At 40.2% G+C, this 120,409-nt stretch overlaps 2 protein-coding genes across 2 annotated transcripts; both read left to right on the top strand.

The window, feature by feature from the left end:
- Positions 1–11,016: 11,016 nt before the first annotated feature.
- Positions 11,017–100,013, top strand: AFAP1L1 (actin filament associated protein 1 like 1). The gene is made up of 19 exons (XM_081937477.1): positions 11,017–11,339; positions 59,637–59,765; positions 63,379–63,462; positions 64,208–64,305; positions 65,982–66,093; positions 67,441–67,539; positions 77,110–77,321; positions 80,776–80,955; positions 84,266–84,361; positions 85,624–85,717; positions 87,556–87,708; positions 88,443–88,654; positions 89,088–89,233; positions 90,995–91,073; positions 91,322–91,433; positions 92,219–92,383; positions 94,840–95,018; positions 96,876–97,004; positions 98,428–100,013. Exons 1-19 carry the CDS (start codon positions 11,312–11,314, stop codon positions 98,449–98,451), a joined length of 2,331 nt encoding a protein of 776 aa, XP_081793603.1. The 5' UTR covers positions 11,017–11,311; the 3' UTR covers positions 98,452–100,013.
- Positions 100,014–104,044: 4,031 nt separating this feature from the next.
- Positions 104,045–118,650, top strand: GRPEL2 (GrpE like 2, mitochondrial). The gene is made up of 4 exons (XM_081937478.1): positions 104,045–104,280; positions 110,724–110,880; positions 113,234–113,315; positions 115,213–118,650. The coding sequence occupies exons 1-4, from the start codon at positions 104,195–104,197 to the stop codon at positions 115,575–115,577; spliced, it is 690 nt and encodes a 229-aa protein (XP_081793604.1). The 5' UTR covers positions 104,045–104,194; the 3' UTR covers positions 115,578–118,650.
- The last annotated feature ends 1,759 nt before the right edge of the window (positions 118,651–120,409 follow it).

Genomic DNA, 120,409 nt, shown 5'->3' with positions numbered 1-120,409 from the left:
GAACATTTTTCAAATTCAAAACAATTTCCAGACGTTAGTTTATTCCAAAGGAAGGTCAGTTAAATTTACAGCTGGGCAAGTAGAATTGAAATTCTAGATAAAAGGTGAAGTTTTTGGATAATCATATCTTTTTCAGCTCTAATGACTTAGTTTACAAACTACCCTATGACAACAAAAGCAACTAAGCCTTCCTGTTTGACAAATAAATGTTACGTATGGAAGGTGAATCTGATGCTGTTTGCCTATAACCATGAAATATGCAGAAGCAAACCCTTTAAAAACTGCATCTACAGAAAATATTTATCAAACCAATGACTGTACTGTAATATTCTGCTTTACTAATGCAGCTGCTCAAGGACAACCCAAATACTATGTTTTTTGTTTCAAGGAGCTTATCAAGTAGAAACTGGGTGTGTTTGGTGTGGGCATCATCTTCTTCAGTAGCAATATGATGGATTGAGGCCAATAGTTCTTCAAATGAATGTACTCTTTTGATAAGGACATTAATAATCATTCTTCTTTAAGCATGCTTAATTCTTCATTTAAATGTCTTCAGATGAGCTCCTACCTTAAGGGAGTCTTCCAAAACCTTGACAGTGTTTCAAGAAATGATTGAATCTGTAGCTCATCACTAGAGGATGCAGGACAGAGGGAACCACAGGGCAGGTAGAGCTTTGCTCAAGGCCTCCTTGTGTTACAGGGCACAAGAGAAGAGCAGGAAAGGAGGGCAGGAGTAGGGCACAACCATAGGACAATGTCTCTCAGGAAACCATGATGCAAAGAAGGCTGAACATTGTTACTACCAAAACCCACAATAACAAGGATGTCCTCTGGGAAGGATAAATTCTGCCAGCTATACTCTGCCCCTTGTGGCCAAGATGAAGAAACTGCTGGATTCTCTACATATCTCTCTCAACATATCTCACTTATAAACCAGAAGGCACGCCCAGCCTGACCTATTCTGTTCCTGTCGCTAAGTTATTCTGGTGTCCAAATAATCCAATCATAGGATCTGCCGCAAGCCGACTGCTTTCCATTTGTGATGGTCCTAGGAGAGGGGTCCCCAAACCCCAGTCCAGGGACCAGCACCGGTCCTCAGCACGTCAGTAACTGGGCCATGCAACAAGCAAAGCCTTGTCTGCAGGATGCAGGCAGCACGTAAAACCACAACCCCTCCACTCCATGAAAAAAACTTTCTCCACTGATCCCTGGTGCCCAAAAGGTTGGGGCCCATTGCCCTAGGCCTAGGAGATATGACAGACTTAAGCTTAAATCTTAAACTTGATGTAAATCCTCAAACATCCATGTTTCTCCCTTAATTATATCTGCAGAAAAATGGCAAGTTGTTTTTCCCCCCTCTGTGTGACCAAAAATATAACTAGTCAGCTTTTAGTCCACATTCCATTAAAGGTAATTTGAAATGGATCTAAATTGCAGTAACCTTAGCATCATATGAGAAGATACTATATAGTGAGTTAAACTTTGAAACGTTTATTTTCCTTTTAAACAGAAGTGTTAATATCACTTTTTTTAAAATGGCACAATTGGAAATAATTTTTAAGCATAGTTGACCTTTCAGGGAAGATAAATTTTACCAAGCTTCAGATGATTAGATTCAAAAATTTTATTACTTTTTTTATTCAATACAAAGCAAATGATATATTGTTGTTCTGGGTAATGAAATTTGTGGCCAAGTCTTAGATAAATGGGGGGGAGAGTTTTCTTTTAGAAAATGTTTTGAATGTACGTTTCATGGCATTGCTTATTATTCTTAATTTTTATTTAATAGAGATGTTTGCATTGATGGAGAATTTTTATACATATTAACATGCAAATTTTCTCTCCCCCCCTCTTTAGGTTTATAAACTAGTTTTTATGTCAATGCATTATAGGGTATGGATCACTTTCTCAGCTAAAGAAAAGTAGAAAGTAATACTGGAAGCAAAATTCTACTTTTCAGAAAAGAGAGAGAGAGAGAGAGAGAGGGAGGGAGGGAGGGAGGGAGGGGGAGAGAGAGAGAGAGAGAGGGAGGGAGAGGGAGAGGGAGAGAGAGAGAGAGAGAGAGAGAGAGAGAGAGAGAGAGAGAGCGCGAGAGAGCGCGAGAGAGCCCTTCTGTGGAACCAGGAATGAATTGGAAATGCTATCCCCAGAAGGAGGATGAGCTATTTGTGCCTAATCTCAGCCATGAAAATCAGGTTGGGTGGTCTCTATACAGCTCTAGAGCTTTGGGAGTTGTTGTTTTTTTCATAATTCCTACTGCTGCTTTTGCTTCACTTCCAATGGATTAGTTGAATGGATCTCTGACTCACAGCATATAATGTATGTCTGGCACATATGGATGCACTCACAAAATAATCTCCTTCACAAAATCTATTAATCCATTTAATCTAAACCTAATGTATTTCAGAAAGGTTCACAAACTGAACCATGAAATCATACATATATATATGAAAATAGAGTGATCGCTTATCAGACAATTTTTAGGTTAGGTATTCCAGTTTAGTATAGTCTTTGTTATAATATAGGTTTTTGCAATATACTGCCATACAAAATACAGTATACTAGCTGATTGTTAGCCCTTTAAAAGATCTGATGTTTTGTAAAATGAATTTAGGTTGCCTAGAATTGTGCTATATCAACAGGTTTAATTAAGACCTCTCTTAATTTTAAAATGTGAACCAAATACATTTGTCATTCAGAAACTCTTAAACTACCAACATTATTGGAAAAATAATTTGAGAGTTCCAAATTTACAATCAATACTACTATTAAGATGATAGATAGAAAACTTTCAAGTAATGTGAAATAAAGAATTAGAATCTCTTGTTTTGGCAAATCAATAGCCTAGAGTTTTAATAAAATAAAAACTCTATAAATAGAGTTTTTAAATGGATGTCTTATAATCTATTTTTTAAAAAGCCAGTTTGGAATTGTTGGAAGAAATGTCCATCTGGGTTCAGTTCCAAGTGGGAAGAAAGACACTGGAAACATGGAAACTATTTGGAAAGATGGTTTAATGGTGGACAGGAACACATGGTTTGAAGTCTTCGGCAAAAAAGAGCACATGGGTGAGAGAGAGAGATTTATACCAGAGGTGGATTGCCAATTTTGTTGCTACAGGTTCAGGCGCACTCCTGTGCTCCCGCACCACTTCTGCACATGCGCAGAAGCGTCTGGGCAGGTGGGCGGAGCCTCCCACCACCGCTACTATCAGTTCAGCCAATCCAGGCCAAACTGGCAAAAACCCACTTCTGATTTATACCCTTCCTTGGGTATAAAGAAAGGAGTGGGTAATACCTCCTACAGTATAGTAGTGAAAGTGTTGGCCTAGAAGCCAGGAGACAGTGAATTTTAGAACCCCTGCCCCTTAGGGGTTGTAAAACTCCTCAGCTTTGGGCCAGTCACTTTCTCTCAGTCCAATCCATCTCACAGGGTTGAGAGGAAAATAGGAGGCAGGTCTTTAAATGTTTTCACTGTTAAAAAGATGGATAACAACAACAACAACAACAACAACAACAACAACAACAACAACAACCACAGGTTTTGCAACAACAAAGTCGGAACTTTCACATTTAATATGTGAATGCAGCAAAATTGCACAAACTGATTACAAAGTTAGACACGACTGAGTTGCTAAATTAATCCACTGGTCATTATGAAAAAAATACAAATTACTTATATCCAAAACATCATGCAAACATAAAGTAGAAAAGGTTATCAAAAATGAGAAGGTGAAGATTTTGTGGGATTTTTGAATGCAGACAGATCATCATTTGGAACACAACATGCCAGATATCACAGTTGTCAAAAACCGAAATGTACGATTTATTGATATCACAGTACCAGGAGATGCCCACTTGAAGAAAAAAACGTAGAAAAATCACAAAATACGGCAACCTGGCCATCGAAACTAAGCAATTATGGATGAAGCATGCAACGGTGATACCCATTGTCATTGGGGCACTTGGTACCATATCCAAGAATTTTACAAAATACATCAAGAAATTGCAGTTTCCTGCAATAACACCAGCGTAACTGCAAAAAGCTGTGCTATTCGGAACATCGTACATTATAAGAAGGTACTTGGTTGCTACCTAGGACGCTGGCAGCAACCCGTATCAACCATTAGCACCAGTCACTGGTATTTGTAATGCATTTTTGAATGTTCAGTTGGCTGGGTTTCATGTTTAATGAATAAAAGAAATAATATCTTAAAATGTGATTAGTATAGCAAAATATTACTTTGTGTTTAGTGGCTAACTCAGAGGATGGGTACTGTAGTAAGGCTTGGGTTTTTATTTCAATGTAATGGAATTAATATTTTGAATTGGACACTAATATTTTTAGCTTATTTACAGTGGCACTGTTAATTCATAAAACTGTGAAATCAGTTGGGAAAAGAAACAATGGTTAAATATATGAATGGGTTAAAAAATCTTATCCTATAGATTTGCCTATTCAGTTCTGTTTCTCCTTTCCTTTACAGTTCTTTCCCCCCACCCCAAATTTTCATTTAACTGTTAACTGCATAAGGTCAATGTGTGCATATTAAAAGCATGTAAAAATGTAAACAATAGATGCCCCAAAATGTAGCATAGACAAAATGAAGACAAACGTAATACACAATCAGTGTGGTAGTAAATCCAGGCTGCCAAATTCAAGCTAAATTTGAAGTCACCCTGACAATAGTCTTGCAAAGAAACGTATGGATGGCTGAAATCTAGCATATTTACCTGGGATTAATATTTCATATAAAGCAGATTTGAGTTTTGCCTCTCAGACTGTGAATCACTGCCAACAGGATGACTGCACCGCTGTTTCCCTGTGGGATGGATTGCATGACCACAAAATGAGGCGGGGGAAGGGGGAGCTTCCTGCACCAAATTGGCTACTTTAGGACAAACCCTCAAGCGAATGATGAGGTATGTCTTCAAGCTGAGTGGTCTGTGAATCATACCAAGAACCTCATTTTGTATGGCTTCTCAGTAAGGTGCGGAGAAATGCTGAAAGGTAGGGTTTTCTTTCTTTTCCTTTTCTCTCCTTTCTTATCTTTCCCTCTCCTCTTCTCTCCTTTCTCTTTTCTTTTAACAAGCCTGACCAGGTAGTCCCTGACATTTGGTGCTAATTCAAAGTTACAACAGCACTGAAAAAAGTGAGTTATGACCATTTTTCACATTAACAACGGTTGCAGCATCCCCCAGGCGCACGTGATCAAAACTCAGATACTTGGCAACTGACTCATATTTATGACCGTTGCAGTGTCCTTGGGGGGACGTGTGGTCCCCTTTTGTGACCTTCTGATAAGCAAAGTCAATGGGGAAGCCAGATTCACTTAACTACCGGGTTATTAATTTTCCAACTGCAGTGATTCACTTAATAACTGTAGAAAGAAAGGTTGTAAAATGGGGCAAAACGCCCTTAACAAATGTCTCTCTCAGCAACAGAAATGTTGGGCTCAATTGTGGTCGTAAGTAAAAGACTATCTGTATTAATCACTCTTCACTACTATTGAAAATATTATAGGCATGAATAATCTGTGCTGCCAAACTCCCCAACTTTCATTATTATTGTACTTCTGAATCAGGCATGGATTCCTCCTTTGTCTTTGAATGCTAAAGAACCTCCAGCCATTCCCTGATATTAAATTTACCATCAGCTCTTCTAGATCGCCTGTTTGGCAGACATTCAGATATGAAGTAGTACAGTACAGACACCCATCAGGGGCTATCCTTCCCATCAGAATAATTGCCCCAGTTAGCAGTTGCTGGATGGCAGAAAGCCATTGAGATTGAGTACCTGTCCTCTGCCTGGTTTGCTTGGCTTCTACATCTGGAGCTGCATTTACAAGACAGTGTGGGTTTTTATGTGCTATGTCATTCTTAGGCAACAAAACACTCAGGCCAAGCAGTCCTTAACTCAGTGCTTCTCAATTATTTTCTGTCATGCCCCCCCTAGGAAGAAGAAAACATTTCGCCCCCCCCCCCCCCGGCACGACTGTAAATAGTATCATTTGTCTATAACAGTTATTGTTCCAAATCCAATTACAACTGCAATGATATGGTATAATCCAGGGGTGTCCAAACTTTTTTCAAAGAGGGCCAGATTGGATGAAGTGAACATGCTGGAGGGCCGAACATTTTTCCGAACATTCTTTGAACAATTACAATTAAATGCAAATGAATTGTTTTATGCCAAGTTAATTGCAAATGGCATACTTTTCATTTCATAACATTAAGATCAACTGACAGCTGAGTTTTCACAATGTATGCATCTTTTCCCTGAAGACTCATGTTTAGTACATTCAGATGCTTTCTTTCCTCTTTCCCTCTTTCTTGTCTATCCTTCCTTCCTCCCTCCCTTCTAGTTCCCTCCTTCCTCTTTCCTCCTGCCTGCCTGCCTTCTTTCCCTCCCCACACAAGACAGTGTGGGTTTTTATGTGCTATGTCATTCTTAGGCAACAAAACACTCAGGCCAAGCAGTCCTTAACAGTTAAGGCTTAACTGAATCCCATTAGAATTCAGCAACCTATCTGGGTAGAGAATATACGATAGGTTTGCAATATATCCCTTCTCCACCACCACCCCTTTTTCTTTCTTTCTTTCCTTACCTTCATGTCAGTGTTGCTGTCCTACTGACTGCTTGGATTTTCAGAAGTCACTTGCCCTTGCCTTCTTAGCACCGAGGAAAAGTGACTAGCCCAAAGACACCTAGCTGGATTGGAGCCTAAAGCAGGGCAATTAATAGTTTCTAGCCTGTTTCCTTAATCACTATACGAAACTGGCTCTTCTACCCCCATTTGTACATGTATAATAAGCCCTGGTGCTGCCACTTCTAAGAACCTTTCTTGCCTGCAGGTAACCATGCTGTAAATGTGTCCTAGCAATATTCTGGCATACCCTCACAAACTTGCTTTCATCTCATCCTTAGTCTAGAAGTGAAACAGCTGTGCTTTGGTTTAAAAGGAGGTTTCAAAGTGTGGACAAGTGTTAGGTTTTGTTTTGGAAAGAATTCAGGTAGCAGGCAGTGACAGTACAGTACAGACAGAATTGGTGATGTGCAGAGCAATTTTCAAGCCAGGATAGTTTTTCTGCTGAACCAAAGAAGGGCTGACTGAGCTTCAATTCAGCATTGGAGCACAACCCTAACTTTGCTTAGGAGGGGACTGCCTATACTGGGACACAGCGGAAAAGAGACCTGAAAACAACATGCATCCTGTCTGCTTCAACAATGCATTGCATTTTTCTTACTTCGAAGACAAGTAGCATCCTACACTCTCCAATGGCAAAGCATATTGGCAAAGTATATTCCAAGTGTATTAATCACACACTTCCCAGTCTTTATTACCTCAATGCCTAGAAGTATATGAAGTATGGATGCTGTTAGAAAATTAACATGTGATAAGGAAAAACAGGTTCTTGGAGCCACTGGGAAAATTTACTTTGCTGGAATAAAATATTAATGGCATAGGCTTTATAACCTGCCGAATGATATGTGTCAAATACATGAGGGGGAAAGAGGAGAGGAAAATGTATACAAAGAGGTATCCTATAGATCAGTTCTGTGTTTAGGTAAAGGTTGCCCTCGCACATATGTGCTACTCATTCCCGACCAGTGGCGTAGCGTGGGGGGTGCAGGGGGGGCCGGCCGCACCGGGCGCAACATCTGAGAGGGGCGCGCTCGCACTCGCCTGCCTACACCTGCGGCTCGTAGCTCTCACGGTACTGCCCGCTCCTCCTCCGCCGGTTCGGCAGGAGGAAGGCGGGGTGTCCAGCAGTCTGAAAACGGGGCGGGGACAGCGCCTTAAAGACACCGCCAGCGCCTCCCTACGCCAGACATTTGCCCCTTGTCGGTCCTTCGTGGCCGCTCTTGGCCTTCCCCCCTCTTCCCCCCCCCCCCCCCGACGGACCTCCTGCGCCTTTAAGGCGATTGCAGAGCTGCTACTTTTGGGGCCAACTTAGATCTGCTGGGGGGGGCTGAAATCCGCTCGGTAGAGCTTTGCCCTCCCATTCACGCAGCTCTTCGAAGAATAGAAGTCGTGCCAGGGTGAAACATGTCTGTCCCGGCTGACCTTTTTCTCTGATACTAACATAATTTGGGTTCCGCTAAATGTTTGTGTGGGACATCAAAAGTCTCTTGCATCCCTCAAGTAATCTGGAAGAAACCAAAGCGGGCGAACATATTTATGCAGCTGTGTAAAACAGGTGGTGGTTTGCTTACTTGTGGCTTGTAAATCAAGATGTGCATTTAAGTCACACGTTATGTGTGAGCGGAGACAGGTCGGGCTTAGCGAAATAATTAGGAGTAAGCAAACTATGGATTTACCTGGGGGGGGGGGGTTGAAATCTGTTTCCATGAAAAGCCATAGTTGGCTTAGCTGTGGTTTGTTGACTAAATTGCATTCATACAAATTCATGCCTAATTAAAGAATAAGATGTGTGCAATCTGTGGATTCAGGAGTAAAGCAGTATGATTCTAATAAAAGAGAAATATTTGTACCTCAGGGTTGATATGAGGGGTCCTTGGTGCTCCCTGAAGTTGCTTGCGTTTCATTACCCAAGCTAGGTAACATCAGTGCTAGTGACGCCACACTCCTTACTAGCACTGATGATGTTACCTAGTTTGGGTAATGAAACCTCTGCAAGAAAACAAGCAAGCTCAAAGAGCACCAAAGACCCCCCATAATATGATTCTTCTGCAAGCAGGCATGTTTGACCAATCTTGGCAATCCAGTTTCTGTTCTTGGGAATTTAAATCAATAGTAAGCAAAATAAAGTGTTTGGACATTAGGATGGTCTTGTGAAAGTCTCTGTGTTTGGGAGTACATAAAACACAGCTGCCATTGAGTAATATAATCCTAAAGTTGCAGACACAATAACTGGAGCATATTAAATTCCCTTGCATTTATTTCTGCTGTTATTTTCTGAATCTGTCTAAATCCTTCTTAGTGTGATGCTCTAAATTGTACACAATAATTCAGCATGCGATTTGGCCAACACAGAATGAAAGGGAACACTTCCTTCTTGTGATTTGAAAAGTATACAAATTGTGCTTGCCTTTTTTGCAGCCACATTGCAACATTCACTCATATATTGTATGCAATTATTTTATCTTTTCAAAATACTTGCATAAGTTCTATTACCAAGACATCACCATGTCCTCCATCCTATACCTGTAGATTTGATTTATGATTTCTAAGGGAAGAAATGTGCATTTGATTCTGTTAAATATCATTACGTTATTTTCAGGAAGAAAGTATTCAAGCAAGGAATATAATTATGTAATTATACAAAATACTAGATAATTGCAATAGAAAATACCTAACTTTGATGACTAAAAAGCAGAGGCTGACATCTTAATTAGATGCAATACTCTTAAATAATAAATTCTTCCTAGCCAAGTGCAAGGTAGAATGTAGGAAATGACTAAAGAGATTCAAATTAAGCACTCTCTGTTAATTATGACTGTATACAGAACTCCCTCAAAGGTCATTATGAAAATATTAACAAATATCTATACCTAGTGAGACAGACTGAAGTCCTTGACTTACAACAGTTCATTTAGTGACTGTTTGACGTTACAACATCACTTTAAAAAGTGACTTATGACCATTTTTCACACTTATGACTGTTGCAATATCCTCAGGGTCACATGATCAAAATTCAGATGCTTGGCAACTGACTCGTGTTTATGACTTGCAGTATTGTGGGATCATGTGATCCCCTTTTACGACCTTCTGACAAGCAAAGTCAATGTGGAATCCAGATTCACTTAACAACCGTGCTGCTACAGTGATTCACTTAACAATTGTGGCAAGAAACTGGCCGCAATTTCTTAACATAGGACAAAACTCACTTAACAAATGTCTCACTTAGCAACATAAATTTTGGGCTCAATTGTGGTTGTAAGTCAAGGACTATCTGTAATACTTATAAAAGGTAAAGGTTATGTCTGGTTCTAGGGGCCAGTGCTCATCTCCCTTTCTTAGCCGAGCGAGCCATCATTGTCCAAAGATGCTTCTGTGGCAGTGGCGTAGCGTGGGGGGTGCAGGGAGGGCGGCCGCATTGAAAGGAGGCACGCTGGTCATTCTGCATTGAAAGGGGGCACGCCGGTCTCTCTGCATTGAAAGGGGGCACGCTGGTCTCTCTCTGCATTGAAAGGGGGCACGCTGGTCATTCCGCATTGAAAGGGGGCACGCTGGACACTTAGCAGGGCATAGGCAGGATCACTAAACTCAATAAAGTGTTTGAAAATAAACTTGTATTTAGATGCATTTTACTTTAATTACATCAGTATTTTCATAACAAACAATACATGTGCTTAGGGGTAAGGGTTTCTTTAACTAATCTAGTGGAAGAGACTCGAGTGCTAAAATCCACGGGTTAGGGGGCGCAAATTACTTGCCTTGCCCCGGGTGCTGATAACCCACGCTACGCCACTGTTCCCGACTCTAGGGGCGGTGGTCACATCCGTTTCAAAGCCGAAAAGCCAGCCTTGTCCCAGAAGTCTCCGTGGTCATGTGTCCAGCATGACTAAACGCACGGAACGTTATCTGCCCACCAAAGGTGGTCCCTGTTTTTCTACTTGCATTTTTACATGCTTTCGAACTGCTAGGTTGGCCGAAGCTTGGACAACTAACGGGAGCTCACTCTGTAACCCGGCGCTAGGGATTCGAACCGCCACAAGCTCAGCGTCTTAGCCACCGGTTCTGTCTTTAGAACTACTATTATATAAATCTTAAGGTTATATTTATTGGAACAGTATTTTGCATTTTCCCCCGGTAAAAAACAACGGGAAATGCGAATTAAGTAACCAATATCAGCATGGACAAACAGCTCGAGATGGGCAGACACGCACCCACGGAGTAAGGAGGGGAAAGCGCGCGCCACGGAGCGCGGGCAAGCAGGCCACGAGACTCGGCGCCCCCGCACACACGCGCTCCGGGGAGCAGAGACTATTGTTATTGTGTACTGCACAGACGGTCGCACCTGGTCCGGAAGGGCGGGGCAAGCGAGCGGAGTCGACCCAGCACTGGGGAGGAAGGGCGCTTCTTGACAGAACGGCGCTAAGACCCGGAGTCTTCCCAAGGCGGAGGAAGCGGCAGCTAGGGAGGGACTGCTGCTCGGCGATTGTTTGAGGGAGCCGGTGGAGAGGTTGACATTTGTGTGTGCCGTTGAGCGGCGCGCATCCCTCGGCTTTACTCGGGGCCGGACAGAGCCGAGCCGCACTGAGAGCTCCCCGCGCTCAGTGGCCGGCTGTGGGCAAGCGATATCGGCAGAGTCGCACGTGCCGCCCGACCTGCCTCCCGCCGTTCATGCTCCGGACCATGGACAGACTCAGCGGTAAGCCAGCCAAGGGTTGCTCCGGCTCAGCTTCGAGGTGTCTTTTTTTAAAAATCTGTTTAACGGGACCGGCGGGCTGAGGGAAACGTCAGTTCGTGCTCCCGGGAAACGGCGCCGCTGCTGTTCTTTTGCTGCCGAAGATTGAAACGCCGTCTCTCCTGGCTCCGAGGGACTCCTGCGCCTCTTTGGGAGTAAGACAGGCTAATCGGGGCTGAGGCGACGAGGGGGGCTTTAAACACCAGCGTAGCCTTGCAGCGCATCCCGGAGACGCCGAGCGCTTTCTCTCCCCACCCATCGGTTTGCACCCAGTTTGCCAATAGGAAGCTTTTTTATTTCTGGGCACAAGTGCGGCAAGTTTGTCCCCTGAAATGAGAGCCATCGGTCTGGTCCGGGAAGGGGGGGGGGGCGGCGGCAACCACGCCCACTCGAGCTCCCATTCACGACACGTTCCGCGTGGGGGGCAATTCCATTGTGGGGCCCAAACGCGAAGGGGGGGGAGAGCGAGAGAAAGAAGAGGGCGGGTGGAAAATATATATGTATAGGTGGGCACAGGAGAAGCGTAAGATTCGGATTGGGGGGGGGGGATGGAGAACGTCGGAAGCCTAAATGGCAGATTTGCCAAATCGACTCGCGCGTGTATACACAGAAGCGTTTGCGTCCGTGTGCGTCATGTTTACGAAGGGGCGGCCGCGACCACCTCGCGACAGGAGAAGCAGAAGTGTGGGAAGTCCCCCGGTGGGGAGAGACCTAAAGGATACCAAGACGAGCTGTGCGCGCCCAAAAGCTTCCACCGCGGCATTGTCTTCTTAATAGGGCTTTGTGTGTGACCCGTGCGCCGGAGGCGAGCGGTTGCCAAATGGCGCTCCTCGAACTTCCTTGGCAGGCCTCAGCGTTGTTTCTTTGCCTTTACTAGAGGCGTCGGGGGCTCCGCTTGAGATTCGGTGCAAAGGCCGTCGAGGGGGGTCTGCTCGGACTCCCGCGACGTTGAACTGCCTTAAAGGTGCTTTTTTTTTTCAAGAGGCAACTGGACTTTCTGGTTTTTCTTTGAAGACGTTTTGCTTCTCATGCAAGAAGCTTCTTCAGCTCTGAGTGCATCGGTAAATGTCTATGGAGATTCTCATTCATCCCGGGTCAGGGTTGTCACAAGAGGCAACTTTCTTTGAAGACGTTTCTCTTCTCATCCAAGAAGCTTCTTCAGCTCCATTTGCCTCTTGAAAAAACACCTTTGGAACAACCAGGACCTGGATGACTGTGAATGTCCACAGACATTTAGTGATGCATTCAGAGCTGAAGAAGCTTCTTGGATGTGAAGTGAAATGTCTTCAAAGAAAAACAACAGAAAGCCCAGTTGTCTCTTGGGACAACCATGATCCGAATGGCTGAGAATCTCCATAGACAATGTTGAAGTGTTTCTGTCTTAGGTGGAGAAGGCAAAATGATAGAGCTGCATGTGTTGTTAGGCAAACTGTGTTCCAAAAGACAGCACATTCTTAAGACCATGGCTACATCTGTGAACATTGTGCATGAGAGAGAGAGAGAAATCCTCAGAAAAGGGGTCAAGAATTTGTTTCAGCCTTTGAAGGGATGTGTGTGTGTGTGTGTGTGTTCGTATACAAGGAGATCTAGCCATATTGACTCCATATTTATTCACTATTGTAAATATAAAATTACAAAAAGGGGTCAACCTGGTTCCTATTTCTGAGTTCATTTGGCTACATTTCTTTGGGGTAGCTGTTGAAAATGTTGGTTTTGGTGCTAGGTAGAGGTTCATAGGAAAATCAGTCTGGAATGAACTCTGTTCCCATTGACTTCTGGGCAGCCCGTCTCCAACTTGGTGTCTCCCAGATGTGTTAAGGACTCCCTCTGCCAGAATTTCCAGACAATGTTGGCTCTGCTACCAAGAATTTTGAGAAGCTGTAATGCAAACACACCTGGAGGCAAGACCCCTGCTGGGGAAGTTTACACCAGAGATCTGCTCTTAATTTTGATTGGTTTTTTTTAAAGAGCTGTGTGTGCTGGGTTCATGTATCACTATGCAAAGTATCCATTAGCTATCTTGGTGTTATAAGAATCTGCATCTTGTGACCATCTTTCGTATTACAGAGAACCTCTTTGGTCTAGTGATTAAGGCTAGAAAGCCAGAAAGTTTTATTCCTTCCTTAGGCCTGAAAGCCAATTGGGTGATCTTGGAACAGTCACTCTCAGCCAACTCATTTAAATAGGTTTATTGTTGTAGGGAAAATAGGAGGAGGAGGAAGAGGAGGAGGAGGAGGAGGAGGGTGTTGAATATGCTTGCCACTTTGAGTTATGGTGGGATGCAAATAAATAAATAATATGTCTCAGGTATCCACATGATTTCACTTCAGACATAGGTAGAAGAATAAAGCAAAAAAAAAAGTGGGGGGAGAGAAGATCAATTCAAGTATTGTTCAAGTATTGATCAAGTAATTGTGCAACGAGAAGATCCTTAAATTGGTTTGCCTATTTTAAGACTACTAACAGAAGAGAATATTTGTAGCTCAGGATTGAACTGTTAGTGCTCTCTGAGTTTGTTTGTTTTCTGGCAAATGTTTCATAATCCAACTAAGAAACTTCTTCAGGGCTTTGGGGAGAGTGGTTTGCTGTCTATTTCAATACAGTGGCTTACTTTGTGACAAACCCGACTCTCTGCTAGCATTGAAGATGTTGCCTAGTTGGGTAATGAAACAACTAAACCCAGAGGATCCCACTGTATTTTAAGATTGCATTTCCCCAAAATGGAATGATCCTGATGTTTTGAGCTTCAATCCCAAAAATTCTCAGACAGCATGGTCTAGAACAGTGATGGCGAACCTATTTTGGCTTGCGTGCCACATGGGGGGGGAGCGCAGGGGGGGTCGTGTGTGGGCGTGCCGCACCCATAATGCAATGCGCGACCCCCACAGTGCGCATGCGCGCACAACGCGCGACCCCCCTTTTTTACATGCTTTTTTCGCCCTCCCCAGGCTCCAGATGCTTTATAGGAGCCTGGGGAGGGCGAAAAGAGCCTCCCCCCCCCCCAGAGGCCTCCCGCAGGCTTCAGGGACCGTCCGTAGGCTTCCCTGAAGCCTTCGGAACGCTTAAAACGACCCTCCGAGCAAACTGGAAGTGACTTCCGGTTTGCTCGGAGGGTCGTTTTAAGCGCTCCGAAGGCATCAGGGAAGCCTCCGGACGGTCCCTGAAGCCTCCAGAGGGCCAGGGGGGGGCTCTTTTCGCCATCCCCAGGCGCCTATAAAGCCTCTGGAGCCTGGGGAGGGCGAAAAATGGCTTTTAAAAAGGTGAACTCAGTTGGCCAGCGCACGCATACGTGCTGGCCAGCTGACAGGGCAGCGCCTCGCGTGCCCTGACAAATGGCTCCGCGTGCCACCTGTGGCACGCGTGCCATAGGTTCGCCATCACTGGTCTAGAAGTTAGATCTAACAACTGAAAGGTCCTAGGTTGGGAAGTAGTAGTTGAGATAATGTGTCCATATTTTGAGGAGGTGGACTTTTGCAATTCAATTACTGGACTAAAATAAAAAGATATTATACCTTTATTTTTAAGATTATTTTGGGGTGCTTACACTTTTTATTGCAATATTTGAGTGACGGCAAGAAACACTTTCCATGCTTTGTGACTCCTGACAACTTTCCTTTTATTTCTCATTTGGATGCTATAGAAATTTTGCCCTTTTTTCATCTCATTGGTGAGGCAGTAATAGACAGATCTCTTCACAGAACCAGATCTTGGAACTGCTTAGACTAGGAAATTAATTCTGGCATAGGATTTTGCAGGCTACATCCCTCTCATAAGCTTCACAAATTCTGAAATCCACTCCTCTACTTGCAACAGAATACCTTATGCCACCAGGCTTGAAATTTTGGGCTTGGACAACCTAGAACTACGCCAATTAAGGTCTGACCTAAGCGAAGTACACAAAATTGTCTGCTACAGCATCCTACCTGTCAATGACTACTTCAGCTTCAACCGCAATAATACACAGGCAAACAATAAATACAAACTCAAGGTAAACCACTCCAAACTTGATTGCAGAAAATATGACTTCAGCAACAGAGTGGTTAATGCCTGGAATGCTCTACTTGACTATGTTGTTACTTCCTCAAATCCCCATAACTTTAACCTCAAACTGTCTAGTGTGGACCTCGCCCCTTTCCTAAGAGGTTTGTAAGCGGGCATTCATAAGCGCACCTGCGTGCCTACCGTCCCTGTCCCATTGTCCCCATTTTTTCATACCCATTTCCTGTTTCCATGTCCTTGTTTATACTTATACCTGTTATCTTGTACATGTTTGACTGAATGAATGAATGAAAAATAAATAAATAAATGGATGGATGGATGTGTATGTGTATGTGTGTGTGTATACACACACACACACACACACACACACACACACGCACACACTTCACAGGAGGGAACTTTAGGGAAATTTTTCATGGGAAGGATACAGAAGCAGTAACAATTACTTTATTACGAGTGACAATCCATAGAACAGTTGTTGGGTGTGATGTAGACATTCTTGCCTTGGTGAACTGATTAACAGATGTCAGCAGATTTTTTTAAAAAAAGTCTTTGTAGCAGATTACTCCCTCACACACACTCACTCTCTCTCTCTCTCTCTCTCTCTCTCTGGAAACTGCCATTCAATGGAATCTTAACTGTTCATGTCTGGAAATGCTATGTATATCTCCTCTATATACAGGGTACACATTCCAACAATAGTCTGAGCAGCTGTGAGGGCAGCCTTGATGGGTTCCTTGCTATGATATGTGACTATAAATAAACCCTCTTCTGCACTTGACCACCACTGGCTTCTGGTAAAACATGCAAACTTTTTGACTGGAGATGAGTTTCAGTAGAAAAATAACATAATACGGTGCTGTAGCAGCTGTATTGGGTGTTCAGGACACTAGCACCAAGAAATAGGAAAATATATTTCCTCTATGCCGCTTACATGGGTGGTACTAATATGATCTATCTTACCGTGTGTGGTACTAATATGATCTTTGGTTTGGTGGGGTTGAAATCAGAGTGGAATAATAATGCAATCCTGGAAAAGCCACCCTTGCTCCCTTTCCTTACAAAGAAAAAAAGGTCTACAATGGCACACTTCCTTTGTGGAACATGGAAATGGTGATGTCTCTGGCCCTATTTCCTACCTGGGAGCTGCCCATCTGATTCTATTCTGGCCTTATCCCGTTACACTGTTTATTGTTAAGGCAAGAGTGAAGATCCAGTGTCCTTCAGAGGTTGTGATTATTATTTCCATCATCTCTGTTCATAGCCCTTGCTGGTTGGGGATGATGGCTTAAAGTCCATCACTCTCTGAAGTGACTTTCTTCTCCCTGGACTCAAGGTTTGCCATTCAGAAGCTCAGAATAACAAGTCTTGGAAATTAGTTTCTCGGCTCCATTTTTGCAACCCTTCTGAAATAGAAAAAAATTATGTTGCCTAGTAACAAGAACAGATACTAGAACACTTACAAATATTTTACCAGCTTGATCCCGGTAGAGAAACTTCTTAAATACTGAAAACGTTCTGAAATATAATGAAATAGATTGTCAAGTGACCAAGTGTATATACCTTGGTTACTGGCACAAACTCTATATACGTAGACTGGCTTACACATTATTTTTATTATCATTAAATTACATTGTATTATAATTATTCTTTTCAATTAAGGCTCTAGCAATTTATGTGACATGTCTTCCTTCTTTTTAACCCTGTAAATTAGAGTGGGAAATAGTGACTTGGAAATCAGCCCACTTCACCTGATTTCGTCTCATGAAAGTTTATGCCTTTTAATAAAAAAACATTGTTGGTCAGACTCCTAATTTTTAGCAGCTTTTGTGCTTGAGGGCAGATTGAACCTGCATTATTCAATTTCCATGCAAAACCTTAGAACACCCAGTGATGGCTAACCTTTTTGTTGTTGGGCACCAAAAATGCACGCTCCCCCACATGCGTATGCACGCACAACCCAACCCCCATGCACCCCACACATATACGCCATACTGTCTCCTCCAAGCTGAGCTTGGTATTTCCTCCAGAGGGCCTATTAGGCTCATTTTTAGCCCTCCCCAGGTTCTGGAGTCTATCCTGAATCATGGGTAGGGCAAAAACTGCCTTCTACAGCCCCCTGAGGCCCTCTGGAAGCCAGAAACGGATCATTTCTGAACTTCCAGTAGGCCCGTTGGGCCTGTTTTTCACCCTCCCCAGCCTACAGAGGATTTCCTGAAACCTGGGGAGGGTGAAAATGGCCTTCCCGGCCCTCCAGAAGGCCGAAAATCAGCTGGCCAGTGCGCACCTACACGCTGGAGCTGACGTGCTGGCAGATATGGCTCCGTGTGCCACCTGTGGCACTTGTGCCATAGATCCTCCATCACAGCACTACACTGGGTCAAATAAATTATAATACAGATAGATCTTGACTTCGGATCAGTCCCTTATCCAGTGTTCAAAGTTACAACAGACCTCCCTAGAGCTATTAATTTCTTTTCAAGACAGGACAAAGCAGGGTCTTCTTTTTAATCCATTTTTATACACTTATGATCCCAAACTCATTCTCCGGTCCTCTGAACAGGTTGCAAAATGGAAGAAGGTAGTCAAAGCTTAGTGATTGTTTATCTAAAATATCACTGAGTGTGTTATTTAGAGGTAGAGATATCTTATTAGGACCAGGTTATCTGAGGGTCCATCTCTTGCCGGTCACATCTACCCAACCGATTAGGATGGAGAGGCAGGGAATGCAGTGGATCCCATCCCCAAGGGAGATACACCGGGTGGAACCCAGAAGAAGGGCCTTCTCCGTGGTGGCTCCCTCTCTCTGGAACATCATTCCCCCAGAGAATAGAACGGTCCCCACCCTAATACTCTATTGGAAAGCACTGAAGACCTGTTTCTGCCAGCGGGCCTGAGGAACCCAGAGCGGAATGGAGCCCATTAAATGATTTGTGTGATGTGCTGTCACGTGTGTGTGTGTGTGTGTGTGTGTGTGTGTGTGTGTGATTGTATTATATTAATTTATTTGTTTTTTTAATTAGTTTTATTGCTTTAGATGTGGTTTTATATTCTGTAAGCCGCCTTGAGTCGCCATGGGTGAATAGGTGGCAATATAAATTTAATAAATAAAATAATAATAAATTTTCTTCTTCTTTGGAGACACCTGTTTTTTTGCAACTTGCAGCATCTAAAGTAGCATTATTGTGAATTTTTCCACCGGCTGACAGTTCCAACAGCTTTTTAATACAGTCACGCCTTCAAAAAAAAAAAGGTTAGAACCAATTTGTGTGTGTTCCTCTTGCCTTCTCTTTCCTCCTTTCCCTTGAAGAAATAGTGTATGAACATTCAAGCCCAAATCTCTAAAACAAGTATTACAGAGAAGTAAGAAACAGAAATCCTGGGTGAGCTACTGAAAAGCCATAACAAGAATAGGGCATCTCAACCTAAGATGGTAGCCTGTAATCTTCTCTGCAAGACTTTTATTACTATGGCAACCTCCTGTTGAAGAGCCACTGTTTATAGACCTAGCTTTGTTTAAACGCTACAGAAATGCCTGTATTTTAGACTTCTTTGGCTTTTGCTTTTATTCTGTGGTAAGTTCAATGCACACACACTTAAAAGGAACAGGATTTATAATAAATTGCTATTGGCATCTGGACTGCTCCAAATAGGGGGATAATGTAACATTTTGATATCCTTCCAAGACTTAGCTACCTATCTTCCTTTGATGGAAGCCATGTGAGAGGAACAGAGGGTAATAAGTAAGTAGGGTAAGTTGAATTCTTTCCAAAGTGTGTAGAAGAATAGACTTCATGGATCCCTACAGATTCATGATACCCCTGGCCATATAATTAAATGCCCAATTAATGGTTGTTGCGGGTATAAAAATATAGGTTAAATGGAACATTAGCCCAAATCTGGTCATTATATTGTCTATGATCTAGTTTTCGTGAGATATTTTCAGTTAGATGCTGCTGCCAAGATATATTATAGCTATCCTGTCTTAATAATTTACAATTCTACAAGAAAATACAAGAAATGGGAAAAACACACAATGGTTACAAATGAAAGGCGGTGTTGGAGTGATTGCATGATAAAAGCCGTGTCTGAAAGTATTAGAGTCATAAAGTCCAGACATGTTGTCTGTGGAGAGATTGAAACCACTCAGCAATCATTGTATTGATTCTTATATTGAACTGCTATCTCACCTGATCTGACTTTATTTCCAAGATAAAAGGATTTTCCCCTATGTCTGAATGCAGGTAAGGTATTTGACTACTAGCCTATATAGACTGTGGTAGGGAAAAAAAATATTTGCATAACTATTAGACTGGAGCAAAGGTCATGGTTGGTTATAACTACCGGTATGTAAGTGGATTTTTGTCATGATCTTCCTCAGTTTCAAATGCTCCCTCCCAGCAGAAACTGGGAATCTGGTTGTAAATTGCATATATAAGGTAAAGGTAAAAAGCGTATGTGCTAGTCATTCCTTATTCTAAGGGGCAGTGCTCATCTCCATTTCAAAGCCAAAGAGCCAGCGCTATCCAAAGACTTCTCCTGGTCATGTGGCCAGCATGACTAAATGACAAAGGCACACCGAACGCTGTTCCCTTCCACCCAAAGGTGGTTCCTAATTTTTTACTTGCATTTTTACATGATTTTGAACTGCTAGGTTGGCAGAAACTGGGACAAGTAATGAGAGTTCACTCTATTAAACATTGCTAGGGATTCAAACCACCAAACTGCCGACCTTTCTGATCGACAAGCTCAGCATCTTAGCCACTGAGCCACCGCATCCCTAAAATTGCATATAAATGTGCTTAATTACTGGGAGTTATCCCTTCTTCATGGAAGCATGTCAGTGTCACTAAATGAGCTGGCCTAAACCTGAACTGATTCAGGTTTACAATCAGTACAACTGATTCTAGCAACTTAATTGTCTTTTAACTAAACTCTGTGAAAACAAGTTACAGTGTCTGTGTAAAATGGGGTGTCCTTTGCCTGAATGTCCTGTTGTTCCTAAATTTATTTTATTTGCTCTTGGGAAAATTCCATAATCTTCATTATAAAAAGGTTTCAGATCAAATAATGAGTTATGTTTGAAAAAAAAGGGGCCCATAGTTATACTGGCTGGCTGACAGGTTGATAACTTACTGTATTTCTATTCCCCACTGAACTTGTCCCGCTCTTGAATCCTTTGGCATTTGCAAATAGTGGGGAAGAGGAGGACTGCACCTTTGCTTCACTATGCAAAGAGAGAGTTGGAATGCTTCCAGACAAAACAAGAAAAAGAGTTGGTGTTTAGGTCCCTGCTTTTGTCTAAGCTGCAGATACGGATAGTCCTTGTCCTAAAACAATTTATTTAGTGACTGTTCAAAATTAAAGCGGCATTGAAAAAAGTGACTTGTGGCTGTTCTTCACACTGATCGTTGCAACATCCTCATGGTCATGTGATCAAAATTTGGCCACTTGGAAAAAAAATATTGGAAAATGATTCAATCATAGTTAATACAAATGGTGGGAGAACAAATTATGTTTAAACCAGAAACTTTTCTCCTAGGCATAATACCAGAGGGGTTTAAGAAAGATACACTTTATTTAATTATACATATACTAACTGCAGCGCGCATAACCTATGCACAGTATTGGAAAAAAGAAAATACACCATCAGAGCTTGATACAATCAGAAAAGTGTTGGCCTGTGCAGAAGCAGACAGGCTCACTCTTGAACTTAAAAATAAAGGGGAATCAGAATATTTTGAAGTATGGAACAGATTTTATGATTGGTATAAGGCAGTGCTTCTTAATTATTTTCTGTCATGCCCCCCCCCCAGGAAGAAGAAAACATTTCGCGCGCCCCCCCCCCGCGCGACTGTAAATAGTATCATTTGTCTATAAAATTGTTATAAGTACACCTCTGCATAACACAAAATTGATTGGCTTTGCTTCCAATTTGGGCCTTCCAATGAAGCTGCAAAGCAACACGGGCTGCCCCGGTGGCATCCAATCTTTCTTTCATGTTTGGTTTCCGAAGTCCCGCACAGCGCCTGGGGCCAGGCCGGCCTTTCTGCCGTCCTTTCCTTCGCCGGACGGCGGGCTGCAGGGTAGCCCGAGCAAGAGGCTGGTCAGCGTGAAGGGACGTCCGCGCCCACCAGGCGGCCTCAGCTCCCGCTTCCCCTCGCCCGCCGCGGCCAGTTGCAGGGCGCGGATCCCGCTCGGAGAAGGCGGAGCGGCAGCTCCTCCCTCAGCCAGGAGCCAGCGGGGGCTGGTCGGACAGGCAACCTCGTCGGGAAACTCCAGTCCACCGCCGTTGCCGCCGCCGTTGCCGCCTTCGCCGCCAGTTAGCCCAGAGGAGACGCGAGCGAGGCCACAAAGACCTCTTTGTGCACCGGCGGCCGCGGCCCCCTTGTCCCTCGTTCTTGGCCGGCGCCAGCATGGGCGCAGCCAGCTCCGCCTTCTTAGTCCTGCTGGCACGGACTGAGCCCACTTGAAAGCAAACTGTTGAACGTGGTGGTGGGACCCCGCCTGTTGCTCCTGGCTCCTCGTTTGCACCCAGATGGAAAGGGAGCCTTCGTGCCCCCCTTTATGGTGCCTCGCGCCCCCCCTGGGGAGCGCGCCCCACTATTTGAGAAGCACTGGTATAAGACAAGATGACAAGACTGGAACAAATTGTATATATTGTGATTGAACAGAAGGACAGACAATGTATTAAGTAGATTAATTGTTAATGGTTGAAACTAGCTGTACATAATGTGAATGTATAACCACTCCCACTCCGCGGTATTGCATTGTTTTAAATGTAAAAATAATAAATATATATATTAAAAAAAATTGGCCACTTGGCAACTGGCGTTTATTCATGATGGCTGCAGTGTCCTGGTTTTGCGACCTTCTGACAAGCAAAGACAAGCAAAGTCAAGGAGGAAGCCAGATTCACTTAACCATATTAACCGAATCTGTTAACAAGTACAGTGATTCACTTAACAACTGTGGTAAAAGAAGTTAAATGAGACAAAACTCACTTTTAACAACTGTGTTTCTTAACAAAGGAAATGTTGGGCTTGATTGTAATTGTAAGTTGAGAACTATTTTTATTCTATCTATTTAGCCATTTTCTTGATTTAATCCTTTCTCAAACTGTGATTAACTTTGCAGTATATTTTAAGAGCATACCTCCTGACTTTACACATATGCAGGAGAAAACTGCTATGGTCAAGAATTAAGCAACTGATTCTGAAGGAAGATATATTCCTGTCCATTGTGCTGTCATTCTCATAAAATCTTGATGTTTTAATTGAAGGACAGTATATGCATTTAATTTATCACATATTAATTTCCCCCAGTTGCATATTCATTTTTGTTTTATCAGGAGCTGAGTGATGTCATGTAAACAACCTTATAATTACTTGCTTCGGTTAAACATTTTGGACTATTAAGCACATATGGAGCTGCCCAGCCCCAGAAGAAGGGTGACACTCTATTGGGTGGGAGGAATCCTGAATCATTCTTGATTAGTTGCCTAAAATCCACTATGGGAATTCCACCCTCTTGTAAAATGCAGCCAAATGCAAGGGTGTGTGTTATGAAATGAGAAGGGAAGGGATAAGATCACCCCTCAGCTGTTACTGAGAACAGCAAAAAGCTCTCCCCCACATTGTTGCTTTAACTATTCTGTCATGTAGATTTCATGACACCACAGAGCTCTTCCTTTTTTTCTAAAGGTGATATGACAAATCTCCAAGAAATTTGAAATATTGTTATTTAACTTGTGCTCCTAATGCTATTTATATACTCAAGGGTATAGGTATATGATGTATACCTACATTTCTGCCATACAAATTCCATAAATCTCACCTTTTCCATTTCCATTATTCTTTTCCCCATGTTTTGCATTTTTCTAGGGATAATTATCTGTAGTGCTGCTCAAGTTATATTTATGTGTAATATAACTTAAAGTAATTGTGGGATATATAGGTAGTCCTTGACTTATCATCATAATTGAGCCCAAAATTTCCACCGCTAAGCAAGACAGTTAAGTGAATTTTGCTCCATTATATGACATATATATCACAGTTGTTAAATGAATTACTTCAATTGTTAAGTCAGTAACACAGTTGTTAAGTGAATCTGGCTTTCACATTTGCTTGTAAAAGGTGATCACATGACTTTGGAACACTGCAACTCTCATAAGCACATGCCAGTTACCAGGCGTGTGAATTCTGATCATGTGACCACAGGGATGTGGCAATTGTAAGTATGAAAAAGAGTCATAAGTCACTTTTTTCAGTGCTGTTCGAATCTCCAATGGTCACTAAATGAATGATTGTAAGTCAAGGACTACCTGTACTAAATATATGAGTAAGAAAATGTTTCCTTTATTATTAGCTGTGCCATATAAGAACAAAATTGTGGAAATAAATCTAAATACTACTGAAGATCCAAAGTTTCACATGTGGGAGAGCTTTTAGCCAAGAATAGCATAGCTTTTTGATTACTCTGTAGCACTTATTTCATTATCAAGTAGGCAAGCCCTGCTTATGCTTTCAATCCTCGTCTCTTTAGCTATAGATGCTGCTGATGTCAGCAAAGTCAATCAAAGAAAAAAACCAAAGTATCTTTTGGATCCTTCTGTCTATTTGCTGATAACCACAGGATTTGGTAACACAATAGACTTATCAGAACTTGTGTAACCTCGAATGAACAATTTTCAAAAGGAAAATGTAGTCTAATTGCACAGCTAGAATAGATGACAGGCAGAATTTCTTGTTTAGTTGTTGCTGATACAGCACTGATGAACATTGTAATCATGCTTGCATATAGTTATACCATTTTAAATTAGGACTTGAATGACTTCAAGAAATAAGTACTGTTACCATGGATGTCTGCAGGGGAAATACAAGCAGCAGATGATGAAATGTGCACAGCTATCAGGATGTAAATACAATGAAAGCCATCCCTTTGTCAGATATCAGACTGCAAATCGAGAAGGCCATAATTTGTATGATGACATCCATGCATTGTCGTTTTGATATCATCATGGTTTTCTGTGGTCCTTGAAGATGGTGATAATTGTTATTTGACTGTTGCATTATTTCAAATACGATTTGGAGAACTGCTTCAGACCTTGTACATGCCTGATAGCACCCCTATTCTGTCTATTACATGATCCCATCATTTTTAAACTTCTTCATTAGCCTGAAGAAAGTTGTGACTGCTTTTAGGGCTTTCTTCTTAAAGCAACCTCCTCATTTATAAGGCTTGTATGGGAGCCAGAACAAAGAAAGGCTGCTTTAATAAGTGGCAGAGAGGTGCTGTTTTGCATGATATCTGAAATATTTCTTCCATATCATGTTTGAAGGTGTATAGACCTGGATCTCAAAAGTGTTTTGTCTTTTGGGGGGAGGAGCCAATGTCATGACCATACGGACGTGCAGTGTCGATGCGCCGAGACCACAGCTGATACTTTTGCTGCTGGGTGGTCCAATCGGACCTAAACCGTCCCGCAGAGACGGTGAACAGGAAGAATATGTCTTGCTGATCTCAGGGACATCACAAAGTCCCTGATCGATCCAAGAGAAGTTCTTCAAGCTGCCGACAAAAAATCCAGCCATTAGGCTGATGAAGTCGGGGCGGCTCCAAAATGGAAAGATACAGAAAGAGAAAGTGTTTCCAGCTGGTGAGGAATTTTTACCGTTTTAAAAGAGACCGCCTATAAAAAACTTAACATTAATTTAAATTGGAGAACAGAAGAAATGAGTGGCAGATTTAAGTTTGGAATGATTTTGGACAGTGGGTTATCTTAATTTTTAAATCCTATTTTCATGGATGGAATTTATGCAAGCCTTTTAAAACGAATGGATTAAGTTTTCTTCTATTTTTTTTTCTTTTATTATTCTTTGTAACCTATGGACTAAAATTCTCCTCTTTCATTACTGTGGGTGTTCTCCTAACTCATTCAAGAATCGGACTTTTTATTAACTTAAAATACAAAAAAGATACAAAAAGAAACAAAGAAAATTGCAACAATAACACTGCTACTCGGAGGCTGGAGGTTTGTGTATTGGAAATGAAACACTCTCACTGATTATCCTAGCTTGGCACTCCAAGGTCTCACTGCTTATTTATAGAGAGTGATAAGAAGAAAAGCATACAGATATCCTTTTGAAGTATATCTTTAACCAGAGAAAAGTGAAAATAAAACTTTATTGTGAATCTATGCTTAATCTTGTTAAAACCTTCCAAGCCAGTTTGTTAGCTGGAGATAATGGCACAATTTCAACAGCAGAAAGAAACTTTAAGTCTGCAAAAGAAATTCTCAGAAATACAGAAATTATCAAACACATATGAGAGGATAGAGAAGAAGTTGGAAGACTTAGAGCATTTAACAGTAAAATATGATGAAGAAGTTGGAGATGTTTATCAAGTGGAAAAAGTGGTGGTTAAAATCCTAAAAATCGAAGAGGAAAATGAATATAAAGAAATTAAATTGGCTGATATTTATGGTGATTGGTTTGTCTCTGAAAATGGAAAGAGTGGAATACCGAAAGAGGAATTAAATGGGGGGGGGGAATCTACCCCAGATGGCAAGATACAGAAGAAGAAGAAAAAGAATTTATGGATTTAAAGAGAGAAATGTTATTAGCAATATCATTGATAACACTACCGACAATCAAAGATAAGATGATTAAGGAAACAGAAGAAGGGCATCAAAATTACATGAGAGATTTTATAAGCAAGGAGTTGCTAAGAGGAGTCCATACAAAGTTGATTAAGGAGATGATTGGAGGAAAGATATAGGTTGATAGATGGAAGAGTATAATTTAAAACTAGTTAAACTTAGTGAAATTTAGTGACAATAGATATAGTTAAATAAATAACTGATAATGATAATAATGTATACAATGTGTTGTGTTATGATAAGTAATAATTGGATATGAATATTGAGTGGTACCCATGAAAGGAAGATTAGAAATCCTTTTGGATTATATATAAAGGTTAATAAAAAAGAACTAAATTAGATACAGTTAAGTCTTGATTATTAGGGGGGAAATGTTATGATACAGGATATAGTTAAATAAAGGAGGGATAATGGTAACAACGTATATATAGGTATGGGTACAACATAAGGAAACGATGTAAATTATAAACAGTGATTTGGAAAGAAGGATTAGAAAACTTTGTTATTAAATATTATGGATGTTTAGCTAGAATAGGACATAAGGATTTAGTGTCATTGGAGGATTTTAGAAATAGTAAATGAAATGCCAGTATGTGGTTATGTATTAAATCTTGGTATATTTTATGATGAAGGACGTTTAAACAATTATAGTCAAATGAAAATGGAGGTATGATGATGGTAACATGTATAAATATCTGAGTTAAAATACTTGAGTTAATATGAAGTATGTTTAATACAATAATACAATAGTAGAGTTGGAAGGGACCTTGGAAGTCTTCTAGTCCAATCCCCTGCCTAGGCAGGAAACCCTATACCGTTTCAGACAAATGGCTATCCAACATCTTCTTAAAGACTTCCAGTGTTGGGGCATTCACAACTTCTGGAGGCAAGCTGTTCCACTGATTAATTGTTCTAACTGTCAGGAAATTTCCCCTCAGTTCTAAGTTGCTTCTCTCCTTGATTAGTTTCCACCCATTGCTTCTTGTTGACTGTGGAAGAGATGCACGAAAGCCTTTTTGTAACCAACTGATACACTTTCTACAGTATGTAAAGAAGGATGTGTTGTATTTGTTTTTTTTAAAAAAATATTTAAAAGGTGTTTTGTCTTTTACCTTATAACTGGGTAATGATGAACATTTTTTGTCCAAACGGGTGGATGAGAAGAATGTTATTGTAGCAAATTGAGCTGACACTGATTTCTACCTAATACCAGTGTCACTTTGCCAACTTGATTGAGCTCATGAAACTGTTAGATATAGAAATAAATTGCCCACTTATCCCTGAAGCTGAGTGATTTTGAGCCAGGTATAATATTTTTGCCTAACTTATCTCACAAGTTGCTCTTGGAATAATTTTGGGGAGAGTGGGAGACAAACATGTGTCTCATGCTGATTTCCTTGAAAGGAAATGCACAATGTAAATATATGAATATGTTTTTTGTGGTGGGGGAAGTCATATCATTAGATGCATCATGAATGATTCAGATAACACTGATGGTTCAACTTTGCCCTTGCCAATTTTATGCTCACACTATAGAAAAATAAAGTGAGATAATAGGAGGCAATATATGGTGGTCTGTGTCATAAAAATAACTCAACATGATCAAAGCTTCTAGATTTTTATCTGCAAAACATTCTTCTAACTTTATTCAGAAATCCAATGCCATTTATCAGAGCTGCTGCCGAAAGGCGATAACCTTCCTCACAATTAATAGGAAGTATCTTAACAAGTAGTGGTGTTCATGTTTTACCTGACTGATCAGCAGTGCTCGGCAAGGGGCGGATATGACAGGCCCAACCAGGAAACAGACTATATATCCTAAAGCTGCCAAAGTGGAGGAACAATGGATCGTTTTATGAAAGACAATGACACAGCATTGCCAAGGAAAACCATAGCACAAGCCACATCCATATTCCAAACTGCTCTGACAAAAAGGCTGTGGGGGATTTGTCATTCCCACGTGACTGCTCTGCATGGAGACATAGGACTGCTGCTTTATATAACTATGCAGCCAATGGAAGCGTATGAGGGCATTTTACAAAGAAAACACAAATTTTATTTAAAGATAACAGCTTCAAAATTATTCTGTAGGGTTACCAGTAGATAGACTTCAGAAAAAAACTATTTATGTAAAATTTAGAGCACCAGCATCAGGGTTTCAGGAAAACTTTAGTTACCAAGGCAGAATATTAAATGGAGTCTTGTACCTTTTTTGAAAAAAATCTACTTAGGGATCTTTAGTTGTGAAATAGTTGTTGTCCTTGCCTCCATTGCATTTGGCTATAGTAACTGGGATGTCATCATCCCCATTACAACTGAAGGAACCAGGGTGAGGAAAGCATTACATTCATACAGGATGTTTATGTCATCTTTGCTCCATGATCTAGCTTGGCCCGCACAATGCCAAGGGATGTCCTGGAGAAGCCCTGTTTGCATGAATCTAGTTTCTGATGCTTGGTATAGGAAATGTCCTGCCCTGCCTAAAAAGGCCTTTATTTCCTGTTTGAAGGCAGATGGAGAAATCTGTCACTTTACATATGGTGGCTTAACTGTTTTACCCTATATAGTCAGACCCACAGAAAAACAGTCCTATTCTGCTTAAAATCTGGCAGTGGGTTTCCGATTGTTGATGGCCCCATTTATTTGTTGTTTTTCATTTTCATTTTATGAAGCAAGAAGTGCTTATAAAAACCCACTTCATTTTTTAAAAAATGGTTGGGTTAGATATTGCTTGGGGAGCATAGTTTAGCTGGAATGCAGGATAATTTATTTAACAACAACAAAAAATCCTCCTTTGTAGATTAGGGGCAGAACAGTGGTTTACTCTGTCCAACAGAAGTTATATTTTGAGTTATTTTCCTTACCAACAAATAACTTACTGTTACTCACAGGACTAAAAACGTACCCTTTTTGTATTGTTTAATTGAATGTTCAAGATTGGATGATAGAAGATCATGGCTTTGGGGGAGAGTAATATCCAAGACATAGATTCTATAAACTACTGCAACAGCAAGATGTTTTTGTTCTATTAACCTCTTTCTTTCTGCTATCTTGCATTTGTTGGCCTTGTTTTAATAGCAGCCACTGTTGCCACTAGAAGGATCTGGTTTTTGTAACATAATATACAAATGCAAGACAGACTTTCCACATTCCTGGGGCTTTAACTCCTTTTTAAACTCTTATCAACTTTTCACCAATGTTTTCACTGCTTTTGATAATAAACTCTTTCTTATAGGGGTTGGAATTCTAGGAAAAGTTCTGCCTACACTCCAACTTATCATTGCTTCAAGGCTGGAAATAACCAAGCTTCAACGTGCCTGTGGTTTACCATTCTGAATCAAAGCAGTTAAAAATATTAAAATGTGGAGAAGATAGTCCTGATCCTGCAACATTAGCCATGTCTCCTGAGAAGTAAGGATACAGTTAGAAATTAGGGTTCAATGAGTCTTGCTTCCAGGTAATTGAATAGAGGATTAGAGGTTTACTGTACAATGCAAAAAAGCCACAGGATTTGACCGCCAGCATTTGGGAAGTCACTGCAAATTAGCTAAACCAAGAATAGTGTACTTGAAGCTTCTACTCCACGGGGACTGAGTGACGTTTAAGCCATCAACTTGGCAATAGCATCCTTAAGATAAATAAAACCCTAAAATGAACTAAATCCTAGAGTTGGGTGGAGCTGTTCATTTAGATGCCCTGAGGAAGCATCAGCTAGAGCAGGATTTCCTGGTATTACATCCAAGTTCTTTCAGTTCCTGTATCACTGTAGTGGAAAGAGCTTTTGTGTCTTGGGAGCTACTGGGTTTTACAGCTCTCAGCAACCCAAACTGAGTCTCCATTGCAGACATAGTTCTTGAAATCCTAAAGACCAGTATCCTCCTATCTAAAAAAACAAAAAAACAAAACACAGAGCTTCAAGCTACACAGCTAATTTAAAGTTAATTAAATCTAGAATGCTAGTATATCCCTTCCTCCAAACAAACAAAATTAATTATTGAACTGCCCCAGAGCTTGGGCATGAATAGAGTTGTAGGTTTAACAATAATCTGTACAGCTCAGGGGAAATATTTGAGAGCAGAGGCACTAATAGAAATGTAGATCACTCTTTTTAGTATGAGGTAGATTACAACTTTGTGACAGTACCCAATCTGAATAACCACCTCATAGCATGACAAGTGTTTTATCACTTTCTGACAAAGGTGTAGAGAACCCTCTTTATTTTAAACAAATAAAAGATAATATAATCTGTCTATCTTCCATTTGCAGAGTTCAGAGAAATGATTGGCAAGCAGAATTAGGAATAAGATTTTGAAACTCTCACTAAATTTGTTGTATGTGCTGGTGTTCTGGAGGACAACTGTAGATTGAGGGAATTACCTGAGATTGTGGCCCTTTACGCCACAAAAGTACCATATGTAGTTTCTAAGTAAACACATGTGTTACATTACATTAAAAGTTAGAATCCTCATGATCAAGGCACAAGCTCTTTGCAGGGTGGATGGACGTAGACACAGGGGCAATGGATACAATGTTGCAAGGCTATGTTAGGGTCACATCATCAGGGAGACTACCTATTGGTTGCTGAGAGTAAAAAAAAATGACTTTGTGCCACATAATCCCATGCTCCTTATTAGTATACAAGGTTTCTTTGCACCTGGATTTTAGCTTTTGAACACCTCTGCCATTCCTCAACTCTTGTGAAAAACATAGAGGGCATTCCATGACAGATCAACTGATACTAGGTTTCTGAAATACAAAATAATACTGACCGGCAAGTTATTTAAATTCTTCTTTTCATGATGCAGAATCATAGTGCCGCCTTCAATCTCCTCCCCAACTCGGAAAAAATATATATTGAATTGGCTTGCCCTCCTCTTGAAAGTGAACACTTCTCTTGGTTGAGCTCTTCCTTGGTTGCTTCTCATTATGTCTGTTGACCAGGGCTTTTTACAGATTCTTTTTCTGCAAAAATCCCTAAAAGTAAATAACTTTTATTCTTAAACTATTTACACTGTACCACTCCCCCAAAGCAAGGCTGCTACAGGGAAGAGCGAGTGCCCCAGGACAGGAAATGTCATTCCCCTGAGCATCTTGGGGGAGCTTTAATTAGGGGGGGGGATTGAAAACAAAACCAAAGAGGGGATGGCATTTCCCTCCCATCAGGGGTCTGTCCTTTGGCACTGACTCATCTTTCAGTTCTGTGCCAAGAATCTGTTCTGGACTTCAGTCTCTAATCTCCCTTGTGTGCTCTTATCTTTGAGTCCATCTCCTGTCAACTGGAAGGGCATGGCTCCAACGCCTTGCAAGCCTGCTGCTTTTCTCCATTCCATGGTGATTGTTTTTAAGAGGCCCACACCAGAGTTGGCTTTAAAAAAAAGCTGGTTTATTCTAAGTTGTGTGTAATATTAACATTCTCTCCTTTGGTCTTAACGTTTGTTTTTATACATTAGTCAGAACTGACTGTTTCTTTAAAAGGATGTATTGGTTGGCCCTCTCTTCCTCCAAGCCCCTTGATCCTTCTTTTGTTATGCAAAATGTCAAGGAACAGACTAGAAGAGTTTGCAATAATGTATACATAACTTTCTATTTAAATCACACTAGTTGATGCTTCTCTAGTATCAAGTTTAGGGTGTTGGTACAGCCAGCTAACATTTGATCTCAAACCAGCTGTAGCCCTCCCATAGCTTTGTTCCCCAGCATGGAACAAAAAATGTGTTAGCCCAGATTGCCAACTTCAGTTTTAAAAGATTTGGGAAACTGGGTGTGTTTCAGAGGACTAGCCTGGATGAACCAAAGAGTACTGTTACTGGGATATCTACTTGTTTAGCAGTTGAGGCTTTCAGAGTGGACCCAGTCTTGGGGTTTAGCTGCTTAGGGAGATGGATGAAAGAAGATCTCTTTACAGCTGTTGTTATGAGTCTTCTGGTCTATGCTATACCTTGTCTCTTTTAGTTCCTTAAGGTATATGGAAAATGCCTATTGAAGAGCTAATTTGTATGCACCAGTGTGTGAAATGAAGCTCCCCACCACAGCTCAATACAATCTTGCATCAGGAGTGGCACAGTTCCAATATAAACTGAATAGATATACTACTGCAGATACCTTCTAAAACTCTAACTTTCTCAATGGGAATTGAAATGGGATGGGATAGTAATTTTCTGCTTCCTTCCCAGTTGGACATCAGCTTTGGCGCAGATCTGGTGGGAGATGCCTATGTCATAGTTTTGCAATGCTATCTGGGAACAGGTGAGCATGAGAAGGGACAGGGTCCTTATGACCACAAGTTTGACCAATTACCCATTAAACCTATGCCTCTCATGGTTATGTAATACTGCCTGGTGGATGATATGTGGTTCTAGTGGTGGTGAATTCATCTTTGGGAGAGGAGGTTGTTCCTCCACATCTTAAAAGAGCCTTTGGTTTACCCCCTTCTTAAGAGACCATTGTTGGATCCCACCTTACTGGACAACTTCTGTCTAGTGTCCCCTTTTTAGGGGAGATTGTGGAGAAGCTGATTGCACAGCAGTTTTAGTAGATTGTGGACTCTTTCCAGTCAGGTATCAAGTCAAACCTGAGATGGAAACTTTATTGGTTGTGCTTTTGGATAATCTCTGGTGGCAGTTGTGTGACTTGACTTAACCTCTCGGTGCATTTCAGTACCATGTTACCAACTATGATATTCTTGTGGCATGGGTCCAAGGATTAGGAGTGGACACCAGAGTGTTGTGCTGCTTTTCTTCTTTCTTATGGGCCTGATGCCAATTGATATTAATTGGGAGTGAGAAGTCTTGCCGTCTCCCTCTACTTTGTGGGGTGCCACAGGGGTCAATGCTCTTTCCACTCTTGTCTAAATCTACATTCTTGGGATAAACACATTGTCTATCATCTGACAAAAATCAAACAAATAACTAATAAAATAATAATAATAATTAAAAATAATAAATTAATTAAAACAAAAACAAACAAACTCAAATGGAAAATTTGATTAATCACCAGATCTTTTTCTACTGCCAGTTTTCTGTGTTTCTACATGAAACTGCTAGAGGAGATCAACTGTCATCATGGAGTGAGGTATCATTACTACAATGATAAAACTCAAATTATATCTGTTTGTCCATGGCAAGTTAAGTGGTGATATTGATGTCTTATCTTGGTGCCTGGGCCTAGATGGGGAACTAGGCTTCAACTGAGCTTTGGCAAGACTGAGTGGCTTTGGGTTTTAGGGACTTCTGTATCTGGGACCATCTTTAGTACTAGATGGGGTGTCATTGCCTCAAACAGACTTGATGGGCATTATTGGAGTCCTACCGGACTAACAAATCTTGGTCAGGGTTGGTCAGGTTGTTCAACTTTGTGTCATGTGTGAGCTTGCCACAATGATTCCTGGATTGTGAGGCTCCGTTCATGGTCACTCATGCTCTGCTCATAGTCACCTCCTGAATAGATTATTGTAATGAACTGTACGTGGGTCTGCCCTTTGAAGAGCATCGAAGTTTCAAGTGGTACAAAATACAGTAGCACAGGCAGGTTATATTTGCCCCTGGAAGGATTCAAGTTACACCTCTGCTCCGTGAACTGCCTTGGTTACCAATTTCCGTTGGGGTCCAATTCAAGGTGCTGGTTTTGACCTTTAAATCCCTACATAGCATGGGGCCAAGTTATCTGAGCAACCACCTCTCCCCAATTACATCTATCTTTTGGAACATCATTTTCCCTGAGGTGAGATCAGCCTGACCCTCTGACCTTCCACAAATCCCTTAAAACATGACTTTTCCAGCAAGTCTGGAGATCTACCAACAGGGAGCGTACGTGTTGGCTGCATCATGTTTAATATTTTGCTGTGTTCCCTTTCGTCACCTTGCTTTTTACTTAGATATGTTTTAATTGGCTCGTGTATACTGTTTTAACCCTAGGTTTTATTGTATGCTGTCCAGAGTTACCTTGCATGAGCTTAAACATTTGATACAAAATTAGTTTTGAATAAATTCAAACTGTACCAATAATGGTGTGGGGGAAAGTAAAAAAAAAATGGGAATAGTTAGCTTTAAAAAATTGAAAGGTAACAGGGGGTGTGGTTTAGATGGTTGATGCCTGAAGGTATGCTGATATTCTGGGAGGAGACAAGAATCAGAATCAACACACCCATAGAGGCACAGGCCTTTATGGAAAAAAATAAAGCGAACCTAGAAAAAACAGAAGACACTACAACGGTCATACAGGACACGGGAGGGGCCGGAGCTCTGCCAGCGGGGGGTGAAGGGGCAACACCAAGAAAGCTCAGATCACAAAAATAAATAAGAAAACCACAATGTTATAAACAGACCGAAAGTAATAATGAATTTATAACTAGACTATATATTATAACTATATAAACTGATTGAAAATTATTTTTTCTAGAATTAATATGCTGATTTTTTATGATTATGTATTAAGGTTTGATATTTTGATGTAACCTAGGAGTCTGGAGGGAGGGGGCGTCTGCCACACTTGCAACTGCCAAAATTTGTAACCATTCCACTTACCCTTTTCCGCATAAATGTTTTTAAAAAACCAATAAAACTTTTTGAAAAAAAAAAAAAATTGAAAGGTGACGTTTAAGAAAATTGGGATGCAACAAGATTATGTTTAGGTGGAAGAGAGAAAAATAAGAAAAGAATGGGACCTTAATCAGTAGGTGCCTTTTGATTAAATGGGGCAACACATTTGTTTAGGCATCTCGGAGGCTCTATGTACACAGGACAAGAACCTATTGTTAATTGAACAATAGTTTAGACTTGGTATCTGACATCAAAAGACACATTATACAATTATTAGGGCTGTCAGAGAACTAGATTCAAAGGGCAAAGTGATTTGGAGCTCCATGGGCATGCACACAAAACACCCGTTGGAACCCCCTTAAACCAATAGGTTCCCAGAAGGCTCTCCATTCATATCCATAGTGCTGCTCCCGATCATTTGAATCATTGCCACACTAGCTGAGTTTGCCGAATACCCTAAGTCATAGTCTATCCAAACCCATTTCACCTTAGCATGCCAGTATGCAGTATGCTTGAATTTGCATTTTTTTAAAAAACCTAAATGGTAAGTATTTTTAAGAGCTAGAAGCCTTTTAATACCATTGATTACTTCTTGCTGGCTAACTAACTACAAAAATGTTTTAAATATTTCTTTTTTAAGAAGTCACATAACTAACTTTCTCTTTCTTTCTTTCTTTTTTCTTTTTCTTCACACTCTTTTCATCGTATACAGTGCTTAAGCAACAATTAAGCCATTAAATAGTCAGTAATATGGTTCATGCTGATATCCTTCCACATAACTTGGTGGAATGAATCTAAATGATTTTATTTGCAGACTTAACTATTGAAGAAAGTGCATTTAGATATATTGGCTACCTGGGGTCCTGATTGTTGTGAATGTTCTTTCATGTTGTATCCATTGCACATTAGAATAATTTCATGTGACAGGTTACAGATTCCCAGTGGTGAGGAAAAAGAACATAAAGCCTAGTTTCCAGGAATATTAAATGGTGCTGTTTCCTTTTAAACTGCTTTCGCAAAGCTTACTGGAACTTTATTATACAGATAATTTGTTGTAAACACAATTACCCTTGATTTTTGCCTGCTTCAATCACTAGTCTTTGCATCTCTCAATTGCTGAAAGACTGTAAATGTCCCAGGCCAGAAATGGTTTCTCCATTCCACAAAGTTACATTCCTTAATCTGATGACCTTCGGGTGCTGGCTAGGTACCATAACTCTATGATCTCTCTAGTCAGCAAGTAGAAATATGTATTGGTTACAGTCCATCTGATAGGCAAGGAATGTAAGAGAGGCTGAAAGTAATGCTTTATTGACATTGTCAGATTGCCATACAAATGGTGTCTGAAATGGAAGCAAGGGACCACCTCTTTTCCCACTCATATCCTGTCAACTAGACAGAACTAGTCAACTAGTCAACTAGATTAGCAGCTAAATGTTGGCTCAGTATTGGTCACAGAATAGTGTCCACTATCACACTGAAGGCCATAGGCTAACTCAATGAGAACAGACCAATTGCTTGATGAACTCACCTTTGGCCTTCATGTGGTTGCTCTCCTTTTTTTTCTTTTTCCAGGTTCTGGTTTCTGAAGCCTCATTTTCTAAGGTACACCAGCCTTGATGCATTTTCTGCTCTGAGTTTCTCAGAAGGAGTAGAATAAATTTCACTCTTTAGAATTCCAAATCAAATGCAAACCCCCAACTGAAAGTATCCTATTTTTGCCTTTTAACACAGCCCAACTTATGATCTTGATGTAGTCTTTTTTCCCCTGTGTATTAATCTTTCCCCTCTATTCACTTACAGAATATCATTTATAGTTGACCATGGTTAGAGGGAACAAAAGAAATAAAATAAATAGTTTAAATCTAAATCCAATCTTTTGGATGAAATTGGTGAATGGTTTCATTGGTAGCACAAGGAGCATTCTATTTTGAAGTACCCCGATATTCATTATTCCAAAAGTGATGCAGAAAACCCTCTTGGAAAATCATTAACTCCTCCATTAATGTTGCACATTGAACATTTCACAATATCTACCAATTAGCTGTGCCAGAAACAAACTATATCTTAGTTAGATATGTAAAGCTATTGTTGTTCTCCCACATTAGATAGAAAATAGCTTGCTGCTTCCTTGCTGGGACAGGAGAGGCCCATATAATACCCATCAAAGGTACTAAAGATCACCATTCTAGGTCTTCTATAAACATAGATGTGGGTATGTAAGAATCCAATGGCTAGGAGTTATGGGTCTAAAGTCCCATAGCTGGAGGGCATCAGGTTTGAAAAGGTTGATTTAATAAACTGAGTAAGAGACACTCTGAAATTACACAGCGTAATATATGTCTCAAGAAAGCTGTTGTGATCATTTTATTTTCTCTGCCTCTTTGTCTTTCTCTGGATTCAGAAGAAAATTGCCATTGCAAAATAAATGAATGCCAATGAATATGTAATACTGAAAATTGGTGATGACAAAAATCAGAAGTCTGATATGAATAAGACAACCATAAATTGGCCTAAACCCATAATACAATGTGCTTGGTTTTTGTTTTGCAATGCTGGGAAACCAACATTGGCTTGGTAAATCATGGCTTATGGCTTAACATGTTGAGTGAACTTCAGACAATGGAGGTTTGGTCAATAAAACATGCCAAACTTAGAAAAATGTCTGAACCCATTCAACAGCTCGAATAATTATTTTAATTATAACAGGGATATATGCAAATATCTTAGAATAAACAGAGAATCCAAAGCAATCTGACCAGTTAAGAATCAAAATAGATGTAGTTATTTCCATAATTTTTCAACTTTCAACTTCTAGCCCCAAGATAACTGATAACCTATCACTCATAGTATCCCATTTTATATGCTTGCATTAAAGAGGCATAATGTATATGGAGGGGAGCAAAGCTGATCCTTCCATTAGTTTACCTCCACATGCTCGGCTTTTAAAAAAATTTGCCCTCTTCCAGATCATTTCTGTATCCAGTGCAGACTGGAGGAAAATAATTTAAAAGCAGCAACACACAGGGAGGTATTGTGGGTAAGGATCTAACGGGTACATATTAAATTGAAGTTCCATTGGAAAATAGGATTTCAGCCTATCATAAATGTATTTGTTTAGTGTAGTGGTCTGGTATAGTACAGGGCCAGTCAGGTGTAATAATTAAGGCATCAGGATAGAAACGTATGAGAGAAAATGTGAGTTGTCCACCCACCTCAGGCATAAAGTCAGATAATGACCATGGGCTGGATACTTTCTCAGCCCCAGAAAGAAGGCAATGGTAAGTCTTCTGAAAATGTTGCCTAAGTCAACATTGATTCGAAGACACCCAAATAAATAAAATATAGTTTTAAAGATGATTAGGAGTATAGTTTTTTGTGCCTGTTGAGAAGCTCTTCCAGTGTTATTCTAGACATAGGGGTACCTCTTTTCACAAGCAATTTCTAAATAGCCATGAAGACACAAGCATGGTCCAAAATCAAATTCTGAGCACCAATTTAGCACTCCTGAAAGCCCCTAATGTGAGTGATTAACTACCATATTTCTGCCCCACCCTAGGATGAGATTGGAGCTGAATTAGAAATTAGGGCTGGACCAGAAGACCTCCAAGGTCTTTTCCAACCCATGATACTAACATTTAGGCTTTGTTTTCATTCTGAGCAGTTGATCCAAGTATGAAGGTAGCATTTGTTTCTTTATTCTGTTTGTCTATCTAATATTGTTGACAGCTGAATACTTCTATTCAGTAGTGGCAGTTCATGCATATCCCATTGTAACACCACTGGTTTTTTTCTAATTTAACCAAGATTTGCAAAATTAGAACCCACATGCAAAGTCAGCGTTCCTTACATTTTTGCCAGTACAATGTGTACGGGATGGAATTTACCAATGAAACGCAATAACAAAGGCTTAAATAGGCTCTAGACTTACTGCAGGGCATTGGGGAATATGATATCTGAGAATGCAAATATAAGCACATCTACTTAGCTTTTTTGGCTATGTTTTTTATCATCATTGTGGTTGAAGTTGGGGTGGGGGAGAGGATAGCAGAGATGAACTTGTTTTTTTTTTCTTGTGGGTTTAAAAAATGGGCAGGTATGTTCTTACATTTACTCTCCCATTGGGAAACAAGGTTATAAAAATAGAACACTTTGTGTTCTTTGGGTCTCTGTGGTATGTTTCAGTAGATGAGTACTAGCACTTAAAACAACATCTGGCAAAATTGTCTCCTATGTTTCCCATTGCACTTGATATGTAGAAATAATGCTTTCAACAAATATGAAGACACTCTAAAGATACAAAAACAGTTTATATGACAAATCTTGGATTCCAGTTGTATGATTCTTACAGTATAATACATAGATCCAAAATTGAATTAGCCCTATGTGATCCCTCTTCTTTAAAAAAAAGGGAGGAGAACACTATATATTTCTTGGTTATTTCTTTTTTGAACTTTTAAGACTTGTTATGGACAACTCTCTTTCTCTTCCCATAATCCATCACCTCATTATTTAAAATAATTGCATTCAAGTCAGTTTGAAATCTACAAATAAACATTAAAAGGAAAAATAGGACTATGTATGCTTTGGAAATAATTTGCAGGAGTGTTTAGGAATAGATGGCAGTACAAAAGAGCAGATCTTTAAAGCAGCTGCATGTTTTTTCAGGTTTTCATTCAAGCCTATAAAAGTTGCAGTTGCTTTAATGAAGCCAACTCATATTGAAACACCTTTTCTGAATTAATTTAAAAGCACACAATAACCTAGAAAAATATGGTTAACAAAATGTGATATAGATGGTTGTTGATTTATGGCTTATTGGAGAAACTTTCTAGTGACAATTTTTAAAAACAAAAATAAATAAAAGTAACAAGGGACCTTTGAAAAGACTGATTCTGTTCATAAGTATCCATTTTCAGAGCAGTTTTCAAAACTACATCTTTGCTTTTTAAACAAGATAATATCCATTCTTCCGAAGTCTCAACATATGCTATCTTGAGAGTTTTTCTGGATCTTTTTTTTTAAATAGTCCTCTTTGAATTTAAACAATACATTCAGAAGCTTAGTATACAGTGGTGGTAACCACTAGTGTCATTTTCCACTCCCTACTCTGCTTTTTAAATAACCTGTTATTGTCTCTGCAAAATATGCACTACCTTGCACAGAATGCAAAGCACCAAATTAAATGCATCTACAAAGTGACTAGGGAGCAAACAAACAAAGCTCCAAAATAGCAATGTCTGTAAAAAAAACCCTCCCTGTCTCTGTTTATATCAATTTCACTGTCATTCTACAGAAGGAGGAAGTTAGGAATACTTCTCAAAGCCACTGGCTGTAAGATGAAAAATGACTCTCCACGTCAGTTGTTTGTATCTTTGCAAAGACAACATTTCATCTGTGCCCCTTAGGCTATTTTAGATGTGAAATATAGGCAGATGCATCTACTGTTACGCAGAAACACTCTTTATACGTCCCATTGAGCATATATTTCAAATAGGCTTAAGGGCAAACGCAATATAGAATATACTGTATACAGGTCAAACTATTTGTCTTTCTAGTTAGAATTTTCTACAGTGACTGATGGTTGCTGGTCTTGATTTTCTAGCAAAATCTGTGAATACCTCGGGTTGAACTTGAAATTTTAACATTCATATTATGTTTTCTGCCACTGAACTATTTCCCTGGTCATCAAACATGTATGGTATTTATCACATCTCTGTTAATTTCACTAGTTTTGGTTGTTTGGGGAAACCCAGCCAAAAAAAAGGTCCAATGAAAGTATGAATATGTCTTTAGTCTTAATGTTGCCTATCCAGATTCCTTTATCAGTCCATCTATGTTCTTCCAAACTCTGGATTCTTTCCACTAAGATTCCAAATGCCTATTTACAGGAATTTCAAATTCCCAAAATCCACTCACATATCTATCCCCCCCCCCCCAATCACTATCCTTTGCAATGCTTAGTAAATTCAATTGAGATTTGATTTTTCTTTTTGGGGGGGTGCACTTTTTCCAAAATCCCTCCTGATATATTCAGGTTGGGAGCACATATATATGTTTGCAAATTTGAATTTATACCAGATATCTCAAACAATCAATGCCATCCTTGCTCCTTCATATCCGTCCAGTTGCTGAGCATCTTTTGCATCTTTCTGTAGGCTCATTGAGCCTATGGATAAATGACTATCCATTATTGCCCCTTGGAGGAGAGAAAAAAACACAATTTATTAGCATTTCCGAAATTCATATATACTGTACTCCTTGTAATTGGACATATCCATGTGTGCAGATTGTCCAGCAGTTTGCAAAAAAACATCCTGCCAGATGACTGTTACACACTGTTCCCTCAGTTTCCTCCATCCAACACACCTGGTTTAGGAAGATACTTAATCTGAAGTCAAGCCTCATTTTGCTACACAATTCAGGCTGGCTTTGGAATGCAATGCATGTCTGGTGTCATGGTGACCAAGCAGTCTTTCTAGGCTTTTCAATATTTTTTTTTTTTTGCTGTATCTACACAAACACTATAACATTGGAAGCTCAACAGATGCTTGGAGAAGATTTTCTCCTTCTTTTGTTCTGGATAATGGTGATTGTGGTGGGATTTTGATTGCTACTGTATAATGTAAACTGGAAGACAGTGGGACGAACAGGGATTTCCTGTAAGAAGAAGACAAGGCACTCTCAGTGACAGCACATCATGGCTGAAATTTCCTGTATATTGATGATTGCAGTGTTTTGTGGATTTTAAACATATAATCACCCTTTCCTCTTTGGTAGAATTAATGAGAGAGGAAAGCATGGAAAATGGGACACCTATTGCATCATGAAAACTTCACTCTTTACACTCATGCTCTTGCCATAGTCTTTAGGAGTGGAAACAATGGGTTTTTTTTTAAATAAATGTTGATCCTTGGTTGTGGAAGATTGTCTGCTTCAGCTGTCTCCTCATATTTGTGGTCTCTCTGTGTGAACAATCATGAATCATCTTTTTGTCATTAAAATAACCAAAATGAATGTGTTGTAAAAATTTGCTTACATGGTGAGCTGGCAAAGGACAAATCTAGTTTGATTTTTTTTTCTTATTTTATTGGAGCAGAGTGTTTTCAGATTACACTCTCTCCCTCTTTATTTCTCCTTTGCTCCAACATTCTGTTGCTGGTATCTAATATTCATGTTGAAACATGGTAATTGGAAAGAATTCTAAATTTAAGATTGTCATACCAGAATAGATCAAGTAAACATAAAATACAGGGGAGGCTTTATTGCCTGAACTGCACAAAGGGTGTGTCACTGTGTCAAATGAAAATACAGAGAGCACACTAAATAAACTTGGGGTTTTATACTTAACACTTTTCTGCTTAAGATCTGACCAGAAACAAAGTCAGAATAATAAGATAAGATCTAACAGTTTTTGTGCACTCTGTTTTCCAAAGGAATGTTTTACTTTCTTTGAGATATCCAGGCTGCTTACAAGCGATCCCTACTTCATTCCTGAGTCTTTTGCATGACTGAACTCATTTTAGATACTTATTTTTACAGTACAGAGAGACCAGTCAGTAGTCTGAGTTATCCTTTATGGGCACTATATTCTTATCTCTTACTTTTCTTCCAGCAGCAAAACAACCCTTTCTTGCACATATATTAAGATAAAGGTAAAGGTTCTCCTTGCAATATGTGCTAGTCATTCCTGACTCTAGGGGGCAGTGCTCATATCCGTTTCAAAGCTGAAGAGCCAGCGCTGTCCGAAGACGTCTCTGTGGTCATGTGGCCGGCATAACTAAATGCCAAAGGCGCATAGAACACTGTTACCTTCCCACGTGGTCCCTATTTTTCTACTTGCATTTTTACGTGCTTTTGAACTGCTAGGTTGGCAGAAGCTGGGACAACAAAATATCTACTGTATATTAGCTTATATTTGAGTATTCATAATAAAGAAGGAGGGGTCTAGACTTACTAGACCAGTAATGTTATCCAGTAAATCAAGCTGGCTAGTTAGACATGACCACAGATATGTAAGAATCTCCACTCCCAGCCTGTATTGTTTTTTAATTCCCTTTTTTTAAAATTACTGTTTTCATACTCATCTATCAAGGCTACTTTTTCAGGCTTATCAGAAAATAGAACATTAATCATCCTGATCCTATAGAGATAAAAAAAACCTCAAGAGGCAAAGATGTTTTCTTGTTTTACAGTGAATTCATCATAATGGAATTTTTCATCTCTTTGTCTTTGAATCTGGGCTAAAAAATGATTCTTTGATCTTTGAGATTGATACATGCATAGCACAGGTTCATTCTTCCTTGTGACAATACTGAAAGGTCAGCAGGTCTGGTTAATTTATTACATACTCTTATTTGTACAGTACCCATTTTAGGGACTTAATATTCTTGGCATTACAGTCAGAATACTCAATTACTAAATTTCACCCTCTTCCAACTTTAAGAGTTAAAAAAAAAGATGGGAAAAGTTTACAATCAAATAGTTTTGGGAAGAATCTCATATGCAAGTTCATGTTTGAGAAATAACAATGTGCAATCTCAAGTATGTTTGAAACTACACTTTGGACTGTCCACACATGTCCAATGATGTACTGTTTTCTTCCTGTCTTCAGGATGTGAGAACAGCCTGTTGTTTGGAAAAATGATGCAAACAATGTTCTTCCTACTATTCCTCAAAATTAAGGCTTGTGTCCCGTGCAAAAACAAAGAGGAAAAAACGGATTAGCTTATTCTCTTTACCTGTTCCTTCTCTGATTCTTTGGAGGTTGTCACTGATTATGAAGGAGTTGCTAGGAAAGCTAGAAGGCTAAATCCAGGATATTCCCATCCCCAGGTATTCCCACATCAAGGAGATACCCCCCTTTTTTGTGTGTGTGTGAGAATAGATGAAAACGTTGAATTTAGACTCGAGATGAAGACTTTGGGCCTCATGAGGAGCCAGGGGTCTCCTCAATGAGAACTTGTCTAGTAGCAGCAGCAACCAAATTGAAAATGCTCCCTAAGAAGTGAGAACATATATAAGGCACAAACCAGTTTCCTCTCTTCTCCTACCATCTGCTCATTGCTTCACAGTAGCTTCTCTATCCCACTTCCTCCTTACCCCTGTTCCTGATGTAGCTGCACTGATGTGCTATAGACCTTGGTTCTCACCTATCACTTTCCACACCCTCTGCCTTATCACCTGTCCTAGACGTTCATGTGCATGGATGGGTGGCAGCAGCAGTGGTTATCTATAGAGATAGAGACCTCATGGAATATAGTCCATGTGGATGTTATTCCTGCCAGGGCCAGAATGAGAAAAGGAAAACTTTGGTTCCTCAGCAGGGCTCTGAGCAAAGTCACCGGAGTGCTGTAGGTGGATAGGAAACCATATATGAAATCAACATTTCATTATGGTCATTGATCAAAGATTCCATATAAGAAAGCATAAAACATAACAAAATATTCAACAGTTTCACATGTAAGCAAGGAAAATAGTCATTCTGTGCCATGGAGATGGACCTCTCGTGATGTATCCATGTCACTAAGTAGCAAAGTCCTGCAGCAGACCTACTGATTTTATTACTGCCCTTGTTGATGGTCTTCCTTCATATAAATCAGAATATTGCATTAGAAATGTTTGTCTGGATTTTTATTGGAAAATGCTACTTTCCTGCCAGATCTCTTTGATGTAGCCTCAATAGCATGCTGGCCTCAAGAGAGAGGCTCCTTTGTGAAGACCTCTATAAATGGTACACAGGCCATCTCAGAGGGATAGTGTGTGCATAAGCTGCTTGTTGCTGTTGTTAAAGTTGCTTTACTATTTTAAAAAGAGACTAGATCAAGGACAGTAGAATAGATTTAACTATCGATTTGCTGAAGATGTTTACTGAGTGACTCTTTCTCAACTTGATAACAGTGTTCTGTTATCTGAGGGATTGTCACAAGAAGAAGGAATCAAGATATTCTCCAAAGTATCTGAGGGCAGGACAAGAAGCAATAGGTGGAAACTAATCAAGGAAAGAAGCAACCTAGAAATAAGAAGAAATTTCCTGGCCATGGCAGTTAGAACAATTAATCAGTGGAACAACTTGCCTCCGGCAGTTGTGAATTCTCCATCACTGGAAGTTTTTAAGAAGAGATTGGACAATCATTTGTCTGAAATGATATAGGGTTTCCTGCCTAAGCAGGCGGTTAGACTAGAAGACCCTTCCCACTCTGTTATTCTATTCTATTCTATTCTATTCTACTAATTAACTGTTCCTATCTCACAAGTTTGTTGTTGTGGGAATAAAATGAAGGGCGAACCCAGGTAAGATGTCCTAAGTTGTGTAAGAAAAGGTGAAGTAGAACACCAGCAAAGTCAAGTATGAGAATGGGGGAGGAGAGGGTGAGAAATAAGATCAGAAGTAAAAATAAGTTATCAAGTAGCATATACGTACAATCCTAATGATTTTTACATGAGAACAGTAAATGGAACCAATTAGTAACAGTAAACATCAGAAAAATCCAATTCCAAACGAAACAGACATTTGTGTTCCTCTGTGCATCTCATAGTAAGTAAGTGTCATTTGAAGATGAAATTTCTGGATGCCACTAGGCAAGAAATTGCCAGTTGTGGTCATACTGTGTGTAGTTTTATCTACAAATCAGTTACACATGCAATACAATAATTTTAACTAATTGGTCATCTGCCACTATTTGATTTAAATGGAATTACTCTATCATCAGTATAATTCCATTACTTCATATTGGTACTTTAAAAAAACTCCACAATTTATTCAACAAAAGTTGCTACTTGACATTAAAAGAAGCATTATTTTAAAATTTCCTGTTAAGTAAGTAAGACATTAGATTCAAGAAAAAAAATATTTGAGCACCTAACTCAGCTTTGCAAATAAAAATTAAAACTACTTTTTGAATTAACATGTATTTCTAAATGACTCAGTCTCTTTTGAGGCTTGTAATTCTTAAACAGGTATCATAGGCACCACTGTGGACAAGTAGACTAAGCTATGAGGTTTCATACAAACATAGTAATACAATACAATACAATAGTAGAGTTGGAAGGGACCTTGGAGGTCTTCTAGTCCAACCCCCTGCCTAGGCAGGAAACCCTATACCGTTTCAGACAAATAGCTATCCAACATCTTCTTAAAGACTTCCAGTGTTGGGGCATTCACAACTTCTGGAGGCAAGCTGTTCCACTGATTAATTGTTCTGTCAGGAAATTTCTCCTCAGTTCTAAGTTGCTTCTCTCCTTGATTAGTTTCCACCCATTGCTTCTTGTTCTGTCCTCAGGTGCCTTGGAGAATAGCTTGACTCCCTCTTCTTTGTGGCAACCCCTGAGGTATAGTGATATTCATTATAGTGATATTCATTCTAAAAACACAATTCTTAAACTCTGGCTTTTCCTTTGTTGTAATGACAGCTTTGGAAAACCTTTGGGCCATAGTTGGCTTTATGTTGTCTGTAAATAATTGGATAGCCAACATACATCACGGAATAGAAGGAAAATAATGGGCAAAAAGCAGAAAATATGGTCATAGAACTAGTCTTTATATTTTAAGAAGTTCTTAAATTGAGAAACAAATTTTCAGAAAAAAAAGAACTTTGGATCAGAGCTCTCTCTTTTTATTTGCTTTGAAAGCAGACAAAGTGATCCGAAATATATCAGAATTGTCCATTTCAAAAATTAACTATATTTTGCCTTTGGGTGAATTAATCTGCACATCTTAATGACTGGTTTCTTGCTTTTTTTCTCACCATTCCCACTTAAGCCTTATTTTGTGGGTGTGTGGTCATCAATACACAGTCTACTCAACTAAACACAGGAGAGAAGAACAATTGTGTAATTTCTATAGTTTTTTTCAATGTATGTTATCAGACAATGGGCAATAAAATTGTTTTATTCAGCAAACTGGAATTTCAGCCAACCTAGGAAAACCACAGGCACAAAGGAACAATTCTGGGAGAGTTATATTTCCCCTCCGTGGAGGATTTCCTAGAGTTTCTGGATTTAATTCACATTCTTCCTTTCTCATTGAAAACATTTTGTGAATGGAAAAGACCCAGAGGTCTGTTGGAAAGAGAGATAAACTGCCTGAAGTTCTTCAATGTTAGTTTATAAGGGTGACCACAGGATTCAGTGTCCAAAGGCAGGCACTGAGACTAAAGTCCTAAAGGGCTAGAGCAGGGGTGTCAAACTTGCGTCGTCACAGCAGCATCACGTGACATATCTTGACTTTGGCCCCCCCTTCGTTAAACCGTGTGTGGGTGTGGCCAGCATGTGACGCATTAGGCCCACGAGCCATGAGTTTGACAGCTCTGGGTTAGAGAAATAGCTGAGAACACTTTGAAGGATTAATTTAAATCTAGGTATTGAAAGACGTGGTGTGGTCAGTTTCATGAATCTCTGTAAGAATACTCTTCAATGTTCTTAGAAATTATATCTCACCCACTGTATTTTCTCAGAAATAAGAAATGTATCTTAACTGAAGCTACTGACGTCATGAAATTGATAATGTTTGCTTAATTTTCAATTTTATACATAACACACACACACACACACACACACACACACACACCACTGCTTAGGTTTAGAAAAGCAAGACAGGCAAGGTTTCTTTTGTTTATGTCCATGCTAGGCCTCGGTTTCTAGGGTGGCTAATTATTTTGAGGTTTGAGCAACAGGAAGTCCTTTGTACTAAATTAGAAACTATGATTATTCCCTGACCCACCCTTTCAGCCTTCACCTGCAACTGGAAGGAAATGCTTGCAACGAGGAAGGAAACAACAGGAACTGGGAGCTTCCAAAGTTGAAAGAAAAAGTGGAAAGATTCTAAATCAAGAAATCTGCAAACAGAATCAGAGAACACTATGGACACATGTGTGGGGATGATTACATAATAGCTCTTTCCAAATCCAATCTTTTGTGCACCCTTCCTCAGAATTTAGCCTCTTTATGGATCCAATCAATTTACTGATGCTCAAAGTCTCCCACCCTTAAATCATAGAGCACAGTACTTTCAATTTATGTTGCTCTTGTTTGCAGCTTAATTTTTAAATTGGCTTAAAGGGAAAACATGTATGGCTAGGATAAAGCAGATTTCAAGGTTATTCACTCTACACCACAGATTACCCACCTCTGCACAATTCCTCTGCTGCTGGGTTCTCTCACTAACTTCCGAACCTATATTAGTGATAGAATAACACTGGGAGTAGAACTGCCTAATGCGTATATGAGTGTTTGCTGACTTGAAACCTACTATTGTCTCTTTTTTTAGCTAACTAATTAAGAGTTTTTATAGGGGGAAAAAGTAGGTGCAGGTGACACCATTTTGTTGTTTCGTCAGTCACTTGAGGTAAATGGGTTTCAGATATCAAACCAACAGGAGCATTCAAAGCAGTACAAGAGGAAAATACTACTTTAAAACCACATCCAGAGGTCAAATTTGTGGTGGAACGCTTGAGGAGCAAAGGCTTATGCCATCTGTTTCTGTCCTGAATTTTTTTTTTGTTCTATCTATCATGGCAACTAGACAATGTGGACTATCCCACAGTTAACCGCTTCATTATGAAGACTAAACTTTAAATATTGTTCTAGGATTAAAAATTGAGCAGCGTTCTGGGTTTTCCTTTTTTCCTTGTTTTAATTGTTGGGTTGTGGATTAGCTAAAATCTGGTTTGATAGAAATAGGATGTAAATCTAAGCTTGATTCTGAAATGCTTCTTGCCTCAGCAAAATACAGGATAAATTTACAAAGGGGGGGGGCAATTTTGAGCAGCTGGAATCCTAACACCTGGAAAGGGAGGGAGACATTCCTATTATTACTAAGGTAATTGGGTATAAGCATATAAAAATGAAGTCCATTTAGGCATTGAAATGTTCATTAATGCTATTGTGCACGGGTGTCAAACTTGCAGTGTCACGTCATCACGAGATGTTTCACTGTGTTTTTTCGGGGGGGGGGTTAGTGTGCATGTGGCCCGTGGGCCGCCAGTTTGATACCATTGCATGATAGGGAGCCAGAGAAGATAACTTTTAACAGAGTTGGAATGTACCTTGTAGGTCATCTAGTCCAAACCTCCCACCCACCCAAGCAGGAGACCCTACACCATTTCTGACAGATGGCAGTCCAGTTTCTTCTTGAAAGCTTCTATTGATAAAGCTGCCACAACTTCTGAAGGCAAGCTGCTCCATTGGTTGATTACTCTCTGTAGATTAAGATGCAGGGAGTCTCCTGCCTTGACAATTGCTCACCTGCTTAGATCTCCTTCTTTCTATCTCACCCACTCTGCAGTTGAGTTCATCTAAAGGATGCAGAAATACCTTTTGATGTTTTCATTTGTTTGTTTGTTTTTAACTTCTGAGCTCATGTCGTTTATTGACATAGTTGCTTCCTGCATCCTTGAGGGAGAATTCCAAGCTGGCTAGAGCCTTACTACTTTGACCTTCTTCTTTTTTTGGATTTTTGGTAGCCTTGTTAGTACTAGATAAGCAGCATTTAAGCCTCTGGCTGAAAATTTCTTAAAACCACCCCATAAAAATACTTTTCAAAGAAAACTATTAAACATATCTCATTAAGAAGTATCATCCATAAGCTATTCAAACAAGATAATTATATGGAAAAATGAGAGTATTAATATAAGAAAGCTACATGTCCCTAATATGATTTGGATCCAAAGTGCCCTTCCAATTATTGAAGAACTGTTTGATACTAGATATCAGATCAAGTAAATTCAATTTCAGGAGTTGTATGGATGGTGTCAATCCTACCATCCTTGAGTAGCTCTAGTGTACCAAGAACCTCATGGAGTGCAATGTTGATATCTATCAAATGTCTCTAACCAGTTATTTTAAGCAGCAGCATTTTTCACAGGCATGGTTTCGTTGACATCAAATGAAAAAGCAGGCACAAGCTCTTTTTTTCTCTTTACAAAACAATTGGGTAGAATAGTGTTTGAGTGTTTTTCTTCCTATAATTAATTTTGCAATGTTCAGAGACCTGCTCTTTTTGTAGTTATTCAGTAACTAGAACCTATGATTAAGATCCACTTTTGAGGCGATGAACTGACTTTTACAGCTATTTTAGCCATAGGTAATCCACATATGGGCAGAAAACAACATTTCCTCATACTATTTTCTACATGGAAAACAAACAAACATTCAGAAATACACTTGGTATATGTTCACCCTTTTCTTTACTTCTACAATAGGTCTAGCATATATCAAGAATGCATTAAATATAAGTTGACTATGCAACACATATCCATCAATTTTAAGATATTCAGATTTGCTTCTGTTGTCCTGTTCTACTGGCTATCATACAAGAAGACAGGTCATAATTCTGATAGATTCGCCAATATTTAATGAATTAAATAATTATATGACTAAGGCACAACTTAGAACGTACTAGCTGAAGTGAGAAAAAAGTTTCAGTAATTTTCTAAACACTGCAGTAGGAACAACTTTCAGTTTCTTGATCAGTACAGTACTTTATTTTTCTTTTCTATGTCAAAAATGTTTTCATTAAGAAGATTCGTTATATGTAAAAGGGCTCAATCTTTGAGACCCTAATTTTCCAGAGTAATTGCAAAGATCAAAGGAGGGATTTTCCCAGTTAACATGAAAAACAGCATATATTTTCATTGGGACATTTTGATAATATCTAAAAAAAATGAATGTAGAGGCAACATTTGGCTTTTATAGAAAACTAAGCAGAGTTGGGCTTAGTTAGTATTTGACAGAGGGCTACTTGGGAATTCCAGCGCTGTAGCCTAGACTGTGAGAAGAAATCAGAGGCAAATCACTTCTGTATCCTGTGAGGAAAACTGATACGTTCCTGCTAGTCACCCTGCGCCAATTTGACTTAAAGGTGAAAAAAACTGCATCCAAATACTGTATGGTATATAGATTGTTCATACATAGTACATTTTACGTGGCATATTAAACTGAGATTTTAATGAGCTCTAAAATAGCATAGTGAAGTTACACTGAAATATCTAGTCATGACACCCATTTTTAAAGTTAGATTGGTATCAGTTCAGAAAAACTCTCAAAGATTTATATGTAATTATAGCAATATGTCCTTTCCAGTGAGATAAAGTTCTTAATACTATATGGGCTGCTTGAATTTCCAATCCTGTGATGGAAATAATGTTTTGATTTACAAGAATTAAACTTGAGTATACTGGACACAGTGTTATATGTTATGTATGTGTGCAATCTGTATGGCAACCTATGCCATAAAAAAGTGAGATGCATAATTAAAAAACAATAAACATATAAAAGCATTGATCTCACTGATCCCCTAGCCTAAAGACATATCCATGCCTTGAGGGACTTGGGGTTAACAGGAATGGATCTGATCTCACATAAGATGGATGCAATGGCAGGGAAGATCCACTTCCTGGGACATGCCAACCTGAGAATTGTTGTATGCATTCTCTTGGGGACAGATGAGGTTGTCCCTTAGGTAATCTGGCCCTCATGAGGTGTTTTAAAAGTCTTTAAAAGTTAAAAATAGCACCTTGGATTGGACCCTGAAATTTGCAACCAAATTTGCAATCACAGCAGAGGTGTAAAATATTTTATTCTAGGGGCACATATAATTGCCTTGCATTTTGCATCAGCTGAAGCTTCTGGATACTCTTCAAATGCAGTCACAGGTCGACCATATTACAATAGTCCAATTGGGAGGTAACTAGACATGAGTAACAGGGACCTTGACCCCCTGATACAGGAATGGGTAGTAAGAGCCATACAACACAAAACTGTGCAAAGGTGCTCCAAGTCACGACTTCCATCTGCTCTTCCAGCAGAAGTCATGAGTCTAGGACAAGGATGTCAAACTCAGTTTCATTGAGGACTGCATCAAGGTTGTGTTTGAGGGCTGGAGTGGCCATGGCTAGGGAGGGAGTGACCAGCTCAATATCACTTGTGTTGGAGGCACCTTTGGTGGCCCAAGCACTTTGCCAGTGAAAGTGTGTTCCCGAGCTCCATTTTCGGCTGCAACTACCTCCTGCAACTCTCTGCCAGCAAAAACGGAGCTTGGGAGTGCCACCTGCAGCCCTCACGAGCTCCGCTTTTCGCTGTGATGGCCTCCTGTAACACTTTGCCTCTGAAGACGGAGCTCCGGAGAACTGTGCACAGCCCCCCAGAGTCCATTTTTGCTGGCAGAGGCACTGTGGGACAGTCCTTCACTTTTTCCAGGGTGACCCCGGGGGCCAGATTTAAACTCCCTGCAGGCCGGATCCATCCTTGGTCTAGATGTATCCCCAGTTGCAACTTGGATTTATCTGGCAAAGTGCCATCCATTCCATCACCAAAGATGGCATAGTCTTAGAACTATAAGGCCCCAAACCAAAATGCCACTCAATCTTGCTAGAGTAAGCTGAAACCTGTTATTCCCCATGTAGACCCTCACAACCTCTGGGCACCTGGATAAAATGTTCACAGCATTGTTTAATTTGCAAGGGGTAGAGATATATAATTGGTATCAACAGCATACTGCTTATACGTTATGCCACAACAACAGATGAACTCACAGAAGAGTGCCATATAGAAATTAACTAGGAAAGGGGAAAACACTGCACTCTGTAACACCCTACATAATAGTGATCAAGTGTGAAACTTCTCCTTCACAACCACTACTGATTGGAATCGGCTTTGGAGAAAGGAGGGAAACCAGTACAGTTGGTGCAGCCTACCCCCAGACTTCTGATCCAATCAAGAAGGATACCATGGTTGATAGTATCAAAAGCCACAGAGAGGTTGAATAAGGCAAGGATGATGCATAATCTCCATCCCACCTTCATCAGAGACCATCCCAAAGCATGACTGATACTATTTCTGTCTCAGATCCCAATCATAACTGAAAGGGATCCAGATAATTCGCCTCTTCCAACATCCTCTGAAGTTGCTACCCAACAATCTTTTAAATCAGATACAAGTCAAAAATTGTCCAATATAGTGGTGCCCAGTGATGGCTTCTTGAGACGTGTGATGAACCAAGACCTTCTTAAGATGTGAAGTGTCAATCCCCTAACTCAAGGAAGAATTAACCGCCATTAAAACTCCTTAGGCTGCTTTAACCAGCCAGGAACAGGGTCTCAGCTCATATTCCTAATGCCCCTGTCCATATGTTTATGTGGTTTCCTTTTAAAACATAGCTCAGACCCCATTTGCAATCAGTAGATATGCTCCAACTTTTCTTGGCTGTTGTCTTGACAATAAGTAATGTTTGTCTTTTCCTTTTGCATCTCATTAATCGTTGCCCATCCATCTTAACTATTGGTGTTCTAAAGAAATATCCCCATTGGATGATCAAGAAGCCAGTTTATTGGTTTATTTTAACCTGATGGTTACAGATCTGTTTGATTTGGGGTGGGCGGTATCGCAATCTGAACACATTTGAAGGCAACATGTGGGGGAAGATTGCACTATATCCTTCCTGAATCTTTCTGATCCCATGGTCTTTTGGATGTTGTTGGGTTCTCCTAGCTACCCTAGATAATCATGGCCAGAGAGTCAAAGATGATTGATAGGAGGTCCAATGTTACCTGGGGACTATCCATTCCCACATTTCTTGTTGCTTAAAAGGGTTAGCTCAAATAATCCAAGAAATAACTAAATTCTCTTAGCATATGCTGTCCCAAATAATGTTTCACAAACATGTCTTTCAATGCATACATTTGTCAGTCTTATCAGTGGATTGAGATTGCCCACCTCTGAATGTTTTTCTCATTAAAGCGACAGGATTCTAGTTCTCTAAAATATGCAGTACAAAAACAATTTACTAAAAGCCAGTCAGTAATTGTTTATAGACATGTATATGGTTAATACTTCATTGACAACAATCTTATATTAAAATGTTCCATGCTACATTTTAATCTTGATTTTTCTTTCTTTCTCTATCTTCTCTACTATTTCATATGAGAGGGAAAAAATGCACACATCCAGGACCCTTTTTCATACTGTTTTATATTCTAATGCTACCCTCTTGTGGAACACTCAATGACTGCAAAATATGCAGTGTTATATTGTTATACTGTGACTCTATAGTTCATTTAAGTACTATTTGATTGCGGTTATCAGTATATTGAATCTTCACTTAATTACTTGATTTGTGTCTGTCTAGAGACTCATTCAAGTATAAACAGAAGCTCTCTTCTGGCTAGTTCTAGGCTAGTGGTGATGAACGGGAAAAGGAAAATAAGTGTCCTGTGTCATGCATCTTAAATCATGCCATTTCAACATCATTTACTATGCAACCTAACCAGACACACAAGGCACAGATTTAAGAACTATATACTTCTATTCTTATCCGTCCCAAAAATGTTTATTGACCGCAACTGAATCTAAGGAGAAAGAGGTGCCTGCCAAATTGCAGGAGATGGCAGCCAGCAGAAGTAGCCTGCAGTACTGCACTCTAACCACTGCGCCACTGAGGCTCTTGATGAGGTCAGGTATGAAGTATTTCCCCCTCTCCTTCCTCTCTTTGATTGCACATCTAACATAAAGACATGTTGGTATCGTCCTTTGTCCATCCTTTTCTTAACCTGTGGTATACCTGCTGTTTAAGATATTTATTAAAATATTGTTTTTATAATTAAATGGAAATACTTAATTAAATGCTAATCAATTAATGCCAATTAACATCTTACAGCAATGCCAGGAGAGGAAAGGGGAAGAGAAATTTTAGATTTAGGGATCCCCTCTTTTTCTTGCTGAGGCAGCTAACTCAACATTCCTGAAATCACTAATAGGTCTTTCCTAGGTATCACCCCTTATTTGGAGCTGCCCATATCCCTTTTCTGGAATGTGCTTTCTTTGTAGCCTCCTAACCTAAAACTCTCGTATTTTGCTTGGCTGTATTGAAGAAGGAGGAAACAGAAGGCTAGGGAGATAAAGCACCTCAGCGGAGGCTACAGGAAAACATTTATGATAGAGGCATCCTGAGCCTGCTGTGAACTTGGGTTCCGAATCTGTTCCCAGCAACAGGAGACCAAGGATCTTTGCATCCCAATGGTAGGGAGAGGGATAAGGCTGAATGAAAAGAAGATTTGGATATATATTTAGGGTCACTTTCATCTCATGTTGCCATTTTTGTAGTGCATGCAAGGGGATTTTATATCAAGGATGCAACAGGGAGAATGTTGACACTTTCAACCTCTGCTTGGAGGTTTTCCAGATAGGTCAGTCACTGTTTGACCTAAGATGCTGAGTTAGGTAGTCCTTGTGTAAATGACATGGCAAATAAAACTCTTCAATTCTAGCCTTAACCAAATATATGGAGGTTCAGATGGAAAGCATCATGCTGTATGTGTACATGTGTGTCTTTTGTGTGTTATTTTTTTTCCTGTTCAAATTTTCCTCATAAATACTGTACTGCCATTCCCCAATGTCAGGAGCCACACAACATACTTCAGTAGGCCAATCATGGGGCAGGCTATTGTGTGAACCTGCTGCTAATACAGTTCAATACTTGGCAGAGAGGAGCAGTTTTAACTCAAAACTTTACCAGGTATTTGCAAGGCAAAGCCCCCTAGTCAGCCATACTACAGACCCAGCCAAATTTGATCAATTTAGGGCAGGGTCCAAGCCCCATCCCATCAGTCCTCCAAGAAAAAGAGGGAGTTGTTCATCAGATGAAACAAAAGGCCTGGGCACCACAGAAGGTGCATTCCGACATTGATTGTCCATAGGAGCCAAACTGTAGCTCATTTGCCAAAGTGGCCATTGGGGAGGAATCATTGTAATAATGAAATTTTTCCAGTACCATCTTGGTGGGTGTGGTCATGAGGTTACAAAGCCTTAACCCAGTTAACATAATTAAATGCTTCCAGAGCCAACTGTGAAGCATTGTGATTTTACTTTTGGAATGCTATGTGGAGAAACCCTGTATATTTTCTAAGACCTAGAGCAGATCAACAAACAGTCTGTCCCCAGATTTGGGAGATATTGTATTCTTAGGTTCTGTAGTGAAGATCTACGTGAAATGAACAGGACGGAAGGTCACATACCTCTCACATAACACATTATCGTGTCTCTATAGGAATGTGCAGTGTGTGTCTGAACAACCCTGCTTACCATTTCCCATAAAATGCTTAGTGAGCATTCTGGAATTCCCAGCATGGGCAGCACTACTTAAATCTTACCTAAATGTGCCAAAATTTGTTCTTACAAAAACTTGATATTTGTGGTTGTGACATAAGCTAAAATTATCTGATTCACATGGAATTGTGGTTTGTTCATATTCATGAGTTGAAGAGATTAGAAACCAATTCTTATACCTGACTCACTTGTTGGAGTATATTGAAAGAAACTATACAATGTCCAGTTGCAAAGTTCTTATAGTTGCAGCTTCTCATGCAGAACATGGGACAATTCCTTGATATTCATGTATTTGGTCTAAAGCCTAAATGGAACCTGTGTGCAACAGATGATAGGATCTGGGTCTATTACTGCAGACTTCTGCCTAACTATCTGGAGAAAAGTCTTATACTTTCAGATCCAGATTAAGACAGGACAATGTAATCCGATCCTTCCATTGGAAATAACAGATAAGCTAGGAATTATGTTGCATGCATACAACCATTCATTCAATGATTGTTTCTTCAAATACCTAACTCAACTGTTATAACAGTGCTGAAAAAAGTGATTTACAATCGATACTCACACTTAAAACCATTTGATGTCTCTGTGGTCATGTAATCAAATTTCAGGTGTTTGGCATCCAGCATATTTACAATGATTACAATGGTTACAGTGTCCCAAAGTCAGATGATTGCTATATGTAACTTTCCCAAGTAAATGGAGAAATACAGATTTGCTTAACAATCATGGCAAAAATAAGTAATAAAATCGCCTACTACTCACTAAATGACTACAATACCTGTACTTCCCCCAAAATGTTGGTTTAACATCATGAACTCTGGATGTGAAAAGAGGATTTCTTTCTCAAGGCAATTGTGGTATATTCCAGGACGTTCCGTGCAAACTGTTTCTCTATTGCTCATATCCATAGTTTTGAGAGTTTGGAGCTTTTCATTTCATATTATTAGAACTTTTTTTTCTGTGAACCAAAGATTTATATTGCCTTAAGTCACAAAATTATCTATTGCACTTAACAATGTGAGACATCTTTATCACAAGCATGTTAATTTTGAATGCTAACATGCTAAATTACAAGGCTATTTGCTTGGATTAGAAATACCCTCAGATCTGTCATATAGAGGAAGTGTAACAGTAGTGGGCCAAATTTGTATCCTTAGGGAGACATAATTGTCTCGTGCTTTGGGTGCCTCTCAAGACTGGCATACATATTTAGAAGAAATAAAATGAATGATCTTGACACATACATACGTACAGTTTCCATCTCTGCTTCTTCCTTCACTTCTATTCTGGTTATGCTCTGTTGATTCACAGTGTGCTTTTCTTTATTGAGTTTGTAAATATCTTTGCATAAAATTGGATATAATAGGTATCTGGCCCATGCTGCTATTCAGATAATGTTAAAGAAACAGTGATAACTGAACCAAATAGTTAGAAGTGGATGGTCTATAATGTAGCAATAGATTTTCAAACAAAAAGGCAGCTGTTTATTAAATTGTCCTGGAGTGGATATTGTATACTTGAAAAATACTAGAATATATTCTAAACAGTTATGGAGATATAATTGAGCTCTGTTATTAAATTAGATGATAATGGAAATAAATATTAAATAGGGGATTACAGTATAAAGCAAGACTTCCAAGATAGCTTTATTGAAATGTTAGTTATTCCAGATAAAGGGTGTAGTGGGTTCTGGATCCCATTGCAACCTGTACGGTTGCAACGGGGACCAGCATTCTCCACATGAATGCACGTGGCACATGCGCGCAGTGCATGCATGTGTCTTATCGCCCAGCGACGCTTCCACAAGCCTCCGCAATGCTCCACCTGCTCTGTGGAGTGTTACGCAGGCACTGTATGTGCCGTGTGCATGCGCGGAAGTGCCTAAAAAGTTTAAGGACAGGTAAGGAGCGTGGGTGGTGGGTAGGCCCTCCAGAGCACCATACCGGAACGGTATCTGGTGCTCCGTGCAGGCTCCGGTACGCCCGTACCAAGGAGTACCACCTGCAACCCACCACTGATATGTGTGTATTTTTATATGTGTGGTATCTCAGTGTGTAAATGAGGTATAATAAACAGTAATCAACCAACAGACAAATACCTTAGCTAGCTCTGATGATAGTCTAGAAAAGATAATATGCCAACGATGACTTCATGATTCAGCACTGAAAATGGACTTCTTGATTTGATGGTTACGTTAGAGCAGGGCTGTCAAACTTCCGGCCCGCAGGCCAAATGCATCACGTGCTGGCCATGCCCACGCCCAGTTTAGCAAAGAGAGAAAAAGTTCCAATACATCACATGATGCTGCCATGATGATGTGAGTTTGACACCCCTGCTTTAGAGGGTATTTCCATTCTTCTACCACATCAGGATAGAGCATAAATAGCCACAGCTGCAGTTGTGCTCCAAAAACCCTTCATTAGAACCCCTGAGCAAAAGCAGCATATTAAGAAGAATTAGATAAATTCATGAAGGAGAAGTCTCTCAATGGTTACTTGTTCTTATACTACGTATTAGGGCTGTGCCATGTTCAGATTAAAAAAGAAAAAAATGCTTCAGAGCATGCATGGATAAATGGAAACACTTGTTGGTAACTCCTTAAAGCAAGTTTGTCTGGGATTGTGCTACAGTTGTGGAAGGCACGGCTGCTTTAAAGAGCTGCCAAACAAGTGTTTTATGAATACTTCATTTGTTCCAAAGCAGTCCCCTGATGCTTTGAATTTGAAGCATTCCATAGCTCTATTAAACATTATTTCTACTGTCACAGGTAGTATAAGGTAAAAGTTCCCCCGCACATGTGTGCTAGTTATTTCTGGCTCTAGGGGGTGGTGTTCATCTCCATTTCTAGGCCGAAGAGCCAGCACTGTCCGAAGAGACTCTGTGGTCATGTGGCCGGCATGACTAAACACCAGTGCATGGAGCGCTGTTACCTTCCCACCAAAGTGATCTCTATTTTTCTACTTGCATTTTTTATGTGCTTTCGAACTGCTAGGTTGGCAGAAGCTGGGACAAGTAACGGGAGCTCACTCCATTATGTGGCACTAGGGATTCGAACTGCTGAACTGCCGATCTTCTGATCGACAATGCATATCAAATGTCATAACTTTTCTAAGGCATGTAGGATGAACTCTGTCTTTCTCAGTTAATCATTCAAGGACTTTCCTTCATATTAAGCCATGGAAAAAGTCTTTAGGAGAGCCTTTTTAAAAGGGACAGGATAATGGAAGGATGCAGATTGACAGAGGAGTGAAGTAGGTGGGAAAAGAAACTGTGTTAATACTGTTACAGAATTACTGTTTCAATGTCCCTTCCTGTACCTTCATTTCAAGTTCTGATAACAGGTAATGGCTCTGAGCCTCTAAATGTGAACTGGAGGAGAGCACATTTCTATAAAGATACCAGAAGGATTTCTCCACTCTTGGACTTTATGAACCTAAGACAGAAGAAGATTAATACGGACATGAGCTACAGCAACATTATAAATGAGCAAATGCAAAAGTGACAAGAACTTGAAAGGCCAAGTAGGTGGAGCCATTGAATGAAAGGAATCTTTCATTCCTTCAGGTCCCACCTACTCATAAGCTTATGAGACCTTTTCTAGAACCCAGTGCCGATGCTTTAAATGAAGGAAGCTTCAACACCTATCCTGATCCCTCATTAATAAAATTGCCCTATTCTTCAAACTTTTGTTCATCTGCCAAGTAGGAAAATGCAATAGTGGTAGTTCAAGAGATTGTTACTGAAATGCAATGTAAGATCCAGTGCTGGCATATAGTTTCTTCTTGAACTATAAAGTATTGACCAGCATATCATGTGGGGAAGGTCCCAGACTCACATGAAACTTATCAGCCCTTCCATCCCCATTCCTCCGTTCTTTTTTACTTTAAGTAACTTTTGTGTCTGTTACAGTGTTGGCTGAAGTGGCTGAACTCTTAATTCTAAGATCTTCCTTTCTGCCCACAGTACTGGATCAGCTTCTTCCCGAGCTGAACACCCTGCTCAAACTCTTGGACCATGAATACCTGAGTGCCACCACAGTGGAGAAGAAAAACACTGTTTCAAATATCTTGCAAAAGCTACAGCCTCCTGCAGGTTAGGAAACCTTTGTCATATTTCAACACTGTGTTTTAACTTACTGTTTTCCTTTTTTCCCCTTTTTGTGCAACCATAACTATAAATAATATGTTTGGCATCTTTTCTTCCTTGATTGTGACATGTTCTGACTCCTGACATGTCCAGGCAGGTGTCAGTCTTTTGTTCAGGTATTGGGGAATCACTGGAATGATTGCAACATTTTTTCCAGTCATTTGCCTCCAGTGACAGTTGACAGTGATCAGTTGCCTGGCCAGCAAGTCCTGTTTTGCTCTTTTAAAAGCAAAAAGTCTCGAAATGGTTTCCCAGAGGCAAAAGGCAAGTTGAGGCTTTGTTATCAAGGACTGTCCATGATGCCAGAGTGGTATAAAACTATATATTTCATGAAAGATGTTAATTCGGGCAAATGAACTGCTCCTTTACAATCAACGCATCACATTCTATAAATCCAACTGCTGTGTAATTGCTGTGAACATTTAACAAGGAGGCAAGTACCAACACATTACAGACATAGCAACAGATTAAATGCTTGTCCTCCAGTGCTCTAGTCCTGCTCCAAATGGTTTTGAGAGAGAGAGAGAGAGAGGGAGAGGGAGAGGGAGAGAGAGAGAGAGAGCGCTGAATCCTTATAGTAACCAAAGGATGCCTAAAGCATCCTTTAGGTCTTGTGATTTCACAAATAAAACATGTGTACAGTATCTTTGTCTTCTTTACATGAATAAGAGATTGCAGGGAGGGGTTCTACATCCCAGAAAGCTAAACAATTCTCTCAGGCAGCTTATCTCTAGCAACTTCTTCATACCTCTTCCCTCCCTCACTCCCTCCTGCATCTGTTTCCATTATGGTTTTCATAATACAGGATCTTTGGTCCTTTGTTGTTACAAGTACCTGACTCCCTCTGGTGGAGCATTCCATGCTAATGGACCCTTCCAGCTGACCTTGAGGAGCAGAAATAAACAGGCATTAAACAATAGCTGGCAAGAGCTGACTGTTCTATTCTTTGAGCCATCTGAGCCTTACACACAGAGTTTCTTCATATTTATGATTGTTCCCAGTACAGGACAAATGAAATTGTAAGCCTTTCAGGGTGGATATTTTTCTACTTTTATTTTTTGGTATTGTATTTCATGCTTTCTCAGGTCAGCCAATTACCTTTTGGGAATTTGTATCATTAGTCCTATATTAGTTTTTCCCGACAGGATGGGCTATCTGTCAGAATCCATGGAGTGTCTGCATCTCTCTGTGTGTATGTGACTTTGTTTGGGCATGCTCGTGTATGTATGTGACTCTATGTATGTGTAGAATAGCAGAACCCTCAGGTAGTGAAAATAGTGGTATTATTTAACTTTGCTTTAGTTGGCCAGGAATTGTTATTTTCTTTCCTGTGGAAATGTGTGTTTCCACTAGACTTCCTGCTGCTGATTTCTGCTGAGACAGAAGATTTCCATAGGAAGAGCAAATGGTTCGCATTGTCTGATCAGGAGATTTCTGTCTTCTGTGCTGCAGCAACACCCAGCACATATATTCTTCATAACTTTGGATCACTTGAAACAATTCTGAAATGGCCCTCTCTGAAGGAAAGTGATATCTCCTCATTCTTGCTTTATACATGGTCAATGGATGACCATGTGGCAGCCGTGGCAAGGGGGGCGTTCCACCAGGTTCGCCTGGTGCGCCAATTGCGCCCCCTTCTGGACCGGGATGCCCTACGCACAGTCACTCATGCGCTGGTGACGTCTCGCCTAGACTACTGTAACGCTCTCTACATGGGGCTTCCCTTGGGACGCGCCCGGAGACTGCAGCTAGTCCAGAACGCGGCCGCGCGGGTTGTCATGGGGAGCTCCAGATACTCCCACGTAACACCACTCCTGCGCGAGCTGCACTGGCTACCTGTGGTTTTTCAGGTGCGTTTCAAGGTTCTGATTACCATCTTTAAAGCGCTCCATGGCACAGGACCTAGTTACTTGCGGGATCGCATCCTCCCACATACATCCCTGCGGCCAATCCGCTCTCACAGGGAGGGGCTTCTCCAGGTGCCGTCCACTAGGCAATGCCAGCGGGCGGCGCCAAGGAGTAGGGCCTTCTCTGTGATGGGCCCAACCCTCTGGAATGACCTCCCCCCCGATATTAGAACCACCACAGACTTCCGCTCCTTCCGACAAAAATTGAAGACTCACCTGTTTCGATTAGCTGGCCTGGCATAATTATAATTGTTACAACTGTTACCTCCTGGAAATATATTCTCATCTGGTATTTTAAGGGTATGGTTTTAAATTTAACTGATTTTAGGGTTTTTAGAACCATATTTATATTCTTCTGTACAGTTCTTTTAAATTTTTAACCTCCTCCATGTCACGATGTTAAAAAGTTTGCTAGGCCTGAACTGCCTAAACTGACACTCAAGAGTTAAACTAAGAAAGCTTTATTGCGCAGGTCATAAAACAAAATGTTATCTGAAAGTGATTTATTGCGCACGCGTTACACATTCCAAAATTCTTTTTCTTCTTTGTTTGGCTGCCAGCTTGGCAGATGTAGCTTTCATTATCAAAATGTAACCATTAGTTATTTCTGTTTCATTTACTTTTTATTTTATTATTAAAGTTTGTTTATTAATTAGAATACTTTTAAAGACTTTTATTTTTCTCAATATCTCAAAAGATATGCGGAAGGGAATCAGCCTCGGTCCATTGATCTCAGATTTCCCCAGGGCGTTTTTCCCCTGACACTCCATATGTATATTTATATCTATATTTATATTTGTATTTAGTATTTGTTATTTGTTGTGTGGACTGTACACCGCCCCGAGTCCTTTTTGGGAGAGGGCGCGGTCTAGAAATGCGAAGAATAAATAAATAAAATAAATACTTTTCAGATATCAATTTTTCCTCTTGAAGATAGGCATGGCCCCTTCTGACATTCTTCAAAGTTTGCATGACATTGCTATTTAATTAGACTGGCTGAAGTTTGGGAACCAGAGATAGATGAAGTGAAAAAAATTTGTTCAGATAGCTGGAAATATAAATGCACTGTTTGTTCAGATATTGTGAATTTTACTGCTGTCTTATGAAATCATGATACAAACTGACAAGAAATTAACGTGATGGGCAAATCTGGATGGTCTCATCTGCTTTGTGAACCCATGATGGCATATTCACATCTATGAATCAAATCTACAACTTAGTAGGACAGTACAGATTTGAGGGATAGGGAATTCAAAATTCTGCAAGGACTGAATACCTGTTTTGCTATATTGGATATTTTTTCCTATAGACTAGAACAGGAGTTTAAGCTGTTCTAAAAAATCTTTATATTTCATGGATGCTCACCAGTTTTTATCTGTTAAAAGATCACACATGGCAAATGAATTTTCACAGGAAAAATGCTACCTCATTATTACTAATTGCTGCTTTAAAATGTACAATAGAAAATGTTAAGTATATTCTGGAGTCTTTTGTGTGCATTGCAGACCAATGAGAAGCCAAAGAGTTTAGCTTCCTGCATAAAGGGAGCTAACGTCATCCTAGCAATGACTTGCAACAGTGAGAGGGAAGATCAATTATTAAACATTGAATGTTACTTTTTGTGTATTTATTGCATCATTTCTATCTTTCAGGGAAGGATGTGAATTACATGTATATGAATACGACAGCACTGCATAATGGCACTAGTTTTGTGGAATCGCTGTTTGAAAAGTTTGGTATGTACAATGGATTGATGTGATTATATTGTCACCTATTGGTGTGGTTATTTTGATCCCATTCAGTACCTGAAGTAGAAGAGTAATGGAAGTACTATAAGTGACAGAGAACCCACAAGGTATCAGAAAATCAGGAGGAGTCTAGTAGCACCTTTTCTGACTAACACATTTTATTTAAAAACATAAGCTGTCATGAGCTGCAGTTCACTTCATCTCCAACAATTGATTGATTTGACATACATACACATATTGATTATTTACCTGTAGATTTAGACAAATTTAAATACTACCATTTTGTTAGTATTGGCTATAGGTTTGGAAGCGAATGTATTTCCTCCCTGCTTTAGTTCTGAAAGGCAATAGCTCTTTTGAATTAAGAAGAATTTACTTATCTAGTCTGATCTTTTATTTCATAGTCAAGGTTGTATCCAACTTAATACTTTCAAATGATAATTTCCCCCAGTCCTAACATACAACAGAATCAGCATAGACTGTGATCAGCATAACTATCCAAGTCTCATCCAAGAGGTCTTTCATTCTTCTTGATCACCTGCTTACTTCAGTAAGAGGACAGCTGACTTTCTCTTCGTGTCTTCCTTTTTCTGTCTTCCATAGTTATTCTGAAAAAGAGGCTACATAAATCTCATGCTCTGTACCTTTGTGGGCCCAAACTTTAAGATCTGATGCAATAATGAATGTACATGTTACTGTATTATTGAGTCTCTGGCTTCTAATCTTTTCTCAGACTGTGACTTGGGCAATCTTCAGGACATGCAAGAAGATGATGGAGATGGTAAAGAAGGCATCAGCTTGGAGCTTTCGAGGAGTCAATCAACTAAAAGTGTAAGTTACATCAATTCTCAGTTCCTCATTCCATAACACACAAGAGTGTTTTATACTAAAGCAAACACTGGTCATCTACTTCACTGCCGCTCATCTTCATTTTCTCTAATTTGGCGCTCTCCAGAAACATTGGAACCATAGTTAAACATGCTGGTTGGCAACATCAGCACCCTCTATCCAGAGGTGGGTTCCTACCGGTTCGGACCGGTTCGGCTGAATAGGTAGTAACTCAACTGGCCACGCCCCCAAACCAGTTTTATCGGTGGCGCCATAGGTGCCGCCCTCTTGTTTTGCTTCTGTGCATGTGCAGAAACATTTTATACACATGCACGCATGGCACATGCGCGCATCACATGCATCAAGCGCATACACACCCCCAGCACATCCCTGAGCGAACTGGCAGTAGCAGTTCGCTAACCCTAAACCCTGCTTCTATCCTAGCAGAACTGATGAGCATCAAGTTGAGGAAGGCTGGTTTATAGTGATTGACTGTGACATTTAAAGTTTTATATCTGAGATTTTCTTAGCTGATAGACTGAAGAGGCCACTTGTGGGTAAAACAAGTTTGAACTCTGCAGAGGACACATTTTGTATAGGTTTTTATTTCTTTCTACCAGGCTCTTACAAGATGGGCCATGGTGGAATTCTCTGGGTACTTGATACCTGGGGTGGAGCTACATTGTAGATCTCTTGAGATAAGCAAAGAGACAGAAAGAAATGCTAAGAAGCAAAGAACTAAGGATCACATCATGTCTGAAAAATTCTGCTTATTCTATGCTTGCAAGACACATGGCTTGGAAAGAAGCCATCAGAACACTTATTTCATCAGCTATTTTCAAAGTTCAGGTTAGATGAAAACATTCCATCCAAAGAGAAACAAAAATCCATTCCTTTTTTATAGTCAAATTTATTTCACATAAAGACCTGAGATGCAATCAGATGCAAATATGGGAGAAGGATAATGAGATTGGAGACAAAAAAAATAGAAAGACATTTTTTCTTCCCTTTAAGCCAGAAATAGTTGAAAAGAAGCAATGTTACACATAAAAACATATTCACTCCACTGAAGCAATAAATGTTTGCAAATGTTAGTATTACTTTTATCCAACAACTGTGGTAGGATAAAAGAAGTGTATGTGTATGCATAGTAGAGAACCAAAGAATTATCTCTTATTTAGATGGAATAGTTCTTATTGCCCAGAGCAAGATTAAACAATGGTCTACATAATAATTTCCCCTTGTTTCCAACTGAATTGCTCTAAGGTCACACAGGCATCCAGCATAACACTATGGGCCCTTAAAGATAGTTTATTACACAACTGCTCTACATCATTTATAAAGTGATATTGGGGTAGGTTATCTAGACTAACATCCTTGAATTTTCCCATTGTTTCTTTTATCTTTTTTCCTACCTGAGAAAAATCAATTAAGGTTAGAAAGCTAGATTGGGTATCTTCTGGTAGGTAGTTTAATGGGGTTCTCCCATGGCCATTGAAACTGTCTTATCCACACTGACGCTGTAGACACAAGAGCAGAAGGTAAATGGCTTGTACAAAAGCTTCTGAGCCTGAGGAATTTCTCTGCAGAAATTCCTCCATTTGGAAGATACATTCGGCGACAGATAATAACAGTGCAACATTCAACCCCATTTGAATGCTGCATTCTTTTTCTCACAGGTTTCTGGGGAGCCGCCTCCACCATTGCCCATGACTCCTCCTCCAGAAGATTATTATGAAGAAGCTCTGCCCTTGGGCCCAGGCAAAGCTCCCGAGTACATTACATCTCACAGTAAGCCTTAAAGAGGGCCACCTATGGAAGGAAACAGCTGGCATTTTGGCACTCTCCTATCAGCTAGGAAAATAAAGGCTCCTCCCAGAGGTGTCTGGCAGCTGACAGGGTTATAATTGGTACCGGGGGCAGGCTTTCCTGTTCCTTTCCTGGTTTTTTTCTCTTCCTCCCCCATCTCTAGTTGGTCAGATGTCACAAGCAGTTGTTTGCTCAGACTCGCCTGGAAATGTATAGTAAATCTTGAGTGACAAGAAAGGAAAGGGCCTGCCTGAGAACAATGTCGCTCTGTCTCTCCCGTAGCTTGTCTGAGAGATTAGGGGGAAGGCAGAGAAAAGGGCGCAGCACCTGTTCTTGTTCTTGTAATCACTGAGCCCTTGTGAAGCCACGTACAGGTCTAGCAACAAAAACAAGAAAATTATAAGGTTTCCTGCTGATGCAGCTGACTCACGGCATAAGTGTCATGAGAAACATAAGGAGAGAGTAAGATCCTGTTACAAGGATTCTGGAGAGACACCCCCCCCCCTATATTAAAGTCAAGAAGGAGAGGTTCCAATGGGGGTTTAGCTCTGGGACTCAGCCCCATGGGAACTCTGAATGAATGTGAAAAACAACCGCAGTAAAGCAGGTGACATACTGAGGTTGTTTGAAGGCAAGGTATGTGCTTTCTACTAATGGTTGCAGTAAGGAAAAGAATGTGAGAATAAGGGGCAGAAAGCAGTTGGGAACAGATAATTATGGCTGGCACCCAATGAACTCTATTTTATATTTCTTTTGCTGTGGTTCCCTTTAGAGCAGCGGTGTCAAACTCGATTTCATTGAGGGTTGTGTTTGACCTTGAGGCGTGGCCAGAGTGGGCATGGCCAGGTTGACGTCACTCATGTTGGGGGTGCCTGTGATAGCCTGAATGCTCTGCCAGAGAAAGCAGCCTCCAGAGCTCCGTTTTTGGCTGCAATGGTGTCCTGCAACCCTCTGCCAGCAAAAATAGAGCTCAAAAGAGCCATGTCGTCCCAAGCTCCATTTTCGCTGGCAGAGACACCGCGGGTCAGTCCTTCGATGTTTCCAGGGCAGCCCAGATCCAAGCAACCCCGGGCCTTGAGTTTGACACCCCTGCTTTAGAGTATCCCTTTAGAGATGGGCAAGTAAAAGTAGAAAGAGGATTTATCAGTGAGATGGGTGGCATAAAAATTAAATAAAAAATTGTCTCAATGTATTGTTAGTCCTGACTTATTGGTCATAAAAACCTGTCTGTATCCTTCAGAGTTGACTTACAGTGCAGCTCACCTCCTTGCAAAGTCTTTCTCACTACTTAATTTTTACAATTTAAAATATTCCTTCTGTTTTCTGTAGACAGCTCCAGTCCTCCCAATTCAATAGAGGATGGATACTATGAGGATGCAGATAGGAACTATCCTGTCACCAGAATAAATGGGGAGCAGAAAAACTCTTGTAAGTAGCATTGCAACTATATGTGTTGTGTACATCTGTTGGGGGAAGGGAATCATCCTGATTGCAGAAGATTCAGACAGTCAATACAATTTTATGAAAATATTATATTCTGATATCTTTTTGTTGTTGTTTTTAAATACAATTTTATTTATTTTTGAACAAAGACAAACATAAATAAAAAAAACATCTTCCATTATAAATTGTAGAAAGTGTGTCAGTTGGTTACAGTATTTCCATGCATCTCTTCCATAGTCATCACCTGCTTTTCATATCAAATCGCATATTTTAAATTCACCTATATTCATGTATATCACAATTATTATATCTCAACCTTAATTTGACTATAATTGTTTTTACGTCCTTTTATATATAATATTCAAAATCTAGAATAGGATTATATGATAACATTCTATTAAATCATCCTAAAATCATCCAATCGCAATACATCTTTATAACATATTCTAGATAAAGCTTTTAAACCTGCTCTCATATTCTCCATGTGTTGTTTATATAAAATTTCTTATTATCAAACTAATATATCTATATGTATTGTTATCATTATTAATCATTATTTAACTATAGCTATTGTCGCTTCATTTTATACATACTACTAGTAAACTAAATTATACATTTTCATTGCATCAACCTGTATCTTTCCAGTAATAGTGCGGTCTTATATCTCTTGCCATTTGTAGCATTAAGGTTCTAGTTACTTTCTTAATAAATCTTGTATAAACTTCTCTTCGCAACATATTGTTCCTTTTGTATCTCATAAAAGCTTGAAACCCAACATCTGTTCTTTCCAGCAGCTTATCTTTGGTTATCACTAGTGCTTCTGTCAAGATTTCTCTCCTTATCTCCGTCAATTTTTCTCTTTTCTTCTTCTGTGCTTTGAAGTCTGGGGTAGAGTTCCAATCCATCTAGCTCCCCTTTCCATATCCCTCTCTTGCCATTACCAAACACACTCACTTTGTTGTCAGTATCCACAGTTTTCTTATCCCTTTGCTCATTTTTTTCTTCCATCTTTTGAACTCTATCCTCCACTTTCTTCATTTGATAAACATCCTCAGTTTCTCCATCAAATTTTTCTGTTTTGTATTCCATATTCTCCAATCTCTTTTCAATTCTCTCTGTCACAACTAATAGATTTTGAATTTCAAACATAATCATTTGCAATGTTACCGTTTCATTTTGCTGCTGAGCCATTCTTTCAATTTTGCAGACACTGCCACTATAGGGTTCAAGGCTATTTTAATAAACTTCAAACAGGTTCATTTATTATCTTTCAAGTCAAAATGTTATTTTCCCTCAATAGCTAGTGATAGAACTCCCAAAAGGCACCTGTATAAACAACTTGTGCTCTTCCTGCTATCACTGTCAGTAAACAAACTGAAAGAACCTTGAATCTCTTTGTAATAAAATTTTATTGGTTTTTCAAGATTTATAGGGAAAAGGGTAAATGGACAGGTATACAAATTTTGGCAGTTGCAAAATGTGTGAGGTCCCCCTCCCTCCATACCCATAGTATACATTTATATATAATGCATTAGTATATAATTGATTACAATCAGCATATTAGTTCTATTATTAAATTCAATCAAATTAAACATTACAGTATAAAATCCAAATATAATTCCATTTTCACTTTCGGTCAATTTATAATAATATGATTTTCTTGTTTATTTTTGTGATCTGAGTCTTCTTGCTATTGCCCCATCTCCCTCCACTGGCAGAGCTCTGGCCCCTCCCGTGTCCTGCGTGTCCGTTGTAGTGTCTGGTGGTTTCTCTAGGAGCGTTTTGTTTTTTTCCATAAAGGCCTGCGCCTCTATGGGTGAATTAATTCTAATTCTTGTCTCCTCCCAGAATATCAGCATACCTTCAGGCATCAACCATCTAAACCACACCCCTTTCTGGTATAATTTATTCGCTAATTGCGAATAATTTTTTCTTTTTTCTCTAATCTTCTTAGGGATCTGCTTCAGAATGGTTATCTCCATATCATGATATGTCAATGCTTGCCCCCTTTGTACACCCAGAATTTCATCTCTTGTGCTTTTTCTAAGGAATTTAATGTGAACCTCCCTGGGTACATTGTGTGTTCTAGCATAAGCTGAGTTCACTCTATAAACCAGGTCTATATCCCACCCCATCTGTTGTTTTTCTTTATGTGTGTAGTCAGCCAGAATGTTTGTCATGATGTCCCTTATATTTTCCCCATCTTCTTCTATAACATTTTGAAATCTAAGATAATAGGACATTCTCTCAAATTCTAATTTCATCTGTTGGATGTCAAGATCTTTGTTCCCTTTCTGCACAGCTTCCACCACCACCCCTCACCTCCTCCACCCCCCCTTCCACAAGATCCAGTCTCTGTGAGTTCTTATAAATTTGGGCTTGATTTTCTTTAATTTCATCTTTCATTTCCCTTAGCTGTTTCTTGATTTCCTCCTGGCCCTGTAAAATTTGTTGAAGCATTTGTTGAAAGTCCATCTCTATAGTCTTAGGTTGCATCAGTTCTGTTATCTTTGACTGTGTGGCTGGACTAGATGTTACAGATGTTGGAGCAGACATGGCAAAGCCAGGTTTCCCAGGAGGTGGTCTTTTGGATGCCATCCTTTATAACATTAGAAGTTCCGTCCATATATAAGATAAACAGTTAGAAAAGAAGGGTAGCCAGGTGAGGTCCGGGAGCAGAAGAACCAGGCAGAAGAGAATCTCTCTAATAAGTCTGGCAATAGATGAAAGGTTTCCCCTAGAAAGTTCAAAAAATACCAATCCACAAGAGATTCCTCTGGGAGACACGGAGACAAAGACCGGAAGCCTGAATTTTAAAGGTGGAGTCAGGTTTCACAATTCATAAAGACAACGGAAGTGTGCCATCTTGCCCTGCCAGTTTTGGGCACAGAGGCATAACAAAGTTTTTAAAAAGTTCCAAAAGTCCACAAATCACAGTAGAAAGTAAAATTAAGTTGAAAAGAAAATCATCTCAGCCTGGGTGAGGCTTCATTCGTTGGCTCTCCCCCCTCCTCCTTCCCCGGGGGCTGAGAGCAAAATTATTCCTAGCCGCTTGTCCAAGGGGGGGGGGAAACCCCCCTCCCTCCAGCCGCGCCTCCAGAATACTCCGAAAGTTATTTTAAAGTTATTTTATAACTAATTCTTCGTGCAAAATAGGGCATGAAGAGAGAAGCAACCTCACCGCACCGCAGCTGCTTCCTTCAATTGCTTCATTCTCCAGACGGCTTTAGCGAGGCGCGAGGCGCAGAAACGCGAGGCGCCCTCCGAGCTAGCTCCCCGGTGCCTTGGGCGCGCGAGAGACCTCCCGCCGGCCGCCGCCGCTGCAGGAGCTCCCCGCGATGCCGCCCCTCCGGCAGGACCCCTCTGTGGGGTGTCCTGTGCCCCCCAAGGAGTGGGGAAGCCCACCGGAGAGCCGGAGCGGACAAAGAGCTGCCCGTCGCCGCTGCCGCCGGAACCGGAACTCCAAGAACCTTGAATCTCAAGTGATCAAAGAGAAAGAAGAAAAACAATGTATCAAGCCTCCAGCCTCTAAGTGGCAGTGTAACTGTTTTTCCTCCTGTTGTTACAACCCTCTTTATAATCCTTACTATCTTCTTTATATTCCAAGTTTAAGAAAGAAAAAAAACCTTATATGGAGATCAAAAACAATCCAATCAATCCAATCAAGCATTATAAAAAAAAGGAGAATTTTAATCCATAGGTGTAAGCAAAAGTGAAAAAAGAAGAAAACATTAATCGATTCAGTTTAAAAAATAGGGAGCCCTTGCAAAAGTTCCATCCTTGAAAAAAAATTAGAAACAGGATAACACACTAAGTTTAATGTAGATTAATTTCACCACTTACAGTCTTCTGTCTTCAATTTTAATTTAACTTAATTTTTTGGGGGGTAGTCTCTTTTTCTAATAATAAAATTTCCTCCCCAATTTCACACACTTTCTCTTTCCGCTTTCTTCCCATTCTGGAGCTGTCCCAACTTCAGCAGCTTCATTGGCTGCATTTCTGTCACCGGAAAAAAAGGCTATTCCTGGATCTTTCAGGGACTTTGTGATGTCCCTAAGATCAGCAGGAGGTGCCCTTCTCAATCACCATCTCTACGGGACGGTTTAGGTCCGAATGGACTGTCCAGCGGCAGAAATTCGATTGCGACCTCGGAGCACCAAGATAGCCCGTCGTGACGTCAGCTCTCCAATCTTGTCTTTTTTGTTGTTAATTTTGTTACCATTAAGCTACTGTAACTTTAAGAAGAAAATTCTCTTCTTATTTCTGTAGTTTTATTCATAGCCATCTTGGATTTTAGGAAAGAACAAGTCTACAGCACCTCTGCATTTTCTTCCTGCTTGTCCTTCTACCCTTGAATTTCTCTCCCAGATTCTCCATTGTTATTCCAATACATCCTCAATGTTATTGGATCTCTTTCCCCCACTAAAGAGATTAAGTCTGTCACATGAAGTTCATTTGAAGTTGACTATTACTAATCACATGTATTCATTATTTAAAGTTCTTTCTTCCCCACAGTCCTGGAGATTTAGTTATGTACCTAGCACTTTTCTTAATCAGTAAATCAGTAAATCAGCCTCTTATCACTGAATTATATCAGGATGTCATTGTCTCTCCTTTGTCTGCATTGCCTTATTGATTTAAAGTTTGCCTGTGTTGAAAAAAGAAATAAAACCTTTCATGGGGGAGCTATGGCATGGTAAACAGAAAGATCTCTGTGCTATGTTTCTCCCAATTCCAGAATTTGAAATCTAGTATCATCACTTTTTGTTATGTTTGCAAATTTCTGTAATTGTGCCATAATAGTGCCAATAATCCTCTTGTTTTGTTCTTTTTCCATTCATAGTTCTCCTTTCTATCCACCTATGGCAATCCAGGTGGCGTAGCATACGCATATTAAACTATTCAAAACCTCTACTGAGAGGTAGTGTGGGAGCCAAATATATTTATCAAAAATAAGTAGTTTGTTTTTTTGAAGCAGCACTCAAGAAGGCATAAATAACCCAGGTGCCTCAAAAAGCAGCAGCAGTTTTAAAAGTGATTTTTTAAAAAATGTCCAGGCAGGTTGATAGCAGGAGTGGCAACATGGTCTATTTAAACAAAATCAAATCAATCATATCATAGGATGCCATATTTTGAGGATCTCTAATATGGCAGATAATAGATTGGAATTGATTTGGCTTAAAGAACCTTTCATATACTATCAGCCACATGAGTTTTAAATACTACCATCTCCATCTTGATCTACACCCAAATCTGACTCTTTCTAGGACTGCTGATTACTTGCCTCTCCATACATTGCCTAATCTTATCTGAGACCTCAAGAAGAGATGATGGTTGCTGACCCACCAACACAGAGCCCTGTGCCAAGCTAGGCATTAGTTCTACCAAACATTCTGTTCTAACTCACCATCCAAAACCTTATGAATACCACAACACAGAATTTAGCCCAAAGGGGGTTGTGTTGGAGAGCACAAATATTAGGAAGAGATGTCTACGTGTCTAACCTGAGGTCTATTCTAGACAACTTGATAGCATCCTGGGTTATGCAAAAATTGAGGGTAAACCAAAGAAAGTGGCTGAATATATCTGGCCAGCTGGCCAGCTACCTAATTTGCTTAGTTCTTTTGCAGTTATTTTCTCTCTCTCTCCCTAGGGGGTACCTAGGTGCTCCCATGTCACACCCCTTTTAGGCGGCCTGCACTGGTTGCTGGTTGTTTTCCGGGTGTGATTCAAGGTATTAATTATGACCTTTAAAGCGCTCCATGGCTTAGGCCCAGGGTACCTGCGAGACCACCTACTGCCACCAGTAGCCTCCCACCGTCCAGTACAATCCCACAGAGTTGGCCTCTTCAGGGTGCCGTCGGCAAAGCAGTGTCGGCTGGTGACCCCCAGGGGGAGAGCCTTCTCTGTGGGAGCGCCTTCCCTCTGGAATGAGCTGCCCCCGGAGCTCCGCATAATCCCTGACCTCCGGTCCTTCCGACGCGCCCTAAAAAGTTGGCTTTTCCAGCAAGCCGGCCTGGCCTGTTAATGTTAATGTTAATTTTAATTTATTTTAAATGTACTGTTTCTTTTTTAAAAAAATCGGTTTGGTCTTTTTGGAATTGGGTTTAATCTTTTTTTAACTTTTGTGATGTGTGTTTTTAATGTTGTACGCCGCCCTGAGTCCTTTGGAGAAGGGCAGCATATAAATCCAAATAAACCTTAAACCTTAAACCTCTCTAGTCTAAATAGCAGCAAGGCTACTAACAACTATTTTTCCCCAAATGCTTACAGTGGGTATTACTTCCACTGTAACTCTTCCTCAGCTGTAACCCCCAGCCACTATATTTTACTCATTACTGTTAAACCTATAAGTGATCAGTTCCTCCAAAAACGAAATCTGTTTCAAATCTGCACTAATCCTTGTCTGCTTAAAAATTATAATCTTCATAATTTATCATCTCATATCTTATATGGCTTTATTCTTTTATAATCTTCACATTTTAATTTTTTCTATGATGTAAAAAGGGAATGCATAATATAAGTTAGGTTTTTGATTCTGTGTATTATGTTCTACTTTATACAGTACTCTTATATTATTTTTATCTTTAAACAATTCTTTAAAAATAGAATGCATTTTCATTTAAAAGTACACAATGATACAGATAGGAATATTGCAAGATATGGTTTGTTCAGAATATCAGTATTAATTTTTCATGACAGATTATATTACTACTTCAATTAATTATGTTCTGATCTCTGTGCTGCTCTTATGTTTCTATAAAGTAAAATTATTCAGATTTATATCTGCTAATTAAAGTAACAAAATATTTGATAATAGAAATAAGGCATTTTTACAAAAAATATGTTCTATTTAATTGGGAGTGGTGTTTTGGTAGCATCTCCTATTTATATATGTAAAATTAATGGGTTATATTTTACATTCTCTTTTATTTTCATGATTTATAGCAGGGGTGGCGAACACGCGGCTCGCGAGCCGCATGCGGCTCCCGGCCAAAATAAAGCATTATTTAGTATACTGTGGCTCGGATCACGCGCTCCCTTTCGGAAGCTGGGGAGGTCCTTTGCAGGCAGCTAGAACGGGCCGCCTGCAAAGGACTTCCCCAGACTTGCTTTGAGGAGCACGGGGCGACTGAGGCTAGTTGTGAAGCCCCAAAGCCCCCACCGCCACCGGAAGAACTGCTGCCACCTCCTCCTCATCCTCCTCTAACAGGCAGCACTGCCGATTTGCCGCCCGGCGCTGCGGCTGAGATGAAGCCGCCAAAGCTCCAGCCGGCATCTCCGCGCGTGGCAGCGGCGCCTCCCCTCCGCTCGGAGCAGCTGAGCTCAGTCAGCGCTGGGTTACCCCTGCCCCCTCCTCCTCCTCCGCCGTGCTTTTGAGGAGCCATGAGGCTGCAGGAGCCAGTAGGAAGGCGGGGGGGAGCAGGGGAAAAAAAGCCTCATGGCTCCTCAAAAGCACGGAGGAGGGGGAGGGGGCAGAGGTAACCCAGTGCTGAGCTCAGGAGCAAATCTGGTGATTCTGTTGGAGGAGGAGGAGGAGGAGGTAGCAGCAGTTATTCTGGTGGCAACTCGTACTCGTCGGCTTCTTCAGCAGAAGCCCTGCCCACAATGAAGAAAGCAAAGATGGAGCAGATCCACGTAGATGATGTCGCTGCAACATGACTGGAGGAGGAATTCTGGGAGTTGAAGTCCACAAGTGTTAAAGCTGTCAGGTTTGAAGACCCCTGGGGTTTTTTTCCCCTAAAGGGTTAGGGGTGCAAGGGTCTTGTAACTTGACAGCTTTAAGAGTTGCGTGCTTCAAATGCCAGAGTTTCTGAGCCAACATTTTGGTTGCTAAGCAGGAGTGTTGTTAAGTGATACTGATATTATATAACACTTTGAATTAAGCGGGTACCTTGAAGAAACATAACTTTGAGTTTCAAATAATGATTTCGTTGTTGTCTTAGGTGACATCTGTGAAAAAAATTCGGGTGCTCAGGCATGAAAATGTGCCGCTCAAACACTATACTTTTCTGCTCACATCGAAAAAAAATTAGAGGGAACATTGCTTCCGGGTCTGTTTTGGCAGGTCACTGCGTGGTGTGGCTCTCTGACTCTCACAGTTTAAAATTTTGGCTCTTTTTGTCAAACTTGTTCGCCACCCCTGATTTATATCATACGATGTAGGAGTTCTGAATCTAAGCATAGTTAAAAGCTTCATCACGTCTTAATCTTTCCTGCCAGATACAATCTCTTAGATAACCAGCATAGGTAAAACCTTTAGGACTTTGTTTCAGAAAACAATAAGCAAGGAGCAGTTAGCAGATTAGCTAATTTAGCATTTTTCCCCATCTTTCCCGATATGTTTCATGGGTAACTTCATGTAGAGGTAATTGGAATTATGTTGGGATGTAATCAAGGCACAGATAACTGAATGATTGTAGTTAATTCATGAGATAAAACTATACAAACACACTCTTTGCCATCACCATCACCATCACCTGAGGATCTGGAGATAAGATCAGGAAGCATTTTCAGACAATATGCTTGCTCTTTCATGGAGTCATACAATCCAAATTCATACAAGCTGGATCCCAATCCCTTTTCATTGCCCAACACCACCTCAACTTCATCTGGATTTAATTTATCCTTGTTTTCACCTCTTCCACCTTTTTATCAAAGTTGGGCAACATTCAGTGGTATGGTTAAGAACTTTCTTGGAGTTAATATGGCAGGAAATCCATAGAAAAGAGGAATATTAAATATTTTTGCATAACGAATAAGGAAGTTTTCTATTAGCTTATGGTAAGGTTGGGCAACTTGTTCAATACTGTGATGTGAGCTATTGAGCATCAGCCAATGTAAATGTTTTCAAATATAATTTTCATTAATTCTGTTTAGAAATTGTTGCTTGCAATTTTGGGGCCAAAAATGCTTTAGGAACCATATGTAATCATTGTTATCAATATTTTTATCATCTGTTCTAAAGTCAGTGATCAGGTTATAGCCATTACAGCAACAATTCATGCTATTTCCAATCGCTTGTAGAAATCTGTTGGTTTGTTTATGCCTTTTCTTCAACTCTATAAAATTATTTTGGTCAGAGGTTAACATACTTTACAGTAAAATGAACTTTGAATTGTAGAAATGATCTAAACTGGTATATTTACTCTAGCTTGAAAGTTTATATGGTTCCCCCCCCTAACCTTGACCAAAAGAATGAGGAAAATGCAAGAAAAAAACCTCAAACTTTTATGAAACTCAGTGCTGTGGAGTACTGAAAAGCAATAGCAAGTATGTACCTGTTTAAATTGTGAAAAATAAAAATTATCGCACATTGAGACAGAATTCATATCTGCAGATTGCTTCACTATGAACCCTAGTTGAACTCATAAACTATAGGTACTTTAAGAAAAAGGCTATCACCTGAGTTTACCTATTTACAAATTGGTGGGCAAAGCCAGATGATACAAAAGTAGATTGACTTGTAGTCTGACTCAATAAAAATAGTCTCTCTAATTCTATGAGATTAGCAGTAACAGTATGGAAGATTAAATTCTCTCTGTTTCCTCATAGACAATGACTCTGATGCAATGAGCAGCTCCTATGAATCTTACGATGAGGAAGAGGAGGATGGGAAAGGCCAGAGGTTAACACACCAATGGCCATCAGAGGAAGCTTCCATGAATCTGGTGAAGGATTGCCGGATTTGTGCTTTCCTGTTGCGTAAGAAGCGCTTTGGACAGTGGGCCAAGCAGCTGACAGTTGTTAAGGACAACAAGCTTCTGGTGAGTCAGTGGTTTTTAGAATACCAGTTTTTGTAGCAGTGACAGGTCTTTTTGAAGAAGACAAATTCCTTTCCAAATTACATACTAAAATTAATTTGTAATAGCACCACTGGTTATAATGAAACCCAAAGGCCTGTTGATAAAGTGATATTTTCACCTGCTTCTAGAATACCATAAATATGAGGGTCCTCTTGGTACAGGAAAAAGTTATTCCAAAAGAAAGCTGCTATCTATTTTCTAGTGGGTAAGGACCCTTAGCAGATGCTCACTAGATAGTCAAAGGGACAGGCGGAAATTGTTGGAAGAAGGCAGTCTCTAGGATAAAAGGATATTGTGCTAATGAAGGTGTGATAAATTTATGCTGCAGATATTGATAGGATTGACAGAAAAGAAGCATGCTGGCTATTGTTTTAAAGGCTTCTGATGTACAGTGACAGCAGCATTTTATTATCTGGGATCTTTTAAAATCTCAGTTTTCAGGCATAAAAGTTTGCAGCATAGCATCACAGATCTGTTTAGAATTTTGGTATGATACTCCGATTAAAATATCTAACAAATGCTAACTTGGTTATTTAAGGCCAGTAGGAATGATGCTGTGCTCAATTTGATGCTCTGTATCATATATTCATTGTCTGAGCTTCTTCTTGGCTATATCATACACTATTGTCATTAATGTCACTATTGTCATTAATTAAAAGAGAGGTGATAATGTTACAGCTTCTCTTCCAGCCCTTTTCCCCATTTCAAATAAAGGAGTCGGCTAACACAGATGTGGCTAGGTCTACAAAGAAAAAAAAATACAAGTCTTTACAATAATTTGGAAAGGTTAATTCATGCACTGACTTTAATTTCAAATAGTCTTCCTTCTATATGAAGACCAATGCTAGGCACACCAAAGCATTTGAAGAATATTACACTTAGACTTGCCCTGATAGATGGAAGATTATTCCAAGGGATTTAATAAAGCATATTACTAATTGTAAATTGTGTCCATTGAGTGACCAATTTAGTGCCTATTATCTTTTAGTGAACACCATTATTTTTATAATTAATCTTTAAGGATTGATTGTCAAAATAGGAGTAAGAACACAGAATGTTCTTTGCAAACCTACTTGGGCTTGCAGGAGAATTACCATATCATCCACGTAAAGATATATGCCAAAGTGAACACGAGTGAATTAATATGTAAATTGAATAAGCAAGATGCAATTCTACCTAATTCTCCTAAAGGTTGAAATGTCTTTGGTGAGATGCCCACCAAAGTGGATCTTAAATGTGAGTTTTGATATCAAAATTAGTTCAGTTGATGTTGAGAGTAATATATGCCATATTCAACCTGATATCTTGATATCAGGTTGAATAGGTATCAAAAAATAAGAAACACTGTATAAAATGCAGTTGGAGGATATGTTCTTTTGCCAGATGGTGCAACATGAAGGCTGAATGTAAAACAGAATGGCCTGGTTGAAAGCCAAATTGTTCTGCCAAAATATATTCAGACTCCATCCAATACACTAATCATTCATACAGATTTGCTGACTCTACTGGACAGACTTTTAAGTTTCTTAATTTGGTGGCAGCTTTCTCTCACTTTTTTTTACATTGGAATTATTATTGCCATTCTCCCCCCGCCACCAATCTTTAGGGATATGCATGATGCAGTCAATTAAAAAGGGAAGAGAAAAGCCAGGATTGGGTTTTACCACTCCAGGTTGTTCCTGATTATGTAGGATTATGTAATACTGCATTATTATGATACTCAGGGACTTTACCAGACTTGACCTTTACTATTCAGATATGTTTCTGAGCAGGTTATTGATGCCTATTCTAGGGAAAATCCACATCCAAATGTAATGGGGTAATGGCTTCTTTGTTGCTCTTATATAATGGTCGGGATTATTCCTCTCAAACCACTGAATAGGGCCATCAATTCCACACACACACACACGCCCAAAAAAAGATTGTGAGCCTTCTCTTTATGGGGAAGCACAGTAACGTCAAAGTCATTGCTGGAGCAATCTTGGAATCAGCCAGCCATTCCATCTTGTCCAGATCTTGGCGGCCTCCACATAGCAGGTCATGATTTCCACTGCATCTCCCAATGGGACCAGGGGAGAAATAGCTGAATATCATCTGCATATTGATGATACCTTACTCTGAACCAATCTATAACGTCTCCCAGTCCATTCACCTAGACATTTTTGATACAACTTTTATTCTTCCCTGTAAGGCCGTGATGGCGAACCTATGGCACACATGCCACAGGTGGCGCGCGGAGGCCTCTTTGCCAGCATGTGGGCTGTCGCCCCAGCTGAGGTCCACCGCATATCCCGACAGCCAGCTGATTTTTCAGGTCTCTGCAGCGCGTGTTGTTTAATCAAAATGCAGTTAAAACACTGCCATCAAGAATATAACTATATACATCCCACAGGAACAGGAAGTGCTTCATAGGAGCAGATAAAGGTAAATCCTAGAGAGGCAAGAAATGCATCACTGAACAATGGAGATGAATGTTAGAGAGGAATAAAGCTGCATACAACATAACACCTGTAACATAACACCTGTAACAGCATAGGCATGCACGGGGGGAGGGGGTAGTGCAGGGGGCGGCTCCCCCCCCCTTGTCCACACTTTTTTGGTGCCAGAAGACTTCAGGGAGGCCTGCTAGGCCCAAAATGGAGTGCGCGGGGATCTCGTAAACATGCGCAGGGGCACACCGGAGGGGTGGGTGTTTCACGCGCAAATTGTATTGTGGGTGTGGGCACATACACAAGCTCTGTCATGCACACGCACACTTGGCATGCAAGGACAAAAAGGTTACCATCACTGCTGTAAGGGATTTATAGGTAGCATTAACTGTAAGATGTACTTGTCCAACCTTCACTAAATATCTCTTTTTTAAATGAAAATGAAAAAAATCCAATCAAAAGTCTTGGATTGGAATTTATTCTTCCAAGTTCATTATGGACTAGAAAAGCACAGAGTAGGGGGATAGTTTAATTCTTTCTCCATCTAACTTTTTCCTGTACCAATATTACTTGGAAAGACCCTATTTAGATAAGTATTTCAGCAGGAAGTGTACTGGCTGTTCTACCAACTCTGCTTTGCTGCTTCCTGATCCCCCTCTGGAAGCATATTTCTTACTTTCTTTAAAACAACCTGAGAAATTTAAAATACATTTGATATAATATTTCAAGACATAACAGCATGCGTGTGTCAAGCCGAACATCAGGTTCAATGTATCTTTTGCTTCATGTAACAAAGTGATTTGTTAAGCTGTGTGAATCTTTGAATTTTTCTTCTTTCTCTGACGTGTAAATCTCAGCCATTTCCAAATGGTCAACATCATGACAATACTCTTTTGTTTGTTCTTACCACATGGAGAACGGGTGTGAAATGCGCGAGAAATGAAATGCTGAATGAGATCTCAATTGCCCCTTCTTTCTAATGCTAGTGTTACAAAAGCTCCAAGCACAGACAGCCACACCTTGAAGTGCCTTTGAGTACCAGCCACGTTGTCTATGTGCCAAAGGACGGCCGCCGCAAGAAGCACGAGCTGCGCTTCACACTACCAGGAGCTGACGTCCTAGTGTTAGCAGTGCAAAGTAAAGAGCAAGCTGAAGAATGGCTGAAGGTATCTCACACAACTACAAAAGACTGGTATTCCTCTGCAAACCCCTCTCTATATGTGGCTCATATTTCTACACTTGTATCTTTTTGTATTTCTACACTTGTATCTTTTTGTTGACTTGTTTATTTATAACGCCCAAGATATGCTTAGTAATCCTGCTGTGGCTGCTTTTTGGAGATGAGCAAGTGAGAATGATTCTCATAGGAAGTGGGACTTATCTTTCTCCTGGGGAAAGGCTTTCCTCCCAGCCCTCTTATCATGCTGTCTGATTGCAACACTAGCTGTGGAGAAAATCTCCACCCACCAAAGAAGACCTTCCCCACCCGATATAGAACTGTTTGGCAGGGGAGATGTTTGTTTACCCCACTCAGCCTTTCCTGCTTTTGTTCTCAAGCATGAGCTCATAAACTCAGGGAATCTCTGGGTAGAATTTGCCTTCTCTTCCTGGAGAACCACTCCTTTCAACTCAGTTTTCTCTAGTGACACCTCTGCTCTCTCCAGGAGTACTAACCACAATATACTTGGAGAATGGCAGATTGCAAAATTCCAGCCTGATCAGTGGTGGGTTTCAAAAAATTTTAGAACCTCTTCTGTAGGTGTGGCCTGCTTTGTGGGAGTGGCTTGCCAGCAAAGTGACCGGGTGGGAGTGGCTTACCAGCCATGTGACCGGGTGGACGTGGCCAACTTGTAAAATGTGGTGAAACTCACTTAACAACGCTCTTGCTTAGCAACCAAAAAGTTGGCTTAGAAATTCTGGCATTTGAAGCACGCAAGTCTTAAAGCTCTCAAGTTACAAGACCCTTGCATCCCTAACCCTTTAGGAAAAAAAACCCCAGGGGTATTCAATCTTAAAGCTTGGGAACTTCAACTCCCAGAATTCCTCCCCTGGCTCTGATGATGTGCAGACGGACGGGGGGAGGGAGCTGGAACCGGTTCTAAACGGCACTGTAGATTTGTGGAACCTCTTCTATAGAAGAGGTTAGAACTGGCAGGAACCCACCCCTGAGCCTGATAGATGTAAAAGTAGGCAGGTCAGTCTGATTAACCACATATCATGTGGTTAGCCATATGCTGTAGGAATCAGTTTAATAAATGATGAAGATTTATCAAGCTTGAATATGGTTATTGATTTTTTGATAAATACCTGTTCTTGGAAGATAAATGCAACATGATTCATAAGAAAAGAATAATTACCTTGTGGATCTAACAAGTTTAGGACGGAGAAAGGAAATCTGCACACAAAGAGCCTCTCTGTGCAGCACCTAATTTGTGGCTTCTCAACATCCCAAGAATCCATTTTCCTGTGGTAGGATTATTTGAGTTTTGATGGTTTTGCAAATTTATGGAAGGAGGGGCAAATTATTGCCACTTTAATCATACTTTTCTACTGATACCAGTGACTTAAAATTGTAGTGCTGAAATTCTGCCATTGAAAATGGAGATATAATGGGGAGGGGGCATTTAAAAAAAATATTTATGGGAATTCTAAAGTAGAAATGGCACAAGTTTGCCTCACAGATGTTGTTTGTTCCTTTTCTATTCTTGATCCTCACTGAAGAAAAAAATCAGTGTTCTCTAGAAGATTGGAAAGTCAAATTGTACCCCTAGCCCTTCAACTGCTCCAAAAGGCCTTGATTATATTAGTATTCAGTAAAATATCTACAGGATACTTATAACAGAACATAGTGAAAACAGCCTTCTCTGTGTTGTTTTATGCTTAACTGGTATCCCATTATATATTCCCAACAACAACATAATTATTTGGACTGAAATAGAACACCTGTAGAGGGAAATGTTTGGAGAAGACTTCTTCAACCTTTCTCTTCCTACTTAATACCTAAGTTAGTGCCATAAGCTGATCAGATAGTAACCATTTCTTATGTAGCTATGAAACAGAAGCATTGAGTTAAACAATTAACAGCATTTGCCATAGACAGAAGATCTCTACGGAAGGGGTTGACTGATCCTATAGGCTCAACTTTATATCATAAAGGAGAATTTGCAGCATGGGGGCTTGGCTTCTTTGTAGTTTGTCCATACTGACATGGAGATATGTACTCTTTCGGAGATCTCATGGGGTATTTATCTCGGAGAAATTTAATGAAATCTATAAACTAAGTAATTTATATCAGAACTGCAGGGATGAAAGTTTAATGAGTTGGGATTTGATTTATTTTCTGTTTTGGAAGAGCAAGTGTTCTTTGGCTTGAGTACTGTCAGGAAATTAGTATTAAAAGTCTTTGTTCCTCCTTATATTACTGGCTGATTTTTTTTGTTATTGTTTTTAGTATTTTCACATCTTGCCTTTACTGCATATATTAGTTAAAGCACTCCCTGCTCCTGGCTTGGGATGAAACTGTTCAGATCCTCCCTTCCTCAGAATGTTAAGTACTCTCCTGGCCCCAGTCCACCTGACACTTCAATGGGCTGTATAAATCCAACTTTCTTTTGAAAAACCATCTCCCTGAATTAAAAATACCTGATAACCAAGTCAACTAGGGTTCTTTTTGGACCAGAGTACAATCCAATTTGAATGAGATAGAGCAGGAACTGGATGCACTTTCTGCCCTATAAGGAAAAAGCCACTGCCCTGTATTGAAAGCTCTTATCTCCTTAAAACTTGTGTCAACATTCTCTGCTGAAATATTAGAGAAGCTGGGAGTAGGAATAATAAAAATCAGCAAAGCCCCGTTAATGAGCTATTGAACGAACTTTATAATTTTGTTTCCTTTTATCTTGCGAGACATAAGAAAAATATTAACTTGAGTTAGGACCTGCGAGCCAAATTATAATCTTAGGCATAAAACTGGTGTTAGTTTAACATAACCTAATCAGAAATAGCTAGCATTAGAAACTAATCCTGCAAGCAAGCTGAAAAATTAGGTGTAGATCTTGCCTTTTTCAACCTGATGCTGACTATGTACTGGGTTTCTAATTTCCAGGATTCCTAGCTAGGAGTGGTCCCAAATTATTTGGAGGAAACTTGTTTTTACTAGGCTTGTATATATAAATTTCTATTCCTCAAAAATTGATCACAAGCTTTTTCCCCCTTTATTTCTCAAATTTGATAAATGCCAATCATAGTTCATAGCTCCTGGATTAAGAGTTGGCTTTTCAATGTTAACCTGTGATCCCAGATGGAGTTTGCTGTATTCCTTTGTAAGGCAAGGAAACCTGGAGGGCATTTCTGTGGCTGGGAAAACAACCTGACAGTTTGAAATGAAGTGAACTTTTTTATTATAGCAGAGGTGTATCCCTATTGGTAAAGTGTTGGAATTCATTACTGTCATTCTAAACTCTATCTCCTGCCCAGGTGATAAAGGAAGTAAGCAATCCCACTGGAGGAGGATTAAATGGAAATGAAGTTCCTCTTTCTCCTACACTTACCTACAAGATGGATCATGATAAGGTAAAATTTCCTAAAATTCTGTTCCCAGGACAAGCTGGACATCATGCACATAACATTCATACTATTCAAGTGTACCTTTCCACATATAACTAGCAAGTGGAAGACGGGAGAATATAACCCTTTTTTTAATCTGTTGTGATCCTACCCTTAATTTAAACAATACCCCATTGCAAGAGAAAAGGCTCCATCCTGATGCAAGTAGCAGCTGGAGGAAGAGATTTTCATTGGAATCGGAAATAAAAAATATTTATAGGTAGTCCTCAACTTATGACTATAATTGAGCTCAGACTTAAGGTTATAAGTTGTGCTGGTCATTAAGCAGGTCCCTGTGTGACCAAGCACAATTTTACAACCTTTTTGGCTATGGTAGTTAAGTAATCACTGGTTGTTAAGTGAACAAAGTGGTCCTTAAGTTAGTCCATTGTCCACGATAGGCATTTCTCGCTGGAAACTGGAAGTAAATGCTGGTTTTGGCATTTAAATACTGGTTTTGGCAAGTGTAAAGTAAATTGTGATCAAATGACTGCAGGACATAGCAAATGGTCATAAATGTGAGTAGTTGCCGGACACCCAAAATGCAATTCTGTGACTGTGGTGATGGGGAGGGACGGGCAGCTGTTGGAATTTCAAACCTAGTCATAAGTAACCCTGGGGCGATCCATTGTAACTTCAAATGATCACTAAACAACTGGTCATAAGTCAAGAACTATCTGTAATTGCATTACATTTTTTTTAATCTGCCCATCTCCTTTTGGAACACTTTCCTAGCCCCCCTCCCCCCCCTCCAGTGCCAAGAATGGTTCTCAGTCTGAATTAGCTGTGCAATCTTTATCTCAGAGCTGTAAGACCAGCATGTGGCCCACTTATAAAGGAGACACCTGTCTCTGACATGAAGATTTTGGAAGAAGACGCTATAATCTTCTTTGAAGGAGCATAAAGCAAACTCTTTTAAAAAAAAATCAGTTCTTAAGTAACCAACAGTAACATTACTGATGGAAATGACTAATTTTTGTCTGTTTGTTAATCAAAATATCTGTGCTGCTCTTCAAAACTAACTTTTCCCAGAATGACTTACAAGTGTGTATTTTCAAAGTAAAGAGCATTTGAGTGCTATTTTGGATAGCAACCAAGATCACTTTCTTCAATGAGCTTTGCTCAGTGAAGGCAATTAATCTATAAGCATTTTGAGCCTGGAGAGGAAGCCCTGGGGGGGGTGGGTGGAATAATGACAATGCACTGAATGTATGTTCTTCTTTGACCAGAGGTCATCTCAGGATAAACATACTTCTGACTCTGACAGCATAGCAACAACAGAAAATAGTTCTTCTCTGCCCCAAAGGGAGAGCCACGAACAAGGTGAGTCTGATATCTTCCCACTTTATAAGGGGGGAGAAAAAGCTGAGAATTAGAGCACATACACTATAGGACTAAGTATAGTCACTAACACTAGTGATATTACCTAGTTTAGTAATGAAATATCTGCAAGGAGGTCAGAAGTACCAAGGTCAGAAGTACCAAGGACTCCTCATGTCAACTCTGAGCTACAAATATTCTCCTTTATTGGTACCACAGAGGGATAATTTAAAACTTATCCAGTGTGTCTAAGAATTCATTAGTAAAAGATAATATCAATAAGCTGTCATCAGACTTAACTACTTGATCCATTCTAGTTTATCCACCTGGGAGTTACTACTCTTTTTATTCAGGATTTCTCCCTTCAGCCCAACTCTAGGTGAACTAGAAGGGATACAGTTTTAAATCTTCCTGCCCAAAGCCCAGATATACAAAAACTACAAATGTTGGACAAATCCTAAAATACAAGAGGTAACTGTGTAATTGTGCAGTGTTATAATCAATAAATATTTTAATGAAAAGATTTAACCAGACAATCCCTTCAATAAGACATATAAAGAGTTTGCTGCAGTGGTGGGTTCCGGATCCTGCTGCAACCGGTACGGTTGCAACGGGGCTTGGCGTCCTCCACATGAATGCGTGCAGCACGCGCATGCGTCTTACCCACCAGCAAAGCCTCTGTGACGCTCCAGCTGCTCGGCAGAGCATCGCACAGGCGCTGTACATGCCGTGCGCATGGGCAGAAGCGCAGAAGAGTTTAAAGAAAGGTAAGGGCAATGGGCAGGCGGCTGGGCCCTCCGGAGCACCGTAGCAGAATGGTACCTGGCACTCCGGGCAGGCACTGGTATGCCCGTACTGGGGTGTACCGCCTGCAACCCACCACTGGTTTGCTGAAAAAAAGGAATATAAGGAAAATAAAGGAAGGGAATCACAAGTAGAAATCCAAGTAGAAGCAGTGCAGTCTTGTACCTATTTTGAAAAGTCTCTGTGGCAAAGATGCTAAAATGACCTAAGCTTAAAGGATATATACAAAACAGATGTTTTCCTAAATGGCTTCCTGCCAAACAATTGCTAGTCATCCTTTAAGAAGCATCATTTTTCTGCACTCCCTTATCTTGTTCCACTCATCTATTTATATCACCTAATAAAATAACTTTTCCTAAAATTTATCTTTTATCACCATTCAATGAAGCATATCATGAAACTATCACCAACTTATAAATTTGTCGTTTTACATGCACCTTTAGCTATCTAGATAACATCAGTCCATACCATCTAACGTACATTTTACGCCTTTTGTCCCTAATTACACCTACACACTTTTACTTCCATCAGCTCAGCTATGCAAAACCCAGCACCTTCATCCAGATGTATTAGACTTTTTCATTATTATTATTTTCATTTGACAAAGATGCAATGTACGTGCAGCTATCCTGCAACATCCTCTTGCCCATTTTCACACAGAAGGTAAAACAAAGCATACACTTTTTAAAAAAGATAGAAGTTGAGCACAAGATTATTTTTTTAAAATAGAAAAACAATGAAGAGGCAAAAGTACATGATCTTCCAGAATACTATTTATTTGATAAATGTCGAGATATTCTCTAGATTACTATGGAAGACGGGAGGAAAACCTTTAATCCAGGGGTGTCCAAACTTGGGAACTTTAAGACTTGTGGACTTCAACTCCCAGCATGGCTGGCTGGGAAATTCTGGGAGTTGAAGTCCACGAGTCTTAAAGTTCCCAAGTTTGGACACCCCTGCTTTAATCTATTCATGATTTTTTTTTTGCTGGCTCAGATAAGTCACATGCAAACTTCATGTTCTGCTCCTTCTCCCAGGGAAAAGCAAAAAAAGTGGCTTGGCTGAACTCAAGGGCTCTGTGAGTAGAGCTGCTGGGAGAAAAATAACCAGGATAATCAGCTTCTCAAAGAAAAAGCCTTCCCCTGAAGATACCCAAACATCCTCTACAGAAGAAGACATCCCTTGCTGTGGTTTGTATTAGGACATGAGTAGAGCACATTTAAGAGAAAATCAGTCACTGGGGGGTAACCTGGGGGTTGGGGGAAAGGGTTAGGGATAGAAATGCTTGCTCAGCTATTTTCTTGCATTGCAAATAGATAATAAAAGTGACACATACATGCATGCTCATTTCTTCATGAAGTTTCAAAGGGAAATCCAGCACATAGTAGTCTTGGTTCTTATAGTAATCTCATGCATCCCTGGGATAATTCCTGCCCCCCCCCCCATTTCCATTTTTCTAAAACAATGAAACAATTATTTTGCAAGACCTTACATATTCTGATTGTTCAATCCAAGGGTCTTACAAAACTTACTTACCGTACTTTAAAATGTACAGCAAATCATTTAGAGCAAAGATGATGCCATTCTAAATTCATGCTGTGTGTATGTGTGAAAAATAGAGACCTATGTACTCAGGAAAAAATCTCATTGATAATAATGCTGGGAAGGAGAAATTTGTAACCATCCAGATGTTATTTAACTCCAAGTGTCCAGCTCCAGGGTTAAAAGTCAATTACATCTGGAAAACTTCAGGTTTCCTCTCCTTTAGTCTGAAGTAATTTTGGATTTGGGAACCAACTGCATCATATCTTAACTGCAACATTTTCTGATTGCCTAGGAAACAATCTCTGGAGCTTTTAATCTCTCTCTCTCTTTCATGATGGTCATTGCATTAATGCTGATCTTCTTTCATATTTCCTGGCAGGCTACTTGCATGTTCTTGTTAACCAGTGTTGGAAGGAACGTTGGTGTCGTTTAAAAGGCAACATGCTTTATTTCCATAAGGACCGCACAGATTTAAGGACCCATGTAAATGCCATTGTCCTGCGGGGATGTGAGGTGGCACCAGGACTGGGCCCCAAGCATCCCTTTGCTTTTCGTATCCTTCGCAATGGACAAGAAGTCTCTGCCTTAGAGGTAAAGGAGCTTTTAGTTTTCTTAAAGAATAAGAATGCTTTTATTTAGACCTCTACACGTGTACATTTAGGAGTGATTTTTCACTTTGTAGGTTCAGTGTTTCCATATCCTGTAATCCACCATAATTTATCTTCATTATGATTTCTTGAATAAGCTACAACACACGGCCACATTGCTCTAATTCATAACCCATTATTTCTAGAGCACAGTAGTTGAATTCACACAATATACTAAACCAAAATGATTTAGCATGCTATTGAATCTATTCACTCACACAGTAGAAAGAAAGAAATGGAGATGATCTTTATTTGATTAGATAGTACTGCTGTAAAGTTATATCTTTATCTTACTTACTTGCAGGAAAAAAATGTTCCCTGTTGCTTCCTAGAGAAATATTTATGATTTTACTTTTGTATATCATCTACGTTTTTAGGCAAACAGCTATGAAGATCTGGGACGTTGGCTTGGATTGCTGCTGGTTGAAACTGGTTCCCAGACCACTCCAGAGACCTTGCATTACGATTATGTAGATGTTGAGAAAATAGCCAACATCATCAATGCTGTGAGACACTCTTATATGTAAGGGCTCCTCTTACTGATATGTTTGTGACATAACTAGGTTGACAAGGGGTTCTGTGTCTGCCTCTGCAGATTGCTTCCATACTTTCTCCTGGTCAGTGACAATAATAAATTTTCTGATATTTCTTAAAAAAAATTCGAATCTAAATGGCAAATGGATAAGCATGGAATATAGGTGCCTTTTAGGCTACAAAAATAGCAATGAGAAGATGCCAATCTAAGGGTATCTACTGCTGAGTTCTTTTCTCTCTTCAATCAACAGAACATTGTTCTAGCGTGACATTTGATGTTACCTGTGCCAGTTTCTGTCATGTCTCTCTTCCTAGTCAGTACTCGTCACTTGATGTTCATTCATAGTAAGGAGTGCCTAGCAGATTTTAGATTGCCTTGAGGCTGCCCTTGGGCAGTGTTGGAATTGAGGGGATGGGATGGGGAATGTTGCTTAAGCATTGCTAAAACGAATGACATAAGCCAATCTTACTCACGGGCTTGAGATATAATGAATGCAACGTCATGGGGACATGATATAAGAGATTTGCTAGGTGATTTGTGACAGGGTTAGTGGAGACAAAGCCTAACACAGATAACTCATATATTCATGATATTTGACTTACTCTTTGATTCTTAAAAGTAAGCTACAAAGCTACATTGCCAAAAAAAAAAAATTGGAATGTCAGCATCTAGAAAGAAAACAAAAATGTATAATACTCTCTAATGTGAGAAATATATAGATATAGTCTTCAATGTATGACCACTCATTTAATAACCATTCAAAATTATTGCAGACTAGGAACGAGTGCTTTATGGTCCATAAAACATGTAAAACATTAAACTATCCTCCTACACCTCCCCGCAGTAATGTGCCTGCATGTCAGGCACTTGGCAACTAACTTGCATATAGGAACTGTTGCCCTGTGTCCCGTGATGTGATTACCATTTCCAGTCTTATCTGATGGCTTCCCCAGAAAAGCAGTGGGGAAACCCACAGGGAAGGCCGCAAGTGGAGGTTACAGAAGAGAGGGAAAATCCTTCAACAGACTGTAGAAACACAGCTGAAATTTTCAGGATTTTAATTCTATTCCTGTAGCTGCTCCTCGCTCCCCCGCTCCCTTCCAAAGGATTTTCCTTCTGTGAAAGGATGGGAGGGTAAATCCTTTAGTGTTTTGCAGAAATATTTGAGAGGGCAATAGATGGGAGTTTCTGGGGGAATTTCAGCTCTGTGAGAGCTGAGGTTCTCTCGGTAAACTGCTCTTTAGCTGTGTTTTGACTTAGTTTGATGTACCAAGTCCTTATGCAACAGCAAGCCCAAATTTGTCATAGGGACAGGTATCCCAAGGGATCCTCTCTCTATTTTGGATGTGCACTTGACATATTTTATATTTTATATACTGTATTTCTGTCCTCCAGAAATGCTGGATTGCAGCTTGTAACAATAAACAACCATTACAAGGATTCAACCTTGATGCAGCTAAAAAGTCTTGATAAAGGAAATCTGCATGATATTTTATGTGATACATCCTCAAGAATCAAATTATCTCCTCCTATTTTTGGGGTTTTCCACTTTTTAAAAGGCATGTTCTCTCCTGCCTTACCAAAAACACTAGCTTTGGCTAAATACAGTAAGATGAGGGTACATTTGTCATGAATTTCCAGAAAAGTGTTTAGCTTCAGTTAATCTGGAGAAAGAGCCTTATCATCTTTACTTATTAAATGCTTGCTTAGAAAATTAAAACTGTTTTTAATCTATTTCTTCTTCTTCAGATGGGCCAGCTCCTCTCTTGAGAACCAAACAGAGCTAACCCGTGTGTTATATGATGAAGTCCCCTACGAGAAGGTGGAGGTAGCAAAAATATTATCCTTTTTTCTTTCTTTTTTTTAAAATTTCCTTGACATCACTATTCTTCTAGCTTGCATGTGACCCTCCCTTTCCAGTTGCTTGGCAACTTGTGGAGAACTGTTCCTAGGCAGAAATAGTAGGATAAGCTGTTTCCACAGTCTAGGGAAAAACTGGATTTCTTACTGATATCTCCTTGGTAATGCTCTTCATGACATCACAGTTGTTTTTCCTCTCCTGTTTCCTCCGTGCAGTCAGAAAAATCAGGGTGGCCATCAGGATCCCAGGTGAAGCGCCATGGCTCTTCTTGCAGTGAGAAATCACGTCGTATAGATCCACAAGTTAAAGTCAAGCGTCATGCATCAAGTAGGTTGGATGGGATTCAGCTGTCATGTATTTGTCATAATGCCATGGATCAACCAACTAAGAAAGAAGGAATGGGGGGCGGGGCGGGGAGGGATTCATCAGGAACTCCCATTCCTAAAAAATAAAATAAAATAAAAAATCCAGCTGCATAACACAACATATCGAAGCACAGAACTCATTCCTTGTTTGATGTTTCTGCTTTTGTCATAACTCTTAATTGCATATGATTTGCACGCCTCTTCTTAATGATCAAGGATTACTCATAATAATGCAAGAATCCCAATCTGCAGGCCTGGGCAACATCCTTATAAACTTAAGCTAATACTGTATTTTCCCTTTTAGACTATCCCATTCTTGGGAGACAGCCTTGAAATGGCAGGATCTTAATTTTCTGTTTGCAATTTCCTACCATGCTTTAAGAAAGTCCACCTTGGATTCCTGTGCTGCAATATAAATCCTCTGAAATTTGGCCTATGAGAACGGTGCTGTCCCGACGACGTACTGCCTAATAGCTATAAATCATTTTATCAAGGATGCTAGGTTGTGCTACAGTTGTGACAGGCTCACTATTAATTCATTTATCAAGTGTTAGAAATATCAATAATAAGCAATTTCTGGAAAACAATAAGGCAGCTATGTTGGAGTACAGGATGACATCTTGGTTTGAGTTTTAAATGGAGAATTATGTCTCTTTGTGCTTGGTCAGCTTCATTTGCTTTCTTTGCTGCTAAAAAAGAGCTCCCCTCAAGAACCTCTATGTTGTGTATGTGTGTGTGTTTGTGTAGATGCCAATAATTACAAATACGGAAAGAACCGGGCTGAGGAAGATGCTCGGAGGTTCCTAACAGAGAAAGATAAGCTGGAAAAGGAGAAGGCGTCCATTAGAAATGAGCTTATTGAGCTGCGTAAGGAAAAGCGGGAACTACGGGAGGCCATGAAGAGCAAATCAGGTACAGTCCTGCTTCAAGGCGAGGGCAGTGAGGCAGTGCCTTTTCTATTGTCCACTTTATAAAAGCTGATATTTCAAAAATCAAAGTTCAGAAGGTTTATGGAGATGGGTTTTTTGTTCAATATGTAATAGATAGAGGCTCTACATCTAAGTCTTCTCCCCTGGGAGATTTTCTTCATTATCAGTTTGGCAGACATTTCTGTTTGAAACTGTGCAGCACCTATCGTTCAAAGTGGCACCCCACTGCTAGGATCTCCCCAAAACCACCTGTGCTCTTTGCCTCCCTCATTTTGAGAGATCAGTGAGTTAGACTCACTATGAGAGTCTATTGATAAAGAAGAAACGGTGTCAGGTGATTCCTGCAAAAGATTACAGGTAGTCCTTACTATCATTTCTTCAACAACCATTCAAAGTTATCACGGAGACTTACAATGGCCCCTCAGAGTTCCAGGTATTACGACATCCCTGCGGTCCTAACATTGCGATTTCTGATGTTGTCTACTGGTTTCCCACAAGCAAAGTCAATGGGAAAGCCAGCAGGAAGTTGAAAATCATGTAAGGTCCTCACTTAATGACCCACACAGTCCTTGTTTAACAATGGCTAACCAAGACTAAGCAATGCAGTCACGTGGTACCATGCTTTACAACCACATCAGTGAGAGTTCCCAATCCCAATTGCCTTCGTAACCCGAGATCTACCTATACCTCCACATTATTCAAAGGTAGAACATGCTGTGAGCGTTGCATCTTGTTCCTTCCCATTTAATGCTAGACATATTGTTAATATGTCTTCAGTCTGCCAAATCCACACAGCTTCAAATTGATCACTGAAAGATTCCTGCCTTCCAGAAATGAAAGCTCAGGTGCTCCACCTACTGGAAAAACCACGCTTTCCATTTAAAAATATCAACACTATTACGGTATGTGAAAGCTTGGAAGGTAGAGGACAGTAAAAACTGTTATACATAGTCTTCGACTTACGACTTCAATTGAGCCCCAAATTTCTCTTGCTCAACAACACATTTGTTAAGTGAATATTGCCCCATGATCCCACCTTTCTTGTCACAGTTGTTAAGTGAATCACTGTAATTGTTAAGCTAGTAACACAATTGTTAAATGAATCTGGCTTCTCCAATGACCTCCCCCCCCCCGAGGTCACAAAAGGTGATCACATGACCCTGGGACATTGCAATCATCATAAATATGAGTCAGTTGCCAAGAGTCTGAATTTTGATCATTCGACCATGGGGATGCTGCAATGGTTGTAAGTGTGAAAATAGTCATGAGTCCCTTTTTTCAGTGGTGTTGTAACTTCAAACAGTCACTAAATGAACTGTTAAGTCGAGGATTACCTCTACCTTAGTTCTTTCCAGGGCACTTCAATGCAGTATACAACCATAATTTCTCAGCCTACTATTCGGTATCAGCCTAGAGCACTGAAAATAACCATGCAATCTTTTATTTAAAATTTAATGTGTGTGTGTGTGTGTGTGTGTGTGTATTCCTGTATACACATGTAAAAGATTGCATGGTTTTTTTCACTGCTCTAGGCTGATACTGAAATGATCACAGCTCTTGTCACAAAATTAGGAATAAAAGACATCCATAAATATTTCTCATCCAAGTATAGTGAGGAGGTGAAGAAACAAAATATACCCCCTATATCCACTGTAAGCACACACACTGGATATCTTTTTTAAAAAGCAATCATAAAATGAACAACAAGTAGGTTAAAAGTGGAGAAATAACTCCAGGAAAATAAAACCATAAACTATTTTCCTAGAACAAAAAGTATAAACAATCAACAAAGTTATTAATCTTCCGTTTGTTCAGCTCTTATTATCAATGTGACAAGAATATATTTCATTTTTATTTCCATGTACTATTAGTCTTCTTTAGCAATCTCTTTTATTCTCTCTCGCTTCTTCTAAATTTAAAACCATATGTGGTATTTCTGGGCTCACCCAAGAAGCAAGGTATTAAATCAGGGGTGTCCAAACTTGGGAACTTTAAGACTTGTGGACTTCAACTCCCAGAATTCCCCAGCCAGCATGGCTGGCTGGGGAATTCTGGGAGTTGAAGTCCACAAGTCTTAAAGTTCCCAAGTTTGGACACCCCTGTATTAAATGGAAAGTCTAGCCCAGTATTCTGCTGGGCCCAGGAAATTCACAACTAAAAATTAAATGGAGTAGATTTATCCTCAGAGAAATGGGGAACAATTTTGACTACTTATATTCTACCCTCAAAATAGACCATTTCTTTACATGACACTGTTGAGTGTTATTCTTGAACTTTGTTAGGTTCACTGGAGAACCATTTTAGAAAGACATATGAACTCTAGAATCTGCATAGTTTCACTAGTCTCATTTAGATTTTGCTTCATGTAAGTTACCCTGTGGTAAGATGTGTACAGCAAACAAATGTAATAATACATAGACCTTTCTGTGTTGGTAACAGGGAAAGACTTGAAGGAGCTGGAACAGCGTGTTGCAGCCTTGGAGGAGCAGTGCAAAGCAAATGAGGCAAGACGGGTAGACCTAGAAATCAAGCTGACAGAAGTGAAAGACCAGTTGAAGCAGTCGCTAGCAGGAGGGCCAGCTCTGGGTCTAACCGTAAACACCAAGACTGAAAACAAGGTAAAGAAATAGCTGTTTGCTTTTCCTACGTAAGGACAGAACAAAAATGATGACAGTCATGAAAATCCTACAACTGTTTATTTTGCTGGGGGCAACTATTTGAAATATCATGCATTCTTGTGTCATTTTCTCTGTTGAAATAAATCCATTGTATCCAACCTCATAATTAAATATTTAACTTGCACTTATTGTCCATCAATAAAACCAAAGTGCCTTTAGGTTCTGTGTGCCCAGTCTTTCTACTGAAAGAGAAACAAAAGGCATGGTATTGATTTATAAATGTGAATAACTCTATTTTGCATCATTTCCTACATCACGTAGCAATAAATGTACAGTTTTCTTTGCTATTTTACTGAATAGTATTTAATTGACAAGTTTCTGCTGTAAGCACCCGCCTTTGTTAGACTTGTTTATTACAGCACGCTTAGTGAGTGGCATTGCAAGAAGTTTGAAGAAGACACAGTGTACATGTGGGTCTTCTCTTGTCTCTTCAAACACTGCCCAAAAATATATTGTAAAGTGATATTGCCCTCTGAACTTTCAGGAGGTACAACATATTAACAGAATAACAGAGTTGGAAGAGACCTTGGAGGTCTTCTAGTCCAGCACCCTCCTCAGGCAGGAAATCCTATACCATTTCAGACAAATGGTTGTCCAATCTCTTCTTTAAAAGTTCCAGTGTTGGAGCATTCACAACATATGGAGGCAAGGTTTCCCACTGATTATTGTTCTGATTGTCAGGAAATTTCTCCTCAGTTCTAAGTTGTTTCTCTCTTTCATTAGTTTTCACCCACTGCTTCTTGTGCTACCCTCAAGTGCCTTGGAGAATAGTTTGACTCCCTCTTCTTTGTGGCAACCCCTGAGATATTGCAACACTGCTATCATGTCACCCCTAGTCCTTCTTTTAATTAAACTAGTCATACGAGACATAAACTAGGCGTCTTGGATGAATCTTATTTTCTCAGGCATCTCTCTGGAAGAGAGATGTTAGCTGGCCCTTGGGGAAGCAAACAGAAACCACAATAATTGAAATTAGAGATATCATTTTGGGGTGCCTATAGAAAGGGAAGCCAAGATATTCCAAGTTGGAAAGGCATCCAAGAAAGTGCTACTGGATTGTTAGAAGAGCAAACATGGGACAAAATAGAAAGACATACTTCAGTATCATAGAGATAATGATTGCATAAAGAGTGAAAATTATTCTTTTCATTTCACTCCTTTATTCGTATCAGAGAAAGAGAGTGTCAGAGGGTACCCTTTTCTAGGGGTGTCAAGTAATAATGACTATAGACTACTAAATATAAAACACATAATAATTGTAAAATCATAACAGCTGATTAATGGTATTCATTTAATAAGTCTTTGCATAATATGGGGGGAAAGTTTTTTTCTGATGTTGAAAAAGATTTTAAAAAGCAGGTATCAGACAAACCTCTCTAAGGAGCCATTCCAAAGATAGCTTAACTTAATACATCCTAATTGAGAAGACTGTCCCTACTCACCAGGCCTTAAAAGGTAGAGGCAGCTTTTGTCACTGGCCAATTTATGTTGGAGAAGGTTATTCTTTCCATTTCTAATTTTTTTCACAGAGATAAAACAGTGCCTAGCGAGTAACTCCTTGGAATAATAAGCATCGGTCTTCTTCCAGTCTTCAACAAAGTATGCCAAATATTTTGAGATTAAAACATTCTGACCCTGAACATTCCCCAGAAATCAGAACGGACTGGTTGGCTCTCTTCCAGTTTGGAACAAGCAGTTCCAAGGTCATCGTGGCATTCCAGGATTGGAACATTTTGACTTTGAAATGGCACACCTATATGACCGTAACCGTCTCTCATATTGCTTGCCTTTTTACAGGACACAGTTACCCAGCCAAATGGAAGTCCTCCAGACCATTTGGTCCCAGTTAACTGTGCATCAGAAATGAGGAAGCGAAGCCCCTCTCTCCTTCCTGCCAACAAAGGGACTGTGTTGCAGAAAGCAAAGGTATGGGGTCCATCTTCATACAAGAATTTCAGCCCTTTCCTTCTCCAAAAATTGCAAAGTCCTTCTATTATGTCCTTTCATATAACCTATTGCTTCCAGCTAGTTTATAAATAGCCTCATGCAGATACCTATTCTGCTGCCCCTATCTCACTACTGCCCTGAATATTGGGAAATGGGCAGTGGTGGGATTCAAATGTTTTTACTATCGGTTCTGTGGGCATGGCGTGGCTTGGTGGGCATGGCAGGAGAAGGATACTGTAAAATCTCCATTCCCTCCCCACTCCAGGGGAAGGTTACTGAAAAATCCCCATTCCCTCCTGATCAGCTGGGACTCGGGAGGTAGAGACTAGATGGGGGTGGGGCCAGTCAGAGGTGGTTTTTACCGGTTCTCCAAACTACTCAAAATTTACACTACCAGTTCTCCAGAACCTGCTGAATACCTCCTCTGGAAATGGGTACATAAAATGGCTTCCCTCACCTTCTTTCTTTTTCAAGATGAGTTTTCCAAATTACCTCCAGAAATGCAGGCCATAGTTAGTAGTAGAGAATTTAGATAAGGGGCCGAGGATCAACCTTCCTCCAGCCATGTTAATTGAGTTATGTCTGTGAAAGAGATTGGAGAGTAGGTGTGCAAGGTGCCCTCTTGTTTTCCACCACACCAAAAAATAGCCGATCCTAAATTTGGGTCTAGAGGGGCTAAGTGGGCTGGTGTCTCTTAATTTCCTTCAGTTGCTCTCAATGTTTCTGATTTAATGGTCTCGGAATGATTCCAACAAGCAAGTTATTCTACCACCAGATCTTTCGGCCTAGTTATAAACCTGCTCATTGGTTGTAGTCAAAGCCCTTAACACCAAGTGAGGCCATTGTCTCAGGAAACTGTTGTTAGGGGATTGGAAAAAAGACAGATGAGTTTGCCAGCTTGGCTTCCTTTGAAATGAAATTCAGATGCTGGTCCTATCAGCTCTACACATCAAATGGAAGGATGCCATCTTGCCTTTTGCCCATAGTGCAACAAAGTTAGGGTCAATCCTGTCAGAGATTGCTGACTTTTTGTGGCAAGGCAAAAATATACAATCTCTTTATGGAGGTTATGATATTTCTATAATAGAAAATATATAGTAATATTTTATCACAAATGTTGGTGAGAATGCTGTTGGTGATAAAGCAAGTTACAAAAGTTTCTAAAGAATTCCTCAGCATCATCCAAAGGATATTTAGAAAGCAACATTTATCCCAGGTACATAACTGTGCCTCACTTAATTTTGCCTCCTTTATGAAAGTTCAGCTGGACCCAAGATATCTACTCCACTCTGGCTTCAGGACTCAATTTCCTGATTCCTTTCTTCAAGTTATTCAAGCATGGATATCTCCTTTGTAACTTAGTGGCCCATAATGTTGTCCCCCCCCTTTTTTTTTTTTCTAGGAATGGGAAATGAAGAAAACATAAAGGATCTCTGGGCCTTCATCCCTGAGGTGAACTCCTCTCAGATACAGGGACACTCTTGAGAAAGGCTAAAGCACCACAAGAGTCTTTCACCCTGCAAAGAGTTTGCAGGATACTGAGGAATTTGGTTCCTCCACAGCGAGAGCAGCCAACTTCCACTAAATGAAGGATTAACAAGCAGAAGAGCTTTTGAAAACCGGCATGGGTAACAGGGAGGGAGGGGACATTGGGAAGCAGGGTGGGGGAAGAGAAATCTTTTCAAGGATGTGTTTGTTGTGTGTGTGTCCTTAGAGTACTCTTTGTTGAGTGGCCTAAGAGGAGCAACTCAGTAGGTTGGCCTGCCAAGCATCTGGACTGATCCTTTTGCTCTTGGTAATAAAGCAACCAGAGAATAGATATTTTCATGATGGGGATGATGGTGGTGGTGGTGGTAAATTTGTTCAGAGATCCTCATTCAAAAAAGAAATAATCATCTAAAACCTTGGACAAATCTTGTTGCGACTTCTCTCACACGGGAAGCAGATGAATATCCCTCAGTGCTAGGAAATGAGGCATGACATGGAAGTGCCTTAATCAGTCCTCATGGAGGATATTATTTAAGCCCCTGATTCTGTCAGCCTGATTCAAATCTCCTTTTTTTTCTGCAAAACCACATCAGGGCAGCAACTGTTGAGTAATGAGGGTACAATAGAGTCCCAAAAGAGAAGACCTAGTCAGAATGATGTTTTTAACTCAGGACTGCCAATTAGGAATATTCTCATAGTCTCTCTCTCTCTCTCTTTTTCTCTCAGGCTGCTATTTAAGATGTTTAATGTGTTAAATAAAATCAGTAATGGTTAGGAGGACATGGAACACTTTCTGGGTTTGGTTTGGTTTGACCCAGGAGAGATTTCGTTATCCTGCCTCAATTATTTCTACAATCCCCTTTCCACTTTTTTTCTATATAATCCAATTTGTAATGAGAAAGAACAATGGAGAAATTGATAGCTAAAGCAAGAGAATCAGCTTCTGCAAATGTATATAAATTGCTCCAGAGCTATATCTTTAAAGGTGCTACCTCTGGTCAATGCTGCTGAAGGACTTCCCCCATAAATCAGCCACTGGAACATGTTATGTTTGTTCATAATATAAGTTATCTTCTACTCCCATTTCTAAGAAAAATCCATCTTTTAGGCAGCAGTGGACAAGTTCATTTTACATTCCCTTTGCACTACATGGACGTTCAACTACCTTCATAAGCATAAGGTCTGTGGTCAGTTTTAGGCTTACTAATTCCTGGAAGATGTGAAGAAAACTGGAGCACAGCCTGAAGAGGAGACCTCAAGGAAAACCCCAATCAATGTCTACAATTACCTTCCTGTTGTGCTATTCCAGCAGACCAGAAGATATAGTGGTTTGTCTTTCATTCACAAACACTAAGTAAATAGGTGCTTTTTTCTTTTTGGATGCATAGTGTGATATATCTTGGATTATTTAAGAACTATCTGCACTTTAACATCTGGATCCTCTGCTCCACTGTCTTTCAATAAATATGATCTCTGTACAGAGCAGCATGTATTCTTCAGTTTTTCTTCAAACTTTTAAGGTAATGTTGGGTTGCAAACCATACACTGCATCAGTCTTCCCCAATTTTGTACTTTCCAGATCTTCTCTCTTAATTCGCCATAAGCCTTCTCGCTGGTCACGTTGTGAGATGCTTATGGGAGTAGGTCTAAAATCTTTGAAGGCACCAAGTTTGAGAACACAAAACCAAAGCTACAGTTCCATCACAGATCCATCACTTAAAACAGGGCTGTCAAACTTGTGTCATGCGCTGTCCACGCTGCCTGCTTTAGTGAAGGGGGGGAAGGTCCCGATACGTCACATGACACAGCCATGATGACACAAGTTGGCACCCCTGACTTAAAGCAAACTAAGTTTGGTGTCATGGGGAAAGTGCTGGCCTAGAAACCAGGAGATTGTGAGTTCTAGTCCTGCCTTACGCATGAAAGCCAGCAGAGTGACTTTGGGCCAATTACTCTCTCTCAGCCTAACTTGCCCCATAGGGTTGTTATTGTGGAGAAAATAGGAAGGAGTATTAGGTATGATTGCTGCCTTGACTTACTTATAACATAATAAAAGCAGGATAAAAATCCAATTATCAATCAATCCCCACAGAGAAAATAATGAACATATGTTAATTATTTCCTTTTGATTTTGGGACACAGAACAGCTGAAAACATTTGCACAATTATCTTGACTCAATTAGGCCATGTAATACTTGCTTTAAAATCCACTTTCTATAATAAAGTTCCTTAGGGTCTAAAATTGGAGAAATATATTTTTTAAATGGCCCAAACGTACCACAGAACTATGATTATTCCTAGATTGACAAATAACAGTATTATTATCTGAGATTTTAGTGGTTTTTCAATTAATTTCATTATGCTCTCAATTCCAAATGGCTCTGAGCAGCTTACATCAAGCAACAAAAAATATTAAAACAATTACAACAAAACTATAGGTACATTCCCATATGGCACCACTTGCTGTGCGTTGGTCAATGTTCATTGCTCCCAAATGCTTAAGAACCATGTTTTCAGTTACGTACCACAGGGATTCTGAACTGATAGAATGTATCTTTCATGCTGGATTCAAAAGGAATCTAGGTTAAACATGCAGTAAATCAATGAAATTTCCAGACTTGATGTAAATTATATGTACAGCACCAATAAGGCAGTAAACATATAGATGATGTTGGTTTTTTCCCCTTGGGGGAAAAATAGGTTTTTCATAAGAGACATGGTGCGCGTCCAAGTACCTTGATAAGAGTGGATGCCTTTTAAGATAACAGTTGAGAATTGGTCTACTACGCATGTCAGCAACCCATGGCTCTGGAGCTGCATGCGGCTTTCACCCCTCTGCTCTGGCTCCTTTTCGGGTGATCCCACCACTGGCTGGCCCCCGCCCCTCATCCTCCCAGTCACTCCTTGCCTGGCCTGAGAAGGTAAGGGCGATGGCGGGAGATGGAGATTCGCTCCATATTTCAGAGCAGGAGCAAAGCACCCCTGAACTTGCTGGGTCTCGCGAGCACTTCTTCGGGCCCTTCTTGGTACTGTGCGCCCCTCGGTCACTCTGGGAGATGCGAGACCTGCTCTCCGCCCTGAAATACTGACCTGACCCAGTTGCAGCCACTGCTGTTGCTGCCTCCATGGCCTGCATGCTGCTCTCGCAGCACCTTGCGCAGCACAGTGAAAGTGTGTTTCACAATGGGGGAACACTCCTCATGGAGCGTATTACGACACAGCTCCTCCTCATGGAGCCCATTATGACACAGAGCCACCCTGCCCCACTCACCTCTGGTAACAGCAGTGGCGGCAGCTTGTTCTCGTCTCCCAGATGTCAGTTGCTGTGATGCTGCGCCTCCCTGTCTCCCAGCTGATTGTCGGCACACTGCTAGTCTGCCATCCTCAGTGGGCTCTAAAGCGGCAGCGGCAGAGTGACCAGCATGCACAAGATTCAAGACATGCATGTTTCTTCTGGCCTCCTCCTGTGACGGGGGAGGTGACAGGCCTGGGGCCGCCAAGTGTGGGGGTTGCACCTTGGATGTAAGGGAGAGACTCCGCAGTTGCCAGCACACTACTTGGTTGCCCTGGACCTCATCTGCTTTAGAGATTCTGCGGCTCCTGTCACTCTAATCGCACATTGGCTCATCCTGGAGACCGAGTACTGGACGAGTGTAACAATCTTTCTCTATATGTGCCTGGCCCACCGGATCTTTCCAGGCCACAAGAATTGTCCTTGTGCCTGATTTGTCCCAGTTAAGTAGCTGTGCACCTGAATGGGCAAGTTACATTATTCTGTCTGTTCTTGTGCAAACACACACACACACAGAGACATACAGAGATTCAATAGGGAAGAGCTGCCTTTTATAGCCAAACATGTATTCTTGCAGAGAGAAAGCGAGGGGGGGGAGAGAGGGAGAGGGAAGAGACGAGACAGAGAGGGGGGGGAGACACAGAGAGACAGAGATGGAGAGACACAGAGAGAGACACAGCTAGAGAGAGAGAGACCTGTTTCCCACAGAAAAGAAAACATGGAGCCACAAAACCTGGTCGGCATCGCTGGGGGGGGGGGCATGACTGGGTGGGAGTGACATTGAGTTGGCCACGCCCACCCAGGTTTTGTGGCTCTGTGTTTTCTTTTCTGTGGGAAACTGATCCAAATGGCTCTTTGAGTGTTTAAGGTTGCAGACCCTGGTCTATTATGGATCAATAACAAATTATTGGCAATGGAAGAGGGAATGCAATGGTGCTAGGCTGCTAGACACCAACGCCTTCTGACAGCATATTGGCTATCCCGGTCTCCTGAACACTTGCTTCAGTTAGAATACTGCTCTAATTATATTTATAATGTCTTTATAGCTAACTTTTTCAGAGGAGAAAATATGGCAGCTTTATGAAGAAGAGAGGTCTTCTCAAATTTTATTCTCACAAGGACAGCCCTATTGAATGGATTGCACTGAGATAAGTTTACATATGGTCACCCAGTGAGATCTGAAATCACGAAGAACTGAAGTTGGATCTAATGGATCAACCAACAGTAGCTCTAGTGTAGGTCAATAGGCTACGCCTATTGTATCTGGGCTGCAATACCTCCAAATGGCAACGGAGACACCGAAAAACCTGATTGCCATCCAAAGATTGTCGAAATTTTCGCACATAAGTCACAGAGGACAGAGCTGAGTAAAAACAGATGCACACCCCCACAACAGCGGAAGTTGCTGAAACCCAGGTAGTTGATTCAACTCCGTGAGTCTTATGACCACGAGTCATAATCGCTTCTTCCTAGCTAGAAAGTGTGCCCTACACTGGCAATTTCTTCAACAACATATAATTGACATATAATCCTTGGCGCAAGAAACAATTTTAGGATGTTTGAAGGGAAACAAACGGGTTCGCAGAAGAGTCTCTCAATACCTGTCAGTGACTACTTCAGCTTCAACTGCAATAATACATGGGCAAACAATGGATACAAACTCAAAGTAAACTGCTCCAAACCCGACTGCAGAAAATACAACTTCAGCAACAGAGTGGTCAATGCCTGCAATGCTCTACTTGACTGTTGTTACATCCTAAACCCCCACAGCTTCAACCTCAAACTGTCTACCGTGGACCTCACCCCATTCCTAAGAGGTCCATAAAGAGGGCATGCATAAGCGCACCAGTGTACCTACTGTCTCTGTCCTACTGTACCCATTTATTTGAACTCATTTCTTATGCAGATACTTATACCTGCTTATACTTATATGTCTATATGTTATATTCATACTTAGACTTGTTTTCTCATACATGCTTGACAACCCAAATAAAATAAAATAAAAATAAATAAATTCACAATTAGCTACAACGATGGCGGAACCAGGGAAGTATTACAACCGATCCAGCTGGAAGGCGCCCGTGCAATATTATTCTTATTTGGCTGGAAGATGATACACAGCCTGTACGCTTCCTGCCTGCTAACATCTTACAGCTAACCTCCTCCTTCGGCCTCATCATTTCCCTCCTTCCCACGAAGTTCCCGCCCTTAAGGGCAGAGCATTGCACTGTAGCGCGAGGCCTGGCGGGAGTCGCAGTCCGGGCTTTTAATCGAGGGCGCAGTGGCGGCCGGTTGTTGTAGTCGCTCGAGTGTTCTTCTTTTTCTCCCGTAGGAGTCTGGGAAGCGGCGGGTCCGTTTCGCTCAGTCTGGCGGAGGCGACGGTGACGCCATGGCAGCGGGCAGGTCTGTGCGAGCGGCGCGGAGTTGCTTGAGCCCTTTGCTCCACTTGAATTATCCTCGGTTCCGCTCCAACAGGTACGGGCCATTCACACTCTTTTATTCCTCGCCCTTGGCTTTCGGGCTAGTTATCCTCCGTCGCCGCGAGTCGCTTTTTCTCGCCGGCGGCTTATCTCAAACGTGCGGTCCCTTCTTGAGGTTGGACGGGACGGCGCGCAGCTTTGTTTGTGTGGTCCCTATTTGCAGAGAGAGTCTTGCAAAGCGAGGCTCCTCGGGGGGGGGGGGGAATGTTTCGATTTAAATCGTTTCCCCCTGGATGCCCCTTGCGGCTCTTGGAGAAACACGAGGCGATGCAGAGCCACGGCTGCTGCCTGCTTCCTCCTCCTCCTCCTGCTACCTCCCAGATTCCCTCGCTGTGGTTGCCTCGCCCGTGCTCAGGAAGGGCATCCAGCCTTAAGCAAGTGGGTGGAGGGAGCGTCCTGGCTCCCGGGTGGATCTTTTGCCGAGCGGCACCTTCCCGAGAATTTGTGAGTTTCGTCCTCCGGCCGTGAAAGAGAAAGGCCGTGTCCCGTCCCTCATTCCAACGGGATGAAAGAGCCGTTTTTGCTCAGGGTTGGGTGGGGAGGAAGCGTGGGGTATCACATGACTCCCTGCGGTTTAGGAGCCAGAAGTGAACATATCTGACATCACTCTCCAACCCCGCCTGGTCTTTTCACCTTTCTTTCTCTTAACTTTTCTCTCAGCACAGGCTTGTTTTTACCTGCACGCTTTTAAATCAGCTAATATTTTACACCCACCCACCCACCAATGTTCACGTTTATTGCCTTCAGTCTGATATTTTATCTCTGCCTTGAAAGCAGGAGAAATCCTTGCAGAAGAGATTGAAGGGGGAGAGGGGGGGCGAGACGGGATCGATTTGGGGGAGGAGATTGTCAATGAGAAGACCAGGAGTTTCTCTACCACATGTCTTCATTTCTGTACAGTAATAGAGTTGTACAGATGCTTCCAAGTTTTCTGAGCTACTTGCAAACCAAACACAACATTAAAATATAAATACATGGGTTGAAACCTGTTATATTAAGGTATAGCTTGAAAAAGAATAAGCTTTTATCTTCATTGATACAAAGCTAACATTGATCTCCAAATGAGTGGTGTTCGCAGGCAAATGCCTCTGAATATGCTGATTAGGTAGGGTAGCTATTTATACTTCATAGAACCATCTAACCCCTTTTATTGCTATTCCAGTCTGGTATCTCTTTCATTGTATACTTGTAAATTAAAATGGATCAAGAAATATTGAAAATGACACTTGATTTCATAAGTACTAACATTAGAATAACTTGGACAAAATGTCAGTGAAGACTCAATCATCCACGCCAAAGGTATCTAAAGGTTGAATCACGGAAACTGGACCTCTCTGCCTAAATAATTTTGCTTTGACTAATGAAGTTGCTTGGATGAGCAACAAAACATTAACAAAGTTAATGGCTGAAAATAGATCTCTTTGAAACACTTGAAATCCACAGTGAAAACCTTTAAAATACTGCTGATCAACATGATTTTTAAAAAGTTCCAATAATTGGGCTTAATTCTTTGGAATAGTTGTTTAGTTGTTCAGGCACTATATATTTTCCAGCAAACTCCATTGTTCTGCAATACCAATGACTATTGGTAAACAGGCTATGCATATGTAAAGCATAATATATAAATGAGGAAACAACTTCTAGGGGCTTTTGTTGAGTGCTGAGTTGTAGTGTCATCCAATTATCTACAACAATATTATATTGCCATGAAATTTGTTGATCCTTTTCCTGCTTCTATTCCCTCTGTTTCATCCGAATTCCCTCCAAACATAAAACTTAGCAGATGAGCATGCTTCTATGGATAAATAAGGCCTGTCTAGCTCATGGGCCAAGGACTAGATAAAGGCAAGACCATGGAGCCATGGCAACAAAAAAAAGATGTAAGGAAATGTTTGTGTCATTGTTAATTACAAGTGGGGAAAATTCCATGTAGTGTATATACACACACAGTACATGTATATCAGGGGTGGGTTCCGGGAGTCACTACTGCTGGTTTGTGCACATGATGCACAGTGTATGTATGTGCTTGATGCACACTGCGTGCATATGCACAGTGCAACAAAGACTGCTCTGCAGAAGCAAAAAACAAGATGGTGCCCTCTTGAGAACCGGTTCAGGGGTATGGCAGGCCTGGGTCGCTGCCTGTTCCAGAGACCCAAGCCACCAAACCGATAGGAACCCACCACTGATGTATATGTGTCTTCTCTGCCATGATTCCTGCCTTATGGAATATCCTTCCCTCTCCCAGGCCTGGAGCTTCCAAGGACCTGGAGATATATTTAGGTAGCTCCGTTGCTAAGAGACTGTTGTTATCCTCTCTTTGAGTAGTGTTTTTTATTTGTTTTTATGATACTTTTTAATATGAATTTTATATTTTTATATTGTTTTTATATGTGTTGTTGTCTGATTGTTGTATGCTTCCCACAGTTGTGGTTTGTGAGATAGGTAGCTATACATATTTGAAAAACAAAAACTTCACAAATGTTCTGTCCTGTGTGTAACAGACCCACAGATGAATAAACCAAAGTAGCAAAAAAGCAAACTTCTTATCCTATATGTAAGTAAATGATTTCATAGCAAATTCTAAAGTTAAACATTGAACTTCCCTTTTGAACTTAGTAAAGGATCAGCAAACACCCAGCATGTGATAGACTTCTGTCAACTATACAAACATCTATGTTACAAAAGACATATGCATTCCCTAGTAAGTTAGATTTCAACACCATTCTTAGGGTGTGTTGTTCCACTTCAGCTTTACTCTGAGGATGTTCACCCCAGGGTATCAAGTACATTATCTCTTGAAGATGACTATTGATCAAGTTTTCTTTCACTTACTCATCCGTATTGTATGTCTGATGGCAGAATGTCTAAAGCAGACCTTCTAAAACCGAAAAAGATTCTTGGACAGGCTCACACGGAAGGAATCGACTGTTGAGATTTTAAACTTGGATTTTTAGAATTCAGAAGATCAAAAATTCACCATCCTTTATTGAACCCTAAATTAAATGGGTTGCTAATACTTAGAAGCATCCAGGCAGAACTAACAGCTGTATTGAATCAATGGAAGCTTGTGTATTGTTTACAAAGATAGCCTCACACAGAGCACAGTACTGTATAGGAATCTGTTCTAGAATTGGAAGTGCTATAGTAATTAAAAACACGAGTGCCCACTGTGATTTAGTGTTTTGGAATATCTGACTTGTAACTCTGACGAAATAATTCCTCAGACTCTGTTGAAAAAAGTGGTCCTACTCTAGCTGTTGTCATTGAGGCAAGTCCTTTACCTTTCCTCCTTTTTTTTTGTAACTATGGTTCACACCCAAGGCCACTGTTAAGTAGTGCAATTTTAATATTTCACCCTTTAGACAGGTTTTTCTAGGTCTTGAAGCATATGAGTCAAAGACAGGTAAAGGTAAAGGACAAAGGACAGCTCTCTTATATATTAAGTATTTATATTAGGATTTGGCCCTAAAAGACCAAAGAAGGTTGATAACTTGAAATAGCAGGAAGTGTTATAAATTAAGCAGGTATGTGTTGCAGTGCAGAATTTACTGACCTGGTAAAAGAGAGTGCATGTCTAGACAGTGATTTGCTTTAAGTAAGTTTTTGGCAAAGGCTCATTCAAATTCACTGTCACGCAATAAACAGCATGTGCAGTTATGTTCAGATATAAACAACCAGCGAGAAAATGTAAGCATTTAAAGGGCAGCTTGTTTTAGAGAGGAGATTTATGAGCTGTTCTGAATGTTTGTGAACTTATTTTAAGTTTGTATCCTTTGACTGGCTGCCTCACTAATCTAAGCCTCATTCAGGTGTTTTTGCCTGAACCTGTGGAGAAGAAATGTGGCTGCCTACACAGTCCTGACCTGTCCTTCTCCAGCCTTTCTGCCTTGAAGTGAGGCAGCCGAAGGGGGCCTTTGTGCTAAGAATGGAGATAATTCAAGGAATGGGGAATCCTAGTTACCTGCTATTAGTTTGGCAGGTAAGACTTCAAATTTTAGTTGATTTAATCACTGTCAATTTACAAAAATTCTAATTGCAGATTAAAATTTGCCTTCTGGAAAAAGCAGAAAAGAATTAAAAGGCAAAATATTCCCTGGTGTATTAACCAAGCTCAACTCTGCTTAAATTCCCAAGTCCAGATATAGTCAACTTGATGGTTCCCTTCTAATATGCAGATATTGCAATTTATTATATGGCATGAGACCCCCCATTTACCAAGCAGAGGCATGTCCAACCTTTTGGTTTGCCTGGGCTGCACTGAGTGAAGAGGAATTGTCTTGGGCTGCATATATAACTATATATAAAGTTTATGATCTTGTGGGGTTGCATTACTAGCTGTCCAGGACCACATGCAGCCCATGGACTGACTGCAAAGTGGACACCCCTATCCTAAACTATAACCTTTCTTTTAGCAACATATATCACTTTTTGTTTTTGTATCTCAAAAGAAAATTCCTCTTCTGTCCATGGGTACTTCATGCACAATCGGTCCTCATTTAGCAATTACAATTGGGATTAGCAACTTGGTTGTTAAACGAAGCAAGTGAAATTACAACTGTGCTTATGATCTTACTTCAGCTTTCCTTTTCAAAAGTCATAAATGCAAGAATTGGTCACAAAGTTAATCTGTCATCACCACTGTAACTGCAGTGGCTGTATGAGGCAGGCATTAAAGAAGAACTACCTATGAGGTGGTCACTGCCAATAGCCCATTTGCCACCAAATGAGTATATAATTGTGTACTTGATAAAGGTTGTCTGTAAGTGATTCTTGGAGGAAGTTTTGGCATTTCCTTTGAGTGCTTGTGGTTTTTTTTAAACCAACTTTACTATGCATTGCATGGTGTCATACAATTGACCTCTTGATAGTAAAGACATATTGAGTGAGGTGCTGTTTGTAAGAAGGCAGGGTTAGCAACAGAAAAGATGCCCACACAATTACATGTTTAAATGAAGAAACCTGAAGCACATCCACTCTGCCAGAATGTACCCTAGCAGGCACAAATAATTGTAGGTAGACTTTCAGACAACCAGGCCCTAAGTCTTGAAGGACATTATAGGTAATAACCAGCACCTTAAATTGCATATGGAAGTAAGCTGGCAACCAATGCAACTTTACTCATTGCTGCTTATACAGCTGCATTTCAAACTTGTTGTAGCTCCTGGATGGTCTTCATGGGTAGCCCAATGTGGAGTGCATTGCAATAAACCAGGATATGAATGAAAGGCGCCTCAAGTTGACGAAAAATGTATTTAATAGTAAATTGTTATCAGTGGCTGGCAGTATAACTATGTGTATATGTACTGGGAGAAGGGACTGTTGAATCTAATCTTTACCTAATGCTTTTTTTGTTTTTGATAAGTTGTTTTTCCCTTTACAAACTGGCTAGAGAGGGGATAACATTAACAAAATCCTAAAAGCTAAGGATTTTGTTGGCTGGAAGTCTAAACTATTTTCCACATTACATTCTTCTTCACAAGCTCACTTGCTGCCATCCTTATTGCCCAAATTATAAGTATAACCTGTCAGTGGGCTTTAATAAAAATCAGTTGCCCCACTCAATTATTAGCTGGATTGCTTAAAATTAAATGTGAGTTTGAGCAATATCTAAGCATCTAAAATATCATTGGGAAACAAATTAGAATTCCAAATAACATTAGCACATTTAATTAAATGCCTTTGTGACTATTTACCATACAGATTCCCACGTTGCTGCAGCTGAGAATTAAATGTAGATTCAGAGCCTTTTCATAATTGTATGTGCTTCTACACAAAGAAACAGTGGCAAAACCGAGTTTTCCTTATTGAAAGCAAAGTAATTTTGTTCACTCAGGTTTTGTATATTGAGTTCTGCCTTCTCGGAAAATTTGTACGTCTACATTTGCTACAGCTATTTCTCAGCTGAGTAAAGTCACCTCTGCTGAATAAAGTATATAGTTTACTGTTGCATTACATAGGATGTGGATAGAATCCTTTGTATATATTTATATTTCTAAAATTCTAATAAGCATAGAAAATAGATGCCTGCTCTATGTTTCCATTTTGTTGATCATATACACAATGTTAGCCCACAGTGTAATTGTAAACATTTCCTTGTGTTATAAATGACAAGGAGTGTAGGACTCTCCTTCCTTGTTAGGCAGTTGCTTTTGTACCTATATCTTGAAGGTGCTAGACAGGAGGGGAGGAAGAAACTATCCTAGTAGATAATGTCCTATGCCCATGATAATCATCCAGTCTGTAAATCAACAACATCTGAATCAAATTTCCAAACTAAGTAGAAACTTCCTAGCTATTCATTTTTCCTTGATAGAAACCAAAAGCTTTCTAGGTACCCCAGTTAATAAGTGACTCTTTGTTTTTAAAATAAATTGGAGATGGAAAGGCTTTTTGAAAATGTATGCTTCTCTACATTTTTGGTCTTTGTTGTTTTAGAGGTTTGCTCTTCGCCTTCAGTACTGCTGCACAACAAAAGAGCACAGGAGATGATTGTGGCCCAGAAGATCCTCAGAATGAACCTAGACAGATCTCGAGGGGAGAAAATTTAGAGCACAAGACCATCAAGCTAGAAGAACAACTCCGTGTCTTAACAGTGAGTAACTTTTTTTTCGTTTGACATCCAGAATAGGAGATCCACACATCTAAATTTCTGTGCATTTTCATTCAGCTCTATAACTTAAAGAATTTTTAATCTATGGGACCATGTAGAGTATTTGTCATGGACTAAAGCTTAATAGTGCTACAGCTATCAAATTGCAACTGAAATTGAAGATGATTTAGAAATACATTGTTCCAAATAAAATAGCCAAAGAGCAATTTGGCTACATCTGGCTTCTCATGCCACAGTGGTTAATGCATGTACTTGATGTCTATTTTACTCCACCAGGATGCCAGTGGGAGAGATGAAGGATACTAAGAGATCCAAGAAGAGAGAGTAGTTAACAATTTGTATCTTCTGCATAGGGGAACCTTGATGAGATGTTAGCCGTCTTGAATGCCTGAATTAATGATACTGAAAAAAGAAGGAAAGAGTTTTATTGGCCCTAATGACCATGGAGCAGCCAGGGAATTTGGGCAGCAGTTATCTCTTCCATCCTTGACCAAGCTTTCAGTTATATGAACATTTGATGTTATCATAGATACACAAGTGTATATTGTCTATTGATACGCAAGTGTCCACTGGATACACCAGAAGAGCCTAATGATGTGATAGCCCCTTAAGCAAAAAAATTTAGCCCCCCTTAAGGTTGACTAGATCAAAAAGCACTCACAAAATATTTAGAGCTGTACTTCATTGAGATAAGCCATTATAACAGAAACTTGCAAGTCTGACTGGTTTCCCCTCTGATACCAGAAGGAGTTAGGGAGGAGTCAGTTTGAGTCTCTTCCTAAAACGCCCTGGCTCTGAATAGTTTCTTCAAGGTCATCTCTGTGGTTGACAGATATCAAGGTCATCTCTGTGGTTGATCTGATGACAGATATCTCTCAAGGTTGTCTATAGTTTCAGCCAGATTTATGGCAACAGAACCCGTTGTATTGGCAAGGGTTAAGATTTTTTCCTATAGCCCACATCTTGTACTATTTTCTGGCAAATTTAAAGGAGAAAAAATGAAATAATTTCTGTACCCCCACTTGCTGCCTCTAGAGCAGTGGTTCTCAACCTGTGGGTCGGGACCCCTTTGGGGGTCGAACAACCCTTTCACAGGGGTCGCCTAAGACCGTCGGAAAACACATATTTTCGAAAAAAAATATGGAAAACATAAAATAATTTTATGGTTGGGGGTCACCACAATATGAGGAGCTGTATTAAAGGATCGCGGCATTAGCAAGGTTGAGACCCACTGCTCTAGAGTATTGAGATATGGGGCTGAAATGAACTCTTCCTTCTCTGTCCTTTGATTTAGGAGACCTTCTAAGTCAGGGGTGTCAAACCTGCATTGTCACGTGACGTATCAAGAGTTTTATCCTTCACTAAACTGGGTGCATGGGTGGCTAGTGTGTGATGCATGCAGCCCACGAGCTGTGAGTTTGACACCCTGTTCTAAGTGATAAATAAAAATTAAGCCTTGTTGAAAGAAAGAAAAACAGAAAAAGGAGAAGGAAAAATCGTTTAGATAGTCAGAAGGAAGCATTGAATGGCAAATTAATGGCAAATTGCCCAGAGTCCCTCTCAGAGGGAGAGAGGAAAGGAAGGAAGGTCAATTTTCAGGTGGCAACTTAGGAGGAACTTTATAGCAAAGGTAATGCTGTTCTATTTAGAGCTAATTACTACAAAGAGGGTCCAAATTGCAAACAACACTACAATTACTGAACTTGTACAAAGAAAACAACACCAGAGAAAATGAATTATATTATGAAATATACCCAATCAAAATAATTCATCTTATGAAGAATTTCTAGCTGAGCTTGTTGCTTGTTTTCTAAGACAAGCTAATGCTTGAAGCTAAAGTTCCCTTCTCGCTTATCTGGATTTTTTTCAGCTTTTTGTAACCTTTCTTTAAAGATGTTTGCTCTATTTTTAGCTACGATGCTCAGCTATTTCCTACCTACAGTTTTAAAAAGAACTAAAGCCTGGAGAAGGAACAGTTGTGGGTAGAAATCTAGAGAAAGAAGGATTGTGGGGAATATAGTCTTTTGTTATATGCTAAAGTAAGCATCTCTCCTTGGGAGGATCCTATTTAATTCAGGGCTATGGATTCCGTATCTGGGAATTAAGCTGTCAATCTTGTAAATGTCAGGTGGCATCCCACCTGGAGAAATGGAAATTGCTATCAAGATAATATTTGCTAAAGTGGCTTCTATTTTCAGTAAATAACAACTCTATTGCCTATGAGTAAGTTGTCTCACCAAGCTGCATTAAATATTTGCAGCGATATTGAAATCCTCTAATCGTGTTACTTGGATTAGAATTTTTTAATCTGATTCTGCTTCTTCTCTGCATGTAGGAACGATACCAAAGAGCCCTAATGGATTCTGAAAATGTCAGACGTAGAACACAAAAATTTGTTGAGGATGCTAAGATTTTTGGTAAGTAAACGAACAGGTCAATGTTGTGCCAGAGTTTGTTGAAGTACTACCTGTATATATCCAGCAGTATTTCTTATGACTGCACACACTGAAAATGATTCCTAAGAAATGCTTTGGACCTCATATGAGTCCTGCCCTCTTCTCTTCATTGAAGAACTCCAGCAATGTTTTAAGTTCTGCATGAACCTGAAAAAAGATACCACTAGTTTAGATAATCCATCCTTAAAAGTTAAGGTTACTCATAATATTTGTTGCATGACAGTTTAAGTGTCAAGTGAAACACAAAACAAAAAAACACACAGTAAAGCAACTTAATGATTAAAAATTAAAGCTGCAGTGAAAACACCATCTCAGTGAAATGTAGTGGTTAAGATATTGGAGTAGAAGTATAGAGGCCTACATTAAAATTTCTTGTTAACTGTGGGAGCCTAATGGGTAACTTAGGGTCAGTTACCCTCTCTCAGCCAAAGCTGCCTGTTGGTACGAGAAAAATAGAAGAGTGATTTTGTTCACAATCCTGAGCACCTGAATGAAAGGCAGGTTATAAATTTAATAAATGATCAATACAATACAATAGTAGAGTTGGAAGGGACCTTGGAGGTCTTCTAGTCCAACCCCCTGCCTAGGCAGGAAACCCTATACCGTTTCAGACAAATAGCTATCCAACATCTTCTTAAAGACTTCCAGTGTTCACAACTTCTGGAGGCAAGCTGTTCCACTGATTAATTGTTCTCACTGTCAGGAAATTTCTCCTCAGTTCTAAGTTGCTTCTCTCCTTGATTAGTTTCCACCCATTGCTTCTTGTTCTACCCTCAGGTGCTTTGGAGAATAGTTTGACTCCCTCTTCTTTGTGGCAACCTCTGAGATATTGGAACAATGCTATCATGTCTCCCCTAGTCCTTCTTTCTCTTAAACTAAACATACCCAGTTCCTGCAACCATTCTTCATATGTTTTAGTCTCCAGTCCCCTAATCATCTTTGTTGCTCTTCTCTGCACTCTTTCTAGAGTCTCCACATCTTTTTTACATTGTGGCGACCAGAACTGAATGCAGTATTCCAAGTGTGGCCTTACCAAGGCATTATAAAGTGGTATTAACACTTCACGTGATCTTGATTCTATCCCTCTGTTGATGCAGCCTAGAACTGTGTTGGCTTTTTTGGCAGCTGCTGCACACTGCTGGCTCATATTTAAATGGTTGTCCACTAGGACTCCAAGATCCCTTTCACAGTTACTACTACTGAGCAAGGTATCACCTATACTGTACCTGTGCATTCCATTTTTGTTGCCTAAATGTAGAACCTTACTCTTTTCATCATTGAATTTCATTTTATTAGATAGTGCCCAATGTTCAAGTTTGTCAAGATCCTTCTGTATCTTAAGCCTATCTTCTGGAGTGTTGGCTATTCCTGCCAGTTTGGTATCATCTGCAAATTTGATGTGTTCCCCATTTATTCCCTCATCCAAATCATTGATGAAGATGTTGAAGAGTACTGGGCCTAAAACAGAGCCTTGGGGTACTCCACTGCATACTTCCCTCCATGTAGATGCAGTTCCATTGAGAACTACACGTTGAGTGTGGTTGGTCAGCCAGTTACGAATCCATCTGGCGGTGATGCTGTCTAACCCACATTCTTCTACTTTATCTAGTAGTAGGTTATGGTCTACCTTATCAAAAGCCTTACTGAAGTCCAGGTTAAAATAAATAAATACTAGTGATGCAAATATGTAATATCTGGATGGCAATTTGGTGGAAGCATAAAATCAAATCAGTGTAAACACTGTTGTCCCTGAGGCCCAGGAAGTCCTTTTACTTCAGATAATCCAAGATCCCAAAATGTTTTTATTCTCCTAAACTATTGTCATCCTGATTTTTTTTGCCGATCTTTATGTCTGCAGGCATCCAGAGTTTCTGTAGAGATCTGGTAGAAGTAGCAGATATCCTGAAAACAACTTTGGAGATTGTTGAAGAAGAAGATGACCCAACACTGACCCTGAATAAGATCTGTGAAGGTCTGACTCTTATAGAAGTCAAACTACAAAGCATCTTTACTAAGCACGGTCTGCAAAAAATGAACCCCATTGGTGGCAGATATGACCCCTATGCACATGAAATTGTCTGTCATGTGCCAGCAGAAGATATGCAACCAGGCACTGTGGCTTTAGTGACTGTGGATGGTTACAAACTTCATGGCCGCACTATCAGACATGCACATGTAGGGGTGTCAGTAGAATCTCAAGAATGTGATGAACCGCCATCTTAGCAATTGGGATCCTATGAACTTATTTCTTTTGCCCACATCATCATTGCTGCTTTATTTATTAAGCCACACAGGAATGATTTGCTGGCCTCTCAGGATTGGCATGATCATTTAACCTTCCTTTTCAAGCTGTCATTATTCAATGTTAGTTTTTCCTGTTGTGTAAAGATATTTTTTCGGTTGTTTCTCTTTTCTGTTTGTTAATTTTAAGCCTGCATTAAAAGGAATGTAGGATTCATTCCAACAATGCACAGACCTATTGAAAAGTCAGTCAGTAAAATCCCATTGATTTCAATAGGTCTGTTCCAGGGTGACTAAAACTGGATCCTGTTCTCTGAAAAAGGCTTTCCTCCCAAGATTAATTTTTAATTTGCTTGTTAATCACACTATTGTTCCCATTTTCTTTTTTTATAATCTGTAGTATACATTTCATCTGAGCTTTATTTACAGTAACCCAGAGTCATTCTTATTTCAATCTGGATTTTTTTTCCCATTTATGTTTTTATTCATGTGTTATTTGAGACATTCTCCTTAAGCAATACAAGAGTTTAATTTTTTTTTCACCTTTAAATAGGTGGACAAAGGTAGTTCTGTGGTTCTTTTACAATCAGCCATGTTTGGGAGAAGATTCTAGGCACCAGTTAATGACTTACGTCCAAGACTGCCTTCCTTCTGAACCCAATTTCAACTGTTTTGGGGCATTTGTAACCCAAGAATGCATGTGCCAAGTCTTGAAGCTTCAACACTTTTCTTTTTGAAAGCTTCTTAGATTTGGTTTTGCATCTCAAAATTTCCCTGAATGCTTTGGCCAGTAAAAGAATATTCTCTGTCCCAAATTACTTCTGAAAATGGATGCATAGATATAATATTTGTTTTCTTGAACTTTTTGAGAAGCTGCTTTCAAATAGCGGTATGATACCTGTCTTATCTTATACAGGTGAAACTCAAAAAATTAGAATATTGTGCAAAAGTTCATTTATTTCAGTAATGCAACTTAAAAGGTGAAACTAATATATGAGATAAGACTCATTACATGGAAAGCAAGATAGTTCAAGACGTGATTTGTCATAATTGTGATGATTATGGCTTACAGCTCATGAAAACCCCAAATCCACCATCTCAGAAAATTAGAATATTACATGCAATCAATAAAACAAGGATTGTACATAGAACAATATCGGACCTCTGAAAAGTATAATGCTCTTCTGCATTGTTCGGTCTCGTGTTTCTCATCTTTCTCTTGGCAATGCCCCATAGGTTCTCTATGGGGTTTAGGTCAGATGAGTTTGCTGGCCAATCAAGCACAGTAATCCCACAGTCATTGAACTAGGTTTTGGTGCTTTTGGCAGTGTGGGCAGCATCCCCATAAAGCTCGTCTGCGGAAGGAAGCATGAAGTGCTCCAAAATAGACGGCTGCGTTGACCCTGGTCTTAATGAAGCACAGTGGTCCAGAGTCCTCTTTTCTGATGAGAGCAACTTTTGCATCTCATTTGGAAACCGAGGACCCAGAGTATGGAGAAAGAATGGAGAGGCCAATCAAGCACAGTAATCCCACGGTCATTGAACCAGTTTTTGGTGCTTTTGGCAAAAGTTGCTCTCATGGGGCATTGCCAAGAGAAAGATGAGAGACATGAGACCGAACAATGCAGAAGAGCTAAAGGCCGCTATTGAAGCATCTTGGTCTTCCATAACACCTCAGCAGTGTCACAGGCTGATAGCTTCCATGCCACGCCACATTGAGGCAGTAATTGCTGCAAAAGGGGCCCAAACCAAGTACTGAGTACATATGCATGCTTATACTTTTCAGAGGTCCGATATTGTTCTATGTACAATCCTTGTTTTATTGATTGCATGTAATATTCTAATTTTCTGAGATTGTGGATTTGGGGTTTTCATGAGCTGTACACCATAATCATCACAATTATGACAAATCACGGCTTGAACTATCTTGCTTTGCATGTAATGAGTCTTATCTCATATATTAGTTTCACCTTTTAAGTTGCATTACTGAAATAAATGAACTTTTGTGTGACATTCTAATTTTTCGAGTTTCAACTGTAGGAATGGTTTGGCTAGTTAAAAATTGTGAAGTATTTTGAAGATGAACATCTTTTGGGGTACTGAGTAATACAGTGGAGTTTATTATGCCCAGCCAAACAATTTATGATGTTGTTTTCCTCTTAAATTGATTTTGAATTTGGTCTTCCACATTATGATCTAGCTATCCCACCAAACCCACAAATTTGACATCAAGATTTTCCACATTTCAAAAATTGGCTTAATTCAATAAAAGGTCCTCTAAACGTAGCATTTTAAAGTGGGAAATATCAAAACTTAGTATAAAACACCTGTGTTACATCAGGGGTGTCAAACTCAAGGTCCGGGGGCCAGATCCGGCCCACAAGGTGCTTAGATCTGGCCCATGGGGCCATCCTAGAAGCAGCAAAGGACCAGCCGACAGTGCATGTGGCCTCCTGAGCTCTGTTTTTGCTGGCAGAGTGTTGCAGGAAGTCTTCACAGCCAAAAACAGAGCTCGGGAGCCCGTTTTTGTTGATAGAGTGCTCAGGCCACCACAGGGCCCCCTGAACACAAGTGACATCGAGCTGGCCACGCCCACCCCGGCCACACCAAACCTGCCCCCCTGAAGCCAAACACAACCCTGATGCAGCCCTCAATGAAATTGAGTTTGACACCTGTCTTCCATGGAGCAGGTCAGTTCATAATATTTCAGATTATCAAGTCTCTTGCAACAACATCCTTATTGTGAAGGATCGTCCCTTGGGACTATGTACTGTTCTGTACTATCAAACAATGCCTGGATTAGATGAACTAGTGAATAGCAATATAAGAATGATACCTGACTTAATAATTCGGCAAATAACCTGCTGCCATTTCCAGCACAGCCTGACATATTATCACCAGTGATGGAAAGGGATGAATGGTATTGGCCTTTTGGGGAGGTTTTCAACTTTGGGATAATGAATATGCAAATGTTAGTGGAGACAGATATTAATTTAGAAATGATTATATGCCATCTGTTTTATGTTTAATTTAGTCTTTTTTAAATAAAATAAAACAGTTACAGAATCACTGAGTAAATTTAATTCGGGATCATACCTGAAAATGTGAGCTTTGATACAAATGGGAGCTGGCTTTATGGAGAATTTGACTCCGAATAAGCCCATATTGTGCAGCAAAACATAGCTCTGATCGAAGCTGTAATGAAGTCTACTATTGAATCTGTGCTGCTTATATCTGTTGATAAAACAGAGTTCTTGCTATTTTCCTAGAGAATCACTCTTGAATAGCAAACAAGTAGGAAAAAATTCTGATAGGTGAAACTAGGGGCAAGTTGTAATGATGTACATTTGATCAAGAAACCAACATACTGTACTTTTCGGACTATAAGATGCACCATGATTTTGAAGAGGTAATTTTAAAAAAAAAGGTTTTTGCACTCTGCAGGCCTCCCAAACCCTTTGCACACACAAAAAAAGAATATGCAGAGCTTTGGGAGGCTTGTAGAGTGTTCCTGGGGGCTGGGGGGGGGACACCAAAAATGAGCAAAAAACGGACCGTTTTTCGCCAAAAAAAGGGGCATGCAGAGGCTTTGGGAGCCTTGTAGAGTGCTCCTGGAGGCTGGGGGGGGGGGCAAAAAAGAGCAAAAACAGCTATTTTCGGCTCATTTTTGCCCTCCCCAGCCCTCAGGAGCACTTTGCAAGCCTCCCAAACCCTCTGCACGTCCATTTTTGCAAAGGGGGTGGGGTTTCAGTAGGCCAAAAATGCTATATTCAGTGTATAAGACGCACCCAGATTTTCACCCTCTTTTTTTAAGGGAAAAAGGTCCGTCTTATTGAAAAATACAGTACTTTATTAAGATGGCCTACAGCAACAGAATTTTGCAATCCTGATTGTGCTTTATGTCTCCTCCCTCTTATAACCAGTAAATCAGGGAGGAGCTGGCCTTCTGAATGTTTTCCTCCTTCTCAGGACTTGAGAATGCTTCAGCCCCCATTTGCTTATGTGATGGTTCTTGCATTTTCACCTAGGGTCGTCTTCCTGGTACAGAGGTTACCAAGGTGAAGCTTGGTAACAGCCCTTTTAGACTGTTGATCTGAAGATCCTTCACTCCAAAGTGAGGAAAACGGCCTATGGCCTTTATGCAGCATAGTATCGTGATGGGTGGGGTGCCTTTAGAAGGAGTGGGTGTTTTACAGGATAAAGTTGGCCAAAGCATGGCTTTGGGACTGAACAAAACCAGTATTGTGTAATAGGGAGTACATTTGGGGTTGCTTTGTTATTTGGGTGAAGGTGAATGAAGAAAGTCTGCTTCATGTACAAGATGGCTGACAGACAACGAAGACTGAAGGTCATGATTGTGTATACCATAATTTGGTTTGGTTTCAGCCCAGAGGAGTATGGGAAAAAGCCATCCCAGGAGTGTTATCTACAAATGAACATACCTAGTCTACCAATTTCTCTACAACAAAAGAAACCATGAAATTAAGAAATGCAATAATTGAATCCTTTGGTCAGCCATAATGATGTGATAGGTCAGGATATAATGTAAGTTTGCCAAACTTCACCATATATTTCTGACCCTCCCTCCCAAACCATACAATGACATAGCCCAAGATGGAGGGGGAAAAAAATGGATTTCTAAATAGGAAAACCAAACACATCTACTGACAACACGACAATACCTCTAATTCTGCTATTTTTATTTCATTGAACAGCAAGTGGTTGCACCTAATTGCCCTCAATTGATATATAAAACCTAAGAGGGTTCACCCCAAGAATATTTGGGTGGGAGGTCAAAACAATTCCAGTTGTCA

This window comes from Natrix helvetica (genome assembly GCF_964273705.1).
Source record: "Natrix helvetica genome assembly, chromosome: 1".
NCBI lineage: Eukaryota > Metazoa > Chordata > Lepidosauria > Squamata > Natricidae > Natrix > Natrix helvetica.
The sequence above is the reverse complement of the archived record's forward strand: the minus strand, read 5'-3'. Positions and strand labels throughout refer to the sequence as shown.

Bases quoted from the DNA above. Each gene is read 5' to 3' on its own strand.
- GRPEL2 (XM_081937478.1), top strand. From the start codon at position 104,195: ATGGCAGCGGGCAGGTCTGTGCGAGCGGCGCGGAGTTGCTTGAGCCCT. The intron at 104,281-110,723 runs GTACGGGCCATT...TTGTTGTTTTAG, and splicing joins CCTCGGTTCCGCTCCAACAG to AGGTTTGCTCTTCGCCTTCA. The intron at 110,881-113,233 runs GTGAGTAACTTT...CTCTGCATGTAG, and splicing joins AACAACTCCGTGTCTTAACA to GAACGATACCAAAGAGCCCT.
- AFAP1L1 (XM_081937477.1), top strand. From the start codon at position 11,312: ATGCTCCGGACCATGGACAGACTCAGCG. The intron at 11,340-59,636 runs GTAAGCCAGCCA...TTCTGCCCACAG, and splicing joins GACCATGGACAGACTCAGCG to TACTGGATCAGCTTCTTCCC. The intron at 87,709-88,442 runs GTTTGTATTAGG...ATTTCCTGGCAG, and splicing joins AGAAGACATCCCTTGCTGTG to GCTACTTGCATGTTCTTGTT.